This window comes from Pagrus major, chromosome 4 (assembly GCF_040436345.1).
Source record: "Pagrus major chromosome 4, Pma_NU_1.0".
NCBI classification, from domain to species: domain Eukaryota; kingdom Metazoa; phylum Chordata; class Actinopteri; order Spariformes; family Sparidae; genus Pagrus; species Pagrus major.
Genome location: NC_133218.1, coordinates 1,225,420 through 1,369,598, shown reverse-complemented (window position 1 = coordinate 1,369,598; position 144,179 = coordinate 1,225,420). Strand labels below are relative to the sequence as shown.

The 144,179-nt window shown below is 42.6% G+C and overlaps 1 protein-coding gene and 1 long non-coding RNA gene across 3 annotated transcripts; both read left to right on the top strand.

The window, feature by feature from the left end:
* The first annotated feature begins 48,410 nt into the window (after positions 1-48,410).
* On the top strand, positions 48,411-118,286 carry bnc1 (basonuclin zinc finger protein 1). 2 transcript variants are annotated; one of them, XM_073463921.1, is made up of 5 exons: positions 48,411-48,511; positions 109,322-109,424; positions 110,605-110,840; positions 112,883-114,975; positions 116,258-118,286. In XM_073463921.1, exons 1-5 carry the CDS (start codon positions 48,503-48,505, stop codon positions 117,042-117,044), a joined length of 3,228 nt encoding a protein of 1,075 aa, XP_073320022.1. In that variant the 5' UTR covers positions 48,411-48,502; the 3' UTR covers positions 117,045-118,286. The 2 variants fall into 2 exon arrangements, with proteins under 2 accessions (XP_073320022.1, XP_073320021.1); XM_073463920.1 differs by lacking the exon at positions 48,411-48,511 and adding an exon at positions 99,932-100,013.
* Positions 118,287-125,581: 7,295 nt separating this feature from the next.
* LOC140994179 (uncharacterized) lies at positions 125,582-126,804 on the top strand. The gene is made up of 3 exons (XR_012178724.1): positions 125,582-125,947; positions 126,151-126,217; positions 126,371-126,804. It is a non-coding gene; the product is annotated as an uncharacterized lncRNA (long non-coding RNA).
* Positions 126,805-144,179: the final 17,375 nt, after the last annotated feature.

Below are 144,179 nucleotides of genomic sequence, written 5' to 3'. Positions count from 1 at the left end.
CAGTCTCGCTTCAATGTTCAAGCCTATAGCAAGAAGCCAAAGTTGCCTAATAGCAATGTCCGTGACAGGAAAGCAGTGAAATATATACGGCGACTTGGTGTGATCTTTGTTGTTGCAACCCGGATAATCGCAAGTCCGCACCATTTTTATATATCCTCTCGTCTAATAATCTCGCTAGTACTCACGTTAGCTCTCTCGCACATCCGAGCATGTAAACACCGTGAAACAGCTGACGGAGCGGTGCCGTGTGTCAACAGGCGGAAGCGCGCAGTGATACGAAGGGAGGGAAAATAGTGCCAGGTGATCGTGAGGTCTGACTTTTTTGTCATAAACGATTTTGTGATGCAAATGTTTTACTCCTTTGAACGGATATTGTTTATTGAAGCAAAACGCTTTATCTTCGTGGCCCCGCAAACTAGCCGTAACTACTTTCTTCAGCAACAACAGCGGGACAGACCTCGGCTCACAGGACGCAGTGGGGGGAAAGTCACTGCTGATGCACGACACTGATGGTGAGGATGTCATACAACTTCATGTCAAAAAATCCGAACTATCCCTTTAAGTTTCCAGTTGACTGAAGATATAAGTTTTTGTTACATTATGTTAATAAATGTTTTAAATTTGACAATGTTGTGTGGTACATTGCGAACAAAGGTCAGATATTATATTGCATAAAAGTCTAGTCTAAAAATGGCATAGCAACCTGTGCTTTAAAAAAAATAAATGTAAAAATCGAGAATCGAATCGAACTGTGACCTTAGAATCGAAAATTTAATCGAATCGAGGATTTGGAGAATCGTGACACCCCTAATTTTGACGGTGTGCTATGTGTACGATCTACAGCTGAAAGATTTAAAAGGCAGCTACCAGCAGTTAGCAGCAAACTCAAAGAAGAAGAACAGAAACTAAAAAATGTCTGCAAATTGGGGAGACAGCGATGTCTGGGATCTCCTCACCCTCCAAACAGATAATATCAGGGAAGGTAAATGATTGCCATGTTTACCATTGATAAAAAGCGCTGCCTGACGCATATGTAAAGCATCATTTTAGATGCCAAAACTGTTGTGTTGTGCATCACGCCTCTTAATTGTGGAACACCTGTGCAAAGTGGCACAAAGAAGCGTCTTTGTTAGAGCAGTACTGTGTGATCTCTGACTAAAAAAGATTTACTAAAGCAGCAAATGTTGATTTGCTACTACTGAAAATATTCCCCTTAAGTGTCCAGTGGGATCAATGGGACAAGGACAGGAACCAGCAGGCTTGGGGTAAAGAAGTCAGAAATTACTGAGAGACAGACTAACACAAAGTTAGAAGAGCACAGGATGAGGACAGCTTTATCCTTTAATATGCAGAAGCAATATACAAAGGCTTGAGGGCTACAAGCTGTATGCATATACAGTGAGGTTGGACCAGTCACCTCAATAGAAAAACATGATTCCACCTTTACACTCTTCTAGATGCATAATACAGTATATAGTTACAATAAAAGTCAGTCACTCAGAATGGTACAGGCAAAATATTAAATATAAGCTAGTGAGTGTACAAACTGTGTGCCACAAAAAAGTGACATGGGCTCCATTTATCGACTTGTCTCACAACCAAACATGCTCTTGGAGGCACATCTTTGACAAGTGCTCTGAACATGTTGTGCCTTACAGCAAAGTAAATATCACAGGCTCATGTTTCTGCAGCCGCATCGCTCTGACCCAACTTATTGATTTCCCCCCTTTTGAAAAATACATTTGAAAAAGGCCTTAAGCTATCTGACACCGCTGAGGGCCCTGACACACACTGCCTAGTCTTGGGGCCCCTTGAGTATTTCATGGGACCCCAAGCAGCTCTGGCAAGAGGAGGGGTCAGGGGTCATTCTGTCAGGCCATGTCCTGCAGGTCCCCCTCCCCTGTTACTGACGTCCAAATAAATCTCTAAGCCCCCTCTCCCGACGATGCAACATGAAAGAGGGCACAGCCATTACCGCCGGTTACCAGAGCAGACAGGCACCACCTCTCTGTTTATATTCCACTCCTCCATCTCCTCTTCCTTCCTCCAGCTCTTGCTCTTATCAGCCCATCCCTCCTCCACCTGATTCACTCCTCTGATTCTTTTCCTTTCTGCGCCTAGAGAAACTGGCCTTGGGTGGCTGGTCTGCTTTGACAAAACAAATAGTACAATGGAGCTCTGTGGCTTTCTGGGTCCCTCTATCTAATCACAGCACTTATAGCAGCTCAAGGCTTTCCACTGTCTCTGAATGTGTCAAAGTTGCACTGGAGATTTCACCTGCATCAAGTTGTTTATCAAGAAAACAAACAATTTAGGATTCTGATGGAAATCATCAATACTTGGACATGAATGACTTTGTTCATTATTGTAATCCACTGATATACAGCATTTGCAAATTTATACATGTTGTAAGTACATACTTCTTCATGTTCTACTCTCATTTTGAAGTTCTGCATAGGACCTCAACCCTGCCCATATTCCCAAGTTTTAGACCTGAACTGACCGAATCTGACTGATACTCAACTTTGAGACACCCCAGTGTGAACGGAAGCTATATTTATGCTTTATTTTAAAATTACTGACTGTTACTGGCTAAGCTAAACTTTATTTGAAAACTAGAATGGCACTCAGTACAGTGCATACCTCCGCCAGGCCAGACAGTCCCCTTTTGTACTCACTCATAGATACCAGCCACATATCACCACCACCTATCTCATAATGTTAAAGATAGTGAGAAAATTATTGGGGGGGAGGACGGGACCAACCAGCCAACCAGCCGACTAACCAACAAACCAAAACCAGACCCTCTCCCAATTCTTTACATGTATATCTATATCATGTAAATCATATTCCTGTGTCATTGTTTAAAGCCTGTGTGGTGATCACGTTGCCAACATGGCCGTTAATATTAGAGATTTTTTACTTCTTTTTAACAGAATTCCAGCCATATAGAAAAACTACTAACAGCATATGTTTTAAATAGCCAATGATAACCAAAATTTAAACAGCAATTAAACACAAAAAACACAAACGCTATGATCTGCCACGATCCGTCCTACCTGCCCTCTTACAAATGTTGCAGAACACTTTGGCTATTCTGTTCACCTTTTCATGCCCCGATGGTGTGCGTGGTGAAAATGTGACGCGCGAGAGGAGTGCCCGCCATGTGTGCTGTACCAAAAGAATACAATGTTTTTTCTGGCGACGTGTTTCTAGCGATGCATCTTGGTGTTTTAGGCTGCCCAGTTGGACTTCTCCTGCCACAACTGCCATTGAAACATCTTTATAACTTCTTTGTCACATCTTCCATTTCTAAAGAAACAGATTAATGCTTTTCTGTGGTCTTGCTGGCCACGGCTTTTATTGCATCACTTAAACAAAATTAAATTAAAACTGGTCCATCATTGTCTGCTTCACCTTTGACTTTTCAGGCTTGTGTTAACTGCTGTCAGGCAAAAGCACAGCACTTGTGTTAAAATATGCAGCTTTTGAATCTTGTGTCCATATTTATTTTTTCAGGCACAAATGACTGACAGATGGGATGAAGCGCTTGTGCAAAGAGAGAAAAAAAGGTCTGCACTTGACTAAACAGTCAATGTCTGAGTGGCAAAGGGCAAACCAAACTTATAACATAAGTTAATGTTTAAGTTCTCCAGATTATTTACCGTTAAATTAATATATTTGGAATATCTCCTACGGGACATTTTGGCCAATGATATTTTCATCTTCCGGGCAACAACATGTAAAAATCATCATACATATAGATGTATCTGTTGGTCTGGTGTAACATTACATCATGTAGAGTATGACCAGTCCACAATAAAAAATTCATACAAAATAAATAGCAATGTGCACTATTGATAGACATTTTGTGGACTGTAAACTTTGAGCTGTAGCAACTGATTCATAACTGACAGGAAATCAACAATACATCCTTGTGTTACTGAGATGCTTTATGGATAAAAAGCTATTAGACTTTAAAAATGAGGATGAAATAATTAAAAGTCTTGCTCCACCTGTGACCTTTAAATATCCACACTATCTGCACACTGGCGGCTGGAGTGAGAGCTGTGTTGTGTGAAATCAATGTACTGACAGGGCTCTCTACAGGTGGCAGATTGACATATTTGACTGACTTTACAAAGGGAGGTGAGAAACGGCACAATCTGTCCAAAGTCATTACGTTTTTTTGTACATGATTGTGTCAGAAATTGTATCTATCAATATTTGTGGTTACAGGTGCATGACAGGACAGTGCAGTGATTGCCCCAATAAATCAATAAATCAAGCCATAATTTAATCAGATTGAAATTTCATTCTCTAGTTTTCAATCAAAAAAACATGATTACAATCAAATGAAAATGAAAATGAAAAACTGAGGCACAAAAACTACTTTTTTTTAAGGTTAAAATAAAATAACTACGTTCAGTCATGTCACTTATACATCACATAGTATGTATGTTAACTTATCACATAACACAACACTCAATATTGACTCGTAGTCACACAGGACGTGAAACTCAGTCACACAGGCAAAGGTCCTGTATATGACCCATCCAACCACCCAGACCAACTCTGACTTGGACTTTTTCTTGTTCTTCATACTAGGGTGCTTCAGGAAGTGACGCTAGAGGGGTAACTACAACGTCAAACTGAGAAGCTTTTGGCTGCTGTGGCTACTGACCAAGCTGCTGTATTTGATGGGAGCGAGAATGTTGCAGAATGGATAGAATAAACAGGATCACTTGCTGTGCCCAAGCCCATTTTTGTCCCCAACACCCTATGTCTGTATGATTGGGCTGTTGATGTGCTGATATCATGTAGTCTGAACCTGGCAATAGGAACACACTCCATTTAGTTTTAGTGAGGATCTTGGCTGCAGTGTTTTGAACCAGTTAAAGCAGATGATTTATAAGGTTTTGAGGAGCATTATGATGATTAAAAGCAAACAAGAGTGTGTGCTGCGAGAGAAATGGTGTGACCCTGACAGGTTTTTTTCCTTCTTTTTTCTTTTTTCTTTTTTAGTATTAAGGACAGGAGAGATTCTTCAAGGGCATGGAGTGTTGTGCACTAAGATATGAAACCACTTTCTCTCTTTTGGTCTGTGTCCGAATGATCAAAATTTCTTTTGTGTTTCAACTAGGAAGGAAATTGGTGGAAAATTCTGAAATTCAATTTTAAAGATTGTCTGGGGGGTCAGTTCATCAATTTATGCATTTTTAAACATTGACATTAAAATTCTATTGAAAAGTTTTATTGTATAGTGTGTACACACAAATGAAAATATCATTTAAATTAGATTATTGTGGCATTGGCAGCCACAGACTAGAAATACAAAGTAGAAATACATGCAGACTCTTAAATCCTGACTTAACTGAGCCACAATGTCCACCAAGTTGAAAAATTAAGCAAAACATTACTGCCATGCAAAACTGTTCAGCAGTTCCTATCTTTACTTGAAAATCTGCAAAGTTACTGCTTTACTGCTTTTATTCAGAAGTGATGTGAATCTTCAGTTCACAGGCTATACATTCACGTGTACATTGAGTCGAATTAACACTGTTTCACAGCCATACAAAGATGTGATAAGAAAGTATTATCATATAACAAACAACTGGCAGTGAGCAGCAGTTCTAGTTGTTCCAGATAGACCACAAGTGTAAGGCCAAGAACCATGTTTGAAGAGAGGACAAGTGGCTGAATCTAGTTTTGGAAAAAAACAAAAATGCTTCTTTCAGGGGAGGCAGAGAAAACATGGTGCTTTCTGCCCACAACTCCATACACTAGAAACCAGTACCTCACACTGCTCAGCCATATATGTTGCTCTTAGCTGCTACACAAACACACGCTGCCCAGCCTATCCCTGTCTGAGCCCATAAGTTACATTTCAGTCCTGACCTAAGGGTGCCACGAGTGATGGCTTCAGGAAAGGAGGACTTCCTCTGAGAATAGAGGGAAACAGAGGGGTGGTAGAAAGGTATTAGTTGAGCAGGAAGCATAGTGTGTGGTGTGGTCCTGTCCAACACTTGTCTCACGTAGTGGCCATGTGCATGTGCTGCTTGATCTCAAAGGGGACCTAAGGGAGAAGAGAGACAAACCCAAGGGGAGTTGGAGACGCACAGGAGAAAAGGCTAATTTATGTTATGGTATGCTAAAAAGTTCTCATTGCATTCCCCTTATGGTTGTCACATGTGCATTGGTCAGAGTTCAGAGAGGACACAGTTGAGCAGAAGTTGGGGGTTGGGGGAGAAAATATGAGGTGGGAGAGGTTGGACAGGGGCAGATTTCATAATCTCTAAAGTTTTGGTCTCTATAGCTAATTTCCCCCACTCTTGACGACTGTTCGGGTAGTGAATTTTTATATAACTCATTTGTTTAAATTATAATAATGCTTAAAGTTATGAATATTAAAGTGGTGACAGCTAGCCACGAGCTGTTTGCCAGGCAGGAGTCACTGAACTTGACCCCTCGGCCGTGTTTGTGGTGTTGGTACTTTTTGGAGAATTTTTAATGCAAACATCAGACAAATAATATGGCTTGCTATGTGGTTAATTGTATTAACAGGTGCTGGAGTATCAGATTAATGAGCAACCCTATTAGCGTTAACTGGCAGACAGTTGCTGGAGCTTGTGAGCTCTGGAGGAGACAGCTTTAGGCAGAACCCAGAGCTTCTGGAGGAATCAACACTTTATTTATTTTCACTTGTTCAGCAAGAAAACTGGAGAAGGTCACAAGTCATTGACAGACCATTGTAATACTGACTGTACACCAGAGAAGTTATCCCATTCATCTATGGACTCATCAAGATACACAAGGAAGGAGCACGACTCAGACCCATCATCAGCAGCATCAACTCTGTTACCTATAACATATCCAAGCACTTAGCCAGTATCCTCGCTCCTTTGGTCGGTAACACTTGACACCACATCAAACACTCACAGGATTTCGCCATCAAGGTGAGAGAAATAACGCTGGACTCAGATGAAACAATGGTTTCCTATGATCTCAACTCACTTTTTACATGCATTCCCACCTAGGAAGCAGTAAAGATTGTGAAGAAATGCCTGCTACAGGAACCAACTCCACTCAGGCTCACCGGTGTCCCCAATAGTGGCCAACCTCTACATGGAGGAAGTTGAGAGCAGAGCCTTGATCACCTTCACAGGAACTGCTCCTAGCCACTGGTTCAGGTATGTGGATGACACTTGGGTCAAAATCAGAACAAGGGAAGTGGAAGCCTTCATAGAACATATAAATGCTGTGGACAATAACATCAAGTTCACACAGGAAGATGTCAGAGGAAACAGTCTGCCCTTCCTGAACTGTGCAGTACACATTGAAGAAGACAGAAGCCTCAACATTGAGGTGAACAGCAAACCTGCACACACAGATCAATACTTGCTGTTCGACTCTCATCATCCACTGGAGTACAAGCTGGGGGTCGCCAGAACCTTAAACCATCAGGCTGAGACTGTGCCCACAAAGACAGAGGGGAAGGAGAAGGAACAGAAGCACATCAGGGGAGCACTTCAAACCTGTGGCTACCCAAACTGGACCTTTGTCAAAACCTCTAAAAGATCCAGAGCAGACGGAGAGGAGGAGACAGAAAAACATACTTATAACATTGTAATTTCTTATGTCGTGGGAATATCTTAGAAACTCAGGAGGATTTTCAACAAACATCATATCCCAGTTCACTTCAAATCTACCAACACACTGAGGCAGAAACGTGTCCATCCTAAGGACAAAACACCCAGGCATGAACAAAGTAATGTAGTTTATGCTGTTCAATGCAGCCAGGACTGCACAGATACAGTACATTGGGGAGACAAAACAACCTCTCCATAAACGAATGGCACAACACAGGAGGGCCAACTCCTCAGGTCAAGACCCTGCTGTCCACTTACATCTGAAGGAGAAAATCATTCCTTTGAGGACAACAATGTAAACATCTTGGCCAGAGAAGCAGATGGTTTGAAAGAGGAGTAAAATAATCCATCTATGTCAAACTGGAATGACCATCTTTGTACAGAGGAGGTGGCCTAAGACATTACTTATCACCCACCTACAATGCCGCACCTAGCCCAAACATCCCACATGAGGGCCAGTTGGGTCAATGACTCACAAGTGAAATGACTCTGTAAGGACACACCCACACAGGGTTTAAAGCCTGTATCCCCCCTCCAGTTAGTTAGAACTGAAGAATCCTCTTGGATGAGAGGTGAAACATCTTCAAGAAACTGAAACAAGTCCAGTTGCCTACGATATAGCACTTAGAAAAACCTATGGGTGACATCGTGGTGGCTCTGTCCACTATCTGTAAAGATATAATACTTTGATTTGAATACTACTGAATACTACTGATTTTAGTCCTGGTTGTTTTGGAGTCACAATTACCATGGTGACAGCAATGCGGTTTAATACTATAGCAAACACTTGTTTAGTCCCTACTTTGAGTGCAGCAGTGGAGCAGCTGGTATATCTGTTTACAATGCAGTCAAACAAACTCAGGTTGGTTTAATAAAGACGTCAGTCAATAATAATAATTACCGTATCAGCTTTATTGGGCATGTATGTGTGTGCATACAAGGAATCTGACAATCTTTTATTTCCATTGCTCTCCATATTCTCACATAGGAATAGACATAGACACGGTAAGAACCAGGACAGCAAAACTGAACAAATCAAGGTAAAGAATAGACTGTTATGTACACAGGTATGAGGAAAAAAATAGGTGTAATACATATATATGAAAAGACTATGCTGGCCACTCCATTATAGACAGAAGTACCAGCTGACTGCTTCTTCCCTAAATATTTGTTGCATAGTTTGGAGCTGTGTCTTGGGTCATTATCCTGTTGTAGGCTTAAGTTGGCTCCAATCAAATGCTGTCTACAGGATATGGCATGGTGTTGTAAAATGGAGTGATAACCTTCCTTATTTAATATCCCTTTAACCCTGTACAAATCTTCCACTTTACCAGCACCAAAGCACCCCAGACCATCGCAATTCCCCTACCATGCTGACAGATGGTGTTAAGTACTCCTCCAGCATCTTTTCTTTTGTTCTATATCTGTTCTTCAATGTTGCCCTTTGATTCTACTTGCCACATCTCTCTTACCTGGGCCGTGCAACACTTTTAAGTCTGTTCATTCTTAATATTTCCGACTTAGTTGTGCTGTAGATCCCAAGTCTGCACGGGGTGTATTATTTTGAAAATTGATGCACTTCGTTCGGCTGTCTGACTTCTGCTGTCCACTTCAGTTAAAAATACATTCAGTGCGTATTCTCAGTGGAGCAGAGTGGAGAGCAGCCTCTGGGACGCTGCTGAAACATGCTGTGGAACAGCTGGTAGAAACACAAGCATTGTCTAGAACAGACACTATAAGTTCCGGAGACTGTACCGTGGAATCTGGAGGTGATCTAAACACCTCAAACTTTTCTGGATTTTTCTGTCCATAATACTTTTTTCCAGTCTTCCTCTGTCCAATGTCTGTGTTCCTGGGTCCATCTTAATCATTTCCTTTAATTGGCCAGTCTCAGGTGTGGCTTTGTGTTTTGTACTCTGCCTAGTAGGCCAGCACCCTTCAGTCACCTCTTCACTGTTGACGTTGACACTGGTGTTTTGTGGGTACCATTTCATAAAGCAGCCAGTTGAGGACCTGTAAGTTGTAGTGATGGAAAATTCCAGCTCTTTGAAGGGAGCCAGGTTATTGGCTCACCTCAGCATTAGGAACCAGCTCTTTTGGTTCTCCAACATCTCTTCATTTAGTGCCACTTCTGGCTATTACAATTCAGCCAAATTTAGCAATATATTGATCTTCAATGAGCATGTGTACTCACATATCAATTAAACTAATCAATGTAATTACACTAAACCTTACAATTTCCAGAATGCCATAATTCTACAGTTTGACATAAAAACTTTAGGTAATGTAAAGACATTAAACACTATTACCAGCACAACTTACAAAAGTCTCACCAGGCTTGGGTCTTAATTTGACCAAAGTCAGATGTTTCTGGAACTTATTTAACAATTATGTTCATCGTCTTATTATTCTGTACCTTACTATAAAGCAAGGAATCTCTTTCTTTCTTTCTTTCTTTCACATATCTCGAGAACCGACCATCCAATCTACTTAATACATGGCAGGATTTTTGCTGAGGATGACTCCTGAAGCTAAAACTGAACACTAACACTGTTAGCAGCTATGAACCTGGCTACAACAACATAAAACCAGAGGTCTACCAACTATAGATCAGAGCTATGGCTCTGAAAATGTAACATGCAATCACGTTAATCAGTGGATCAGATAATTGATCACCAAATGTTTTGTTTTCTATTGTGATTTTATTTTGCTTGCGGTGCAAAATGGAACCAGCTGAAACACTGGAACCTTCCTTGCACCTGCAGGCTGTTATAAGGATAACTACCCGAAACAGTCCGAACTCAGCTGAAGCATGTAGTTTACTCATGTTGATAGGATGTCAAATATTAGTTACGTTTTGTCCCTGCACTATTAACCCAAGATGGCACCGCTGTCCCATCTTAAAGTCATTTCTGCACTGCTGCTGTTGGTAATATAACATTAATGTTACACCTTGCACCAGCTCACGTTATTTGACTGTTTTATGTTTTCTGTTCACTTTAAAGGCCATGTACAACTGAGAAAATGTCTTAACTAATGCTACAGCAGCAGCACTGTAGTTACAGTTTTTGCCTAATGCTTAAACACTAAAAGTGGTTGCTATGCCCAAAGCATCATAACCTCTAACTTTGGTGACCATGCCCTAAACAAAAGCACCAACCCTGCAAACACAATATATGCTTTGCACTGTGTTTGAAATTCTCTAACACACTTCTTGCAAAACACTACACACAGTTTTTTACATAAGACACATTGTTCAAAAAGGAAATCTCAAAAAAAAAAAGCACACAGACTCACACATGAAAACATTTAAAATCTAATTGTAAGACCAATCAGTCTAAGCCATAGCACTACAAATACACCTGATGTGAGCTCAGCTCCTTTGTGCCAACTTTGGAAACATGGAGGCAGAAAGAGGAAGAGGGAGAGTAAGAATAGTAGCAGGACGAGGAAGAGGACAAAGAAGGGGAGCAGGCAACAGAAGAAGACAAATATCTGATGACATGAGGGCCACTTTGGTGGACCATGTAATAAATCATGGCCTTACAATGAGGGAGGCTGGGCAGAGAGTCCAGCCAAACCTAAGTCACTACTCAGTTGCCTCAATTATTAGAACTTTCAGACTGGAAAACAGGTATGTTTTGAAGTTTCCACACTAAACTGTACCAAAGAAATTACAGTATTGCACATTGTTCAAATGCACAGTACAATACATTGCTGTATTACTGTAGGTCTATGGGTCTAAAGTACAAAATCTATGATGTTTCATTTTCTACAGAACTGCCAGACGACCTGCACAGGGTGGAAGGCAGATTATGTTCAGTGATGAACAGGAGGTGGCCATAGTTAACATTGTTTTGGCAAATAACGAAATCCGGCTTCGTGAATTGAGAGAGCAGATCATCGCAGATCAAATAACCTTCGCTGACATCAACACTGTCAGCATCTACACTCTCCCGCATCCTTAAAAAGCACAACATTTCACTAAAGCAGCTGTATAGAGTTCCATTCGAGAGGAACAGTGCGAGAGTCAAAGACCTCCGTCATGACTATGTGCAAGTAACCCCCGCCCCCCCCCCCCCCCCCTTTTTTTTTACTTTTGCAAAAACCTGAAAAACCAAAAAAAAATCTGAAGCGTTTCCATTTTGTTTTCATGTGTCTAGATCAACTGTAGTGGATCAATCTTTCACAAAAACAAATCTGTATGAGTCTTTAAAAGTCAAAAACCATCCAAAGTACTGAATACAGCTGTGTTTTGCATAAAGCACATCTGTGTGTTGTTGCTGCTAGGAAAGAGTAATTCAAAGGTGCATGTGTTTAACATTTTGATGCTAAAAACAGTTTTGAAATGGGATTGTTAGGTTTTGTTTCAAGAGTTTCATTTTGCTGTATAAGTTAGGAGTTTATCTTCATGTGCTGTGTCTTACTCAGCCTGTGTGTTAAGTTATGACACAGTGAGCCAAAGTCTGCTACGTGTGTAAGCATTCGGCAAAAACTGTATTAGGGTCTGTAAATGGTTTCACTTATCTCCTTGACCCACACTGATGCACAGAGTGCACAGACACATTTGTCAGATTTAATCTTAAATGCATATTCATCCAGTGTTGAAATAGATCCATGTCATAACCAAGTCAAGTATTGTAGCAAAAACACTGATTCTCCAGTTCAGGGAAAGTTCAGGGAAAGGTCTGATTTGCCGTTGTGTTTTCTGATTTGCCATTGTGTTTTTTGATTTGCTGTTGTGTTTTCTGATTTGCTGTTGTGTTTTTTGATTTGCCGTTGTTTTTTGATTTGTTGTTGTGTTTTCTGGTTTGCCGTTGTGTTTTTTGATTTGCTGTTGTGTTTTCTGATTTGTTGTTGTGTTTTTTGATTTGCCGTTGTGATTTGCACTTCAGGGCCACCGTAGTTTCTTAATCCTTCTGGCGACGATCTTTCTGACGATCATTCCGTCATCTCCGAATCTCCTCCACCTGTCATCACCTCCACTCCGGCACGGCCAGCCAGGCAGCCACCACGCCCGTGCTCCACGCCCACGTCCCCCGGCAGGGCATCGTCCACTACTCTGCATCCAGCGGCTCCAGCCAGACACCACGAACGCAACTTCACCCACGCAGAGATCGCAGTCTTCCCCGCCGTACTCTAGGTGAAAGCCGGTCTCCCGGACACTGCATGTCTGACCGGCCAGCCTCCCGGCGTCTGACCCGCAGCCACACAGCTGCCAACAGGAGACTCCCCCTGTTTTTCGTATTCCTCTCTTCCCTGTACCTGCACAATCATCCCTCGCACATACATCCCTGCATCCCAGCATCCTTTCCTCTTCTCTTCCTTTTACCTTCACCCCCGCTAATGTAGCTCCCGCAGCTACATCCAGTTACCCATTTCCGGTAACCACTGCCAACCATGCACACACAGCCTCTGCCACCACAGGCCAGGGCTCATCCACTGCCGGTCTTCACGACTCCCACCCCCCACCCTCCCCTCCCTTCCCTTCCCCAACACCCGACTGTTGTTTCTGTTCCCACAACGCCCTCTACCAGCAGCCCCGTCACTCCACCCATAACGCATCTAGCTGCTGCTTTCTCCACACCTGCTCCTATTGCGGCGGAGCCCACGCCGGGTCCACTCACCCTCACAATCCTACCGACCACCCACTCTGACTAAAAACATTTGTCCCCAGGGGAGGCAATTAAAGGCACGTGGCGTAGTTGTACACAGACACAAACAGTCAGCACATTAAGTACAATTCCTCTAATTCCTCTGCACCATCCCCGACAGACCTACCTCCCAAGCCTCCCTCCCAACCGGGAAGCTACACCTTATTTCCTCCGCTACACTAAGCACCAGCTCCTCCCCCTGCTCGGACGCCCTCGACTTCGCTGTTCGCACCAGCCAATGCCTATCCTTCATCTCCCACTTACATCCCTGCCACCCCCCTTCCCTCCCTCTGCGTCTACATCATCTTCAACCACTCCCGTACGACAACCAACTCACCCAGCCGTGCACCAATGCCGCACTCTAGTAGTTTCAGAAGCCACTACGGCGGTAGATGGTGCGCCACCCTTTGGCCTCTCAACTCACTCTCCCCTTCCTTCGCCCTCTACAAATGAATCCAGTCACCATCGCCGCACTTCTTTAGGGGCACATTTGTTGTCCCTTCTTATCCCCGGAAATTCAAATCCTTGGCACCAGACTCGGATTCTCGACCCCCTTCTTTCACCATCCAACGCTCTCGAACCCCCTTTCAGTTTTGCACAATGCTCTCGAACCCCCTTTCCGTTCGCGCAACACTCTCGAACCCCCTTCTTTCACCGTCCAGCGCTCTTGAAACCTCTTCCGTTTCGCGCAACAATCTCGAACCCCCTTTCCGTTCGCAGTGCACTTGACCCCTCTTTCCTTCATCCTACACACTCGACCCCTCCCCTACATCCACCTCTTTTCCTTTCATCAACCTACCTCGACCCCTTTCTACACGACCCCCTTTCCGCTTCGTCCAACGCACTTGACCCCCTTTCCGTTTCGTCCAACGCACTTGACCCCCTTTCAGTTCGTCCAACGCACTTGACCCCCCTCTCCTACATCCACCTACCTCAACCCCTCTCCCCCTCATCCATCTACCTCGACCCCTCTCTCCCTCATCCATCTACCTCGACCGCTCTCTCCCTCATCCAACCACCTCGACCGCTCTCTCCCTCATCCCACCACCTCGACCGCTCTCTCCCTCATCCCACCACCTCGACCGCTCTCTCCCTCATCCAACCACCTCGACCGCTCTCTCCCTCATCCCACCACCTTGACCGCTCTCTCCCACATCCAACTACCTCGACCCCTCTCTCCCACAGAATTTCCACCATCCAAATATATTTCAGCGGCATCAAATTCTTCATCAAACTGCTCTCCGGAGCTCCAGCCCCCTCCATTTCTCATCCCCACGTCACCATGCTGATTAACAGCCTACGTAAGGCAGAACCCCAGCTTGCACCGAAACACTTACCCTAAACCGCACACCTCCTCAACTGCCAACTGAAAAGCTACTATGTACCTCCTTGTTCATATCCAACTACCTCCTTGCCCACCACTGCACCAATCACCAGCTTCTCTCCCTGCTCAGGCAACTCAATTATGCCATCCGCATTATCTCCCAGGGCCGATCCTTCATCTCCCACCTTCTATCCCTGTCTTCTGCCATTTCATCCCTCCACGACTACATCACATCTCCACTACTACTTCTTTGGGGACTTGAATGGTCCAGAAAAGTCATCCTCATCCACTCAGACAACCTCCCTGCCATCAACATCATCTACAAGGCTGCTCACAATCACTGGACATCACGAAATTTATCCGATGCCTCACCTCAGTCTCAGCCACCACCAAAGTCCTCGGCCGCTGGTCCTCCCAACCCTACAACAGCTACATCCACAGCCACCTCAGCAATATCCATCAAGCACATTTCCGCATAACCCAGTAATACATTTTGGGGGACAATGAAGCCACGCCGACCAAGACGTGTGCCCATCGAGACGTACCCCCATTCTGAGTCACAACCTCCCTGGTTCCTAGATGGTCCAGCCAATCCGCAACCCTACTCAAACCTCCTTTCCCTCATCCACCAACCTCAAACCTCTTTTCCTTCATCCAATAACCTCAAACCCCCCTTCCTTCATCCAACAACCTCGTACCCCCTTTCCTTCATCCAACAACCCCGATCCCCCTTTTCCTATCCTCCCAAAATCTTCTACCAATTTAAATAAACCACCTTAACGTTAAAATGTGGCGTGGTCTTGTTAGTGAAATGGTATTATTATAACTAAGGTTCAGGAACTGGACCACGCCACTCCTCGCTGATCTGCCACCCAGGCCCAGCCAACCACCTGCGTCTCATCAATCCAACCACCTGCGTCTCATCAACCTAACCACCTGTGCCGCATTAACCCAACCACCTACGTCGCCCTGATTCAATCACCTGCGAAATCTATATATGCAAGTCTAACCATTTCTCTCCCGTTCGTCTCAAGTTCTTACAACCGTCCCCCCCAGACCCTCTCCTTCTCCACTATCCTCTCTCACAGGATCACCGGCAGCCTAGCCTTCGACATCGCCATCCCACGCCAAGAAGATCCTCCAGAACAGGGACCCAGGCCATTCCAGCACAGGAACCACAGAGGGGGACAATGAAGCCACGTCGACCAAGGTGTGCGGCCATCGAGACGTACCCCCATTCTGAGTCTCAACCTCCCTGGTTCCTAGACGTCCAGCCAATCCGCAACTCTACTCAAACCTCCTTTCCTTCATCCACCAACCTCAAACCTCTTTTTTCATTCATCCAACAACCTCAAACCCCCTTCCTTTATCCAACAACCCCGACGCCCCTTTAAGGTTAAGGTTAAGGTTACTTTATTGGTCTCCACCAGGGAGAAATTTGTCTCGGAGATAGGGAAGAAGTTGCAGCACAAATATGACATACAATAAAAACAACATGCAGTACAAACGTATATCAGGTTAAAAGACAGTGGTGGAATAGATACAGACTAACACTGGACAATCCTACACATATACTGCCATAAAAATACATCCACACAAGCATTCACATAAACATTCGCATCACATCACCTCACATCACCCTCACCATAACACCATGTCAACCTACCATTTCTGTATCCAACAACCCCGACCCCTCTTTTCCTATCCTCCCAAAATCTTCTACCAATGTAAATAAACTACCTTAACGTTAAAATGTGGCGTGGTCTTGTTAGTGAAATTGTTATTGATAAAGAGTTCAAAAATCATCTTTACAGTAATTGAAAACTGAGTTGATAGATTAATCAATTAATCGATAAAAGTTTGTGCTGTTCTTTGAGGGGAGTAGTATACACTGTTGTATGAGATCTTTAGTTTCTTCTTTCTCAGACCAAAAATACACTGACAAGTTTCAAATGAATGTGTACGTGTAGATGTGTACAGGGCCTAAGTGACCCCAAACCTTTGAGCAGCAGTGTAGATTCGAGATACAAGATTCAAGATTCCTTTTATTGTCATTCAAAACTCTATACCAGACAGGTACACAGTGAACGAAATTATCTTATATTCTCGACCGGAAAAAGGTGGCTTGTTCCCTCCGGGTTCGGGAAGAGTTCCTGCCTCAAGTGGAGGAGTTCAAGTATCTCGGGGGCCTTGTTCACGAGTGAGGGAAGGATGGAGCATGAGATTGACAGGCGGATCGGTGCGGCGGCCGCAGTAATGCGGTCGTTGTATTGGTCTGTCGTGGTGAAGAGAGAGCTGAGCCGAAAGGCGAAGCTCTCGATTTACCGGTCAGTCTACGTTCCTACCCTCACCTATGGTCATGAACTTTGGGTCGTGACCGAAAGAATAAGATCCCGGATACAAGCAGCCGAAATGAGTTTCCTCCGCAGGGTGGCAGGGCGCTCCCTTCGAGATAGGGTGAGGAGCTCTGTCACACGGGAGGAGCTCGGAGTAGAACCGCTGCTCCTCCACATCGAGAGGAGTCAGCTGAGGTGGCTCGGGCATCTGTATCGGATGCCCCCTGGACGTCTCCCTCGGGAGGTGTTCCAGGCATGCCCCACCGGGAGGAGGAGACCCCGAGGAAGACCCAGGACACGCTGGAGTGACTATGTCGCCCGGCTGGCCTGGGAACGCCTTGGGATCCTCCCGGAGGAGCTTGTGGAAGTGTCCGGGGAGAGGGAAGTCTGGGTGTCCCTGCTCAGGCAGCTGCTCCCGCAACCCGGCCCCGGATAAGCGGCAGAAAATGGATGGATGGATGGATTGATGGATGGATGGATGGATGGAAAGAAGCTTTTGCAGAACCTGGATGTTCTCCTGTGTATGGACCGGTACCTTCTCCCTGAGAGCAGAAGGGTGATGCAGTTTGTAGTTGGGATGGGTGGGGTCTTTTCTGATTCTGATGGCTTTGGACAGGTAACAGCTGTGGGTGATATCCTCACTGGATGGGAATGGAGTACCAGTGTACATGTCTATATAAAGTGTACACTGTAAAGCGAGCATGATTTCATGAAAACATGACAGGATCCTAATTTTAACAGTGCCAATTTTGTTTGTGTAACTGTCCAATCCTCTTCCCAGTGAAGAGATGTGACCTGAATCAGCTCTGATTTAAAAATTTTTTTTTTTTTACAAATAATGAAAAAACACGTAAATAGTGTTAATAAAGTTTACATAATATTACTATGTATGAATTATTGTAACTGTTCAGCAGTTTCTTTCATTTTCCTTTTAAGCAGTGGAAGCATGCAGCATATTTACAGTGTTGATCAGTTTGGCTCAAACCGATGGAACAAAAAATCAAAAACTGAAGAATATAAATAAATAAATACATAAATAGGAAACTTTCAAATAGAAAAAGAGAAAAACTAAAATGAGGAAAAACCCCTTTACTGGGCTATGCCCCCTTCAAGCTGGGGCCCCTGCAGCCACCTGTATTAACTGACTCCCTCAAGCCACTCCAACCTCCTGCTTATATAAGCAGAAACTTTCATCTGTCAGAAAACATCTACAAGTTAACAGTTTGAAACATCAATACATTTTGACCAAAAATAAAAATGTTAAAAGACTTAATTTAGTCAGATGTTTCTTTTCAATATTATGTGATTGTGTGACTCTGGCAGTAACGCCAACAAGACGCAACATAACACTACAGTTAAGGTTTCACAGCTTCATGTTCATTAATCACCAAATACCTCGGCCACCTGCTGGCTAGATGGTAGAATTAAAGTGACTGAGTGTTGTGTGATGATGTGTGATGTGTGCTATACTTGGAGGTCACGGGGCATCCCCGTGACAAATGGCCATTCTATAAAAATAAGTCTATTAAAGTGATTTAAAAGGGGACACCGATGAAGCTAGTCGTAGTTCCTCAGGCAGGTCATTCCACAGCTGAGGAGCCATAACAGTAAACGCTCAGTCCCCTTTTGTCTTAAGGTGTGAGCTGGGAACAGTCAGCAGGTTCCTGCCTGAGATCTTAGACTGGTTGGTCACTTTAGCATGGCAAAAGTGAAATATACAAATATACACCTCTTTACCAACAGTCCAGAAACAGTCCAACAGCACAGTTTTGGTGCAACATCAACCTTTAAGTTTGATTACAAAGTCTGGGACAATAAACATTTATGACGCTAGTTGGCAAAACTTTGTTATGTACAGACACCAAACTTATGCTCACTTGTTGTATCCAGTGTTGGGGAAGTTTCTCAAAAAAAGTAGTAGAAATAGTAGAAAGCCATTGCACTACTTGAGTTGTTACATTAGTGTTACTTTGCAGTGTTGCCTGAGATGCATTGTTACAGATTTACCCATTAAAAATATAAGGTTAAAACCCACATATGCCAATGTATCAGCCCTGTGCTGACGAGGAAGGCATACACAAGAACTTTGATCTTTAAAAATGTAATACCACAAAGCCAACATGAAAGTTAGTAAACGCCAGCCCAAACAGCACTTCACAGAAAAATTAATGGTTCAACATTTCCCAAAATGTTTCCTTTAATAAAATGTTTCCTTTAATAGTGTCAAATACAATGGCACTATTAAGGACCATAAAATTAGTCAGTGCACTCCAGCCCTCACATCACTCAGACCTAAATGAAAAAGATGAATTCCAAATGAAATTAAAGCTGCAAGCAGCGATGAACGGGCCCTCGCAGGCCACGCGGGTCGGGCCGTGCTGCTGTCGAGGCGTGCTCCTTACCCGGACCCATTGCCCCGTTATTGTGCGCGCATGTCTTAACTCATAGCCAAAAAGCGGTTATGTGTTGATAATAGCGCCACCTGCTGGTGATTTTTGGTGTGTGAGTTACAGATGCCAGTCTATACCGGCCCAATCAGTTTCATATCCATAAGTGTTATGGTGTGGGCACAGTGCCAATTATAAAATGAAACTGCCACCAGAGCGCCACCTAGTGTCAGATCGGTAACACCTTCGTCAGCTATCCTCAGGAGGCCATTGGCAATCAGTGTACCAAGTTTCGTGTTAAGTCGACCAACTGACGTCAAGATATAAAATACTTCAATTTAAATAGCGCCACCTAGTGGTCATGGGCCAAGATTTTGCACAGAGCCTTAGGGGCTCATGGGGAAGTAGTGTCCTGAGTTTCATGTCATTTGGACACACCAATGTGGAGATATGCAACACTTCCTGTTTTGACCCGAATCCACAGGAAGTTGTTATTTAATAACTTGAGTATTCTTTGGCGTATCAAAATTCTTTTAATAACTTTTTGTCAGAAGGGTCCACTGATGCTGTGTGCAAAGTTTGGTGAAAATCGGTGAAATTGCCTGGGAGGAGTTCGAAAAAGTAGGTTTGTGACATTTCGCGAGCTAGCGAAAAAAAACGCTAGGCGCAAATGGGCGTGGCCTATATCAGGAGATTCAGCAAGATTCACTGAACGTGTGGATATAAGGTTTTTGAATGTGCGACAAAGTATGTGGGAGTTATTAGGCAAAAATGGTTTGTGTTGATGATAGCGCCACCTGCTGGTCATTTTTGGTGTGTGAGTTACAGGGGCCAGTCTATACCACCCCTATGAATTTCATATCCATAAGTGTTATGGTGTGGGCACAGTGCCAAATATAAAATGAAACTGCCACCAGAGCGCCACCTAGTGTCAGATCACTAACCCCTTTGTCAGCTGTCATCAGGAGGGCAGTGGCAATGAGTGTAACAAGTTTTGTGTTCATCCGACCAACCGATGTCGAGATATAAAATACTTCAATTTAAATAGCGCCACCTAGTTGTCATCGGCCACAATTTCGCACAGAGCCTTTGGGCCTCATGAGCAAGTAGTATCCTGAGTTTCACGTCATTTGGACAAACCAATGTGGAGATATGCAACACTTCCTGGTTGGAACGAAATCTGCAGGAAGTTGTTTTTTAATAACTTGAGTATTTTTTTGAATATCAAAATTCTTTTGATAACTTTTTGTCAGGAGGGTCCACAGATGCTGTGTGCAAAGTTTGGTGCAAATCGGTGAAATTGCCTGGGAGGAGTTCGAAAAAGTAGGTTTGCGACATTTTGCGAGCTAGTGAAAGAAACGCAAAGCATAAATGGGCGTGGCCTATATCAAGAGATTCAGCACAATTCACTGAACGCGTGGATATAAGGTTTTCGAAGGTGCGACAAAGTATGTGGGAGTTATTAGCCAAAACGCACTTTCCTTGATAATAGCGCCACCTAGTGGTGCACATTCACAACAACAACAGATTATAAAATTTTTCGCCAAGCCTAATGACTTTGCCAAATAAAATCGAGTTTTCATTCACATTCAGGCAGTGAAAAATGCGATCATTTTGGACGAAGGAATAAAATAATAATAATAATAATAATAATAATAATAATAATCATTCGAAAAACAATAGGGACCTCGCAGGTTCCCTGCTCGGGCCCTAAATATAGAAAATGAACACAAATAATGTGAGGATTCCTCTACCTCTCCCATGACAGAATTATGTGACTATATACTTCATGTTTCAATGTTTAATATTTTGAAAAAGAAGTTGCAGCTTGTTCTAGTTGTGTTCGCTCAATGCAATCCATAATGGTAGGGAAATGTCTTTCACATGTGCACACAGAGGTTATTGTTTGCTTTATCGGACACTGAGCACATTTTGCAACATTTCATGACACTGGTTATTTGTCTTTCCCTAACAGAATTGCTCTGTATGAAACCAAAGATATTGCTTCAGATAAATAATGAAGACAGATTCTTGACAATTATTCAGCTAACACCCTTTTAATGTCAAGTGACTCTCAAGTCCTGAAACAAAAGGTCTTAATCAAAGGCTAAAGCCTGATGGTTTTGACAAGCTCCCGGCCAAAGTCTAAACATCTTCCTCGTGCCTGCTCTGTTCTGGTCCTTTAGCCAGACAGCTGCTCATATTTTTTCAGTCCTTTTACGATTTTCTCTTGATCACCACCATCATTCTGCAGCTTGCTTCATTTCACAGGAGAGTGGGGGTTATATATGTTGAGGGATTAGACAGACAGGTGAGATGAAACTATATGGAGGGGATGGCGGGGTGTACTGAGTGAGTAGGAGCTGCAGGTAAGAGTGAGGAGAAGTGGCAGTAAGAGATGTTGAGGAGTTGGGGGATAAAGGGGGAGCATGAGAGGGCAGGTAGGGGGGTTAAGGAGGGCTATGCATGTGCTTGGTGTCATCTGACTTTCAGGCTGGCTTGCTGATCTCCTCTGATGTACAGTACATGACATGGGCCTGGAAGCCCAGCCCCTAATCAAGGCAACAGCGGCCCCAGTGCCCCCCGTCCTTCCCCCCTTCCCTTGACACAGCATGGGCCCACGGGAAGGAGGCAACAAACCAGCAGCTGTGTTCGCCTCCTCTCCCTCCTCTCCTCCAGTCAGGTGGAATGAGGGGATTGAAGAGGACTGGAAGTGGAACAGAAGGGTATCTGAGTAAAGCCGGAGATATTTGCATGCCTCCCAACGCTTCAGAGCCTCCAATTAGCATCGGAGGCCCTGCTGCCGGCTGTAGGACCTAACCGTGGCTGGGCCAGTGGTGGCATTCCTGGGCCTGAGGAGGATTAACACACCCTTACTCTGCATGGGGATGTGCCAGCACTGTGACCTGATCATGACCCTGTACCCTATACCCATAAGGTCAACTTTGCTCTGTGAAGGCTACAACTCACAATTTGTTAATATGTCACCTTAAGATCAATTTAATCATAAGCACTAATAAAACTAAAAACAAAATCAGCTTGACTCAATTTGTACTCCTTTTTTAATTTATTTAATAAAATAGGTTGTCCTGTTTTTTTCTACTCAATTTATGACAAAAATAACACACACACACACACACACACACACATTTATATATATATATATATATATATATATATATATATATATATATATATATAAATATATATATATATATATATGTTATATATCAAACCTGATTTCTGATACTATTTATCAGAAATAGCCAGCAAACAAACAGACAACGATCAGACAGAGAAACATTAGTATTTATTTGAATGGGTATTTTGGCCACTTTAAGATGAAAGTCTAATACTCACCGATCAGTAGAGTACATTTGTGGACACAACATTTAGCTAAAGAGACTAAAAGGCTTGATAGAGCAGCAGATTTGGAGGATAATTTTGTGCGTTAGCTAGCAAACTACAGTTTTCTTCTCGCCGAAGAAAAAGAAAGACTGTGTTTTTTCTCACTGCAACACGTTACTACAGCAAGTTGTTGCACCATGCTAATCTCCATTTTGCTTACATCTGCTTCCCCATGAGGTCAGGTGAGAGGGATGACAGCTTCAGTTTACAGAGACATGAAGACCCCTGCTGCTGCACAGAGCGGTGTTAGTTGTTAATTTATTAATATTTAATGCAGTCTAAATTAAACTCATCTCATCTTCTTCCGCTTATCCGGGGTCGGGTCGCAGTGGCAGCTGGCTCAGTAGGGAGCTCCACACTTTCCAGCTCCTCCGGGAGGATCCCGAGGCATTCCAAGGCCAGATAAGATATGTAATCTCTCCAGCGGGTTCTGGGTCTGCCCCGGGGTCTCCTCCCAGTTGGACGTGCCCGGAAAACCTCCAAGGGGAGGCGCCCAGGAGGCATCCTGATCAGAGTATACGGACACAACGCTCACTTTGGTCGTACAAGGACCGGATAGCTATACCCTATACTCCCTCAGTACCCCCCACAGTACTCCCCGGGGGACCTGGTCGTAGGCCTTCTCCAAGTCCACAAAACACATGAAGACTGGATGGGCAAACTCCCATGACCCCCCCAGCAAGCCTGCAAGGGTAAAGAGCTGATCCACTGTTCCATGGCTAGGATGGAATCCGCATTGTTCCTCCTGAATCGACGATCGGATGGACCCTCCCTTCCAGCACCCTGGAATAAACTTTCCCAGGGAGGCTGAGCAGTGTGATTCCCCGATAATTGGAGCACACCCTCCGGTCCCCCTTTTTAAAAATGGGAACCACCACCCTGGTCTGCCACTCCAGAGGTACTGTCCCTGACCTCCACGCGACACTGAAAAGACGTGTCAGCCATGACAGCCCAACAATGTCCAGAGCCTTCAGCATCTCGGGGCGAATCTCATCCACCCCTGGCGCCTTGCCACTGGGGAGCTTCTTGACTACCTCAGTGACCTCTGCCAGGGATATGGATGAGTCTTCCCCGAGTCTCAGTTCCTCTGCCTCAGTTAAAGCGGATGTGTTAGCCGGGTTCAGGAGGTCCTCAAAGTGTTCCTTCCACCGCCCGATGATATCCCCAGTCCGGTTCAGCAGGCCCTGACTAAAAACAGCCTGGGCTGAGGCCCGCTTCCCTTTTCTGAGTCGCCGGATGGTTTGCCAGAACTTCCTTGAGGCCGACCGAAAGTCCTTCTCCATAGCCTCACTGAACTCCTCCCACAACCTGCTTCAGCGACCACCGAAGCTGCAGCCCTCCTGGCCTCCCGGTACCAGTCTGCTGTGTCAGGAGACCCCTGGGCCAGCCAAGCCCGAAAGGCCTCCTTCTTCAGCTTGACGGCCTCCTTCACTGCCGGTGTCCACCAGCGGGTCCTTTTTGTCACCGCCCCGACTGGCACCGATGACCGTCTGACCACAGCTCTTAGCGGCCGCCTCTACAATGGAGGCTCTGAACATGGTCCATTCGGATTCCATGTCCCCAGTCTCCCCCGGGATGAGCGAAAAGTTCTTCCGGAGGTGGGAGTTGAAGACCTGACGGACCGGGGCCTCCGCCAGATGTTCCCAGTTCACCCTCACTACTCGTTTGGGTTTCCCAGGTCTGTCCGGTAGCCTCCCCCGCCACCTGATCCAACTCACCACCAGGTGGTGATCAGTTGACAGCTCTGCTCCTCTCTTCACCCGAGCGTCCAAGACATATGGCTGCAGGTCCGATGATACGACGACAAAGTCTATCATCGACCTTTGGCCTAAGGTGGCCTGGTACCAGGTACACTTATGAGCCACCCTATGCTCAAACATGGTGTTCGTTATGGCCAATCCATGACTAGCACAGAAGTCCAATAACAAAACCCCATTCGGCTTCAGATCGGGCAGGCTCCCTCGTGGGGAGAACTCCAACACAGCGGTGCTCAGCTGGGGGCTTGTGAGTATCCCCACACCCGCCTGGCGCCTCTCACCCTGGGCAACTCCGGAAAAGGAGAGAGTCTAGCCCCTCTCAAGGAGTTTGGTTCCAGAACCGGTACTGTCCTTGGAGGTGAGCCCAACTATATCTAGTTGGTACCGCTCTTCCTCCCGCACCAGCTCCAGTTCCTTCCCCACCAGAGAGGTGACATTCCACGTACCGAGAGCTACTCTGCGAAGCCCGGGGTCAGGACACCCAGGTCCCCCCCCTTCGCCTGCTGCCCGATGTACATTGCACCCGACCGATGGGCCAAGGCCCGGCCACCAGACGCTCGCCGGCCCCGGTGCCCCACACCGGGCAAGGTGCTCTTACCCTGTAGCTGCCGATTCATAGGGTCCAAATTGCACCAAATTCAACACTGCATTTCTTTGGGTCCTCAGCAACAAACATGCCAAGTGTGAAGTGCATCAGATGAACGTTTCTCTATACATGGGAATAACATACAGACTCCTTGCTTTATAGTTGGGTCAGCTATTCCTTGAATTCAATGTTAATATGATGAAATATTGATAAATGTAGCAGTTGAAAGCTGTGCTTATCATTTGTAGATCAAATGACAGCATGTGATATGGAAGTGACTGCTCATAGTGACAGACCCACAGAGAATTATTACTCAACTTAGTTCCCAGTTTGAAGTTCCCAAGGTACAAGGTAATTTATTTGTCATTACACAACACAGGGTTGTATAATGAAATGAAAAGTTGTAAGCTCCTTCATGCTACACAAATTACAGAACATATATACAGTAATTAATATACAAATATACATAAACACATAGTTCATCTTTTGAATCTGCATTAGGGCGAATGTAAGCAGCAGCAAAAAGATGATGATAATGTGGTCGGCATCTTTATATCAAAATTTCGACACATAGCACCACACATCGATATTATAAACACCGAGTCCACCTCTCCTTGTCCAGCTGTAGTAATGAACTCTGTTGGCCCAGAACACAGTCCACCCATCAAGTGCAACAGCTTGATCCGAGATGTTGTGGTGGAGACAGGTCTCTGTGGGCACAACAGTACTTTCACGTTGTTTTGAGTCCCATTTTGTCCGTTTCCTTTTCCTGTGACCAGACATTAGCCAGGAGCAGCCTTAAACCAAGCTGGATTAGCATGACTCTTATCCAACTCTCTTAATCCCTGGGGTGGTCCAAACGGTCACGTTATCTCAAGTTATCAGAACCACTGCTTAGGGAGTGAAAGCAGAGAAGAGTCTACAGCTGAACAATCAATGCTGTCGGTAGTTCTTTTCACACAGAGACTCTGCATTATCTCCACAGTGAAGGCTCGCCAATTCTCCACATTTGTTTGTTCACACAGAACCAAGCAGCTTCGGCATAAAGCCGCACCAGTGTGTCAATCCATACAACACTCCGGCGCAGCGGATCCTAAAGAGGGGTGACGGTCCATGTCATGATGTTGACGTCTGTGTGTTTTTTTCATACGTTTCCCCCGGTGTCCACCTGTTAATCTAAACATGTACCCGCCGACTGTTTATAATCACATGGATGCAGTTATAATGTATTGTGACTGAGATCCTGACCCACCATACATCCTTGAAAGTGACAAAGTTACGTTTTTCGCTCTAAATTACATAATGACATAATCACCATCAGGAAACGGGACTGTCTGACTCTCTCACTCCAACAACTGAATAGTGGAAGAAGACAAACACATGGTGGGTTAAAGTCTTTTGCCGGGGACAGGCAGGATGACAGACAGGATGACAGAGGCTTTTCCACGTATAACTGCGGTATTTTTTTCCTCATATAAGTTGCCAAAGACACTACCAGTTACCATGTTACTGTTGTTTGGTCATGTAACGTTGCTTTGCCGGTCATTTCTCTTTTATTTGATGAGTGAAGGATCTGTTTAGCTGTCAGACTATGAACACCATCAGATCGACACGCCCTTGCTCCACGCCTCCGGCTTGTCCGTTCACACAGACGCTGGCTCGCCTCTGCTGCGGCTCTGATACTACCTCCGGTGGCGCATCAAAGCCGAAGCGAAACTTTCCCCCCTCTCCGCATCTGAAACTTTCACACAGAGGATGATGCAGAGAATCGGCGCATGATTCCCACACTCAAAGGGCAGTGTGAATGGGACTACTGTCAGATGGAACAGCTTGAAGATCTAAGAGCAACTTAGATAAAGAACACTTCTAAATGTGTGTGGAAATTATGAAGACAGCATGTTTTTGTGCAATTTTTATGTGTAAGCATTAACATGTGCCATCTATTAACACATGCACTAATGCACGGTGTGCCCCTGTTAAGTATATGAATCAGAATCAGAATCATAAATACTTTATTGATCCCAGTGGGGAAATTGCTTGCATTGCAGCAGCTCCCATTCAAAGTCCAGAAATATGCAGAAAAAAACAAACAAAAAACCCCAATAATAATAATAATAATAATAATAATAATAAAAATTATATATAAGCAAGAACAACAAAAACAGAACAATAATAAAATAAATGTACATTCTATGAGAATATATCCATATATACATTGTAATAAATAATGATACAGTTGAAAATATATGGGTTATTGCACATTGTTTGTCTTAATTATTGCACATTAGAAAGAAACAAAGCATCCAGAGTCCTCCTATTGACTCAGAGTGTCTGACACTCAGAGCGAGGAGTTGAATAATTTGATGGCCACAGGCAGGAATGATTTCCTGTGGCGCTCTGTGGTGCATCTTGGTGGGATCAGTCTAGTACTGTATGTACTCCTGTGGCTGACCACCACATCATGGAGTGGATGGGAGCCATTGTCCAAGATGACATGTAACTTGGACAGCATCCTCCTCTCTGACACCATCATCAGAGAGTCCAGCTCCACCCCCACAACGTCACTGGCCTTGCGGATCAGTCTGTTCAGTCTCTCTGCGTCCGCTACCCTCAGCTTGCTGCCCCAGCACACAACAGCATAGAGTTTTCTGGTTTGCACTAATTGAACAATTTTTAATACCCATATTTATTATTTATTGTTTGTAAATAAAAATACCAAACTGTTTATACTTACACTGTTCATATTATAAATACTATGTCATATTGTAAATACCAAGTTCATATTGTAAATACTATGTATATACGAATTAATTCTATTTCTTATCTCTTATCTCTTATTATATTGTTTATTTTTTACTTTTTATTATTGTTTAAGTGTGATACTGTCCTTTGGCTGCTGTGACTAAGGAATTTCCCCATTTGCGGGACAAATAAAGGATTTCTGATTCTGATTCTGATTCTGAGAGTATAGCACTGGCCACCACAGACTCATAAAACATCCTGAGCATAGTCCGGCAGATGTTGAATGACCTCAACCATCTCAGAAAATAGAGACGACTCTGTCCCTTCCTATAGAGGGCGTTAGTGTTCTTTACCCAGTCCAGTTTATTATCAATGTGGACCCCCAGTAATTATAATCCTCCACAATGTCCACACTGACCCCCTGGATGGAAACAGGGGTCAACGGCACCTTGTTCCTCCTCAGGTCCACAAAAAGTTCCTTGGTCTTTGTCACATTGAGCTGTAGATGGTTCCGCTCACACCATGTGACAAAGTTGTCCACAGTAGTCCTATACTCATCCTTAGCACCCTCACTGATACATCCAACTATTGCTGAGTAATCCGAGAACTTCTGGAGATGACAGGTCTCTGTGCAGTAGTTGAAGTCCGTGGTGTAGAGGGTGAAGAGGAAAGGAGAGAGGACAGTCCCCTGTGGGGCCCCAGTGTTGCTGACCACTCTGTCTGACACACAGTGTTGTAAGCGCACATACTGTGGTCTGCCAGTCAGATAGTCAATAATCCAGGTCACAAGGGGGGAATCCACCTGCATTGCTGTCAGCTTGTCACCCAGTAGAGCCAGACGGATGGTGTTGAATGCACTGGAGAACTCCAAGTTGGGGCTGTTAGGCGAACTGTAGGGGGTCCAAGAGTGGTTTGACCCAGGGCCGGAGCTGGTCCAAGAGTCTCTCCAGGGTCTTCATGATGTGGGAGGTCAGTGCCACAGGTCTGTAGTCCTTTGAAACCACAGGTACACGGCGTCTTTGGCACAGGGACAAGGCAGCACGTCTTCCACATCACAGGGACCCTCTGTAGACTCAGGCTCATGCTGAAGACATGGTGAAGTACTCCACATAGCTGGGGGGGAGGCTTTGAGCACCCTGGGGCTGACACCATCAGGACCCGCAGCTTTGCCCGAGTGGAGTCTCACCAGCTGTCTCCTAACATGGTCAGCTGTGATGCTCACTGTAGAGGTGACAGGTAGGGGAGGGGGAGGTGTAGAGTCATTGGGTTGTAGTGTGTAGTGAGTTGGGAGACCAGGGGAGGAGGTGTGGGGAGGGATCTCAGGAGGATGAAAGGCTGTAAGGAGGGGGAGGGGCTGGAGAAGGTGGTAGTTGGCTGACAGCAGTAGGATTGATGGTAGTGTTAGCAGGGGGAGGTATCAAATCTGTTAAAAAACAGATTGCGTTCGTTGGCCCGGTCCACGCTCTCCAGACCTCTCTTGTGATGTTCTGCTGAAGTTTCCACTCCAGCTTCCTCCTGTAGTTTTCTTTAGCCTCCCTGATCTTCACCTTTAGGTGTCCCTGTATGGTTCTCACCTCCTCCCTGTTGCCAGCTCTGAAAGCCCTCTTCTTTTCATTGAGGATTTCTTTGATGTCCTTTGTTACCCACGGCTTGTTATTTGGGTAACAATGCACAGTCTCAGCTGGGACAGTGGAGTCTACACAAAAGTTGATATAGTCATAGTTGATATAGTGATGCACTCTGTGAGCCCATCAATGTCCTCTCCATGTGGCTCACAAAGTGACTGCCAGTCCGTGACCTCAAAACATCCCTGACATGTCTCATAAGCTTCCTCTGACCATCTCCTCACTGTCCTTGTGGTCGCAGGCTGGCTCTTCACCAGAGGCACACAACAGGGGTTGAGGTGCACCAGGTTGTGGTCTGACCTACCCAGTGGGGGTAGGGGAGAGGAGCTGTATGCATCCTTCACGTTAGCACACAGCAAGTCCAAGGTCCTCTCCTCTTTGGTAGGACAGCTCACATACTGTGTGAAGTTGGGAAGTGCTGTATCCATGATGATGTGGTTGAAGTCACCCGAGATAGCAATGAATGCACTCGGGTGTTGAGTCTGTAACCGGGCTATGGCGGAGTGGATGACGTCACACGCTGACGTCGGGTTGGTAGAGGGAGGAATGTAAACAGTCACCACAACAACATGTGAAAACTCCCAAGGCAGATGATATGGTCGGAGTCCAACGGCAAACAGTTCAATGTCCAGGCAACAGATACGCTCTTTGAAGTACTGTATTTCCAAAAGCCAACAAACAGCCTTAATAATGCTCATACTGACACATGAAGGACATCCCTGAGGTTTATTCTAACATTACACAGGTCAAATATGTACAGAGTTTCAGCTTTACAAACTTAAGCACTGTTAATAATGCTCTTATGGTCCTGTTAGATTAACAGTGTTACGCTTGGTTAGTGGAGTGTAGACCCAAAAGTGGACAATGAAGCAGGGAATAGGGTACAAGGTAATTGATTGACTTCACAAGGGATTTGCAGGTGAAGGTGTAGAGAGTCCCAGGCGGAGTCCCCGTCTGGGAGTGTGAAGGTGGAGGTGCAGTATCTCAAAGGGGTGCTGGCGAGTTGAGACTCCGGTGAACACAGGGTAAGGCTGTTGGCTGCAGAGGTCCCGGTGAGCTGAGCTGGTGAACCAGGATGAATGGCCCCACTGTAATACTTAGGATCGGACCTCCTCCGGCATGAATAGGCAATTTGGTGGACCTGTACCAGGGTCAGGGTGATTGCGTTGGGCCTCTCAGATTGTGGTTTCAATCTCCCAGGTAGCGGCTCCAACGATCCGGGGAAAAGGCACGATGGGCTCGGGGTCAGCAGGAGGTGTGTCAAAGGAGAAAAGGCGAGAAAGGGCCCTACACTGGAATCTGAGGCATCCACCTCCACAGCACAAACTGGAGAGCCAGATCGGGATATTGAAGGACAGGAGAGTGAGTGAACAGGGCCTTCAGCTTCTTGAAGGCTGTGTCGGCACCAGGAGACCAGGTGAAAGGTGAAACAGTGGAGGTAAGCTGAGTGAGGGGAGCCGCGACTTGGCTGTAGTCATGGATGAATCGCTGGTAAAAGTTGGCAAATCCCGGGAAACACTGTAGCTGTTTTCGGGTGGAAGGTGTGGGCCACTCCTCCACAGCCAGGATCTTGGCTGATCTTGGCTGAAGCCTCCCCTGAGCTATAATGAAGCCCAAAAAGCTGACTTCAGCCAAGTGGAACTCACATTTCTCTGTTTTTTCATAAAGTTTATTGTCCTGGTGTCGTTGGAGCACCAGCCTCACCTACTCGGTGTGTTCATCTAGGGTCCTGGAGAATATTAGGATATCGTCCAAATAGACGAACACAAAATGATTTAACATGTCGCAGAGAATGTAACTGATGAGAGCCTGGAACACAGCTGGGGAATTTAAGAGACCGAAAGGCATTACCTCGTACTCAAAGTGTCCGAGGGAGGTGTTGAACGCCGTCTTCCACTCATCCCCCTCCCGAATGCGGACCAGGTGGTAGGTGTTCCGAAGGCCAGTTTGGTGAAAATCCGGGCGTGACACAGAGGCTCGAAGGATGGGTCGATCAGGGGTAGTGGGTATTTATTTTTAACTGTGATGTCTTTGAGTCCTCGGTAATCAATACAGGGGCGAAGACTCCAATCCTTCTTACCCAGAAAGAAGAAGCCATCCCCAAGGGTGGACGAGGAGGACCGGATTAAGCCAGAAGCCAGAGAATCGTTTATGAACTCCTCCATTGACTCTCTCTTGGGGCGTGACAGGTTGTACAGGTGGCTGGAAAGGAGAGGAGCACCAGGGAGCAGATCAATGGCACAGTCATACGGGCAGTGAGGTGGCAGAGACAGAGCTTGTTTCTTGCTGAACACTGTGGCTTGATCATGGTAAACCGGTGGCACAAGAGACAAATCTGGTGATGTTGGAGTGATGGAGGCAGATACCTTGACAGTTGTGGCAGCAGAGTGGAGACAGTGGGAGTGGCAAAAAATGCTCAAGCTGGAAATGGAGGCAGAACACCAGTCTATGTGGGGGATCGTAGCTGGGGGAGACCCAGGACGACTGGATGACTGGAGGAGGGAGACGAGATGACGCAGAGCTGGAGACACTCCTGATGATTTCCCGATATGATTAGAGTTATGGATGCAGTGCGATGAGTGACGGTATTCAGGCGCCACCCATCTAGTGCATTCACAGTTTTGGGGGTGTTGAGGGTTTCAATGGGGATTAGCGACTGTTCAATAAGGAAGGAGTCAATGAAACTGTCATCTGTGCCGGAGTCCACAAAAACATGAATGGGTAGCGACTCACGTGACCACTGGAGAGATGCTCGGAGGTTGATACGTGCTAAAGTGCTGGGAATGGAGGTTGTCTGGTTCAGGCTCTTGTTCACTGGCGAGCTGGACCTCTTGGCAGCACCGGGCAGGAGGTGAGGTAGTGTCTGTCCACAGTAAATGCATAGTTGTTTGTAGACCTAGCGTTGATGTTCCTCGAGGGTCTAACTGGTCTTCCCCACCTGCATAGGTTCCTCCAGGACAGCAGGGGGAGTGCTTGGAATCCAGGTGGAATGTGGGGAGCTCTGAGGTATGGGCTGGGAGTTAGAAAGCTGACTGGGGGTGGAGCGAGCTGGTCTGCGGCTGGTGGATGCCTTCTCACTCTCTCTTTCCCTCAGCTGATTATCTAGACGGATAACTAGGGATATAAGCTGCTCAAGAGACGCTGGTTCTTCCCTAGACGCTAGCTCATCCTGTAAGCTCTCAGATAGACCCCTCTTAAATAAACTCATGAGCGCAGGCTCATTCCAACCCGTCTCAGATACCAAAATACAGAAATCAATAGAATAGTTTGCCACTGACTGTGAACCCTGGCATAAAGAGAATAACCCAGTTGCTGCCTCAGACCCCTGTACCGTGTGATCAAAAACCCTCATCTCAGTCACAAACATAACGTCAGACTCAAGAGCCCCTGAACCCGCATCCCACAAAGCTGTTCCCCGCTGTGCTGCCTTCTCTCTCAATAAATTAATCGTGTAAGCAATCTTAGCTTTATCTGAAGTATAACTGGTAGGTTGTAAATTGAAAACATATGAGCACTGAAGCAAAAAACTACCACATGACCCTAGATCTCCGGAGGAATGTTCAGGTTGGGGAACAAGAGGTTCTTTGGCTGGGGGAGAAGAGGGCCGGGCTGAGCTCGTAGTAGGAGGATTACTCACAGCTACAGGTGTAGTCGAGGAAGAGGCAGGTGGTTGGGAGATGAGGAGGTTGACTTGATGACAAATCAAAACGTTGGAGGCTAAGGTCTGGAGTGATTCCATGACACCCTGAAGCATCTGCTCATGTCTTCCCAAGAGGGCACCTTGTGCATTCAAGGCCTGGTGGATGGCTGTCGGATCCGCTGGGTCCATATTGTGGCCAGATGATTCTGTTATGCCTGGTTAGTGGAGTGTAGACCCAAAAGCGGACAATGAGGCAGGGAGTAGGGTACAAGGTAATTTATTGACTTCACAAGGGATTTTCAGGTGAAGGTGTAGAGAGTCCCAGGCGAAGTCCCCGTCTGGTAGTGTGAAGGTGGAGGTGCGGTAGCTCATGGTGGCGCTGGTGGTAGCGTGGCGAGTTGAGACTCCAGTGAAATTAAAACCATTAAAACTAAAACAGTCTCATTTACTCACTCTGCTCCCTGGTACACTCCTGAACTCCATCAAATGAAATCCCACAAAAGTCAACTTGAAAGACTTGCCAAGAAAACTGGTTTAACTGTCCATCTAGCATAGGCAACAAAATACCAGAGAGCTAAAGCAGCTTTGTGAGGCTATATAAAGGCACAGCGGTTGTTTCAGCTAAATGCCAATATCAGCTTGCTAACATTGACAATGCTAACAAGCAACATAACATAATAGAATAACTTAGGTGAAAAAGAAATATACCCAAGTTGTATTTCTTTTCGATGTATTTATCACATTTTAATTGTACTATACTAAGTGCATATTAAATGTGTTATTGTGGAGCAACTTTAAGTACATTAAAGCTGGGGTCGGTAAGTTGGAAAAACTGTCAAGTCAAGGTTAGATTTTTAAAGTATCCAGCCAGTAAACTCCACCCCCTGCACTCATCTATCTGCAGCAATACAAGGATGCTCTCATCAAAACCGCTCCACCTACTACTCCCACCTCATTCGCTCTGGCTCAACCAACCCCAAAGCTCTCTTCTCCACCATAAACAAACTTATCAAATCCATTGACAACACCTCCAACTCCTTCACAACCAATAAATGCAACTTCTTCCTTTAATTTTTCCAAACAAAAATCGACAATATCTACAGCTGTCCACCTCCCCTACCCCTACCCCCTCCACTCCTTCACTCCCCCCTCCCCCCCTCACCTCTCAACCCCTGTCTCAGTTCTCCCCTGTGTCTCCAAGGGACCTGTCCACCATCATGGCAGAAATGTCAGTAGCTGATAAGGCACTGTTGACTTGACAACAGTGTTGTATGATCAACACTGCCCCTTTGCAATTTACTATCTGTTTGTTTTTTATTTGACATCAGGACATCAGAGCAAAGGGGCAGATGTCCAAGCACCCTTAGCTCCCCCCTCTGCATGTGCCTGCTGTATGTCATTTATATTTGATTGCTGAATGGAGGGAAATGTACTTTACGAACATACAGAAAGAAAGAAAGAAAGAGTATCTGGTGAGGGCTACTTTGGTCAGATTGAACAAAGACACACACACACCCTTGGTGACAGTTGTTGCTCAGTTGTTAGCCTTAGCTAGCTTGGCAGCTTCCAGCTGGGTGGGCTTGTGTAACTAACTAGGCTCACTTCAGCTCCACCCACGCTCCAGTAAGGCACAGCCAAGATGACGACGCTCGGTACCATCCACTTTGAGCTTCATTTTGGCTCTTCAGAAACCTGCGAGTGACGTTACTGTGACTCCATGCACTATTTTGCCAGTCGATGAGAGAACTGGCTGCTTTGTTTGAATGTTCCACATCTTTGTATAACGATGGCAGACAGTGTGGTGGGCGGGACTTTCACCAAGGTGGAGGTCATTCCCTGAGTTGGAGGCACTGCTGTGTCACATAGTGATGTAGATAAGTTACGGAAGTAAAGGCTGGACTGACGAGGTGTTCAGGAGTCAGGTCAAGAGCAATGTCTTCAGCAGGACCCCTTTAATGTGGATTTTGGGCTTTGTAACTTTGTAGATATTTTACAATGGTGGAGGGGTTTGAGCACCTGAATGATCCTAGGAGCTATGTTGTCCAGGGCTTAATGCCCCTGGTATGGTCTCCCAAGGCAAACAGGTCCTAGGTGACAGGTCAGACTAAGAGCGGTTCCAAAGCCCCCTATGACAGACATTACAACAAGGACATTTACGTCGCCCGGAATGGCGTCACCGGGGCCCCACCCTGGAGCCAGGCCCGGGGTTGGGGCTCGCAGGCGAGCACCTGGTGGCCAGGTCTTTGCCCACGGGACCCGGCCGGGCACAGCCCGAAGGAGCGACGTGGGCCCACCCTCCAGTAGGCCCACCACCCGCAGGAGGATTCAGAAGGGGCTGGTGCGGTGCGATTTGGGTGGCTGTCCTGGGTGCGTGCCCCGGCGACCCAATCCCCGGACGGTGACTCTAGCCATGGGGACATGGAATGTCACCTCGCTGAGGGGGAAAGAGCCTGAACTGGTGCGGGAGGTTGAGCGCTACCGGCTAGAGATAGTTGGGCTCGCCTCTACGCACAGTCTGGGCTCTGGAACCCAACTCCTTGAGAGAGGCTGGACTCTCTTCTACTCTGGAGTTGCCCGCGGTGAGAGGCGACGAGCTGTAGTGGGCTTGCTCATAGCTCCCCAGCTCAGCCGCCATGTGTTGGAGTTTTCCCCGGTGAACGAGAGGGTCGTTTCCCTGTGCCTTCGGGTCGGGGATAGGTCTCTCACTGTTGTTTCGGCCTACGGGCCAAACGGCAGTGCAGAGTACCCGGCCTTCTTGGGGTCCCTGGGAGGGGTACTGGAGAGTGCTCCAACTGGGGACTCCATCGTTCTACTGGGGGACTTCAACGCTCACGTGGGCAGCGACAGTGTTACCTGGAGGGGTGTGATTGGGAGGAACGGCCTCCCCGATCTGAACCCGAGTGTTCTGTTGTTGGACTTCTGTGCTAGCCACAGTTTGTCCATAACGAACACCATGTTCAAGCATAAGGGTGTTCATCAGTGCACGTGGCACCAGGACACCCTAGGCCGGAGGTCAATGATCGACTTTGTGGTCGTGTCATCTGACCTCCAGCTGTATGTCTTGGACACTCGGGTGAAGAGAGGGGCTGAGCTGTCAACTGATCACCACCTGGTGGTGAGTTGGATCCGCTGGCAGGGGAGGAAGCTGGACAGACTTGGCAGACCCAAACATACTGTGAGGGTCTGCTGGGAACGTCTGTTGGAACCCTCTGTTGGGGAGGTCTTCAACTCCCACCTCCGGGAGAGTTTTGACCAGATCCCGAGGGAGGCTGGGGACATTGAGTCCGAATGGGCCTTGTTCTCCACTTCCATTGTTGACGCGGCTGTTCGAAGCTGTGGCCGTAAAGTCTCCGGTGCCTGTCGTGGCGGCAATCCCCGAACTCGCGGGTGGACACCGACAGTAAGGGATGCTGTCAAGCTGAAGAAGGAGTCCTATCGAGCCTGGTTGGCTCGGGGGACTCCTGACGCAGCTGACGGGTACCGGCAGGCCAAGCGTGCTGCAGCACGGGCGGTCGCGGAAGCAAAGGCTCGGGTCTGGGAAAAGTTCGGGGAGGCCATGGAGGAGGACTACCGGTCGGCCTCGAGGAAATTCTGGCAAACCATCCTGCGCCTTAGGAAGGGGAAGCAGCTCTCCACCAACACTGTTTACGGTGGAGGTGGGGAGCTGTTGACCTCGACTGGGGATATCGTCGGGCGGTGGAAGGAATACTTCGAGGATCTCCTCAATCCCACTGTAATGCCTTCCATAGAGGAAGCAGAGGCTGGGGACTCGGAGGTTGATCCATTCATCACCCAAGCCGAAGTCACCGAGGTAGTCCGGATGCTGCCCGGTGGCAAAGCACCGGGGGTGGATGAGATCCGCCCTGAGTACCTCAAGTCTCTGGATGTTGTGGGGCTGTCTTGGCTGACACGTCTCTGCAACATCGCGTGGCAGTCGGGGACAGTGCCTCTGGACTGGCAGACCGGGGTGGTGGTCCCTCTATTCAAAAAGGGGGACCGGAGGGTGTGTTCCAACTATCAGGGGATCACACTCCTCAGCCTCCCTGGTAAAGTCTATTCCAGGGTACTGGAGAGGAGAATTCGGCTGATAGTCGAACCTCAGATTCAGGAGGAACAATGCGGTTTTCGTCCTGGCTATGGAACACTGGACCAACTCTATACCCTCCGCAGGGTGCTGGAGGGTTCATGGGAGTTTGCCCAACCAGTCCACATGTGCTTTGTGGACTTGGAGAAGGCGTTCGACCGTGTCCCTCGTGGCATTCTGTTGGAGGTGCTTCGGGAGTACGGATCGGGGGCCCTCTGCTAAGGGCTGTACGGTCCCTGTATGACCGGAGAAGGAGCTTGGTTCGCATTGCCGACAGTAAGTCAGACCTGTTTCCGGTGCATGTTGGACTCCGGCAGGGCTGCCCTTTGTCACTGGTTCTGTTCATTATTTTTATGGACAGAATTTCTAGGCGCAGTCATGGGCCGGAGGGGATCTGGTTCGGGAGCCACTGGATTTCATCCCTGCTTTTCGCAGATGATGTTGTCTTGTTGGCTCCTTCGAGCCGGGACCTCCAGCATGTCCTGGGGCGGTTTGCAGCCGAGTGTGAAGCAGCTGGGATAAGAATCAGCACCTCCAAGTCTGAGGCCATGGTTCTCGACCGGAAAAAGGTGGCTTGTTCCCTCCGGGTTGGGGGAGAGTTCATGCCTCAAGTGGAGGAGTTCAAGTATCTCAGGGTCTTGTTCACGAGTGAGGGAAGGATGGAGCGTGAGATTGACAGGCGGATCGGTGCGGCGGCCGAAGTAATGTGGTCGTTGTATCGGTCTGTCGTGGTGAAGAGAGAGCTGAGTCGAAAAGCGAAGCTCTCGATTTACCGGTCAATCTACGTTCCTACCCTCACCTATGGTCATGAACTTTGGGTCGTGACCGAAAGAATAAGATCCCGGATACAAGCAGCCGAAATGAGTTTCCTTCGCAGGGTGGCAGGGCGCTCCCTTCGAGATAGGGTGAGGAGCTCTGTCACACGGGAGGAGCTCGGAGTAGAGCCGCTGCTCCTCCACACCAAGAGGAGTCAGCTGAGGTGGCTCGGGCATCTGTATCGGATGGCCCCTGGACGCCTCCCTCGGGAGGTGTTCCAGGCATGCCCCACCGGGAGGAGGAGACCCCGAGGAAGACCCAGGACACGCTGGAGTGACTATGTCGCCCAGCTGGCCTGGGAACGCCTTGGGATCCTCCCGGAGGAGCTGGAGGAAGTGTCCGGGGAGAGGGAAGTCTGGGTGTCCCTGCTCAGGCAGCTGCCCCTGCGACCCGGCCCCGGATAAGCGGTAGAAAATGGATGGATGGATGGATGGATGGATTTTCATGTTGTAACTCATTGCTGGTTAGCCAGCAGCAGCTGGCTATGGTAACATTAGATATGGCAAAGCTAAAACATTAAGATTAGTGGTGGGCCTGCTGCATGTTTTATTTTTTTGTTTCCCTCAGTGATTCACAGACGAACGTGAATATTGTATTGGACTCATGTTGATACGATGTTTTGCATGTTAGAGCTTCCACGATGACAGCATAGTTGACTCCGATGACGAAGACACGCCAGAGCGAAGCACATCATCCTGTCAGAGGTCGACATGAGTGGAGGCAGAGGCTGTGGACGTGTGAGGGCGACAGGTCGAGAAGCGGGTGTTCATAGGTCGAGTAGAAGATCTTCAAGCTCAAATGATTGCACATGAGCAGGTCAGCATCTAAAGTAGAACATTACTGGTGCTTTTTTTCCTGATAAACACCACCTACAACGATTTGTGTTTGTACAGTATATTGACCAGTCATGTAACTTGGATACACAAGTGCCCTAATCAGAATCACATTTTTTGCCAAGTAGTTTTTCACCATTTGAATTTGTGTTTTGGTGCATAACAATAAACACAGTAAGTAGAAACATGTAAAGAAAGATAAAGGGCTGGTACTTCAAAAAAAATGTTATATAAACTGGGACATCTGTACAGTTTTGTCCAGGAATGTCTATTGACCATTGAAAGTGTATATGTTCACAGTATGCTGAGGACAGTCGAACTCTGTTCCATAAAAATATCTAATCATGTTGCTCATCTGTTGCTCTACAGGCCAGAATTCAAGGACTACATTTGGAGCAATCACATCAAGTGCTGGAACTCTCGTTCTGTATTTACTCCTTGTTTTGCATTATCTCTAAATTCTTTGAATAAAGTCTTAAATGATAAATGCCTTTTCTTTACACTTCCAGCATAAACAACCATCCCATTACAGTTCTTTCACTTTACGTGATGCACTAATAATTACAACTGAATTAGGCAAGACTCTTGTTTATTCCATTTCTTGGAACACGTGTAAATAAATAACACTACAAATATAGTATACCTTTTATCGTTTAGACAATATACAGTACAATTAGTATAAACAACTATATACCGGAAGGATGTCCAGAGGTTTCTTGACTGATTATAAACACAGGTCAGTGTTGGCCAACAGGTTAGGCTGTTGATGTCGGTGCTGTCTCAATCCTCTACTGTTTTGGCAGTGAATGTCCTGTAGAAAGAATAGCACAGTTACTTATCTGACAGTAAATACAGCTTTTCAAGGACCTTGAAATTACTTTCAATTTATTATAACACCACAACTTGAGTTGCATTTTATGCAGTGACAAATATTCCTGAAAACAACCAGAAATAGCCTCTGTTACATCAGAATTGTGCCATTTACAGTCATTTCATATTTACCAATTCTACTTAGCAAAATGTCATTCTCAGAGTAATTTACATAGTTTCACATTCTCATTATTTTTTCTATGCATTTTGACAGTAGTGTGTACAAGTTCTACTTGCTGGACTTTTTGTTGTACACTTTGGAGTACTTGGCCTAAGAAAAAGGCGTTCCATCATCTCTGCAAAAATTATAATAATTACAGAAAACTGGATAAGGATGGAGGACTAAATGTGTTTACAGGACATACAAGTTACATCTAAATGTGTTTATGGGGCATAAAAATGTCATTGATTCTGTCAAAGACAACACAGGACTGTTGTTATGTAAATAAAATTAAGTCTGGGGTTAGGTGGGTGATAGGAAGCTTATGGGATGGGTTTCAAGTGATTATTTAGAGGGATTGTCAGGTGCATTCTGTTTCCCACATTCTACTGTGGTCAGCTGACAGTCAGATCATGAACTGAAATGCAAAGTCTATTTTCTTTTAAAAAATGTCTTACTAATATGCAATAGTCTCAAGCAGTAGGCTAACATGTGACGCTAGGACCAGTACTTGAAGCATTTTCCTGGTGCAGCTAATGAGATGATGCCATTCCTTTTCGTATTGTGTCCCTGCTAAGGAGCACATTCATGCACATAAAGCAAACCAACTTGATATGAAAGAAGGACACAAGCATATATGAAATGTATCCATCAAGACACATATTACATGAATAACAGTGGTCTGATCCATGTTGCGATCAGCATCAAGTTACACTCACCTGTCTGAGAGAGACTCTGCAGAAATAGTGGAAACATCAGGACACGGTTCTGCTGTGAACTGACACTTCAAGGCTGGAAGTTGATGCGTCCCTCGCATAACTATACGACACAGAAATAGGCAACATCAGCACATTTGTAAAACATCTAGTTCAAAGTCTATATGAATGACGTCACATAATTACCATCTAACAACATTGGCTCACAAATACAATGCAAACTATATTCATAGATATATGTAATCTTCCCAGGACCTCCGAACAGTGGACTTGGCCTTTCACACGTGTAGACTTAGACAGACTTTATTGTCATTTAGTGTGCAACAAGTGAACACAGAACGAAATTTCGTTTCAGAGGCTCAGCATAGAATTAAAATATGAAAGTATATCAAAAAAATACCACAATAAGAATAAATATCAAAAACAGAAACATACTGAAAGTGCAAATTATTGAAAGTGACATTGTTGAGTTAGGTAGTGCAAATATTTTGAGGAAACAAGGTATCCAGAATAAACGACAATTGTCACTTAGAGTTCAGCAGTCTGATGACATGGGGGAAAAAGCTGTTACAGAGCCTTGTGGTCCAGCACTGAATGCTGCAGAACCTCTTTCCAGAGGCCAGCACAGAAAACAGTCCATGGTGAGGGTGGGAGGAGTCTTTGATAATATTTCCAGCTCGGGACATGCAGCACTTGGGAGCAATGTCCTGAATGGAGGGGAGAGAAGTCCCAATGATCTTCTCCGCTGTCCTCACCACTCTCCTCACATTCTTCCAGTCAGAGGCTTTGCAGCTTCCACACCACATGGAGATGCAGCTGGTCAGGATGCTCTCTGTAGTGCTCCTGTAGAATGTAGTGAGGATGGCCATGGGCAGGAGGGCTTTCCTCATCCTTCGCAGGAAGTGCAGACGCTGCTGTGCCTTCTTGTCCAGTGCCGCAGTGTTCACAGACCAGGTGAGGTTGTCTGTGATGTGCACCCCCAGGAACCTGGTGCTGCTGACCACCTCCACAGCCGTGTTGCTGATGAGAAGTGGAGCGTGGCTGGGCTGCTTCTTCCTGAAGTCGACAATGATCTCTTTGGTTTTGTCCACGTTCAGGATCAAGTTGTTTTTGCTACACCAGCCCACCAGCTGCTCCACCTCCTCCCTGTAAGCCGAGTTGTGGTCATCCCTGATGAGGCCCACCACTGTTGTGTCATCCGCAAACTTCAAAATGTGGTTGGTGGTAGCCCTTGGGACGCAGTCGTGAGTCATCAGAGTGAACAGCAGGGGGCTCAGGACACAGCCTTGAGGGGAGCCTGTGCTGAGGGTGATGACACTGGAGGTATTCTGACCGACCCGCATTGACTGTGGTCTTTCAGTGAGGAAGTCTAGCAGCCAGTTGCACAGGGGGGTGCTAAAGCCCAGGGGTCCCAGTTTGTCTACCAGATGCTGTGGAATGATGGTATTAAACGCTGAACTGAAGTCCAGGAACAGCATCCAAACATGAGTGTTTTTCTCCTCCAGGTGTGCAAGGCTCAAGTGAAGAGCGGTGGAGATGGCATCCTCAGTGGAGCAGTTTGGCCAGTAGGCAAACTGGAAGGGGTCAAACGTGGCAGGGAGTCTGGAGGTGAAGTACATTTTTTGTAGCACACAAGAATTAGTCTGCCCCTCACATACAGCTTGTCTGGCTAATGTCCATACAACCCAGGGTAGCAGTGCATGTGTGAACACTGCTATATGGATTAGATCCACAGTATGTGTAAACGTTGGCCTGCATGTAAATGGTGACGTTACATGTAAATATGTCTCATAAGGCAGTAGTCTGCTATTTTAGCTAGCTAGCCAGCCAGCTAGCTAACGTCAGCTACAACCTGCTAATGTTAGTGTTGGGTGAATACATACGACAGCAACATAAGGAGCTAATGTTAGCTACGTTGACTACATAATGCAGAATAATAATACATTTCCCCAACAAAACAAACCAGCTCATTACCTGTCCAACAGAGACACAGCTACCATGGAGTCCATCTTCAGTTCTTCGACTGCTTCAGTTGTCGCCATCTGAAAAGCCACTCCGATGTTGACTCTCGTTTTACTTCTTGCGCTATCTAACTTCTTTTTTTGGTAGCCTTCTTGAGTTCAGTCTTTCTTTTCTTTCTTTGTTTAGCAGTGTAAGCTGCTGTAGGTACCGCTGGTGATGAGAAGTGTGGCTGTAGCTTCTCTGCCATTCTTGTCGTAAACAGTCCGCCACAGCTCCAGCAGTGTGTTTAATAGACACGGTCACACGCAATGAGTGATGTGCGGAGTCAGCACAGGGTGGGGAGGGTGGTCAGGTAAGGGCAGATTGATTGACAGGTGGTCCATCCATACAAAATTGTTGGGTCGGTTAAATTGACTGGATGAAGTTTTTACAGCCCTGTCGCTGCCAGAGACCATGGATTTATTTCCGTTTTTTTTTCAAATCATTTAATATTTTGAATGCTGTCAGGATGTTAAGAAATGTTATACAAATATGATAGAAAATGCTTTTGAAAAGAATTACCTACCCAAGTGCTCTTTAAGAAATGCTTAAGTTAAATTGTAAGGTAATTGCAACGTCTTTTATTGTACTTAGCTGTGTTAAAATGAAACAACTTTAAGAACATTTAAATATATTACTTTAAATTACATTTAAAATACCATTTTTGTCACATATAAAGTACTCTAAATATATCCTAAATTTCATATCAATTCATATCAACTTTTAGTAGGATATCAGTTTAGTAGTAGCAGGCTCTTACTCCTACATTACTACTAATATATATGTATATATATATATACATATATATGTGTGTGTGTGTGTGTACATATATATGTATATATATATATATATATAAATATATATATATATATATATATATATATATATATATATATATATATATATATACATATATATATATATACATATATATTAGTATTCAGAATCAGAATACTTTATTAATCCCCAGGGGGAAATTGTTTTTGTTCCAGATGCTCCGTGCAAAGTAGAAATAGAAATATGGCATGAATGGAAACAAGAGATAAAGATAAAGCTATTAATAAAATAGTAGACAATAAAATAAAATAATAAAGTAGACAATCTCAAGTGTTCAATGACCACTCCAAGTATTTACAGATATACAGTGCAATATATGTATGGTATGGGAAATATACATAGATACATATATACATAGATATATATATATATATACATATACATGTATATATATATATACATATATAAATATATATAGCCATTTGAGTCCGATCATCAGAGGGAGGAGTTGTAAAGTTTAATGGCCACAGGTAGGAATGACTTCCTGTGGCGCTCAGTGATGCATTTGGGAGCAATTAGTCTCTCGCTGAAGGTTCTCCTCTGTTTGACCAGAGCATTGTGGAGAGGGTGAGAGCCATACTGCAGTATCACCTGCAACTTCGACAGCATCCTCCTATCTGACACTGCTGTCAAAGTGTCCAGCTCCACCCCCACAATGTCACTGGCCTTCCTGATCAGCTTGTTGAGTCTGTTGGCATCTGCTACTCTCAGTCTGCTGCCCCAGCATACAACAGCAAACAGAATAGCACTGGCCACCACAGACTCATAAAACATCCTCACCATAGTCTGGCAGATGTTAAAGGAGCGGAGCCTCCTCAGAAAATAGAGGCGGCTCTGTCCCTTCTTGTAAAGGACTTCAGTGTTCTTAGTCCAGTCCAGTTTATTGTCGATGAACACCCCCAGATATTTGTAGTGTTCAATGATATCCACGTTATGCCCCAGGATGGAAACTGGGGTCACTGGTGTCCTGGTTCTCCTCAGATCCCCCACCAGCTCTTTGGTCTTTGTTGTGTTGAGCTGCAGGTGGTTCAGCTCACACTATGTGACAAAGTTGTCCACCACAGCCTTGTATTCAGCCTCCTCACCCTTGCTGATACATCCAACGACAGCAGAGTCATTAGAAAACTTCTGAAGATGGCAAGACTCTGTCTGGTTGCTGAAGTTCGTGGTGTAAAGGGTGAAGGAGAGAGGACAGTCCCTTGTGGGGCCCCGGTGTTGCTGACCACTGCATCTGACACACAGTGCCGCAAGCGCACGTACTGTGGTCGGCCAGTGAGGTAATCCACAATCCAGGACACAAGGGGGGGATCCACCAGCATCGCCGTCAGCTTGTCACCCAGTAGAGCAGGCCTGATGGTATTGAAAGCACTGGAGAAGTCAAAGAACGTGACCCTCACAGTGCTCCCCGGCTTGTCCAGGTGGGCGTAGACACGGTTCAGCAGGTAGATGATGGCATCCTCAACTCCAATCCGGGGCTGGTAGGCGAACTGGAGGGGATCCAGGTGCGGCCTGACCATAGGCCTGAGCTGCTCCAGGACGAGTCTCTCCAGGGTCTTCATGATATGTGACGTCAGTGCCACTGGTCAGTTGTCCGAGAAACCATTGGGCTGCGGCGTCTTTGGCACTGGAACGAGGCAGGACGTCTTCCATATCTCAAGGGCCCTCTGGAGGCTCAGGCTCATGTTGAAGACACGATGAAGCACTCCACAGAGCTGTTCGGCGCAGGCTCTGAGAACCTGTGGGTTGACACTGTCAAGGCCTGCAGCCTTACAGGCGGGGAGTTTGCTCAGCTGTCTCCTAACATGAAGCGGTGTAAATAGTGCAGGTCGAGGAGGGGGAGAGTTGGAGTCCATAGTGAGAGGAGGGCAGGTAGCATGGGAGCCAGAGGAGGTGTGAGGAGTGGGGGATGGGTGTGAGGGGCTCATAAAGTTGGATGGGGTGCTATCAGGAGGAGGAGGGGGGATCAGAAGCGGTGGTGGCTGGAGACAGTCAACAGGAGAGCCAGCAGGGGCCAGGGCTGCAGTATCAAACCTATTGAAGAACAGATTTAACTCATTGGCCCTAGCCACACTACCATCAGCTCTACTGCTAGTTGGTCTGAAACCGGTGATGGTCCTCATACCACTCCAGACCTCCTTATGTTATTCTGCTGGAGTTTCCTCTCCAGCTTCCTTCTGTAGCCATCCTTAGCCTCTTTGATCTTGGCATTCAGGTCCCTCTGAATGTCCCTCAGCTCCTCCCTGTTGCCATTTCTAAAAGCCCTCTTCTTCTGGTTGAGTATGGCTTTGATGTCTTTTGTTACCCAAGGCTTGTTGTTTGGGTAACAACGCACAGTCCTTGCTGGGACAATGCCATCCACACAGAAATTGATGTAGTCCGTAATGCACTCAGTAAGCCCATCAATGTCCTCTCCATGTGGCTCACAGAGTACATTCCAGTCAGTCGCCTCAAAACAGCCCTGCAGTGCCTCATAGCAGTCCTCTGACCATGCCCTCACTGTCTTTGTGGTCACAGGCAGCCTCTTCACTAGAGACACATAGCAGGGGATGAGAAGCACCAAGTTGTGATCTGATCTTCCCAGCAGGGGGAGAGACGTGGAGGTGTATGCATCCTTTACATTAGCATACAGCAGGTCCAGGGTCTTCTCCTCTCTGGTTTTACAGGTCACATACTGGGTGAATTTCGGGAGTGTTTTTTTAATGGAGACATGGTTGAAGTCACCTGAGATTATAATGAGAGCACTCGGGTGTGCAGTCTGTAGTCCGGCTATTGTAGAGTGGATGACGTCACATGCTGACGTCGGGTTAGCCGACGGGGGAATATACACAGCCACTACAATAGCATTTGAGAATTCACGGGGTAAATAGTAAGGATGGAGACCCACAGCTAACAGTTAACATTATATATGTGTGTACATATATGTGTATATATATATGAGATAATAATTACAAATATATTAACAAATACTTGTACTATCTCTACATAATTAAAAAGTTTACCGACATGATGCTTTTACAAATTTCAACAATAAAACTTTGAACACACTTTAAAGTAATTGTACTATGGTACACCTTATAGAAATACATCATAGGAACATCTACCTCTCCATTGATTTACAACCAGGAAAGTTAAAAACTAAATGGTTCAATATTTGAACCCTTGTCTCAAGAAACATATGAGACAATCTGTAGGACTGGCACGTGTAACCTACTCTAGCAGAGGCATGACCCGCTGACCCAAAGCAAAGTAGAACAGGTCAGTAGCGAGGCATGTTATTAAGCACGGCTAAATGCTACAGAGGGAACACAACTGACATTTCTTTGGTAGCACTATGTTTCACTTGTAATCATTCAATTTGGTCTTGTGCCCCAGTTTAAAAGACACAGTAAAGACTTGCTTCACATACTGTTTGTTTACTCTTATTTTTAATGCATTGATGTGGACAAACAATTACTAGTAGGTCCAGCATGCTAGTAGCATAACAACATAGCAGCTTCTTCCAGCAAACTGATTGGCACAGGTTAAAAGTTCACATGACATCAACACAAGGGTGTTGGAGTGACACTCCCACACCACTGCACCACCCTGCAGCATTTAGCTGCAGCACTGGATTTGTTCTGAATACGCCCTAAGTTGTTATTTTTTTCTGGTGAAAAGAGAATTTTTTTCTTCAAAAATAAAAAAACTGAAAACAGTGAAAAAGTATTAACACAATAAAAATGTGAGGACTGTGATGATCGTTTAACCCTTAACATATCGGCCCAAAGATAACATTATTTAACAAACCCACCCAACATTGCTCCCAGGAAATAAAACACCACTAGACAGTTATTTGTTCCTTATCCACATACTGACCCATTACATTGATCTAATTCATACAAATTCAGCATAACCCTTGTGACAATGGGCTGTGCATCTGAACTAAACCTGCAAAAATACACATTAAATTGTTAAGTACATTGATAATACTGATAATTTCATATTTTGGACGTTGTCACCTCCTGCTCACTGATACTTTCATGTTAAAGGCTGGGTCCTATCTCCCCTGATGCTATTTTGAAGTGTACTTTTTTAAAGTAAATTTTAAAATTATATTTTTTAATAAAATTAAGTACAAAAAATTGTGTTATCTACGAATGTATACCATGTTAACCATCTGTTTAGCAAGCTAATTAGCAAGTGCTAATAATTAAATAATACAATTGAATAATATGAAACTAAATTCAAATTATATAAAAAGATTCAAATAATACAAAAATAAATGCAAATTATATTGTTTGTTAATACTACTACTAATAATAATAATAATAGGAGCAACAACAACATCTGCACATTAAACAACTTTTACTGGTCCAGTGGAAAAAAAAAAGCCTGGACGTTTCGTCCCTTGACTTGACAAGCTTGACATAATTTTGGCCCTGCTCTAGGACCATGAATCTGTATGAAACTAAATGGCCATACATCCAATAGTTGTTGAGATATTTCAGCTTGGACCACCGTGATGGAGTGGCCCACTGACAGTGACCTCCATAGAGCCATACTGCAAGTGTACCTAAAAATAAGGCAGAAAGAATGAGATTTGATGAACAAGGCACAGAAGACAGAAGATAAGACTGAGAAAGAGAGACATGTTTAGAGAGGTTTTGAATCATTACCTGACTTTTACATCACAATATAAAAAGGTATTTTTCATTTTGGTTATAGTACGATGCTATGGCACTTGAAACAGTATTGCCTTTTTAACAACAGTGGCAGATCTATGCTGCCATGTATTTTAAAGTTGGAACACTACTTTCTGACAGGAAGCTTGATACTTGCATGTTTTTTCCTTGTGACATGAATGCAATATCTGGCCCAGTGTCACCTCAATAGTGAAGGTGGGGCCTGAATTGTCACTTTGCCAATCAACTGAGTTGGTGACGAGCTGCAGGTGCTGCATACCAGGGCTGCCTCCTGCAAAGCTTTGGCTGGCTTTTACATGGTGAGCTCTGCTGTCCTGGCTGGTCCTCCAAACAACACAAGCTGCTGTTCTGAAAACAGCTGTGGAAGTGCCAGAAGTTCATATCCTCAATGAGAAATGTCATTGGTGAGTCTAATGTTTTGTTTATATCTGTTTTCATTCATCAAAAATATATACCCTGCTCTTTAAAATTCAATACCTTTTCTGGGCTAAAAGGATAAATTGGTATTGGCCTGTCCAACATGAAATGTCTATAATAACAACTTTCTGTGTGATTGTCATGTTTCTGTTAATATAATATACATTTTTAAAACTCATGCCAAAACTTTAATTGAATGAATGGGACCTGGCAAAATCCTATAGCTGATAGTCCAAATATTTTTTTTAGTTATGAATGACGTTTGGCCCTCTGAGTAAAGTTTAATCATTTTTGTGATTCTGTATACATTCTAAGCTTCACCACCTGCTTTTTTTTTTTTTTTTTGCCGGATTGGGTCAAAACTTGTCCTGAATATCCAAGAAAGGAAACTTTGCAACAAGTATTCATTTAAATAGTTGATGCACAATGTTTACAGTAATCCATAACAATATCATCAAAATATTGAGTTTCACAGATCTTGCTAAATATTGCTTTGGAGTTGAAAGACCCACTTTTTGTTTTCCCAAAGGATTCTTTTATTCATTTTTATGTGAAAATGTTATATATTACTTCTAAATAAATTAATATTTTTAAATAGTTCTTTACAATATGTAAAATAAATACTGTGATATTACATTCAGTGTTCTTATTTTTTCATAGGAAGATATTTGTGCTGTGTTGACACTAAGGTTTTCTGTGTGATTGAACCCGTTTTTCATTTGCTTTCGGAAATCTTTCGTTACAGCTTGTAATGGCTTAATTTGTTGCATACTAGATGATTTCATCTTGTTCTCTGTGGACACACTATCAATCTTATTTCCTTAGCTCAACCCACATAATTTATTTTGTATTAATATTTATTTATTATTTCAGAATTTCAAACTTTTCTGAATTGTGAACAAAGTGATGAAATTTGGCTCCCAAGGGCCAAACTTTCATACTAATTTGACATGACACAAACTGGGTAAAGTTCTGACTTCTGGGTGAGTGGGCACAGAATGACCCAGTGACTAATACTATTTAGTCAGAGATTAATAATTAAGACATGCTGATCACTTAAACTTTGTTTTGAACAGAAATCATGGATTTTTCCCCCCTGCAATGTATATTCTAGTCCACAAAGTGTTTTATTCATTTACACACAGAATTTGTAGGCTGGTAGGCAGGGGCGTATGTAGATTGGGGTATTACTTACCACACATTCTTCGATTCAGCTGCACATACACGCCCTTGTGTGAAGGTTCCCCAAAATGTATCCTGGTAACACTCACATGTCCCCCTGATGCATCTTGCCTAGAGTCCCATACAGCAACCGCATTTACTGTAAATGCTGAACTATTACCCTAAATTTGTGATAATTTGATTTGAACACAAATTAAAGGAAACACTTAAAAGATTAAAGGGGAACTAAAGAAATTCAGTACAGGACTTCCATTAAGTTGGGGGGGAATAAGATTAAAAAAAGTAACAAATAAAGTGATAAGCTGGGTGGAGTGTACCTTTTAATACACCTGACATACTGAAGGTATGATTGCATTGGACCTACCTTGGACCTGAAAAACAAGGGCCTCCAAACTGGGTAAAAATGCCACCATTGTTTCCCTTACTGTTTCAGTTTTTAATTGTGATTCAGTGACCTAACAATGCTTACTTACAATAAAATAATTGCCTTACGACTCCAGGAGTACTCCAGACTCTAGGCAACAATAGTGATCTTTCCGGTGCTTTGAGCTGCCTAAGCATAACTCTCCGAATGTAAATCATGCTTTCATTGGACATTTTAGTGAAAACAAATAATCTGCATTGTGAGTGAACGTTTTGCAGATATGTTCCAGGGTTGGCTGAAGACTATTTGAAGACAGCAGCAGAGCTACATCACATTTGCTGGCCTTAAACTATCATTGTTGTTGTTACAGTCAAAGCTGCAGACCAGCCAGAGCGTAGGAGAGCAGAGAGTGAATATTTCAGCATGGTTGGAGGCATTAGTGGTGTCAGCATGAGTGGTGGGATGAAGGTGCTTGTGTGTGTGTGTGTGTGTGTGTGTGTGTGTGTGTGTGTGTGTGTGTGTGTGTGTGTGTGTGTGTGTGTATTGTGTATGTGCTCGTACATCTATCTTTGTGAGAACCAATTTGAATTTTAGACTTTGGGAGTGAGGACATTTTTGGAAAGTGAGGGCATTTTGGCTGGTTTTGGGACAGACCTTCAAAGGGCTGTTTGAGAGTTAAGACTTGGTTTGAAGGGTTAGACATTTAGTTGTGATGGTTGAGGTAAGGCTGAGGGGCCGTGGATGCATTATGTCAATGAGTGACCTCACTCGTATAGAAGTTCAAGTGTGTGTGTGTGTTTGTGGTGGGTGGGGGGTTAGGGGTGGCGGTAGTAGATAGTGGAGCACATCTGGCGGTGAGGCATGGAGGTGGTGGTGGTGGGTGGGGGCCCAAGGTGCAGCCTGTGGCAGCTCCCCTTCCCGTACCAGCCTCTACAAGGGAGCTGCCCGTCTGTCGCACCCTGATTTATACACGGCTAATGTCAGAGGAAAGCAATGTGGAAACTGTGGCATAAACACCAAATACCGGCAGAGTTTAAAGATTATGATTCAGTGTCTGGGAGGACTGCTCCTCCAACACAACTATGCCTGCTGCCTCTCTCTGGCTCATACACACATGTGGAGACACACACATGCTGACACACACCAGCATTCTCTAGTTCTTGGGGCTTATCTCAACAGTGACCTACGGCTTGCATTTTTCAGGGCAATCTCTTTTACTGCTCCCTTCCCTTTTTCTGCCTCTTGTGTTATCAGCTCTTGTTCTGCTCTTTGAATTAAAGGTTGCATATATCATGCGAAACCAGTTTGTTGTCACAACCCAAAATGAGTGTGTTTTGTGGCTGTGTTCATGACAATGTGTACTTGGTTGAGTGTCAAAAATGGATGAAGAATCACAAAGTGGAGCTTCTTAATGATACCCTTTGCTTGAGTGAGTGAAATGTGTGAACCTACAAGCAACACAGCTGCCTTTCGTGTGAATGTGTTTGCTGCTTATTGTGCAAGGCTACGCTGAGGCCCTGAGTACAGCAAGCCAGGCAACGTGTTCTCCCAGCATCTGAAACATTAATGCAGAAACCCGATTAGCCATGCCATCACAGGCCTCCTGTTCCTTGCCTATTGATTTTCCTTCCGTTTGCCCTCCCCCTTCAAAAAGCCGGGAGGGAAGTCTCTTAAGAGCCAGAGCACCTCTTCTCCTCTCCCAGGCCTCCTCTGGCCCGGGCCTTCTCACCGATCCAGCCCCGCTGATTTCTACTGAGACTTCGGAGGGGCTATAGACTTCTGACGATAACCCTAGGTGCTGAAGGAGAGGGCTGGGGGATGGAGGATAGAGATGGGGGGTAGGGGGGTTGGAGTGGGCGTCGAGTCAGTCAGTCTGTGAGCTGTAGTGATCATGGAGGGCTGATCAGTATGCTGAGGTGGAGAAGTGTGCACTCTAGAGAGAGAAGCTGTGTAATCAGAGATGAAAGTTGTTCAGGGTCTGGTCAGCTTGACTCTCCCTCTCCCCTCTGGTTTCACTGACCTGGAGCGCTTTCACTGAAGGGAGAGATGAACATCTCTGCTGGCTTAGCCCAGAGACATGGTCTATCCATACGGTTGTCTAGCTCCACACTGTTGATCAGGGGACTTGGCTGAAGTTCCCTGGCAAATAAAGTGCGTTGAGAATGTAAACTAGTAGCCCTCAAAATACTTTTGGAGAAAAGTAACTACAGGGTAAAACTTAACTTTTTCCAGCTGAACATACATAGGTGTGGCCACTTGAATGAATGACATCAGAGCTTGTCAAAATTTTGAATAGCTGGGTTAGCTGCTGTTTCAGTAGCTTCTGTGACTCAATGTAATCTTTAATTGGTGTTTTTTTTGTAATCTACTTTTTTGATTTTTGGGTGTTATTGGAGTTTACTATCCATTTTGTGAAATACATCTACTACAGCACTTTGCACTTTTAACAAAGTAAAAAGAAAAATCTCCAACAATTTTTATTGTGTACAGCATACATAATGGTAACGTTTTACCCTTGTCAATGTTATTTTTAGTTTTTAGCTGTATAATTCTGCTGTCTAAACCCTCTGTGTGCATTCTCATAGCTACCTATGTGAATATCATCCCATAAAAATCTTGGGCTTGTGGAAAATTGCATTAATCAAGTTCCACTAATGGCAGAAATAATAAACTGCACTAGTCATCCATTTCCATCACTACCCTGAGCTCATGATCATAGGTGAGAATTGGAACTTACTGTAGATAGTAAACGGTCATGAGCCTTCCCCAAGTCCACAAAACACATGTAGACTGTGTCCACTGTCTTCCACTGTCCCAAGGCCAGGACAGAATCTGGGGTTATTACTGTCGGTCAGAGACTCTTTTCTAGCATCCTGAATTTTTTTAACTTGCTCGTCACTTAAACTCACTATTTACTGCATAAAATGTTTTAAATTGTCCAGTATAGACACTTTACTATCCATACAACAATTGTAGTTACCTCCTTTTTTATTTTGTTTTATTTTTATTTATATTTATCTTAATTTATCTATCCCATTTAAATTTGTATTTGCGCTTCCTACTTGCTACTTTGTCTTTGTGCAGCTGCAGCACTCCAATTTCCCATCTGGGAATGAATAAAGGATTATCTTATCTTATACTTGAGTGAGCAGTGTGGTACCTTGATTATTTGAGTACACCCTAGTTCCCCCTGTTTGAACATGGGATCAATCACCACAAGCTGCAAGTCTACAGGCAGAACTAAGAAGGCAAACAATGTCCACAGCTTTCAGTATCTTAGGGCAGATGTAATCCATACTTGGTGCCTTGCCACCGAACAGCTTCTGAACTAGCTCAGTGACCTCTGTTGGGGATGTGGGTGTGGCTTCCCCTGAATCCTCAGCCTCCTCCACAGAGGACATGTTTGGTAGGGTTCTGGAGCCTCGCAAAGTGGTCTTTCCACCGCTCAATATTCTTTCTGGCTGAGCACAACCTGAGCTAAGCCCCACTCTCCCTTCCTGAGTCATCAAGCAGTTTTCCAAAAGTTCCTCGCCAAACTCCTCTCACAGCCATTTTGCCTACGTGACTGCCGAAGCTGCAGCCCCTCTGGCCTCTTTGTACCCATCTGCTGCGTCAGGAGACCTCTGGGCCAACCAAGCCTAAGGGCCTCATTTTACAGCTTGACTTCACTGCAGGTGTCCACCAGATATGGGGACTCGAGACAGAGACTTCAGACTTGACATGGACTCGTGCTCAAAAGACTTCAGACCCGACTGGGACTTGTGTTTTGGGACTTGTGAACAATCATTATGTTTTCTTTTTTGGCGTATTAATATTGAGGAAACTCTGAAACGTCTGACGAGCTTAATGTGATTCCTTCCTTTTTTTCATGGTAACCATATTACGCATCGGGTGCGCGCCTCACGCACTAGTACCTCGGATGACGACTATGGCGACCGGCGGCACACCTGCAGCTACTGCTGTACCATTTGTGATTACATTTGGTTATAAAAACTTCAAACAGGACGGCACTAACAAAAGGAGCGCTGACTGCAAAGTCTGCAGTACCCGAATCAAGGATGCTGGATCCACCACATCAAATGTTATCAGGCACCTGAAAACTAACTTTGTAACTGAATATTTGAATAGATGAGTGAATGTTAGTTTGCTTCTCGCACTTGTTTGCATTGAGTGGCGTTGACATGACGTAAAAAATCACATCATCTACGTTCCACTGCCACCATCTACTGGCTAACGTTAACCATAGAAAAATACATAGTTATACTGTTGGCTTACAGGCAGGTTACAGGTTAATTGTTGACCACGTAACGTTAATGTTACAGGTTTACCAGGTTACCATTACACTGAGTTTGAGTGAGAGGATAGAGGAATGTGTCATTAGAGACCCAGTGTAATTAAACAATACGGTTGCAGAGTGCAAACTTTTAACTTTTTGTCCACTGGCAAAATCGCTAGACTAGTGAATGCTGAAATTCTACCTGCCACTCAATAGATTACCATTATACAGCATACAGTACCAGCCACTTGCATAATTTACCAGCATCTGAATGGTGTTAATTTTGTGTCCAGCAGATGTAGCTAACTATAACTGAGATTGGATGATTAGTTATTATTGCATGACTAATAATGTTAGATTTACAAGATTACAAGATTACTTTATTTGTCACATACAGAAGTCACAGAGTAACATGCAGTGAAATGTCTCCTGGTTACTCCTAAACTGGCCTTATAAATAGAATAAATAAGATAAATATGAATAAAATCAAACTAATGTGATGTAAATAATAATAATAAGTATAATAATAATAATAAGTTGTTTGCATTTAGCTAAAGTGTGATGTTTTGCACTAATTGGAATGATGTTAATTACAATGTCTTTGACTCGGTGAGGTGTAACATTTTCTATATTTGTTCTTATTATGGTCCCACTGAGCCTGCACAATAGGGGGCAAGATATACTGTAACTGTATGTTCATGTTGGAAGAATACAGTTTCCTTTAAAGGAAAGCATTCATTGTGTGTTTTCTTCATATTGCATCAGTAAATGCTCTGAATTTCTTAGATATAGCTGTGCAGTATTCTTAGTAGACCGGATAGCAGCAGATGACAGAAGACTCATTACAACCAGAAGAGACATAAGACTTTTATTTTTTAGAGACTTGAGACTTGACTTGGACTCGTGACCAAAGACTTCAGACTTGACTTGGACTTGCAAAAAAAGACTTGCGAACATCTCTGGTGTCCACCAACAGGCCCTTGGGTACATCCCATTTCCCTGCTCCTCAATCCTCCGCCATCTTGCACACTGTCCCAAAGCTCTTGTTTGCGCTCCGAGGATCAATGAGCGAGGACACACAAGAGCAGCCTTCAAGGAAGTTTTTTTACCGGCCGACATGCCCCCTTAGTGGATATAAGTTACTGATTGATCTGATACAATACAACATCACTGGATTTTCATACCAAAAAGAAGACAGGTAACAGATAAACTCGAGTATATCACCATCAAGTTTTCTATTTTGTTTGTTTTCTGATTCACCATCAAATTAAAATATGTCAACCTGACTTTAGGAGAACAAAAGGACCACAAACCACTTTCTTCATTTATTGCAAACATCTTTCTTTTCATGACCTGTTTTACACACATGGGACGCGCCTCGGGTTTGATATGTTACATCATTTAAATTTCCCTAAAACATCTGGCTTAATTACATTTTGGGTTATCAAATGATGATTTCACAACCAGAATATCAATGATTACAGAGGCAAGTGATGAATAAATAATATAAAGGCATTATGTCAGTAGAAATGGTTCCTGTGCCTTAGAGCAGACACAGTACACAGTGTAAATACAGACTGCAGCTTGTTCTTCATGTGTAGCTGTTTGTTAAACAGGTAACAGACAGAAAATCACAGACACAGTTTGAACTTTAAGGTTCTGGGTTCACAAAAAAAATCCAGAAGAAGTTTAATGTGTATAAAAGAAGCTTTGTTTGCACGAAAATGAATAATTATGACATGTCCAATGAGTGATAAAACTGCGAGAATGAAACAGGAACTGAACTTGCACAAACCGCAAAACTAGACAGCAAAGCAGATGCAGATCCAGCTGTTAGAGCTTCTCCAGAGATGAGCTATGAAAAAAAGTGATCATCCACTAAAACTGTTTGCCTGTTTGCCGAAAAATCTGTGGATTGGGCGGTTCAGATCATAAAAATACAAATTCTGATCAATATCAGATGGGTTGCTGGTTGGTGAAATAATACACCTCAAACAAGAGGAAAGCATTACATTACCTGCACTATAAGAAGCTATAGAAGCTATATGGACGTTGCTTCACATGACGCTTCAGAGGAGGGAGTTCAGCCCCTCTCCAGGAGTTTGGTTCCAGAGCCAGTGCTGTGTGAGACTAGCTATATCTAGTTAGTACTGCTCCAACTCCCACAGCAGCTCTGGTTTCTCTCCGGCATTCCACGTCCCAAGGACCAGTCTGCGATGTCAGGAGTCAATATGCCTATGTCCATGTCTTTGCCTGCCACCCAGCTGACAAAGTTTAGCTTTACCTTACCCCAATGCATAGCTGCCTATCTTTGGGGACGGTGGGCCCACAGGGCAGCAGCTAAAACTTGTTTTTTTCAACGTTGCCCCGCTGAACCCCATGCATCAAAGCCTGGCCACCAGACATTTGCTGGTGAGCTCCCTTCTCTCCCATTCTTTGGCTCAATTTGACCCTGGTTCCTCCTTTCCAGGCTAGGTGCTGCATTTCCTTTTCGACCAATTAATTGGGGTCTGTAAATCTGTTCTTAGTCTGGCCCCTCCCCTGGGACCAATTTGCGTTGGGGGACCCGACCACAGGCTATTGCCCCCGAAAACACAGCTCCTAGAATCACAGCGACACGCAAACCCCTCCACCGTATCAAGTTCAAATATACAATGTTTCAAATGACTGTGCTGTGAAACGTGGAAGGTATTGCTTGAAGTGCAATGATGAATTATCATCAAATCTGTAGTTCTAAGGCGGTGTTTTGCCTCTTTTAGCTCATTGTTTTGGTTTTAGGGTCCAAACCTTTACTAGGTTGGTTCACTCTCTTTTCTCATCAGTTTCAAGCACCAGGCAGTTGTATGCAGTGAAACATTTTTAATAAACCCATAGTGCTCCCAGCATTAAACAGCAGACAAGCAGAGTTAGATAATAGCTGGCGAACATAGTGGAGCATTTAGCAATTAATTAGCCAAATATTTTTCTCAGGCTTTAGATAGACCAAAACAGAGCTAAAACGAGAATGAATACTGGACATCATGTGGTCTGAGACACATCTCCAAATGACTGCCAAATTGCTCTGTATCTGCTGTACGTATAAATAAGAAAGAGTTTACTAATGTTACTAAGTGTGATGAGACTGGAGCTGTTGGGAAGAAAGAATCATTAATAAACAGATTAAAAACTACTCAAAAACTGACAAGGGGGAATTAAAATAGCTCTATTACAAAGGCCTGATTACAAAATCTAAGATATGATGTGAGTCTTTAAAATAATAATGCTGTCTGTCCAACATAAATTAAACAAAACAGGCACCACTGAGCAGTATCCAGGGATGCTACCATCACTCACCCTAGGTGCAAAAAAGAAAGTAAGAAAGAAACTAGGAATGCCAGATGCTACATATTCTCATGCATTTGCAGTGGGTGCTGCCGTGAAAGGGTGTCTACCTTCTGATTACTTCAACTAGACCTGTACTTGATGATAAAATCAAATACGGCAAGTTTCGGCAAGTTGTGCTGCCCATGGTTGTTCTGTGGCACCCAGCTTGGATGTGGATAAATTACTGAGAGGGTTATCGTCTGTGTACAGCACACACCTCTGTCCCAACAGGTCATTTTTCAGTCATTGCCCATTTTGAGGGCCAGAAACTCCAATTTCATAGAGCTGTAGTTGCTCATGTTACAGTCTGTAGGCTTGAGGCCACGACTATTATGAGCTATAGGTCTGACCTTTCCGTCCAGTTCTTGTGAGAACACAGCACAAAGTCCAATGTAGCTGGCATCAACCTCTAGGATGAAGAGTAAGGAGAAGTTGGCATAGGCCAAGAGTGGAGCAGACATCAACCTAACTTTTAAGGCTCTCAAAGCTCTGCTCACACTCCTCTGTCCAGGCAGCATGCAAACTCCTTCCTGTGGGCTTCTTGGATTTTGTGGCAGTCAATTCAACAACCAGGTGATACAAAGGGACGCCCAACTTGGTAAACCCCTAGATGAAGTGCCGGTAGTAGCTGGCAAATCCTAAGAAAAAGCACAACTCTGACACATGGTTAGTTCACACCAGTCAAGGACACCACTTCAATTTTCCTAGGGTCTGTGGGCTTGTCATCCCTGGATATAACATGGCCAAAGTAGCTCACCTCTGGCCTGAAGGAGCACTCTTCCAACTTTGCTTCCACAATTTTCATGGTACCCCCTGACACTCTGCAGATCCTCCCTCCCTTAACCTTTGCATGGCTTGAGTGGTCAGGAGGAGCATTGGCTCAGGCCTGGGACATTTTTGTATTTGGGTGGGAGCCTGCAACACAGAGGGTAAGTTATAGAGAGCAGAGCCATGCTGTGCAAACAACTCCCAGTAACATTCCTTGATAATGTTCATGCCTAGCACATCAGGAACTGAGGCTCCTCCATGTGGGGGATCCTTGACCACCAGCACTCCCAGCTTTGCAATAACTTTACCACAAAGCTATATATCCAACTCAAAGTAGCCTACATATGGTATTGCTTGCCCCCAAGCAGTGCTCAGTCTCAACCAGTTACAAGAACAGGAGTTTTTCTTGGCCCAAAGGTTCAAAATGCTGTGCAAAGAAACTCTGTTATAGTTGACACCATTGACCCTGTGTCAACCAGACATGGAACCCAAATCCCACCTACTAGTATAATTATGTAAGGGCAAGCTGACACCAAATTTTCAGGGTTGTCTACTGAACACAACAAATGACTGTTTTCTTGCAACGATTTGGCTAGCTTCTAGGCTGCAAGACAAACTAAAAGTGTTATCTGCCTTGCTGAAGCTGGAATGACCTCCCTGAACAGTATGCTAAAAAACTAAATGCAGAGGCGACATAGTGACTTCTACCCCTCCCACCCCCACGCATCTCGTCTTGTTTCCACGTTTTGGCCACGCTGCAGACATCTATCAAGGTGGCAGTAGGGTGGCACATATGACCCTGTACACCCATATAGTTATGGTAGTATAGTCTGAATCTTGTCTGGATCTTTCCACTCCTCCTGGGATTGGTATTTAACCTTTTCCCTAGCCTCTCACTGTAAATGGTCATGAGTGAAAAGTGCCTGCTCAGCTGGTGACAGACGTTGTGCACATATACAATATTTAACCTCTTCAACCCACTCAACAATGTTCAGACCAGTCCAACCCCAAAACATGGGGCACTTCCTTTCTCTAGGAAGGTAAACAAGGCTCTCACTTACCAACATGATGACTGAAGGATGTCCAGGGGCAGAGGAGCTAGTAGATGCAGTGCTGGTCTGTGGCTAGTTGCCTTCCCTTTCCTGACACATCAGTTGATTCTCAGCTTGCAGCTGTGCAACCAAGTCTTTTAGCTGGCTGATTTCCTCTATGAGAAAGCAGAGCAAAAGAGATTAATACAGCATGTCTCTACAGTACAAATTATGTCTAAACCGTCTCTGCCTTCACAGGATCCTGCCGACAAAGAAACAACGCTAACTGTAGGGTTACAAATAGGTAAAGAGCTCACAGTGCCACCTGGGGAATTTCACCCCAGAAAATACTAGACCAAACTTTGAGTACCATATTAAAAATGGATAAGAAGACACAAGTTCATTACTGACAAGGCAGAGACGTGTTTTCAAAAGAAATCAAATATGTTATCGCAAATAAACAAAAAAGCACTTAATATGGTGTGACCCTTGAAAAAATGTAAGCTGCTGGTCCAACGTAAATTAGCAGAACTTGGCCGAGGCCAATTGTCGAAAGGCAGACTACACTGAGTCTGTCTAAGGGTGCTACCACTACTCACCCACAGCAAACCTCACCTCAATCCTCACAGCAAAAGTGGTGCCGTCTATGTTTGTGTCCCAGTGCCCTTAGCTGATGTGCATTAGGTGGAAGAACCTCACCTAGTTTCCCAACAATATGGCTCTCAGCTTCTCTGAGAGAAAGAAACTAATACAACAAGAATTGCAAACAAATAAACCAATAAACAAAATTAACAACCCGGTTGGTTAACACAAAAAACAATTACTCAAATAAACCAACTAATAAACAGTATGGGCCAAACAATCTCTTAATTAAAGGACAAAACCATGATTCAAATTAACAAAATAGGCAAAATGAGAGCAAACTAAATCTTTAAATCAACCATAAGGGGATTACTCAAACCAACAATAAAGGAAGGGCAAAACATCAGCAGTTTAAGTGTAGGTCAACCACCTCTGGTATGGGGATATTGCAAGGGATCAGTCAGAATAAGGTGAGCAGGGGAACCATGGGCCTTGATACACCAGGGGCCGCCAATATGCCATACAGGATAAAGCTTAAGCAACACCAAACAACCAGCAGCAAGCAGAGGTCAGAACATAGAGGACTTGACAAAGGCCAACAGGTGCCTTTTATAATCTGGCTTTTATTAGGGGGTTGGTAAAGGATGAGTCGGGCCTGGGGCTGCGTTCACAAAACACTACACAACACTGTTCACATACTGTATGGGGACCCAACACATATAATGCACTCACATACGTTGAGGTTGCATTTCTACCACACTAACACATTAGCAATATTGACTTTATATGTCCCAAATGTGATGTTCTGCCTGTTGTAGAGGTCGGCGCCAAAGTGGTCAAACCCGCCCACAACTGATTAGGACTGCTTTAAATAAAGATATTACATAACTTAAATATATTAAATATTATATAATGTTTATGATTAGTGTCTGGAGGAATGGAGTAAATTGCATGATATGCTGTAAGCCAGTTGTAGGGCTGGATTTTTAGCCATATGCCATATTGCACATTTCAATTTGATGTTGGATGAGCCTTTCTTACTTTAGAACCTGGAAGTTCTGATTTACCACTCTCTAGCGCTGTCATCAGTTTTGATGAAAATGTATTCTGCTTTTACATATGATATCACGGCTGTAAGCAGATATGCTCCTAGACATAACTTTTCTGCAACTTATAATCAATACTTGGTCATACTGTGGCAAGGGACACCAGCGCCTTTGGAAATATTGAAATCACTCTGTTTAGTATAATTTGGTATTGTTGAAGACAATCATACCCTGCGGTGCAAAATATCCTCTTGGTATTTTGATTTTGTTCTTACCCAGATGAAATCATGTAGGAGTTACCGCCTCTGCTTTAGGTTCTCTCAACCAGCCCAATGCTTGGCCTTATACTTCCCTTTGTGCTTCCAAACTGCACTGCTGCATCTTCAGATAAAAACAAAAAAGGAATGAAACAAAAGTGGATGTGACCGAAAACTCACAGTGTCAGCGTACTTTAAATGGCACCAGAATCAAACGACTACTAGGAGAGCATTTTTAGTAATTTCAAGCATCTTTTCCTGTATAGAACAGGGTAAAGCTGCCACAAGATGAGCCACCTGAATTTGTGTGTTTGTGCTCCATAGATGTGTGTGTGACAATGACTAAACCAGATAACTGGGGGAAAGTGCTGTGGATTTGTCTGGTTGCTATTGTCTCATGCATAAACAGACTGTGTGTAGGCGTGTTAAAGTAGCTGTTACTTGCCTCATGAACATGATACATGCTCTGCAAAGAGCTCGACATGACTTGAACAGTACTACCTGGTAGAAATGACCTCCATTAAGACTGATCAAGGGCCTGATAAGAGATGAGACTGTTTGGGGAAATGGTTCTGTACGTGTGTAAGGGAAAGAGTAGGGCAGGAAGGAGGGCAGCCAGGGAAAACCTTTGCTAAAACATTATTGCTCAAGGCATAATCGCTGTTAAATAGGTTGTTGACATACACAGTCAGCTGTGTGCAAACATCTCATTTGGCCAATTATCCTCTTCTCTGAGGTGGTGTGGCTACATGAGGAGTGTAAGTGACGATTCGGCAGAGATGGAGGGAGTAACTCTCTCCTGTGCAGTGTTAATGGAGCTACCAGATGTGTTTTAGAGGAAGCAGAGCACGAGCACTGGGTGGCCTGCCACATGTCTAACCTGGGAATGTGTGTGTGTGTGTGTGTGTGTGTGTGTGTGTGTGTGTGTGTGTGCGCGCGCGCGCGTGTGCATGTTGGTTGGTGTGCATGAGCGTGTGTAATCATATCTTTGTCCATGACTGTGTCTATGTGTGTGCAGGTGTACAGGGACGCTCTGATGTTTAGTGGACCACCCCAGGATGCTACTCACCACAATCACCTCCTCCCCTTAAACCCCCTTAGCCACCCCGCTACTAACACCTACACACACTGGCAGAAAGGAGCAACAGCTTTCATTGCACTTGAAAATGATCTGATGATTGATGATGCTTGGCAGAACATGATGACTCACTGCAAATTTAGGTGTTATCAGTGTTTGCATTCCATCTGTTTCTAGGACTGATCATTAAATAAAAGCAGGATGTGCTGTGCATTAGAGAAGACAGAAGTCCATAGCAGGCAACAATGGATATGTGTGCAAGATCTGAGTGCTTTCTTTGATTATCTGATAGTGTGTGTGATTCCCCAGTAGTGATAGATAGCTGTAGAAAAGCCTCCCTCCACCCTTCGGCTGCAGGCCCCTCCCTCTCTAATCAATGACATGTTAAGCTGGCAGGCTTTTGAAGTGAGGGGTTCCAGAGGGTGCTGTGGGGGGATGGTGGGCAGAGGTAGTTGAGGGGTGATGGGTATTGATGATGTGTGGCATTGGGACATAAGGGAGAAAAGCAAGAGGGAGGGGATGAAGGGAGTCCAGAGGCAGGCTTAAGGTGGGGGGGAGGTTGTCAAGGAGCAAAAGCCAGTCTGGAACGCATCACATGAACTAGAGTGACTGGTCGGCTGGCTGCTTGCTCACTCCGATGGGTCCCAACAGGTCACCCTCAGACCTGACCCCAGACAGACATCCCACCATGTTTTTTTACTCTATCTGCCCGTTTGACTCTTTTTGTCTTGTAAAGATAGATTGGTATCAAGAATACACATCCATGTTATTGGAGGAAATGTAGCATTGACTGTGTTCACGTGATACTATTTTTTTCACTCCGGAAAAGGGCTACATTGTTGTACTGCACATAAATCATAAAGTCATAGGTAGGCGGTTGGGAAGGATGGTTGATGTACAAATCACTGGACTTTGACAACAGAGAACAGGATTCATATTTGGAGTAATGTGTGGTTAGATTTAGAGATACTAAAACCCCTTGGTTAAGGGAAACATTGTGATATGTGTTTAAATGACTGCTTCACCAAAAGTGGACCTTCGTTATCCTTTACAGCAACATACAGTTTGTCAAAGGGGCAATTTGTAAGATGGCCACAATTTTAATTTAAAACATTCAATAAATTAACTATACTGTCAACAGAGTGTGAAGAAACAACAATGTTGACGTTCTGTCAGACATTTAGGTATGGTGCTGTAGAGATGGTTAGTGAAGTTAGCATGCTAACCAGCTATCTCCGGCCTGTCCTGTCTCATAATACCACTAATGCCACTTTAAGTAAACAAAATTGAACTCACGAAATGTCAAGAAAGGAATTTTTTTTCATTTATTTTCCTTACTAACCAAAAAAATAAAACCTTATACCGTCTGAATTCTCTTACCAAACTGAGATGAGCTTAACTGCCTCGTTAGCTCGTCGTAAAGCACACTCATTCATACTTGGCATACGTGAAATAAAATTCACCCCAAAAAGTTTTTTTGGATGAAATAAATCCTGGATTCACAGAGTAACCCCCTGATTTCACCGGGACTGTCATGGCAGCGTTACGGCTGCAACATGGTTGCTGGAGCTGATTGCAGCCATTCTAGACAATGCTTGTGTTTCCACTGGCTGTGCCGCGGCACTTCTCGGCAGCAGAAGTGGCTCTCCGTTCTGCTCTGCAGAGAATACACGCCGAGTCTATTTTTGATGGAAGCGTCAAACAACACAGAGCAGTAGAGTCAGACGGGAAGTCAGGCAGCGTGAAACGCTCCCAGTGGGATATGAAGTCGCGTGGAAGACAGAACAAAACCGCGTAACAGAGATGTGCCCAGTGGAATCAAGGGGTTAGACATGAAAATACACGCTGTTTTTGAATGCTGCTGATGTCTGATTCACTGTTCTCTGCTGCTAAACGCCTCTCCTGTCCCCGCCTGCTGTGTCTTCTCATTGAGTCATAGTCCTGGTCAAATGGACTTCTGTCTGTCTCACAGACTGTTCAGTCCCAGTCTGGTGTCCATTCATGTTCACTAGAAGGTGGCTGAGCCCAGTCCAGTTGAGCCCAGTTTACTGCGGTGACTCCCCTGATAATGTGAGCTTATGGTGTTGGCAGACTCCCATCAGCTTATAGGGCTACTTAGCACCACAGCTAACTGAGCTACTTGCTAATGGCAGCAAGTTGCTACAGCCAAAGAGTATAGTGAGCAGTGGTTAGCGTTTATGCTACCCCCTATAGTTTACAAGTTAAGCCTTTAAGGTTAGTGAATGATCATTGCTAAAAGAAGCAAATGTTGACTATCAGTAGGAAATGAAGAGTGATCTCCTGTGTTAAACTGTGGCGTTTTGTTGACCCATCTATCCTATCTGATCTCCTTCTTCTGTGGAAATTGTCACTCTATAATAACATTACACAACTTCCTCCTTCGCTCCTGACAGACAAGAGTCATAATAACTACGGCTGCTAGTTGGCTTTGTCACTTGAATGTAAATGTATGTATGAATGTGAAATATGTAATTTTGGGGGCATTCGCTGAAAAGACTGATGCTGTTGTTTTTCTTGGGAGGACAGACTCCTGCTTATCAGTCAATGCTAAACTTTTAAATGTTCAACCAAGGCTGCAATTATTCCTTAACCTTAACCAAGTGTTTTGAGTAGCCCAAGAAAACTTGGATGATGATAAAAATATACATTGTGTTTGTTGTTCCCTCTCAAGTGATTGGTGACTGAGGCAAGGATTTAAGGGATAACTATGATTTACAACAAAAATGGGTTTTATCTAAATAGCATTGATAATAATGGTGTAAAGTAATGCTGAGATCTGTGAACTGGGTGTCAGTGTCAATTGTGACCTAGATGAATGTACATACATTTATTTTCAACTCCGATTCAATGATAAAAATGTGGTGTCAAAATGAGAAGAACCTCCAGTAAAGCCAGTCTTCATGCAAAGCTAAGGTTACCAGCTGCTGGCAGTAGCTTAATGCTGTACTGCACATGGTATTGAGCTTCTCTCCTCTATCACCAAGAAAGTGAGTTAGTGTATGTCCTGAATCTTCAAGCTGTTCCTTCAATTCTTTTTAATGCAGAAACCTCATGCAGCTTCATCTCAACTTTGCTTAATACTGTCCAAAGACACTTAGTTTTTTCATACAAGCAGGTCTCTATGTATTGTTGGTAAATTTTACGAGGAACTTTATTTCACGAGACTGTGACTTTTACATCTTAAATACTGTTCTTGCTGGAGAAAATCAGACTGTGTATTGGATAGCTGCTGCAGAGATTAGATGAATCAGAAACAAAAGTAATCCATTTTACAGCTAAAAAATGTTGTGCTCTCTTCCCTCCCCATCATCTCTCCATACTTGGAAAAAAGACAGAAGGGTATGTCACAGAGGAGCATGTTAAAGGATATTATGTGTGCTTTTTGTAACTCCCCTAAGCTTGGTTTGAAGTGTGAGTCTCTTCTTTGTGTGTAGCTTTGAATATGTGTGCATGTCATCTTGCGTTCACATGCTCATTTGTGAGTGTGCATGCATTTGAGGTTGCATCTGTGTGCCTGTGTGTATTTGTGTGGATACTATACTTGCATGTGTTTTTGTGCAAATGTGTGACTATGGATCTGTGTGTAACATTGTGTTTGTGTGTTTGCCATATGACTGTGTGTGTGTGTACCTCTGTATGAATATTTACGTTTTGCTCTTGTGCATTTTCGTGTGTGTGTGTGTGAGTGAGTGTGCTGTGGAGCCCTGAGAACTTGGCAGCGTGTCAGCGGTGTACTCCAGCAGTGAGGGGGAGCTGCTGTGTTTCTCTGCCCTGTGCTGGATCCCCTTTCAGCCTGACACAATCCCACAATCCCACAGCTCTGAGCTCTCAGCTGCAGCCTCCACAGCACCAGCGCTAACCCACCCAGATCACTATTTAAGCACACCAGGATCTGACCGCTGTCAGCGTCTACAGTGGTGCTCCAACAAACTCATTGTACTGACATTTTGGTGGAAGGAGCCTACACACTATACAGTATGTCTGTTTTTAGAGCCACACTTACTGAAATATCCTGGCCAAGTGGGATGATCCCCATTAAAGCAGAGCTATGAAGTTTTGGAGAATAAATTCAAACGTAAAATTTTAATATATACTGTATGAATGAGGTAATAATCCAAACTCAGAAATATTTATTTATTCCATAAGTGAATAAACAAGTTGTTCTCAGAGGAAAATAAGGTCCCAGAAAACAGTTTGAAGCTGGAAAGGTGGCAGGGTCCGCCACATATAAACAAAGTAAAACAGTATGAAATTGTGTTGTCCTTTAAGGTCACTTTGTTTATTCAGTTTATTCAGTCATTAAAACAAAGACAGTTTGTTTGTTTAGTTTGTTTAAACAGAAAAAAACTGTGCAGGAAGTAATGAAGATAGAGAGATATAGAGATTTACTCATTGTTTGTGTTTCCTAAAATCTGTTTCTTCTTATCAGTGTCTTTTTTTTTTTGTCACAGTCTTTGTTGATGAAGACTACTTGTACCAAAAATTTTGAGTATTGATGTAATCTTTTGAGGGCAATATCAATATCTCTTGAAGCTTTTGCACGTAAAAGATTACAGTAAAGATGAAAGAAAAATTTTGAAAAGCTATTGAATATCAATTTGCCGCGACTGTTACGTGACACCCATATGCTCTTTTGTTCGTAAAAAGGTAAACACTGTGCTTAGCTCTGGTTCAAACTGCTACTTTTTATTCTTTAAATGGCTAAATTCATCAGCTGAGTCCTTGATTAGTTCGTTTTGACATGAAAAGGTGGGCCAAGTGAGCTCTCCCATCAGTGTTCATGTGCATCAACAGCAGCAGCTCTCCCAGATGGACCTTCACAAGATGAGTATTGATTGATTCTTCTCAGAGTGGTGGTGATAATGTGACAAACAGCAGTCATTTCCCACTGAAACATCACTTTGGCCCACTAGCGAAGCCTTTATCACAAGAGTATCAGAGCCTTCCTGGAAGTGCTCTTCCGGCACTGGAGACCCGTCAGACCAATGAGCCAGTGGATCAAATGACACTTTGACAAATGTCTTAATGACTCTGTATCATGGCTCCAGAAAGTGTCTGTGACAAGTTTCGGTTGTTAACAGCAGAGAAAAGTAGTGGAGACTGTGATTCATAATGTGCTTCTGGCTGTCATTTTCACATGAATTGTAAAATTCTGAAGGAATTATTACATTTACAAATTGCTCACTTGTCGGTGAAAATATTTACTCAATCACTCATTATATCTACAGCCTCATATTTCTGATAATGATATTTTTTAGATAATTTCCAAAAGAAACACAAGAGATAACATGTCTTATGTTATCGTAGACAATAACAATTCTGACTCGTCTTTTAGAATCCGGTCATTGAGGTCATTTAGGATGTATGCACTGAAACTGATTTTGAGGTTGGACTAAAACCTTTTCAATAATGTAACACTAAAGGTAAATATAACAGTGAATTCTAAACAGCAAACCCGACTGGTGATTAAATAAGTATCAAAAACTGCAAGCAACCACACAAATACAGCAAAAGTAATTAAAGCTGGGGTAAGAAAGATAGACTAAAATATATAAAAATAGAGACAATAAAATGTATGACACTATAACACTCTCATACCTTTGGCATTGGCATCCAATGTTGTTATGTATTATATATTTGCTGTCATACTGACCAGACAACAATGTCAGCTCTTTCAGGTTTTAATTAATTAATTTAAGTGCCACCTGGGGCCTCAGTGTGATACAAGCAGGATGTAACTTTCAGAAACAGCTAGCTCATCTTTACGCATGTGAAGGTGTCAGAGCGGCAGAATCTAAACCCTTTAACGCTTAAGAGATTTTTTGTACAATTAATTGGACCAAAACTACAAAGACATGGAAAATGTAAAACAAGCTGGGGTGGTAACCCCACCTTCACTCAGGAACGGTATAAAAACAAATGACAATGCCGTACTAAGTAGTTCATTTAAAGCATATTGTGTACACAGGAGGTGTTTTTGCCAATTATTCCATATCCATATCGAGTGGGTCCTATGAAACGGATATGCTTCTTTCAATCACTGTAGCGGTCTACACAGGAAGCATAATGCTCTCACTCAAATCTCACTGTATGTGCATAGCCTTGACCTGTATCTTATTATGAAGTGTCTATTTTCCTCTGTTTGATAATTGCGTACCAAATGTGGGTGGTCTACACCTACTATGCCTGAGCTCATCCTGTGTAGACACAGACGGGGGACTGAAGCTGCTGCGCTGCTAACGTATTGCTTTCACGATGAGTTTGTACTGAGGCGGTGCAGTTATCAAGCCAATGTTAACAGCTACGAAGCGCTTTGAAGCAAACAGGGTCACTTCTGATACCCATCAGATTTCAGCTGTGGCCACACCTCTAGGTCAGCCCATGACTGTTGTATTGTTCCCAGAGATCACCTGTCCATTAGTGTGACATATTTTTATTCTTATTAATGGAATTAATTGTTGAGTATATAAAATGTCATAAAATGGTAACCAGAAACCATCTTGCAATGGGATCACACCAGGGTGACATCCATCAACAAGATACTTAGTAATGATTATTACATTATTATATGAGCACTAGTACCCATGGGTTAAACCAAACCCACTTCTGAACTTTGATCTCAACTACACACAAAGTTGCATGACAGTTATTTGCATGGCTGTGATGCTATCATGCTCCCAAAAAGAACAAACAGACACCTGGCAAAATACTCCAAATCCAACAAAGGGGGTCCCCAGGAACACATTTTCCCAAGATGACAAACACAAAGTTACAAACTGAAGTCATACCAGCTGACGCTGCCGTCGCTGGTATCTTGTTTTGTCTGGCCAACAGTCAAACAGTCAAAACGTCTAAAGATTCTACTTATAATGATATGAAACAAAATAGCAAATCATCACATTTCACAAGGTGGAACCTCTTTATGTTAGTCTTAATGCCATTTTTGCTCCATCGGTGAATCAAGCTTTTATTAAAGATGGTTTACAATTTCCTATTGATTAACTATTAGATTAATCAGTTAGCTACATGAAGTAGTAACCGTCCATTCCTGTTATATACAGTATTTGAGCAAATTGAAACCTGGATAGCATAATTTCCTGTGTCTCAGCAGAACAGGAAACCCTACAGACTGAGGATGTGAACAACTCAAGTTCTTGGTTGGAAGCTGCAAGACTGACATTTAACACATATATAAAGTAACCGATAGTCCTGTTTCTGTCTGATGTGTTCTCTTTTTTGAACCTATTCCAACTGCCTACAAGTCAAAGCAAATAAAGCATTTAGAAATATGGCAAACCCTCGTATCATATCCCTGCTCATTTAATATACAGTAATAGTGTTGAGGGAGCCACCCTGCTGCAGACAGAGACAGTGCCACATCAGCACTGTGTGTGTGTCTCTGCATGTGTGTGCATGCGTCTCTCATCTGTGTGTGTTCATCTGTGTGTGTCTATGTGCTCTAAATGCTGATTGATGTATCTCTGGCTTTGTCAGCCCTTTGGCATAGGTGGAACAGGTGTGACTCTGCCACAGAGCGTGGCTCAGACAAGCCATATCACGGCACAATGAGGTCATTGTGCAACACAAACATTCCTGCACAGGGCCCTCGGACTTTTACAGGCTGGAGGTAGCCATCTGTGTGTGTGTGTGTTGCTCCAGGTGAGGGGGATTTGGATGAGATTTGCTGTATGAAAGAGATGTGTGCTCACCAGCTGCGTGTCCCTACACACACTCAGAAACACCTCCAAGGCTCAGACACACACACAAAGACACACAGACAGGCTAAGGGACGATTCTCCAGAGTTGCAAAATCAGCGTCTTGTGTGTGTGAGAGTGGGCGTTGGGTTAAGTGGGGCTGGCTGGGTTTTTTCCGACAGTGTCACTGTTGTCTCTGATACAGTCAGGGCTGCGCTGGTTCCATTGAAGACCATTATTACAATATGGATGTTACTACAGCGATGAAGTCATTTGGTCTGACTCAGGCAGCTCATTCAGTGGCATCTGTGTTTGTTTGGATCCTGGCTGACACTTCAGCCCCTGTGTCCTAACACTGAGACACAACACATGTAATCTCACTCCTTATTCCCTTTTTCCTCCCCCCTCCACATGTTTGCATTTTTTTCTGCTTTCATTCTGGACAAAGGTTGCCAGTTTTGGTGAAGTGAGATGAGGTGGACCATGTTCAGTGCGTTTGTGTGTGTTGTCTGAGTGTAGTGCTATCCCCAGGGTTGGGTGTCTGGACTGGGTCCCTTCTAGCTGCTTTACAGTTTAACCAGCCTTGACTTGCTGTGTGGTGACATGTCTGCACTGCACTCACTGGGAGGATCTGCTCCTTGTGTGCGTGTGTGTGGATCAGAGTGGGTGTAAGGCTGGAGGCTGACTGCTGGGCTATGCTTGAAAGACTTCTGGCATGTGCTGGTGCCTGCATTTTTCACCCTTGACTGGAAGCATATGCTGTAGCACAATCGAGACAGTGTTAGATGGGCTTGGCGTGAGGGACCCAGGCGGCTTCCTCCACATCTGGCAGCGCTTGGCCCCTTCTTCCAGGTGAGTCACATCCCCCGGGAGGGTGGCTCTGCTGCGGCCCTCGGCCGCTCAGCGCCTGGGCATCTGGAAGTGTCTTGATCTGTCTTGCAGTCACATCTATCTCCACATGCTTTTCCAATTTCATCAACCCCACCACCATCTCCATCTCCGCCACCCCTAGCCACTCACTGACCCCTGCATTGCACCGATTACCCACACCTCCACTCTCCAGGTGACATGGTCTAGCAAGAGAGATGACCAGACAGGACAATGACACTGATAAATTGTACAGGATAACTTTTGCATGAATTTGTGTTTAAGTTGGGAACATTATAGGACAATTCTGGTTTGTTCCAACTTATTTCTTATACTCTTATTTTCATAGTTTTTACCATTGTTCCTACTGGTTATGATGATATTGTAGTCACTGTGTTAATTGCTGGCAACATCACCAAAACGATGTTTGGCATGGCAGGAAACAAGCAGATGGCAGTCAAATTTATTTGGAAGAGAAACTAAGATGAACAGTAAAATTAGCAGTTTACAGACTGACTTCTTGGTGCATTTACTTTTAGATAACGTGGCTTATCTTGAGGCCGTCCAGACACTGATCTGATACTAAAAGGTGGAGTTAAAACACTGCAGACTGATTGGTCAGTCAGAACAACCTCTCTTTTTAGCTCTGTTTTGGTCTCCACCAACACCTAAGGGATATCTCAGACTTTTTAGCAGCTAAATGCTCCATTATGTTCACCAGCTAGTTGCTAGATTAGCCTGTCTGCAGTTTGCTGCTGGGCTGGTGGTGGCAGGTTTATCACAGCTTTTTCACTGAAAACAACTGCCTCCTACTGCTAGGAACAAGTTGATGTGGTCATTTAGAAACTCTATGTGGGGCGTAAAACCAACTCCAGACCTCACTAAAACTCTTTAGGATTGTTGTATAAAATTAAAAGTATAAAAGTATTGATGAATGCAACTTTAAGATATGGTGGTGTTGGGAAGGTATACAATTACACTGGAGGCCTCATTAGAACAATGGTACGGGTAAAAAACAAATAGCTTTCCAAAGATATGTCTGATACGACTTGATGTTGTTTATATGACATTGTCACAATTAAGTTGCAAGGTACTGTAATTTTTAATGCAGTGGGGATCGTGTGTAAGGATCACTTAACATTACCATCACTCTTTATGTTGTGAACTTTTTTCTGCTTTAGGGTGTGCCAGAATTATAAGGTTTTTTTATTAACAGTATTTCCATAAAAGTAAATAAGTCAGCCAGGAGTTTACACACACACACACACACACACACACACACACACACACACACACACACACACACACACACACACACACACACACGCTTGTATAAGCCAACCATGCATGAAGAAGTGTGTGTGTGTGTGTACATGCAAAGAGGAGGGAAGAAGAGGTAGAGGGGGGACAGCTTTCCCCCTGACCCTTAAACAGGAATGTCACAAGCAGCCTGGGTAATTATGTCCCTTGGCCTGATGGCTGTTGGGGAGGCCCAGCTGTGTGTGAGTGTGTGTTAGTTGTGTGTGTGTGTGTGTGGGGGGGGGGGGGGGGGGGGCGACTGATGGGAGTTGCATGTGTCAGAGTGGATTGATCATGACACAAACAGATGTATGTTGGTGGAAAACATATCGGTGTCCGTGTGGAACGGGTCTATCCTGATCATTAAAGAGATGAAAATAAACATCTTGCTCTGATTAACGGCGGCCGTCCCAGCGGGCTTGTCAGCCGTGCTGTGCCACACCACGCTGAGGCCGTACATATGTGTGTACAGATTTCACTTTTACATAAATTAGTTCCTGTGTAGACACTGGTGAGCCAAGCAGCAGCAGTAACCTGTATTTGTTGTTTGTTTTTTTGTAGATGTACAAATGGAGATCTAGTATAACAGAAAATGTGTATTATTTTTCATTAAAAAAACCTTCTCTCATTGCAACCATATTCTCCCTGAACAGCATCTCTATCTTTCGCACTCTCTCCTTCTAAAACACCACTGCACGCATGAACACACACACACACACACACACACACACACACACACACACACACACACAGAGAGAGAGAGGCTCACTCTCTCAGAGGCTATTTAGAAAGGAATGCTCCCGGAGTCTCACATTTCACTAAAGAAGCAGAAAAAGAGGGAGAGAGTGAGCGACATCGAAATTGAGGTAAAAGGGAAAAAAAGATCAAATGGAGGCACATTTTGGTCCGTGAGGTTGTGGTGCGCCTGCATGTGTTTGTGTGAACGTGTGTCATTTAAGCCTTGTTTTAAAAATTTAACTACCCAAGTGCATGTGATGCTGAATGTCATTACAGGCCAAGCATCTGGGGGACTAATGAAGTCAGCTCTTTGATTCACTGAGTCTTGATTGGCAGAGGGTATGCCACATTGTGTGTGTGCATGTGTCTGTGTGTGTGCTAGCGAGACGTCTTTCTTCTTCATTGTCTTGGAGAGGCGACCCGGTTTCTGGGCCCTGTGAGAGAGTGTCAGTGTCAAATAGAGAGACTGGTCATGTAGTAAACAATCCAGCACACACTCCTGGGAAACTGTCTCTTTGTCTGCTCGTGTAGAGGGCCTGAAACACATCTGCCCTGACTTTAAGCAAGAAAAACAAAGTCAAAATTGGCTGCGTTGAGTCCTGCAAATGCCCGCTGAAATGGGTCTTGTATACTGATAAGTTTATCTGAAGTCTTCAGTTCTGCACCGCCAGCCTTCCTAATGAGGCACCTCTCCTCTCTTATGTTGAAATGATAGCCTCAGAGAAGATTTTCTGTGTGTGCGCCATGTGAGCATCGATCAGCCCAGACTTGTAAAACAGCTTCCACAATCCAATTTCTACCTTGCTCTATTCATTTCAAATTGCCTCACTGGTGCCATTTTGGATCAGGCTTGGTTGGAAGAAAAACAAGCATCTCTGAATCAAAGCTGTACACTCACTTAATCAAACATCCTGTATCTTGGAGTTTCTCTGGATTTGCTTTTATGATATAGAGTCAATGCTGTTCTTTCAGTCTGTAAGAGCCTGATCCGATCAGGCAGCTGAACAACACAGAAGCTACAAACAACAGTTACTTTTTTAATATCTTTAAGTTCAGCTGACTGAATGATGTTCAAGTGCTGCTTGACAGAGATGGATGGAAAAATATTAATCAACCAACGGCCTTAACTTCAACACACATGGTAGCATTGCGCCTGAGATGGAGAGTAAAATTAGCGTGTGCACCTGGATGTTGTGTTCACACCACAGCCAAGCTGAGCCGGAGGTGATAAAAACCTGTGACTACTGCAAGATTTATTGACCTGGGAGTAAATCCCATCAATATACATTCACATTGCACACAAGAGCCAGAGGTTAGTGGGCATTAGTGGGTTTTTTGGCCTGTGTGAAAGGGGTATTTGATTCAAGCAACCAGTTTTTGTTTTGTTGTAATTTCCTAACGGTCAGTGTTGGTTTTATTTAACCATGAACGTGAGCTTTACAGCCCTTGAAGTGGAAGTTGCAGGTTGGAGACCCCAGTAAATCAATAATTATGTAGAAATTAGATTTTATAGAAAATATACATCTCTACACCCAGTGACAGTGACTTCTGGAGTCATTTTTATAAGAAAATGTTCCTTCTGGGTCTAAAAATACAAACCAGAGGTGACATAACGTGAGGGTGTTCGGCCAAGATTAACAGTAAGAAATGGATGGATCTAAATGCTTGTTATAACAATATTGGAGGTTGTAAATGTATTTTCACATGCACATAATGGACCAAAAACTTAGATTTCATGATTCTGTGGGTCCAAGAGACCAAGAACCAATATAATAACTTAATAATAACAGAAATTGAGTAATAGTGTGAAGAGACTGTAACAGCTAATGCTGTATTAACATTACTTGTAAACGTTTCAGGCTATAACAAAACTAGTATCGGTTCTCTAGCACTAGAGAACTTCTCTACACAGAAGTATTGTCACTTACCCAGAACATTAACCAATGTGCAAGTATTAGCTTGTTTCAGCTGTAAGTCACACAGCAGATGAAAACTCCATACTATGTTTGATGTATTGTAACATTACCATAAGGGAGAGAGAGAATCTATTCATCTGTTGAAATGTCTGATTTTTCTCTACATTTAGAATAAACTTTAGGAGCAAGGTAATAAAGCACAAACTGTAGCTGTGTTCAGCAGCAGTATCTCTTGATAATAAGATTACACATCTTACAGGCAGATTGTCTGGTGGGCGTATGGCATCAGGAAGCCCTTAAATCCTGTGTTGTGTGCCCACAATAAGCTTTATATGGCCTCATTTGGGGACACTGTAAAATTATTCACAATCACTAAGTGTCATACTGTTTAACATTAATGAAGTAAAGATCACATAGGCCTATATACTGTATACTGTAAATACTGAATTAATTGGCAGGCCTGCATGCTGCAGCAGCTAGACTGATAGCAAACATGTCTTATATACATGAAAGCTATTAATTATAGGAATACATTAGCATTCTTAAAGTAATTAATTTCAGTTAAGTCAGTAAGGTACATTCAGTACAAACTTAAACTAACTCAACCACCAAAACATGTCATTGGAACTTTTTAAAAAATATACTTATATGTGGATTTACCAAATGTACAGTATGTGGTTAAAAAAAAAAAAAAAAGACCAATTAAAAACTAGAAATCAGCATACTTTCTATTAAAGCTGTACAATCTTCATTATTTTATTAATAGAAAAGATTTAATATTCATCTGGCTCTACATAAAAATACACACAGACCATAATTTTTAACTGGGTACAATATGCACAAGTAAACAGTAAAAAGGTTCAAAGGGAGGGAGAAAGGAGAAAACCTTTAAAAACAAAACAACAGATCTAGTTAATTGCTCTTTGGCCTGTGGCCTGGCTGATTACCAAACCTCATCAAAACCTCTCTTACCACGTTTCTGAAATATCTCACAAATAAACAAATATGACTGTGTTCATCTTTGGCTGAGGATAATATGAAAATTAATTGTGCAACTGATCTATTTATAACAATCTCAACCTGAAACCTGGAAACAACAATCATGTGTGCTGGTTTTACACTAATATTCTGTGTTAAACTGTGAATGTGGTGTGAGACAGATTTCCACTGCTTCTGGCAGAGTGTGGAAAGGGAGGTAGGAGCAGTGAGGACAGGACAGTTCTTTGATGACCTGCAGTGTCCCTCTATCATATGCTGGGGAAAGATGTTCTCTATAATGTAACAGACCTCACCATCATGGCAACCTCTCAGCTGCCATCATGGTTGAAATGCAGGGCTGCCAAGAGAAGCCTGTAGTGAAGGCCGATCATGCAGCACACAAGTTGTAAATATATATGTGAATGACTCCAGAAGAAAAGACAACGTATAAGAAATGTATAAAACCTGTATAAAAAGAATATTCAAATACAATAAATACTTCAACCCCAGTTAATCAGGTGCACCAAGATCAAAATAAAGCAATCCAGTACAATTTGTAATTTGTGTAATGCTCTCTTCATGTGATATTGATCACATGATTTGATCTATTAAATGGCCAGTATTAAAAAAATTAATGAGCTGAGAATGTAACACATGTTTCAAATACAGAATAACCTGCGATTTACTTCAGTACAAATTTGAGTGTGTTGCATCTCTGTTATAAAATAAAAAAACACCAACCTCTACCACTAAAGGTGGGACCAAAAATAATTTTAGCCAAATAATGTATTTTGTACCTGGTTCCAGTGTTGGATGTTCTGAACATGGATCTCCATCAGAGTGGAAGCTGCAGTCCAGTACAGGCAGCTGGTCTCCACGGATTCAAGTCCTCCTCTCCTTTGTGGCAGTATCCAAAGCTTTGTATAGAATTGTTTGAGAGCACAAGGAAAATGTAATTATAACAGCCAAACTAAATATAACTAACAACAGCCCTGCCATAAAATCTACCTGTGTGAAACTTACATCTCTCAGTTTTTGCAGATATTCAGATGATTATAAGCAGACTTTACAAGGCTTAAAGCGAGTCAAATAAAAAAAAAGTTGAAAGTGACGTGTCCAGTAAAAATATTGAGTTTAGGATAGACAAATATTGTTAACAAAATCTGTCTTTTCCATTCCGCCTTTTCATTTTATTTGACAAGGAGGCTGCTCCATGATGGCCGACAAGGCTAATAATAGCTCATGCTATACATATTCAAATGAAACATCTATAAACCTCCTCTGATTATTATTTGTGCACTTAAACTAAACTCTTAGCTATAGAACAAGTTAACGGTATGTTTTGTGGATTTTATTGCAGTGAGCACTACAAACAAAACTTCACTCATCTCCATTTTGTCAGGGTTGAGGCAAAAATCTCAGAAGTGGGGTATGTCAACGGCTAAACTGAGTGTATTTTTTTCCTGCCTCGATTCTTAATTCAATACTTGCCTTTGTCCCCACCCATCTTTTACCAGCCCCAAGAGTGCAATGGAGTGACGAATGGCGCTGTCAGCTCATTGTACCGACCCTGACACAGGCCACCATAGCATGCTTTGGGGCCCTCGGGTGCTGCTGTGCTCAGTGTCAAGACTCAGCTGCTACAAGTCCCAACACAGCCCTGACACAGCCATGCCACAACACAGGCCCTAAGGTGATCTGTCTCTCTGTCTCTGTGCTTCCACATGCACACAGACTTCTAAAGCTTTAACTTGAATCATCATCCCCCTGGCAGCAAGGTAGAAAAGAGATGGATTATGAAGAGGAGAAATAAAACACTCTTTAAGTGCAAATTCAGCAACTCTGACTCCAATTTATATGATCAAAAGTATCTGAACCAACTCTAAAGTCGATGTATGATCTTTAATTGGTAGAAAATAGTTTGTATTTATTGTAATTCATTCTTCTGTCTATCCCTGTCTATCCCTCCTCCTACAAGTTGTTTCAGTGGCAGGTTTTCATATCCACAAGCTCCCTCCTGTCGTTGGCTGAGAGCTTCACAATGGCTGAAATTGCAAAAAATCTTCTCAGTGACTTGACAGTATTCCCTTTCTAGACTAGGGGCCTCTATGAAAGTTAATCAGTTTCTCAATAATGTATATTTAAAGCAAATACAATGAATTAGCACATCCATCTGTTTTGGAAGTGGAAGAAATATGCAACATTTAATACTATTTTTCTTTTTTTTGTCTAAGAAGAGGGCCAATTCAGGATCGGTTTTTAATCTTGTTATTTTCTCCATTTGTTGAATGGCGGACCAATGTTAAAACGCTAACATTTACCATGTTCACCTTTAGTTTAGTGTGGAAGAATACTTACATGTGGCAATTAGCACTAAATGCAAAGTACAGTTGAGGCTGATAGTCATTAGGGTTAGGGTTATAGTCATTAGTTTTGTAGTTTTTTGGTCATTAACCAAGGCAATGGACAAATCAAAATATTGAGCTGATATTGACAGACTAGATGGAAATTGGAATTTTATGACAAACTGTCTGAAGCTAATTGTTGAGACTTTTTACTTTAGACCTATACTGTCAGTGTCATGGTGGATTAAAAATCAGGTATCATCAATTAGGATTCATCCCCTGGCACATTTTGCTGCAGACATTCTTGGTTACTGATCTCTTTAATAGTTGTTTAGATGATGAAGACTTTGACCTGCTTGTGACACTATGGGAGTCAACAGATCATTGAAGTCCTTAAAACATATCCTCTTGGCACAATCCATTCTTTAATTGACAAAATCTAAACTGTCAACCTAATGATTAGAGGATACATTTAAGTCAGTAGGCCTCATCCTCTGGGGACACGAATGTCTGGACAAGCGTTCATGACAGTTCACCACGTAGTTGTTGAGATATTTCAGTCTGGACTAAAGTGGTGGATCAACTGACATCACCAGCCAATTTGTTTCACTTGTTCTGTATCGTAGAAACTGTTCTTACAACTGAATGTGTTTCCTGGCTAGCATCTGCTTTTGGCTAAAAGAGGGCGATGTTCTCTGTTCAGGTCAGAGCGAGAGGCAGCAGATCAAAGATGAACGGAGGCAGGGGGGTTAGATGTAGTGGTGTGTTTGTTTGGACCAGAGTTTGAGGAAAAGTGGAAAGTCCAGTGGTGGTTAATTGGTGTGTTTAGGTCTGAGGTCATGAGGGTGGCAACAGGAACACACCGCTCAGCCCTGAGCGGCAGATGGATATACAGCCACCACAGAGATGCTGCTAAATCTAATCACAACTAAACACTATGAAGACACGCACAGACCCTTTCTTCTTCTTTTTCTCACTGACTCTCTCCTCTTCCCTGGCCCCCCTCCCCCCTCTCCGAGCTCTCGCTGTGCCCAAAGCCCAGGGGAGGTCACAATGTGTCACAGCAGCAAAGGCTTCCAGATGAACATGTTGGTAAGCGCCCCCCCCACCCCCCCCACCCCCGCCCCCCTCCTCTCAGCACCACCTCCTACCTCTGAAAATACCCTGGAGGCTGTATGACCTGAGGTCTCTTCAAGATCAAGCAGGAGCAGAGATGATCATGAAATGAAGATTTTTTTTTTCCCTCAAAACTTTTTTGAGAGTTTATCCTTATGCTTCTTTAATTCTGTATTGATAAACCAGCTGAACACAAAGCTGTCCCTGATGTCCGGCTGGTCTGCTGGCTGAAGCATCACTGCCTACGCATGACTGTGCATTTTTATCTCTGTCTTGTATTATTCTGCCTCAAACTAAGGTTGTTCTGCTGAGAGAGGTTGCCAAAATGTTAGGCTGATTTGTAAAATAAAAATCCCATCTGTGGTCCAGCCAGCATCCTCCACCTCTGTTATCACAGATACAATGTTATTTGTGTACTACAGTCTATGGGAGGGCCTTGGGCCATGTTCGACCTGGACAAAAAAGTGGGATTCATGACAGTGCCTCATAATTGGGCTGTTTTTACTTTACAATACACATCCAGCAGCTTCCTAACATCAAACACTGTCAATACTCAGTACACATAATGCATTTTTCTCTAGCAAGAGAAGCAAAAGTTTCTCTTTCTTGCTGTCTTGCTGCAATAATAAAGTCACTGGATACATGTGCTTCTCTTGTAGTGTGATTGAAACACTCACAATGTGTTTTCATTTTGTTTTTGTGTGAAATCCACGTGTAACATAACAGATACTGCAGGACTGTAAGCCTTACACCATGTGTCCATCTAACTAATTTCAACCTCATTTTGTGGTCGCCTGTGTCATGCAGACAAGGGGTCGACTGATGTGTTTTGTTCAGGGTCGATACCAATACCAATTATTAGTAATCAAGGAGACCAATAACATATTTGGAACCGATATGCATTTACAGTAAAAGTAAAAATCTTGGTGTCGAAATTTTGAATTTCATATACCACAAACTTCAACACAAAGCTTAGTTGAAACGCATTAAAGCATAGAGTTTATAACTTAGTTTTCCAAAATATGAACGTGCACTTTAGAATAATTTACTACTGGAATATGCATGAATGTGTTCATCTCTGTTCATCAACTGGTTAAGGGAGAGCTCATATTAATTGATTTTATACTGCTGGATAGCTTAATCTATAACAGCACATTGATTTATTTGTTGATTTTTATTTCATATTAATAATCTAAATCACTAGCAAAGTAACTAACCACTAAAGTCATCAAATAAATTTAGTGAAGTAATAAGTATAATATTTGCCTCCATAATGTAGCAGAGTATAAGTATAAAATATCAGAAAATGCAAATACTCAACAAAAGTACCAGTCTAGTACCTCAAAATTGTACTTGTACAGTAGCCTACTTGAGTAAATGTATTTAATGATGTCATCACTGGGAATAACAGAGACCTTAGATGCAGTTTAATTATGTCTAAAGTCTCTAACAACACAATATTCTGCAGAATTGCGCCTCTCTAATGTTGCAAGTCGGATAGCTTCAGGACACACTTCAGTACGTTACTACACTAAACCTGTTGAGACTGAGAGTATGATGGGCAGACAATCATTCTTTGCTAGTCAACAGGCTAAATAATGGACCAGCACATGCACTTTAGCTTGAAGAGACTGGACATTACCATACGTCATTATCAGCAAACGTTACATGTCAGTGGAGAGGATTGTGATGTTTGTAACTTTGGAAATACCTGCAGCTTTACCCTCCTAATGCAGCTCTGCCAGCTTACCAGAGCTTCTCCTCTTTCTCTGCATGTCTCTGTGCCTGTCAAATGCACCAAGCCTTCAGTGTTGATTGGCTATTACTCTTGTTACGTGTGACTTATCAGATAGCGTTGCGGGACATAAAGTAGGACCACAGAGCTAAATACAGACAGAGAGGCAAAGAGTGCTGCAGAGCCAAAGTAGCCAACTTTTACATTAATTAATTCTTATTGGCAATCGGAAAAATAAAACGGAGATACAGAATGACGGGTATCGGGGCCGATAATCGGCCAGGCCAATTGTTGGTCAACCTCTAATGCAGACTGAAACACTTACCTGTGCTTCATGTGCAAAGCTGTTAGCCTTTTTCCAAGGCCTGAATGTTGCATGGCTGATTTTTTAACCCTGCATTGTACATCCACTCTTTTTCTTCCTTACTTTCCCTTGGCAGATGTATGGCCAACTGTCTGGAATTTGATCAAATAATCCTACAACCCTGTGCCCAGTTTCAGCTGGGATAGGCTGTATCCCCCCACAGCCCAGCACAGTATGAGCAGTTTAGATAATGGATGGGTGGATTAGTCCTGCAAAACATGTAATTAAGCAGCATCATATCAGAAGTAAATGACAATGAACGAGGACCCATCTAACATCTGTGTGCATGTGGTTGAAGTCGCTCAATGTCTGTCGCTTCTTCTCACACCTATGCTCCAGTTTGATGTAATGACAACGGCGAAAAGCTTATGAAAGGTGCTGCTCACTGTTTAAATAATTCTCTTTGTGAGTTGCTTTGTGACAGGCTCTCTAACCAGCTGCCTGCTACAGTGTGTGTGTGTGTCTGTTAATATAGTTTTCACTGAGATCACATGGTTGTCAGAAGTGGGGACAGAGGTGAACGTAAAGGTTCCCCATATAATGCCCTGGAGTCTCATTTATAAACATTGCATGTGCACAAAATGGGGCCTGAAAGATGCATACACCACTTCCCAAGCAAAAAGTTGTGATCTATTAAAACAAACTTGACTGGAAAATGTGCACACCTGTAAGCAAACTCTGACCCATGTGTGTGTTTAGCTTGTTAGCAGTTGTCAGCTGGTCTTGTTTGTTACAGCTGACCACTGCTCTGCTCCGTTATCGTTACGTTGTAACACCTGGTGACAGTGTAAGTGTTCACAAACATGTGGCCTGCTTAATGTTCATCTTGCAAAGGTAATTATCCAGTCATTACATAAAAGAAAAGCTTGCAACCAATGCCTTGTTTGAAGATGAACTTCAAAATAGATCTAGCATGAGTGTGCTGTAAATTCTGCACTACCCTTGCAGTTTTGTTCTGCCTTTTTTGTTCACACACACACTACTAATTGACATTTACAGAATTGATTTTTGACATTTTTAAATAGATTAAGAATTGTGGGAGATACAAATCTGAATTTTTATGTCAATCGATTTTTTTTACCCACCTATTTTATACAGTTAATGGCAAAGACAACAAGCTCCAGGCCTGCTGCCATATAGCTAAGCCTGACACTGACCTCTCCAACCCAGCTTTCTTACACACCCTGACAAACACACTTATATTCCCATCAACATTAGCAAAATCCTTCCTGAGAAGGCTCGTGGCGACTCATGGGCACAATGACTCATACAGGGACATCTGCTACCTTTTACATCCCCCATATCCAGTCTCTGTACAGACAGCTAGCCTAATGCAGGAAAATAATGAAGAAGTTTCATGCACAATTTAAAGCTGCGCAACACTGGGTTTACATTCTGCACACATTCAGTATGAAATACACAAGAGTGTGTATACTGCTCTCACTGCTGGACTATCATGTTAATAACACAGCAGGGCACACCCCCTTATTTTGTTATCCATATACACAAATGCATGCTTTCAAATAATTTTATTCATTAATTGATGCTGTCAACTTTTTAGCACACAGTAAACTGGAGTAAACGACTGAATATAGTGCCCACTTTTCTCTTCATTCGTAGTCAATTTTAAATCGATAATCATTTTGTATTGAAAAGTCTATTCTGAATCATATCGGACACTGGTCGAATTGAATCGTGAGATTGCCAAAGATTCACACCCCTAATATAAAATAGTAGACAGAGTCACCATGATGTCACCCACAGGTTTCTGAAAAGCCAGAATGAAGCTCAAAGTAGGTGGTACCTGCCATTGCCATCTTGGCAGTGCCTTACTCCGCCTAACTTCCGGCTAACAAGTGGACCATAGAAAAAAAATTTATCAATGTTAACAAAACCGGAACTAACAAAGGAAACACTGGCATTGAAACATTTGTATTTGAAAAAGTTGCATTGGCACTGAAACAAATATTTGGCACTGAAAAAGTAGTAGTTGATTGAATATTAAATTCATTGTGGCCCACTGAGCTCCCCCCTCCTCTCTCTCTGGTTGTGCATCAGAATACCAGGTCATCCAGGGGGGTGTGGACACAGGAGGACAACCAAGAACTGGCACAAGGCCGTGGGCATGGGTCCTACCAATCTTCCTCCCTCTTGTCCAGGGGACAAAAAACTCTGTCAGCTTAATTGACACATTATTATTTCCTAACTGTCAGCCAGCGGCGGAGCTGATCTAGCCGATGGTGAGCACACTGAGACTTTGGCTGTCACAGCTGCAGTGTCTCTGGGCTTGTAGAGTGGACAGGCCAGGTGGTGGAGCAGTGGCAGTGCAGCCCGGCGGCAGCCCGCCTGTCTGCTTTACCTAATGAGTGCAGTGACACTCTGAAGAGCGGTTCTGGAGGATAAGTGATGCCAACATAAGTGGGATGGATTTTTAGCTATTAGGAGCCCAAATCTGATGGCCAGACAGGCAGACATTCATGTTATGTTGTAGTCAATTTATGTTCGGCGTCATTATATGGAAAAATGAAAGAAACAGTGGATGAGTGTCCTTTCAGTGCCAGTCTCCATCAAAGTTCATGAACCTGACACACACAATAACCTTGTGAAATGTCCAGGTAATTTTTCTGTCATCTGTCGTCTTTTCTGTCATTCTGTTATTGGAAACTAATTACATCACTTTGGCAAAGCAGAAAAATGACTTCGTTTTTTGGGGAAGTAAATGAAATCATAACCTTTTTAAGTAAATGAAATCATAACCTTTTTTGTTGTTTGACGGGAAAAATGCAACACTCGCTGTTTTCAATCTGGCACCAGCACTTTCACAGTGTTTGTTTTCACCCAGGGTTTCCTGGCGGCTCTCATCTATAGTTGATGCTAGCTAACATTAGCTCTGAAAGCTCATAGATCACTGGCATTTGCTAATGTCAGACCATGTTCCAGCAGACCTCTGGCAGACCAGAATAACTTGACTTAAAAATTCATTTTTATCCAGCCCAGTTTTATGTGACAAAGCGACAGCAGAGAGAAACAGACTTGTTGTTTGGAAGTTTCAAGTGAGCTCCTGAAAGCGACTGCTGTATGCTAGGTTCAGAGCGGACCTTCAGTCCACGAGTGACGTTTCCTCATTAGTAAGAGTTATTATTTTTTAATATAATGTTTCTTGTGTAAGTTCAGGCTTTGTTTTCAATGACAAATTTCATTTTTGATGCCATAGTTCACTGTCATGTAACTCTCGTGAGTTTGACCGTGGGTTTTTATGTCACAAACCGCCAGAATACCATACTATTAGTCACAAGATAGTGAGCAATAAATGGCACCGAGGGTGTATTTCTGTTCAATCTGAAGTCGTTCGTGCGAAGTTACACTCACCAGATACTTATTATCTCTCCGTTATCCTGCAGTGTCTTTTCATTTCCCATCTTCTCTCTGTACGTTCATGAAGTAACGTCATATTGACGTTACATTTTTCTATTCAGCAGTCAAATACGTGTTACAGTACATTACAGTGTATTTCAGCACCTCCATGGCTCGTGAAGATAAATTCAGTTTTTAATCCCAAAAGTTTAAAAAACAACTTTGTACTTGTCCTCGACTCCTGCTGTCTCCTCCAGAGCTCGCCAGCTACAGCTGCTGTCTGCCGGTTATTGCTAACAGAGTCGCTCGTTAATCCAAAACACCGGCATCTGTCCCTCCACTCCAGTCTTCTGGTCCAATTAACAGCACAGAAAGACATTTTATGTGTCTGATATCTGAATTGAATTCTCCCAAAGGCAACAACACCACAAATACGGCCAGGAGATCAAGTTTAGTGACTGCAATTAGCTGAGGTGAAGCCGAACCGACAGCTTGCGGCTAGCTGTCACTCAAAGTGGCCACACCCCTAATTATGCATACGCTTTAATAAAATTCAGATGGTGAGTTATATAAAAATGCACCCCTCCTTACGGTCGTCATGAAGGGATACATTAGGTACAGAGGTCAAAACTGTTTTTTGTACCAGGCTGTATTTCTGCTGTAAAGTTGGGCTCTTCTAGGGATTTAGTCACTTCTCAAGACAGCCTCAAGTGGCCATTCAAGGAACTGCAGTTTTTGGTGATTCCACATAGGCCTCAATTCTAAGAGCCTCAGATTGGTGCTTGAACTTTGCTCAAGATGGATCCTCACATGAACTTAGATCCTGTGGTTGAATTGCATTTTCTTTAAGCAATAGGCCACACAGCCTGTTAGAAGATAAAACAAATACTATAATGTGTAATCAGGGTGATATTACCTCACTCTCTGTGAGGCCTGCCACAGACATTGAAGTTGTGTCCTACTATCATGAGCAGTCAAATTGTATACAGAAAGTACTACATGTTAATTGTAATGGTGTCTTTTTTCAGATCGTACGCAAGAAAATAATACTGATATGTATTATTTTGATCAGAAAATTATGCAGTACATTCACCAATGGACCGCAATCTGCCAAACTGTCACAGGTAGTTTTTAAGGCTTCTAACTGTAGGTATTTTTATTAGATTAAGTTCTTGCGATGACAGTCATATCAGTCATATCAGAGACTGATATTGTAAATCATATGAATGAATGCAAAAACTGACACAAATGTAATTATACCTACAATAATGCTCTAAATAAAAAGATATACAGTTTATTGCTGACATATAATTATGATATAAATAAATAAGGTATGCAAAACTCAAAGCCTATCTTATATTGGAAGTGACCAGTCAGGTAAGATGAGATAATCCTCTTTTTATTCCAACAATGACAATGATTCTCACAATGAGTGCACAGGGTGACCGGAGAAGATGCCTTCTCACCTTGCAACTTATTTTATTGTGGTTATGCTTGACAAAAGTATCAACTGACTCCTTTTCTGCTAATTTACAACTTGTTTGTCATATTATTTAACTTTTTAGGGCATCCACGATTTGTGAACTTTGATCATATCTATATTTTGCACTGCTAGTGACTGCGATGGCAGTTTAATGGTCTGACATGATTAGCTTAGAGCGGTGCATGTGACCCATGAACATGGTTGTAGTAGTAGTAGTTGTAGTGTGCACCATCTGTGGTTACAGTGGCGGATATTATTATTAAACGTGATGGCGAGGAAAGAGGATAAGTGTTACTGCATGTTCAGCAGTGTTTGTTCAGTTAACTGGCACATCTCTCAACCCTGTATTTAGAGTTGTTCCAATTCCAATACCAGTATTGTGCTGCCCCTGGAAACTACTGTTTTTAAAACTGCGAAGAAGAAGTTGATTTCACGTGAGTCAGACATGTCAGCTAATTTGGCAATATTTGACCCTGGATAACCCCACCAGTAAAATGGCCCCATGTTCAGTATGCAAGGATGTAATTTGGAGGGGTGGCACAAGTGTTGCCAATTTCAACACCAGCAACCTTTATAAAGCATTTGAAGCTACTCACGCGAAAGAGCACGATGAAACTGCTCTCCCCAAACTTTATGAGACAGTGAGGGAACACATTTCATGTAGGCTGAAAAACGTGCAGGCAATCAGCTTTACTGCTGACATCTCGACCTCCAATGTGTGCCCCATGTCTTTACTGAGTGTGCACACTGGGTGGACACAGTATCACCGTCAACATTTGCCCCTCAAAGTGCGGTGCTGCAAGCAAACGAGTCCCGTGAGTAAGTTTTAAGGGAATTATTTATTCCTGGATTTAGTTAAGTTGCTGTTGCACTACTGTTTTAAACATTTCTATTTAAAAATTGGCTGCACTTTAACACTTTTTAAAGGAATTGTCTTTATTTGCTCTTTTTCGGATTGACTGTCAAAATAGATAATACAAGAATGTCGTATGGAAATCATTCTCTGTAAGGTTTAACTTGAGCCAGGCCATACAACAATGATAGCAATCATATCACATCCATACAGGGCTAGTATATACAGCTGTTAAAAGAAAAGAAAATCTTCTTTTTTTTTTTTTAAACGCACTGGTATCGGATTGGTATTCAATATCGGCCAATACCTAAAGCCCAGGTATCGGAATCGGTATCGGGAAGGAAAAAATGGTATCAGAACATCTCTACCTGTATTTGCGAAAAGAAAGTGCTGAAGAGAAAGTTGTTTCACAAAACTACTCTCCTTCTGTGTTTTTAAGTGTATTACAGGACACGAGCTGCTAGCAGTACATGGGTACAGCAGCCTGGCTACTGTCCAAAGCAACAAACAACTGTTAAAATCCAGTTATTTTACTGATCTAGCAGCAAAAATGCTGGTTTTTAACTGTTTCAAGTCCCACTGCTCAGGGGAAACCCATATCAACGGGAGAACAGAATTTGACACACCGGAGCACTCTCCATCGAGTGAATTCTGCAACTTTATACAGCAAGTGTCTTCAAATAGCTTGCAGTGACCAAGCTTAATACAAACAGTAATGCTTATAGTACGGATGGCTGACAGCATCAAGAAACCAGGATACTAGGAATGGGTAAAAAAATCGATTCACATAAGAATCGTGATTCTTATCTCCCATGAGTCAGAATCTATTCACAAATGTCAAAAATTTATTTTCTAAACATTAAGTAGTAGCGTGATGTTGATGGAACGAAAAAGGCGGAACTAAACTGCAAGGGTAGTGCAGCACCCGGACAATTTACAGCGCTTACACGCTAGAGTTATGCAAGGACATTTAATTATATCTGGACACAACCATTCCTATGAAAGCTACTCAGTGGCGCATGAAGTCAAAATGGCTTAACAAAAATACCCGGATCTTCCACATTGTGCGACCCATAGAGCGTGTGCACTAGAGGCTTCTGCTGACCGAGCCAGCTAACTTCCGGTTAAGCGGCCGGTTAACTTGAATGGGGATAAAATAATTTAATCGTGTGGCTCTTCCAGACTCTCCACATTTTATTGGACTTAATGCCTCAAAAAAATGGATCCACCGTTTTACAGACGCTTCTTTCACAATGTGAGCTTATGGGAAAATGTCTTTTTGGTCGCAGTGCATCACGTGACGATGTAATTACATGGTTTGGCCACTACGAAAACTACGACTTCAAAGTCTGGAGCTCGTCCTGGGGTCCCGGAGTTATCTTGAAGTTCATCTTCAAACAATGCAGTGGTTGCTAGTGTTTCTTTTACGTAATGACTGGATACTTACCTTTTAGAGATGAACATTAAGCAGGCCACATGTTTGTGATGACTTTTTATGCCGTCACGAGACGTTACGATGTTATGTTAACGGAGCCGAGCAGCAGTCAGCAGTAACAAACAAGACCAGCTGACAACTGCTAACAGGCTAACAACACACACCCCAGCATTCAACGTGTTAAACAAACTCTGTGGTGAAGAAAATAACTCTGCTCAAAAACTGTGCTTCTGCTCAGTGTCTTGTACGGCAATGGACCCCCCCAGAGCTAACAATGCAGCAGAGAGGCTGCTCTCACTGCTGGACTCATAACAGCAGAGCACACCCCTTATCCACATACATGCTTTCAAATTAATGATTTAATTATTGCTGTTAACTTTTTTAAAATCAAAAGGCTGCAGATCTTTTATTTTAATTTCCAGTTGTCTCATATTGTATTTCAGCAGATTATGGACCCCAGTTAATGATGTAGGACTGGAGCAAAAGACTGAAAATACTGTCCCCTTTTCTATTCATTCAACCAATAATCCATTTTGAATAGAGAATCATTTTGAATCAAAAATCGCCTCTGAATTGGCTCGGACACCAAAAAAATCAAAATCGCCAGAAATTCACCCCCTAAAGGATACAGTTTTGGCGATGGAGCCCTGTTCATTCCTTTGAAAGCTGCTCAGAGGCGTTTTGAAGCCAAAGGAGCTTGACTTTGTGGGTGTGAATATACCCAGATATTCCGTGTTGTGTGGCCCATATAGCGTGCGCACTAGAGACTTCCACTGACCGGTTTAGCGCCCGGCTAACTTGGATGTGGATAAAATAATTTAATGTTGTGGCTCTTCTAGACTTTCCAGATTTCTTTGGACAGATTGCTCTCACCCCCCATCCCAAAATTCTGCCATTCCCTACACATTAAACATTGTCATTGCACATTCCTTAGTTACAACTGACTTCCTACTACAACTAGAAGCTTGGTCTAAAAGTTGCAGCTGACACCCACTTCCTATCCTTTCTTCTCATCTGAGGTGATTTAACTTCAGCCTGAAAACCAGGCTGACAATCTGAATCTGGTAAGTGGGGTCCTTAATGAATATGATAGTTAGCTTCCATAGGGTAAAAAGGGGACTGCTCGGCTGAGAGGGAGTCTGTGGATCAATCCAACACATATTTGCTGTTCTGTTTGTGCATGTGTATTCATATGGTTTTGTTTTTTTCCTTGAAGAGCCACAGGTTGGGTCTTGCATAGAGACCTTGTAGTTCACTAGCCATTTATTTGTGGCTCCTGGGCCAGTGAATATCTCTGTGTCCCCCCGCCCCCCTGCTGAGAGATTCCAGAGGCTCCTCTCCTGGCCTCTCAGGGCTCCTAGGTCACTCGTTTGTCATCATGACCTTTGACCTCTGTAGGCCAGTGTGCCGGGAGGAATGTCGGAGATGTTTACCTTCGCTGAGACTGATGGTGTCCAGGTGGCTCTTTCTCTCTCTTTCTTTTTTTCCTTACTTTTTTTTCAATCTTGTGTGTTTTTACTGAGCCAGACATCTTGAGAGCCCCACTGCTTTGCTGCAGCCAGCCAGCCTGGTGAATAATGCAGAGGTAGAGTGAGAGTATAAGCCCATCATGCTGTTGGTGTGCTAATACCTGTTAGTACCAGTGCCTCCCAAGAAAAGTGTCTTTAGTTTCAGCTTTGGCACGTTTGTGGACAGACTCTTCACATTTGTGTCAGAGAGTATCTGAATTGTTTTGACTGGAAAGTGATGAGAGAGAGAGCTATTGATTAGCCCTCTGTCTGGGTCCGGTCAGAGAACACGCTTATCCAAAGCTCCACTTCCCAGAGTTTGTTAGCCATCAGACAGTCAGCCGAGCGGCGTGGCTAGACAGAGAAGGCATTCAGTAATAGGTAATGGACCCCCACTTCCACCTCCCTCCGCCCCCCACTTCAACATGGTGCCATCTATCACTCTCGCACCGGACCTTCCCAGTGGCTCCTTGCTGGTTCCTCATCTACTGGAAACTCTTGGAAAGTTTCCTGCCCTCCCCTGCCCCCAGCCCCCTCAGCCCCTCTAAAGAGCCCATTAAACAGTGTTGTAATGCAAACAGTAAGTCCGAAGAGAGTGAGGGCCAGGTGTCGGGTGCGGAGGGGATGAGCGTCTAATGCAGCCATTATGAGTGGCGGGGAGGGTGGGTGGATTATCATAAAAGCATCTCCCCTCCCTCTAATGTGGACATGTCTGATCAATACCAGACTCCTGGGAGGGGATGGAAGGATGGACGGATGAAGGATGAGAGGAAAGGGAGCAGATTTATTAATCCATCTACTGGCAGAATGCTCTGTCGCCACACCACAGGATGGCAGCGAAAGACGGAGAAAAGCTACAAAACATGAGGAGAGGTCGGAATGACAATATTTCTGTTATCTGATGCAGAATCCAAGTTATGTGACATTTGTGTCACATTTTACGAACACCCACTGAACCACCAAAGCAAAGAAATTCATTCTTTTTGTATCAGTGAAGCAACAAAATAAGATGATCAATATAAATTATGTGCTCCCTACTTGAGTCAATGAATCAGTAAACTGGTCATGAATGAAAAAAACTTGACAAGCTAATCCATGATGAAAAATAATATGTTAATACAATAGCTAGTTGTAGTTGCTATCACGTATTCTTTTGTATAGATTTGTATATCATGTAGTGCAGATGCCTCCTGAGCACCATGTGAAATTACGATTACTATTACCTTCAATTACTCCCACTGAATGAGATACATTTCTTCAGAGAAAGGCTGCTTATCATCAGTTTACAAGAGCATTGATGCAGACTGTGTGAGTGTGTGTGTGTGTGTGTGTGTGTGTGTGTGTGTGTGTGCAGTATGTGTCAAGGAGCAGAGCTGCTGAGCTGTTTTTGTCCCTGCTAATGACTCTACCTGCAGGTGTGTCCATTCATCATATGGGCCACACATTTTTCCAGAGCTCAAAACTGAGATGAGCCATGTTTGAGAATGTCAACAATCCTAGAGGTGGTTCTCACCACTGGGTGGAAAATTACAGATTTACATTCCTATTGAAGTTCCTGCAGATGATCAATCCCAGATTGAGTGCATTTGTTCTTACTACCACTACTTTAATTGTGTTAAGTGTTGTTTATATTTATTGTGCACTGAGCAGCTGAAAACTGCCTACTAGTGAGTTAGCTTGCTCACTATTTAGGTTTCACACAAGTAAAGCTTGCTGAAACAAATTACTTAAAGTCTAGCCTTCGGGCATGACCTTACGCAGCAGTCTGTGTATCATCCCTTCATTCAATTAGTCCATTCAGTCTGGCAAATGAAAAACAGAGACATGGGTCACAATTTTGGCTGGTGTGGGTGTGTGTGTTTTCATGATTTCATTTTGAAGTGGGTATTCAAATACAAATACATCTTTTCACAGTGTGCATTCACTAAGTGACCAATGCACAGGACAGTTTTGGGGCCCACGAACATGTGTGCGAGTGTCTTTCCAGCTGAGCGGGTTGATAGCATGCTCATCTGAGACCTCTGCTGGTCATGCTGGCTGTTAGCCTGTCGGCTAATAGAAAATATAATTAAAACATACGGTCTTTCTACACTTTTCAAATGTTATTGGCGAGAATGGATTTGTGGCAATAAGAAAATGTATTTACAGTCTTGCGGCTGCATCTTTTCCGATAATTGTGGATGGGAAAATGCTTTTCTGACCATTGAGTGTCACATTATGAGATCAGAAGTTTTAATGTGCTGCCAAAGCCAAAATCGCTCTACAGCTCAGCTGTATTGCTGGGGGCTTATACAGAACATGTTTACTATCAAGTGATATCTGGGAAGTGAAGTGCAGAAACACCACAGCAGTAAATGCCAACAACAAAGATAGAGACAAACTAGAGACCATCTTGTGATGGGATCACACTAGCTGCGATGCCCGACCAATGACTACTCAGTTGTCACTATTACATGAGTACTCAGTACTCATGTAATAGAAGTCCACAGACAAACAGACAGACCATCGACACTGTCATGACTGGTAATAAGGATCTTGCATTTTACATGGAATGAGTAAATGCTTTAAAGCTAACATCCACAAACCTTGCTTTGCATGTCTTTGTGCACCACTTGCCGTGTGTGCACTGAGCTTGGTACCATCAGTATCGCCCCGATTTATTTTTACTTCTATGTCTTCTACACTTTACTCCCTAACTAAAGAGAGTAGAATATACTGGTAGTAAGCACTAATATCCTGTGGTCGTCTTTTAACATTTGAAGGGCACTCAGTGGCCAGCTCTGCTTTCACTAATGCTGTTTTATATAAAACCAATCTCTATGAAAGCCCTGCACCTCCCACACACATGAGCTGTCCTGACCTCGCCTCATGCTGCATGGTGAAAGCGCTCTACTCACTTTTTTCTTGTCACATTATTTTCCATCTCCTTCACACATAATCACGCACACATTGTTACATGCCTGCATCACAACATGGGTCAGGAAAAACAAATGAGTCCTATAATGTTTTAGTACACTATTGTGATTTCCAGGCAGTCAGAAGTCCTGTCACACACCAATATTGTTCACCAGCTTAGACCCCTGTCCTCTCATTTTATTGTAGATATCTTGGTCCATGCTCTCTGTGTGATTTACACCTGGTGAGAGTGTCTGTATTGAATAATCATGTGGAATGACAGGTAAACCTCTGGCCATTTGGTGTGGTGGCTGGGGCTGGTACGGGCAGTTTACAGGGACTGGGTAGGTAATAGATCCCTTCTTGGCCTTTTTTGTCAACTAAAGTGAGGAAAGGCAGGCCAACACTTTGACGACACACGTGGCATGTACACACACGCACACACAGAGTAGTGTGGCTGTGTTGGGGCAGGTTCTGCATGATACAGTAGGCAGCGAGGAGACATAAAAACCAGTACTACTTAAAATAATTCCAAACAAGTCTGAACTTTAGATGGATAGAAGAAGTGATTGTTTGGATATTACTAGTACTAGTACTAACAGGTAAATACAAGTAATAGCATGGTTCATATAGTACTTTTTTAACAGTTAAAGCTTTGACTGTAATTATTAGGAGACTGAAAACCAATATTTGGGGCCAATATTCACTTGCAGAAAAAAACAAACTCTTTAAGTCAAAATTTTTGAACAACCAGTGATGAAATAAACCTAAATACAATTTACTTAAAGTGACTACGAGGAACTTTCAGTTTTTCTTGATTCTAGCTGCCCCTTTGGACGAAAGCGGTACAACACCAGCGCCTGCTGTTGTAAAGACCTTTGCTTGCGCATGCCAGTGGCACGTGTATGTATATATGATTTTATATGTGATCGGACCCGAGCACAGGCATTAATAATAACTATATAAGAATAGCAGTCTTTTCGCTGATTGTCTCGTCTGCTGTTACAGGTCATTGATAATCATCAGAGGAATCACAAGACTGTTTCATAAATCACTACATTTATTTCATAACTTTATTCAGTGTTATGGACTATTAATTGTGACGTGTTACCAATCAGACATTGTTGTAGGTGGGACATTGTGAGAGAGGATGCTGCATCAGAGCCAAAGTAGCACATTTTAAAATCAGCTTATTTCATCACCAATCTCTGATACCGAAAATGCTGAAACTCACCCTGAAAATCAACCAGGCTGATAATCAGTACTCCTAGTACACATTATTAAAAAGTGTTAAAAAGGTGTTTTAAAAGTCACAGATTTTTTTTCTGAAATTAAAAATTTAATGAAACAATCAGTTGATTATTCAATTAGTATTATTAGTATTAGTATTACAAAGCATTAATCTGTAATGCTTTTGTTAATCTAATAAAAGTTTAGGACAGTGTCATTTCTGTTTCCAACTTCTCCAGTGTTAGGACTGGCTGCTTTGTAAATTGAATATTGTCGGTTGGACTAAACGAGACATTCAAGGTATCATCTTGGGACAGAAGTAGCTGAGATGACATTTCTTTTTTCTTTACATTTAATAAACCAAATGACTTAACCATTTATCTGTCAAGAAAATGACTGTCAGACTAATAAAATAACATTTCAAAGAACTCCTTGTGACTGTGTTTGTATTAGGTGCAACAGCATTTTGATCATAAATAATAATAATAATACATTTTATTTGTACAGCGCTTTTAAAAACTCTCAAAGACACTTTACAAGAATAGAATACATACAAGAATACATAAAATCAAGTGCATGGTGCATAAACTCAAGTGCATGGTGCGATAGAGGAGAAATATGTAGTAAAAAGAACAGTGTATGAGGATATGGATCTGTGTAGGTTTTTTTGGGAGAACAGGTTGAGTACAGCAAACAGGGAATCATCATGGGAAGGTAAAACATTCAAATAGAAGCCTCCAAACTGACTCCTGAAACCATTCACATGTTGGTGACACATAAAGGCCCAGTCAGCGAATGTATCATTTACCCAAAAATGACTGTGCAAGTGTACACTCTGGCAGTATTTTCCCCAGCTTCATCAAATAAAGAAAGTGTAAAGGAGAGTGTAATGCTCTACCAAAGCTGCTCATCTGCTCAAGTACTCAAATCCTTTTCGCTCTCCCCTGCAGGAAGGCTAATGACAGACATGTAAGTAGGCAGCGTGACCTGTTCTGCTGCACATGGAGTTTATTTGCTGTGGTTTTAGTTGCAGCTTCTATGCTCTGCCCCCAGGGCGCAAATACGTCTGCGGTGCTCCAGCCCAGGGAGCACCAATCTGACAAGCAGTGCAGACCTAATCCAGGCCAGGTCTGGGGCTGTGTTTGGTATGCATCCCCTAGGTATGGAATAAATACAAGGCCAGTAAGCAGATCTGCCTGCCTGGACGGCCGCAGGGGAGTGTAAGGCTTTCCAACCTTGCGTTACATGCCTCTCTTATCCATATATGTAACCTCATAACATTTTGGGCTTTTCACGAATAAGAACAGCTTTGATCTCCTGTGGAAAGTGATGCAGTTTTAATGTCCAACTTCAAGGGCCATTAGCTGCATTTTTATCAGTTAGCGAAGCTGCTTGGCAAATTTCTGAATGTCAAGTCAAGGGGTGTTGCTAGCCTAGAGGTTAGAGAAGCGGGTTTGTGATTGGAGGGTTTTCAGGTTGAGTTCCTCGCTGGGAGAATGTGGGTGGGGTAAGTGGATAAATAATACTGTTCCCTCCCTACAGCACTTCAGCTGAGTTACCTTTGAGCTAGGCACTGACCCCCCCCCCCCCCACACACACACACACACACACACACACACACACACACACACACACACACTGCTTCAGAGTGCTCCATTGGTATTCTCTGGCTGAATTAAAGCTTTTTAAAAAAGGAAGGAAAGTCCATTTTGCCCTGTGTTTACTGAACCTTTAAAGAGTGTCTCAGCTTGGTGGCGTCCCCCCAGTCCCACTCCCCCTTCCTCCCTTAAGCCGCCACAGGTAGAGCAGAACAGTTTACCTGTTTAAACTTGCTGTGTAATTTGTGGATTAGCAGATGCCCCTAATGGCTAAAATCATCAGAGCTTACCTTCTACTACAGCAACTGAAGAAGGAAAGAAAACACACAGAAGCAGAAAAGGAAGAGTAAAGGGCAAGTGAAGGAAACCATGACCCTTATTTGATGAAGGGGGATCAAAGGGGCAGCGGAGCTTTCATAAATATGAACTTTCCACACACACATGTTTTATAGAAAACGTGAGGAACTTTTTCTTCCTGTTCAGTGGCAGCCCTTATTCACCCTATCAGCATTTCAGTCAGCGCTTTAAAAGCTTTTTGCATATGTGTTTGTTTCATTCTGCAATTACCAGTTTTGTGGTAACCTCTTAAAGGTGTAATTTGTAAAATATGGCCACAATTCAAAGGTAGCTCCAAAAACATAGGAGGCAGCATATCACCAGAGTAACCGACAACTGCTGCTCTCTGCTAGCTATCTTTGGCTATAGCTATCTAGCTTTTTAGCCGCTGACTCGAACAGTGTGTAGAGCTGGAATATTTTCACATTGTACTCTGTGAATAGAGGATTTGTTACGGCCAAACCAGAGGTGATTGCGCAAAGACAAGCCAAGACTGTTGTGGTGAGTCTTATCTAGTTTATGTTCAGTTTGAATTAAGTGTTTTTTACGATGAGTTAACAAGGCAATTAAGCTCGTCCAAGTTAGGTAAAAGAGAAAAAATAGAATTCAGGGGGTTTAAAGTTGTTTTTTTCTGTTTAGAGAGGAAAATAGAAGTCAGAGTAGGCTATTTAATTTCTACACATTTTGTGAGTTTATGTTGTTCATTTATTATGCTTCAACTGGCATATATCTCCCAGCTGAAACTATGGGGCTATCAGACTATATCCTCTTGCAGTACAAAGTGTTATTAGCAGACAGGATGGGCCAGAGCTAGCTGGTTAGATTGCTAACTTCAATAGACATTTCTGCAACACAGAATATAGACATTTTTGATATATTGTTGTTTCTTCACACTGTTGATAATGTTAGTTCGTTTTTAAATGTTTTGAGAAAAAACTTCAACATTCAACTCATGGTTATGTATGGGAAGCTTAAAATCAATTGCACAGTGTGTAATTTCTGCCTCTAGGGGTCTCTTAATCAAAACAAAAGATGTAGGTAGGGCGGGATCATGCAAGTTGTTGTCTGCATTGTAAACACAACACGTTCTCACTCCCAACTCAGAGCTTGGTCAGTGGCCTTGAGCTTCAAAAAATGACGCTCTACCTACCCTTCTAGTGATCATGACTTTCAAAATAAAGCTTGCTGACAAACAATTCACAAATTATGACAATATGACTTTTGCACTGTTATTAACATTGTCAAATGGTTGCGGTTTAGTTGGGCCAGAAAAACTGCTCTAGGAACGTGACAAAGAGCTCAAGGCATCTATCTGGCTGTCGAATGATTTGATTGAGCTCCCCCAGAGGTCCTGTTTCCATGACTTCATGGGTCAGAGCCAAGTCAGATCAAGTCCAAATCCACAGTTGGTGCCTCCGTGGATCGGACTTGTTCCTGGACATCCCACAGATACTTAATCAGCTTGGGGTCTGGAGATCTGAAGGCCAGGTCAACGCCTTTAGCTCTTTGTCACATTCCTCGAGCAGTCTTTCTGGTGCCACAGGGTGCATCTTCCTGCAGGGGCTGTCACTACCATCATGGAGTGCTGCTGTCATAAGGGGGGTACTTGATCTGCAAAGGTGTTTGGGTTGGTGGTGTGTGTGGTGTGGACCCAAGGTTTGCCAGCAGAACACTGCATTGTAATGAGATGATCATTGTCACTCGTCAGTGGTTTTAATGTTGTGGCTGAACGGTATATGTTACATACGTTAACTTACTTGCGTTAAATAACTTGAAAACAAATAACTCCTGACTCTTGGCCACACTCTGGACATGAACTTCTCTCACTTTTTATACTGCACAGTTGCACTAAAAGGGCGCATCAAGAATTGACCTTAGAGGGGTAACTACGGCATCAAACTTAGAGGCATAGGGCAGCTGAGCAGTGGTGGTCTTTGACATGTTGGGAGTGAGAATAAGCTGGTAAAATACCACCATTGTAGATGAAGATCTATGTGATGTGACTCAGGTACAAATGTACACAGACGATGTACTGGTTAAGTTTTTTACACGCTATGTTTAGTCTCATTCTCTGTGGATTTCTCTGGTTTGAACATTTTTAGGAACATTTGGATTAATGTAAGCTCAACAAAATATATCTCAAAAGTCTAGTTGTTTTTAGACATTTTAATGCAGAAATGTTCCACATTATATCTTTAGGAAATTAAATGATTAGTTGATTAAATGATTGATATAAAAATGAGCAGGTTCTATTTTAATAATCAATTTGATCTTTTAAGAAATATTCATGTCTACCCTCCATCCCCTGACATAAGTGTGCCATAATTCTGTGTTTTAATATAGATTAAATAGGAGAAAAAATCTCATGAAAAAAGCATTTGCCCTCTATATTTACTTTAGATTTATGTGAAGCTCTTCACTGCCCACCAAACACCGCCTCATATGTTACCTGAGGTACTGTTATTTGTATTTTATTTTTTATTCAAGCAGCAATACTGTAACTGAGTTTTTAATACAGATGCTTTTACGGATACCGTCTTTTTCAAATAATACTTTGAGAAATATAAACATTTTCCTAGAAAATCAAATGAGCTTGAGATTTCAAATGTAACCCAAGTTCTAATTTTATTTTTCAAAACCTGAATTAATTGTGTCTAAAACGAGCAGACTTGGAATGTACATCTGGAACATCCAATAAAAGAGGTAAATCACTTTACAACAGCGACCAAACCTTCCAGTCCAGCCTTTAATACTTGAAGTTTTCAATGCTCAGGACACATTTCGATGAGTACCAAAAGAGTGTTGAGGTTTGATATCTGACCCTAGGTACACGTATTCCTAAAGATAACACAGATTTAGTTTTTGTCATGTGTGAAGTCCCCCTCCTCCCGAGAAACACTCAACGCAGACACTGACACATTCCTGACGGCACAAGGCATAACTTGTTATGGAGGCTGTTCACAGGGCTGTGTTAAGGTGAATCCAGACACACACACTGGGCTGTGTGCACCGAGAGGGGCAGCGTTGATTTAGGGCATTACTCAGACAGAGAGAGAGAGGGGAAAAGAGGGAGAGTCTCCCCTGACTGCATTAGGAGAGCCTCCAGCTTTTGTGATTCCTTTTGATCAAATCTCTGTGAAAGATGAGTGTCATGCCCTCTTCCAGCCAGCTGTGAGGGGACTGCCCTGTGACTCTGAGGGGGTAGACGTATGTGTGTGTGTGTCTGCACGCGTGAAAGAGCATGCACACCTCTATGTGTGCACGCGTGCGTGTGTGTTGTGTGCGCAGGCTACAGAGGGAGCAGGCAGCTCCTGAGGTGAGAATGCAGAGTGGGAGGATCTCATTCCAATCCCCTGTGCCCAGTTTCAACACACACACACACACATACACACACACACTGAACATCTTGAGTAGTTTAGAGCCAGTCCACGGCAACATTAGAGGAGAGAAAGCAGAGGAGGCGTGTGTGTGCGTGTGTGTGTGCATCTGTGCAGTGAGAGTAAAAGCACAGTGACTACTTCTTCTCTTTTTGTGGAATGAGTGTTGGTGGCTCGGTGTGTGTGTGTGTGTGTGTGTGTGTGTGTGTGTGTGAGAAGACAGAAGCAGAGTACATGTGTGTCTGTGTTGTTGAAGGAGATGCTGCTGGGTGTGATGGCTCTTTTGCATTAGTACTTGAGCGGACAGGAGAGTTGGAGCCAGTTGTTTTGTGGGACTCGCAGGGAATGGCAAACTCCACGGTATCCTTGGAAACATCCGACTAAATGACAATGGCTGAGGTAAGAGAGACGGCTTTTCACTACTATTCTGTCTGCTCTTCTCACACACACCACCCGCACACATAATCAGGATATGTTTAACAAAGACAAACTAGAAGGAGTTTATGTAGATCGGAGTGACAGTCGGGAGTGTGTTCAGGGGTATGGAAATATAGATGTTTTATATTTTACTATTGTATACACGTGCATTCACTACTTTATGTGACAGGACATGAGTAGAAACATGCTGGTATGGGTGTTACAAGTTGTCACGTAGGGATCGATATATTGCTGTATCATTTGAAATGTTTTGATAATAGTGCCAAAACTGAGTTTCAGTGCTACATGAAAGTGATACTCCTTTGGATACCTTACTTTGGACAAAAACAAATAAAAACAAGTCTACACACTACAATTTTCATTTTTACAAAAGAAAAAGGCCAAGTTCATAAAATTGTCATTGAACACAAGCAGCACGACAAAAACTTTGTCTAAATAAAATTGTCTGAAATAGGCAAAATTTTAATTCAGATCAGGAACAACCTGAATAGGCACGATTCCACATCTGACCACATATTTAATGCTAGTTTTTGGTAATTTAAAGTTTTTGCTAAATTGTTAGTTTTCTTGAAAGTTGTCAGAGCTCACTAAAAACACAAACATTTCTTGAACTTTTAGTCGCAGTCAGATTTTTCTGTGACTGATGGAGAAAACAAAATGAGAGTGTGGACAGAGATCGTCTCTACATGCCTTCCAAGAATCTGGAGACAACTCCCAATGAACAATAACAGCAACTTCACCACAGACAAGTTAGGCTTCCCGCTCAGTCGTATGTGATTCTGTTCTGTTTTTCTCCACCACTTCATCCTCTTATCTTCAACAATATTTTGTATTTTTCTCTTGCCTTCTGCCTTTTGAGTCACTCTCATTAATTCTATGAACTTTACATTTATCACTTTTATTTGACTTTATGATGTTCAGTTTTATTCTTTTCCCAACATCATGCGCTTTCACCTTTGTCCTAAAGACAAAACGGCTCCTGTGAGAAAAAAAAAGTGTTTTTCAAACCATCAGAGGAGAGAACCAGTCTCCAGTTCTTACCTGGACCTGTTGTCCATCCACCCCTCTCTCCGTCTGTCTGTGTGCAGTTGGGGAAAGGAGCAGCCTGGCCTCCTGTAGCCTCCTGGCCGCTGGCCACAGCCCATTGGAATGTAATTTAAGAGCAGCCTAATGTTTTGTTGCAGCCATAATGTAACAATTAGCTGAGCTGTCTGTGTGGTGGTGGTGTCGGTAGCGGCAAAACGCTCTCACCATGTCTACACTATTTGTGTGTGTGTGTGTGTGTGTGTGTGTGTGTGTGTGTGTGTAAACAGAGCTAAACAGTTGGAGGAGAAACTGTTGTGGTTTATTCCCTGTTAGATTACAGCTTGTCAGAGCTGAGCAGAGCTCATGAAAATACACTTAATTAAAGAAAGGTCCATGTGAAACAGATACTGATAGATCATCCAAGTTAAAGTCATAATATGATTTTTGTTTTTTTTATATTTGAGTTACTTAAAATAAACAATTGCAATTACCTACTTACCCATTACTTTGTTTTACCTAAACAATCTGGGACATTTATTTTTCAGACTTTTATTTTAGTAATTTATCAACTCTAACATAATCATAATAATAATATAACATAATCATTTCCACCCTATGTATTGCTATGATTCTAATAATGTAGAACATCTTAGCAGTTAAAGGTACGTAACATAGATTAATAAGCACTATGTTAAAGAAGTGAAATTAACCCGTAAATATTTCTGAGTGTAGAGTGAATTTCAGTTTGGTATTGCTTGTTCAATCAGCCCTTATTTTACAAACTTCAACATACTACTACTAATAATAATAATAACAATAATTATAATAATAATAATGAGAAGAAGAAGAAGAAGAATCTTCATGATCAAGTAAATTGAATCTTTTAAATGCATTTATTGAATATGATCAAGCTCTGGTATAATCTGCCATGTGAGGTTTTTATGTTCCTCTAACAGGTTGCCTTTTTCATTTTCTGATGAGGCCATTACTCCAGCAATCCATGAAAATGATTTAAAATTATTGTGTGTGTGTGTGTGTGTGTGTGTGTGTGTGTGTGTGTGTGTGTGTGTGTGTGTGAGTAGAATGTCCCTCTGTGGCTTTCTTTTAACACACTCATGTCCTATCTCTTTATTCCTGCTGTTCTATCACTCTTTCCATCTTTTGTTTCCTCTTTCCACCTCCATCTCTTTCTGTGGGTGTCTCTCTGTTCTTCTGCAGGGCCCCGGGGCACAACATACACGTGTGTGCGCGCGCACACACACACACACACACACACAGGGCCCCTGCTCGTCCTTACAGAGTCGCACTTCTCTTTGTGTGTGTTTGTGAGTGTGTGTCAGACTCTAGCTACCAACCTCGTCAGCTTCATTAGGTTCATGATGGTCCATCCGTGAGAGGATTGGGGGGGGGGGTATCTGCTCAAGCCTTTTACCCCCTTGAGCGTCTCCTCAAGCTGTGACGCGCCCCTCCCGGCCCCATCCTACCCCCTTAACACCCCCAAACCCCCCCAACACACACACACACACACACACACACACACACACACACACACACACACACACACACACACACACACAGCAGCCACCCCTTGCGTCTGCTCTGCGCTGCCACCAAAAGGCTTGTGAGGATTTGTCAGCCAGATGTGACAAGATTGTCAAGAGGCAGGCGAGGAGAGAGGGAGATCTGATATTAATCAGAGCGTAGCTGGGAGCCAAACTCTCTCAGACTCAGTGTACTAACATGTTCCCCTCATTTACTCCCTCTCTGAGCCAAACACTCCCTCCGAGTTCCTAACGGGGAGCCACATACACCAGGAAGACAACCAAACTTTGGCTCACCCTCCCTCCCTCCCTCCCTCCCTCCCTCCCATCAGCTCATTGTCTTTAAGATTATTTTTTTTCTTTAAAGAAGCCAACATTTTCTCATGGATATTCAGGTAAAGATTTACAACCTTTTTGTCTGCTGTAGTGTTGAAACATGTTGTGTGTGTGTGTGTGTGTGTGTGTGTGTGTGTGTGTGTGTGTGTGTGCTTGCTTGTGATTGACTGCTGGATGAGTTTGAAATAATGAGTTTTTCACGCTGTCTTTGGGCTGTATGGACTCTTAATAGGCTCAAACACAGCCTGTCACTACTTGCACTCGCCCAGGCTTTTCCTGGGTTTGTCTTCTCCTTTTCAGGTCCAGTGTAGTGTTAAAGGAACACTCATGGTTTTTATTTTTTATTTTTTTATGTCTATTTTAAAAGCTATTACTCACATGGAGTTTACTTTAAAGGAAGCTGTTAAATGAAACACAGGCTGGACGGCTTTGCGGCAGAGGGTTTGTGTATAAAAAGTTAAATATTTAATGTAAAACTGAATGTAATCATTTGAGAGAATACTACAAGTGATTTTCTTCTGCTGCTTTGTGTTTGAGTGCTTCCTCTCTCTCAGCAGAGTGACATTAAATCATAAGCTGAGGCAGGATCATGTTGCCTGCTGAGCGGCTCATGTATCGTAACCTCTCTTTAACTAACACTTGTCATCAATTAACATTTTACTACCTTGCTGTCACATACACAACTCGGTCCAAGGCGTGATTTATTCATGAGACAGTATTCTTTGCTTGTACCGCACACACACTACCCACAGTCAAGTTCTGGTGCTGAGGTGGTTTTATTGGTGGAAGTCGGTGTTATTAGCAGGATGTCTGAGTGGTACCAGGAACACTGTCCTCCTACTAAATTCCTGAGCATTTTCTGTGTGTTCTGGCTGGGATAAGATATTTATTTCTTCAGTATGTGTGTGTGTGTGTGTGTGTGTGTGTGTGTGTGTGTGTGTGTGTGTGTGTGTGTGTGTGAGAATGTTTAGCTTTAAGCTGTGCAGCGATTTGTTTGCTTTTTAGTCAAATTTGGCCATTTAAATAAATGTTGCCCTTTAATTGTAAAAACTAAACTGTATTAGAAAGATGTTAAAATGTTCAGTGGTTGTTTTTTAATTTGACTTAAATCCCCAAATCAGTGTCAGTTTGGCTCTAAATGCTCAGTGTAAACTACTATAATATATAATTTCCTTTAAATTAGTTCAATGGATGAAATTTCCAACCATATCAAATGACCTGATCCTATGGAGGGTCGCGGTCAACTGGACCCTTTCCCAGCTGACATTTGGTGAGAGGCGAGGTAAAATATGGACTGAATGAAAAATTACTTTGATGCATATTTCCTGCAAATGTAAAAGCAGTTACATTGTATTTATTTGATTAATCTGTTGATTGTTTTTACAGTTAATTTATTGTTTTGTCATTAAAAAGTCAGAAAATAGAGACAATGTCTCAAATGTCTCATTCCCAGATCCAGAGGTGATTGCTTTTGAAAAAGATATTCATTCAAAAAATTATACTATGTTATATATCCTCATATATCTTTAAAATGATATAGAACAGAAAAAGCCTACATTTTTTTCTTGGATGGATGAATAACGTCAGTGATTAACTGTTTGACTAACAACTGATCAACAGAGTGCACTAACTGTCTAATAAAGCACTCTTTATAAAGCGTTATAATTACTAGGAACTAATTACTTCAATGACGGTTATTAATCACTTTGTTAATTCATTATCAGTCCATTATAAACCATTGCTATGAATGACTCATAGGTTGCCAGGTGGGGAGAAAGATAAACATCAACCAAGATTTATTACAAACTTTTCTTTTGAAATGTTTTATAATTGATCTATAAAGCATTAATGAATGCTTTATAGATCTTTATTAAATCAATTAGTTACAACTTATTAAACATGTATATAGTGCAAAGTTGTAACCACTTAGTTTAAATTTATTTAGGAAAGTGATATCCTGTCAGCAATCTGTTGCCTTTTGATCACCAGGGATCATAATGTTTTGCAAAAATCCTTACAAGAAAAAAAATATAGATGATGATTATTATGACAGTAATAATCAAAATCTGATCTCATTGCTCTTTTTCCACATGAGCAGCAAAATGATTTACAGCACAGCTGCCAGCCTGTGGATGCCTGTTTTATTTGAGCCTTACATAAATAAAATCTGTGCCATGCACATTAGTGATCATGTATATTTCCCATCAGGAAAACTTTTGCTTCCTTTATTTCCCCTGTGCCATAATTCTCTTGTTAACTCATTAATGGCTGATAGTAAAATCTGATCCGCTCTCTCTTGGCCGTCAGTCTCCCTCTTCCTCAGAGCCGCTGATAGCCCTGTTGTTATTCATTCTTTGGCACCAGCACTGCTTGTTTCCCCATTGAGTGTCAGTTAGTGCCTGGCTGCTGCTAATTGATTAGTTTTCCACCGCATTAGGCCAACAAGTCCCCGTCCATCCCCGATCTGCCTCTGTCCAAGCAGCTGTTCACTTCTGCTGAGTCTCTAAAGCACCGTGGCTATTCCGGACATATGGCAGGATTTGATTTTAAGAGCCAGAAAGGACTATTTCATTTTATTGTGTGTGTGTGTGTGTGTGTGTGTGTGTGTGTGTGTGTGTGTGTGTGTGTGTGTGTGTGTGTGTGTGTGTGTGTGTGTGAAGGATGTTATGGTTGTATTCCAGCGGTGGGATGAAGGTGATGTTTTCTGTTTCTGACTTCGAAGGCATAATACAGTTGCAGTTTTGATAAGTGGCATCAATACATTCTATATCTAAAGTGGACTGAGACAGCAAAATGTATTTCATTTCACGAAACCCAGAAAAGAGCTGGATTTGAATTTCTACTGATTCTAATCAACGTGTCAATCATATTGAAATAACATCAATATAAAAGTTAGGCAACAATATAATATATAATATATGATATAAAGTTAACCTTTACCTGATGCCAATCAAATCCAGTTCGAATATCACCGGTGTCTGTTTTTATTGTGTTTTCATTTAACATAGCCAAATATTTCATCCACACATGCCGGCCCCTCAGAGTGTCTGTTGTCACTCACGTTTGGTCATCATGGTATGCAGATTCATTTTTATGTTGTCCCTGCCCTCTTTTCACCTCACCCTTTTCTCTTTTCTTAACCAAACCTTCTCCCTCTTTAACCTCCATTCATGGCCTCCATCTATCCATCCTACACAGCCTGACCTCTGAGTGTACTGTCTCTCAACCAAGATGCCTTTAGCTGCAACAAATAGACACTGAGGACTGGTGGCTGAGTGAAGACATACATAAGGAGACTGAATATCAAATAAAAAATGATGAAGAGTTGCCGAAGCAGTGCTGTCATTTTATACAAATTCATACACATAGAGACACGGTTGAGATAAAGAGATCCAGAGAGATGAAGGCTGTGTAGGTTTACAGCATCAGGAGCAAAACCATCGCTTACAGGATTATGTGTTAATCTATGGTTATATTCTATGATTGTTTTGATAGCATTTCATTTTTCCTCACTATTCAAAAATCTTATCTGTGAAGATAAGATTTTTCAAGAATGAACTCACCGATGAGAGAAGCTCTGAGTAAATAAAAATGTTGATACACTCAGCTGGTTGCCTTCAGATGTTTCCGCACACTCACAGGAAAAACTTAACAAGCAGCAGTGAAGAGATGAGGAGACTTTTCTACAGCAGTTTTTTGCCCTTTGGGCTAAATGCAAGCTGCGCGGACTCTTTTGGAATAACATTCCACATATACCGTTCACTTGAGTATTTCTTGTGCACACACCAGAAAAGTGACAAAATATGTTATGGTAATAAAAGAAAAGGTATACCAAGAAAACAATTATTAGGGATGCCTAGAGATATAGAATATTATATAATCCATCTTTCTTCACATCCTAGCATTTCTTACCCTCAGGTCTGAATAAACTCCAGGTTGTGAACTTCTTTTTAAAATACAAACATGTGACATTAACAGTTATCTCAGTGGTATTTGCCATGAGAAGCAGGTAATTATTGGTTATAGGTATCGGCGGAAAAGAATCCATCCCTAAAAATTATGCAGACTCAAATTAATCTAACCCACACCATTTGTAATTTATTCAACAACATACGCTACCAAAATGCAAATGAGAGGCATGTGTAAAGTATTCAAGGTGTGCTAGCGGTGGTGGGGGTGGTGTGTGGCTACACTGTCATACATCAGGGATATAGAGAAAGTGACATTATGTTAGCTTTGATTTAAAACACTGACCCAAGTGCATCATTTGGTGCAATTAGTCTTCTTGTCATCGACTTCATTGATGCATACGAACAGCCGTGACTTTCTTTGTTGTGACAAGAGAAAGAGATGGTTTTGGGGGGGGGGGGGGGGGTGTCTTGGTCACCAAGAGCCACAGTTGTGATGCCCTGCGCCACCATATTTCCTCCTCCTCTTCTTCTTCTTCTCCTTCTCAGGAACTCATGAAATGAATTGCTAATTAAGATAAACGACCTGGAGCACACTGTTCGTCGGAATGTGTGTGTGTGAGTATGTTACAGGCTGGTGAGCAAGCAGGGGCACCTGATTGAGATGTATATTAGGAGGAGCAGCAGCAGGAGGTGTGTGTGCACCCACAGTGGGATGGGATTATCTTAATTGGGCCGTGTTGGTTCTCGGTGCTCTGTAATGATGGGATTATGTTGCTGAGAGATGAGCAAAGGGGTTTTTACACCTCAATACTGTCCGGAGGAGGCTGAGCTGGCTGGCCGGAGATAAAACCAGACAGAGAGGGCGATAGAGAGAAAAGCAAAGCAAGCGGATGTCACGGGACTGAAGGCCGGAGCTAGCACGCTGTGTTTCAAGGCCTGGTAGCTGCTGCCACCTTCATCTGGGGTCAGTTTATCCGTCCTAATGATGAGAGGTTGTTGTAAGGTGAAATAATATGATCCCAGATTTCAAGGACAAGCCCAGCCTCGAGCGCAGAACCAAGCGACTGACTAAATGAGGAGGAGGAGATGGCCCCCCCTACACTCCCACCCACCCACACTTTTCCTGCTTCTGCACTCGTGGAGCTCCAGCAAGGAGCTAAGCACGCTGCTCATGTATACTAAAACCCCACTGATCATGCATTATAGATGCATGGGGAGAGAGGTGGCGTAGCACAGCCACTCTGAGGTTTTCAGCATGTAGCACTAACAACACTGGCTTTGATCATAAATCTGATGATGCTTTTCCCTCAGTTCCTGGTGTGTAAATGATTTTTTATTTTTTTTTGTCCAAGGGGGAGAGACAGGGAGGCAGAGTCATTTTTAGTGTATCAGTGTGCTGGAGTCCTCTCAGCAGGGTCGCTGCCAAGTCAGCAGCTTCCCACAAAACTTGACTCATTTCTGTCTTTTACCCCTCGCTCTGAATCTGTGAGTTGATTCACTTCCTCTGCTTTTCTCTGTTTGTCCTGAAAAGATAAAGCCCATTAACACATGAGCTAATATACAGAGTCCTCTGACCTGTGTGTGTGTGTGTGTGTGTGTGTGTGTGTCTGTGAGCGTGTGCTTGTACGTGTGTGCCCTAGGCATGGATTGATTGAGATGGTTTTGGTTGTCCAGGTGTGTCTGAGACCTTTCGTTATTGTAGGGAGGACCTGCCCTGCAGCACTACTGACACACACACACACACACACACACACACACACACACACAGCCGTGCTAATGCTGCTCTCACAGGGCAAACCAGGTAATGAGTGATGCACAAAAGGAGTGCAAAATTACTCAAGGCAATCATGCTATTTCTTTCAGTTTCCGTAGGCAACTTGACAGTTGTGCATTTTTCATGTAGCTTTGTAAGACAAGCACAGCTACAGCTGTGCACACATTCTAGCAGTTTTTCTTGACTGCACAGTCACAGAAGGTTGAAATGACATATATTTAGATATTTTATATTACTGCTATTACATTCCTGGACATATAAAAATATGACCACTTGAAAAAATTATACATTTGGAATTATGCAAAATATTAAAAGGGTATTCCTTCAATAATGTCAAATCTTTAGTGTGAAGAATTAAGAAATGTGCTGTGCCCCAATGGAACAACCCTTTTACGCTTGCCAGGTCCACTAGCAGCTCCGATTCTACTCAAGAATATGTCTGGCTGAATATTATTATAAGACATCTGTAGGATTTTTTTTTATTGAAATGTTGCAGCTATAACAAAACATTTAATTTAATCAAGAAACATGGGGAAATGTCAGATGATAATCAAACAATGAAGAGGTTAGCCAGTCCACATATATGCTACATTGGTACTGCATGTTGTAAAAACAGGAAATTATTTTCTTGTTTGCTCATTAAACAAAGATAAACTGAGTTTTTTTAATTTTTATTAACAGGCTATCTGCTGCACTTTGGTGAACTGTAACTGTGACAGCTTCAAGCCTGGGAAGCTGAAGAGGAGGCAGTGTGAAAACTGCAAGCATGGCTGGGTAGCACACGGTAAGAGCTCACAGCTAACTGACCACTGGTAATGCAAAGACATTCAACTGAGGCTCTTTTCAGGAATGATGTGAATAGTACGTGTGGATGGGGACAACATATTATGTGTTCTTATTTTAAGAAAAAATACTTTCTCACTCACCACCAATATTATGTAGCCATGCACAGTTTGGGTTTGTCTCTGAGATCTCTGCCTGCAGCCCTGTACATGGAGTCGAACTGATTTCATTTGTGTTGACTACAGCATGGAGAAGAGACTTTCAGCAGCACCCTATCTTTAGAAAACCAGTTGGCAAAAGGCCAATATTTTATGAGACACAATCACATCTCATGTCGTGGCTATAAAGTCACAACCCAGGTCCTACTTTGTGTCTAGCTTTAAGCCTTAAACAAGTCATTATGCATCCTTTGCTGATGCTGGTGTGTTTTCATGGAAACTCTGTTTCACTTGGCAACAGGTCTGTTTACAGTAATCAGCTAACGTCTCCTAAATTTGTGTAAATTTTCTCCTTAATAAATGTAGATTTAATGTCATCATCGCCAGAATCATCTGTGGATTATAAACACACGATTTTTAGGAGTTCAGCTGTATAAAAGAAAACTTGAATACCATGGAAATTAAGCATCTCAAATGTTAAATCATGCATTATTTTTTTCATGATAACTGCTGTATTCGAATAACATTATTCATTGATATAGAATATGCCTGTACAGATGGTCATATCTACTAATGAGATTCTGCAACTAATCCAAAGAACCACTGAATATATGTGGCATAGGTATTTTATAATGTCAACACGGCTATAGTATATTTTATTTTTTCAGATGATATTATCTCATTTATTTTCAGTATTCCAATATTTAAAATAATTTTGGCATAAAAAACATCTCTAACTTGTAAGCTTTCAAGCAGCTTACAAAGACTGTCTTGTTTTTGATGACAGAAAGGGAATTTGAAACATATATACATACACAAACCACAGGTTTTTCTAATAATTGTCCCATATTAAATGAAAAAAAGAATGTAGTTTTCTACATTCCTTACATTTTTATACTCTTCCTCACATACTTTTTCAAAACCCATGTGTCTTCTCTCTCTCTGTCCTGTCTTAGTGTCAGTCCAGGGACCAGTGTAGTTTCATGAAATTAAATCCAGTAAATTCTGATGTTTGTATTCTAGCCCTGAGTAAGCTGAAGGTGCATCACATGTACCAGAGCAGCCAGGTGGAGATTGTGCACTCCAACGTGGTGTTCGATATCTGCAGCTTGATGCTGTATGGCACCCAAGCCATCCCCATCCGCCTCAAGATCCTCCTGGACCGCCTTTTCTCTGTCCTCAAGCAGGAGGAGGTTATCCAGATCCTCAACGCACTCGACTGGACACTGCAGGACTACATACGAGGATATGTGCTCCAGGTGAGCAGTTTGTGTGTATGTGTGTTTGGTTTTTAATGTTTATACCTTGATCAGTGTATTTCTGAATACCAGTACAAAACTAGTTGCTGAATGCAAAGAAATTGTTCAAAATTTTTGGAAATGCTTATTTGTTCTCATCTTATTTGAGTAAGATGAGAAGATAAATATCAATGTCTGGTACGTGTTTTCAAGTATAGAGCTGGAGTCAGGACGTGGTTAGACAAGCTTAGTATAGAGACAGGAAGTAAGGGAAAACAGCTCATCTGGCTCTGCTCAAAATGTAGTAACCCACCTACGAACAACTCTAAGACTATGTGCTGGAAGAATTTTTTGGGAAACAACACTCAGCAATGCATCTTGACGTTGGTGAGGTTGACGCTGCAAAGAAGTGTTATGAGCCTGTGAAAGTGTTGTTCATCAAGAAAAAGTTCAAAATATAGCTCCCCTGAAAATCACAGATTTTACACAATTTTAATTTTCTGTTAATGAATGGATGGAAGGTACATCATGTAGGAGCTTTGGTAAGCCTGTTTTTTTAACTGTGGACATAGCCAGACACAAAAATCAATCACTCTCCTCATCTGAATCTTGGATCTTGGAATCTTGGAATGTTGAACTATTACTTTAACTATCCAGCAATTCCAACATGTTGTTTAATGTTATTTAGGGTCAGAATCCTCTAAAAACAGCCTGGAGGCTTAGACCCTAAAACTCCCAGTATGATGAGCGAGAGTGCATGAAGGTAGAAACAGAAGGAATGTCAGGGAAGACGAGGGGAGAGGATCAAAAGGAGGAGTGAGGAAAGCACGGCTGAAGAAAGGACAAAGTAGGGATGTGATGTCTGACCAATGCTATGAACTCTCTGGGTATCCCGCTGATGAGGTCGGCTTGTTGCTGTGGCACAACCAGCTTGGGGAGGTCTCCAAACTGTGCCGGGTAGATTTGCAAATATTGTCTTTTGCTTCAGATTTCCTCTTAAGCTGGAGCCAAGCAAGCCTAGGTCTGGGCTGGGCTGCAGGCACTGTGTCAGCACAGGCTCTCACTTCGATTAGTACATCATCAAGTATTCAAGTTGGGCTGCGTTTAATTCATGTTAGCTCATCTAATGGCGAACGTAGAGTCAGAATCCTCGACAGGCGCCCAATGAATGCTCTGTGATGAAATATTAATCACGGTTACGGCATGAAGCAGCTCCTCACTTTCAAAGACGCCCAAACTCACATGTGATTACTGCTGGGCGAAGGGAGAGAGGACCCGCTTGATCAATGTGAGCCGCCCTCTGATCACCCCTCCCTTACTTGTGTGTCCATATATATATCTATATCTATATATCTATATATGTATATATGTGTATATATATACATATATATATATATATATATATATATATATATATATATATATATATATATATATATATATATATATATATATATACATATATATATATATATATAGATATATATATATATATATATATACATACATACATATATAGATATAGGAATGTCAGGGAATGTCAGGGAATATATAAATATATATGTATATATATATATATATATATATATATATATATATATATACATATGTGTGTTTGTGTATATGAGTGTATGTGTCTGCTAGAATGCTTGCATGATGTGTAGGTGTGTGTGTGTGTGTGTGTGTGTGTTCTATGTCTGCTTCTGCTGATGCAGAGCGAGTAAGTCCACATGATTTAAATGAAGAGAAATGACCTGCAAGATGAAACACAGTGTGTCTTGGTAATGAGGGTTCTCAGGGTTCTGTGCTGCTCGCTTGTATTAACACTCCATCTGATTCCTTTATTTAGCCGCCATGCCAGTCTGCTTTATAGGGTGTGTCATCTAACCCACTCCATGAATATGTATGAGCAACCCAAAAGACGATTATAATGCTAATGATGAAATTGCTTTCTCCTTCCTCTTTTTTTCACTTTCCCTCTCCTTCTCAATCTATTTCATACCCTTGCCCTCTCTTCTTTCCTGCACCATGGTGCTATCCCTGTCTTCCTGCCCTGCCTGAAGGATGTAGCGGGGAAGGTGCTGGACCGGTGGGCCATCATGACATTTGAGGAGGAGATTGCCACACTGCAGCAGTTCCTGCGTTTTGGCGAGACCAAGTCCATAGTTGAACTGATGGCTCTGCAGGACAAGGAGGGCCAGGCAGTATTAGTTCCCAGCACACGCACCAACTCAGATATCCGCACTTTCATTGAGCGCAACACCCCACGCACTGCGGCCAATCTCTCTACATCAAAAGTTGATAAGCTGAGCGGCAACAGCATGCACCATTTTGAAAACTTTATCAACAGCATGGCCTTCATGCTGCCATTCCAGCTGTTAGGCTCTGTTCCTGCACCATTTCTGGGCTCACCAACAGGGACACTGCAGCAGCAGCACCAGCAGCACCAGCAGCCATCATGCCGGGGATCAGTGGAGCAGCAGAATCAGAGACTAGATGATCAAGGGCAGGAGGGCCGAGGGAGGGACAACCTTATCTCTCTTTCACACCCTCCAGAGAACAGCCTGCTAGGTTCCACCTCTGTCTTATTCACTGCTGATCTAGACAGAAGTGGAGACAAGCCAATGGACAGCCTCTCCACCACCACAAAGATCGAGGCAGAGGACTTCTCCACCAGTGACAACTACTCGGATGGACCCTCCACGCCATGCACACCCTCCATGAGCTCTGATGTAACACAGATGTCACCTGACGGCAAGCTGCGCTCCCTGGACAGGAACGGGAGTGGCAGTGGAGGAGTCTCAGGAGGGGGAAGTGGCTCTCTGAAGAAGGGCCGTGTATTTTGCAACGCTTGTGAGAAGACGTTCTACGACAAAGGCACACTGAAAATCCATTACAATGCAGTTCACCTGAAGATTAAGCACAAGTGTACCATCGAGGGCTGCAACATGGTGTTCAGCTCATTGCGAAGTCGCAATCGCCATAGTGCCAACCCAAACCCGCGGTTACACATGCCAATGAATCGTAACAACAGGGACAAAGACTTGCGTGGCAGCTTGTCTGGTGATGAGAGCTCTCAAGGAGAGAAGAGGCCTGAATATGGAACCCCCATCCCTGTCTGTTCTGCAGAAAGCCATAAATCAGTGCCCAGCTACATGGTGAGCCACGTGGACACCAGCTCTAAACTTCACAACAGCTCATTCCCCAGCATGGGCCAGAGTGGCATCCTCTTCCCTAATTTAAAAACAGTACAGCCAGTTCTACCTTTCTACCGCAGCTTGGTAACCCCGGCTGAGCTTGCAAACACTCCAGGAACATTACCCTCCCTCCCTCTGTTGTCATCCTCTGTACCCATCAAACCCATCACTGCCCCTGAACCCTACATGACAGACCCTATACCAAAGAAAAAGTCTCGGAAGTCAAGCATGCCAATAAAGATAGAGAAGGAAGCAGTGGAGCGAGAGGAACAGATGGATAAGGACAGCAGCTCTGAAGATGAGGCTCCATTACAGGGCAGGGACAAAGAAGCGTGTGATGGTAGCCGAGCAGAGGGGCACATGTGTGCAAGACAAGCTGGGGAGGAGACGGAGGCGAAAGGGGCATACATTGGTGATGAGAAGAAAAGGGAGGGTGCCAAGCATCTGTTGGACCAAACTTTAGGGAGAGAAACGATGGAGAGGGAGGACAAAGATGATGGGCCATGGCAAACAGAAAAAGGGGTCATCACCTGTGCACCCCCACCCTTCGAAAACAGACTGATGGAGAACCACTGTGACAACAACTTACTCTGCCCGGAACCCAATGACAATGAACAAAGGGAGGACAGGGAGCATGCAAACACCTTGCATGCAGCTGACAAAATTTCAGAGCTCAGATGGGATGAGGGTGAGCACAGGCTGACTAACGGGGGCACTCCCCAGCTCATACAGCATGACAGGGATGGATCAGACAGCTACATAGACGACTATGGTGACTCAGGTTTGTCTCACCTCGACCCTACTGCTGATCTGCCACACCACTGTGAGATCTGCAGTAAGACCTTTAAGAACCCCTACAGCGTCAAGATGCACTACCAAAATGTCCACCTGAAGGAGATGCACATGTGCACAGTGGATGGCTGCAATGCTGCCTTCCCCTCCCGCAGGAGCCGAGACAGGTGAGAGATAGACATATTTTGATATTGTTCTAGCGCAGGTATCATATGAAAGCCAGTACATTTTACTGTTGTCAGAATAGGCAGGACTCTAAGGTGTTGCTGTTTAGCTCATTCCGTTGGCAGTTTCCTTATAGTTCCATTAAGCAGAGACCCTGTTCATCAGTAACACGATGAATGGATGTGACATTGAAACATTTGAATGTCCTGGCAGGGAGGAGGAACTGAAATCAGCTGCTCTAATTTGGTCAGTATAGAAAGAACAGAGCATTCAAGGAAGAGTTCACTCATAGATGAAAATCCAGTCATGATCTGCTCCCCCCATGCTGATATAAAGTCAGGTGAAGTTTCGTAGTCCACAAAATATTTCTGTAGGTTCACAGTAAAACAGAGTTGCAGCATTCTCCTAAACAACTGAAGTAGCTGGGGACTTGTTTTAAAATGTTAAAAAACAACAGAATATAAAAACATTAAAATGGTTCCATACAGCTTTTCTGCTGTCATCCAAGTCTCCATAATCCCAGAGAATTCAAATTGATTTGAAACCTTATTTACACCCTCAACAATTGGCTGAGCTTGTGATGCAAATTACATCTTTTTGAATTCTATTTGGAATCTCAGGGCTCCTGGAAGATTTTGATGAAGCTGGTGGAGCTGTATGGAGCCATTGTATGTTTTGTTTCAGTTATTTTTATATTTTTTTAAGTCCACATATACTTCAGTTTTTTAGGAGAATGCTGCACGTTATTTTACTGTGAAGCTCCAGAAATGTTTTGTGTACTATGAAACTTTCCCTATCTTTTCATCAGCATGGGGGTGAAGAGATAATGACAGAATTTTACTTTTTAGGTAAACTGTTCCTTTAAGCTCAGACACTTTGCAGAGGTCTGCATGCTGTCAAAAATGTATTAAGACTACACACAGAGGATATGAGCAGTCTGCACATGTGTAAACACATATGACTATAAAATCAGTATAAACATAACTACTAGCTGCTGGAGTCTAGCTGGGTAGTTATAGCACATACATACTGATTTACATGATTTAAAGTGAAGGCCATATTTAGTGACTGGATTTGACACTTCTGGTTTGTTAATGTATTCTTTACACCATTATTAATGGGGATAAAAAAAATCATAAAGCAGTTGGCAATAATGGAAAAAACTGCTGGCTAAAACATGAAGCAACAATGTATCTCCCTGGTTCTTCCTAGTATATTGGACATTTACTGTGTAGCGTATAATACATTTAATTGGATTTTAATGCTGTGCTTTTTTATCTTTAGACACAGTGCAAATCTGAACCTGCACCACAAGCTGCTGACCAAAGACTCATTCAGCCCAGCCAACACCCGCTACTCGCCCTCTGTTGGCCTGGACTACTGCCAAGACCAGCGGGACAGAGATCTGCCCCATCGAGATCCAACCAGCCAGACCTCCGTCATCTTCCGAGGTCAAAACCGCATGGGCCTGGTCTTCCCCATGAGCAAAATGTCTACTACACCATACAGTACTGAGGCATCTACCTTAGGAGAGATGGAGGGATTAGGAAGAGGAGGAGAAGATGGTACAAGTGGGGAAGACGGGGCAGTCCTGGACTTGAGCACCTCCTCTTCTGCCCCACCCTGTGGCAACGGCAGTGCTCGATCCTCCTGGGACTCTGATGGAGCCGGTAGTGAGGAAGGGGAAGGGGTTGAAGAGGATGAGGAGGCCCTCCCAATGGAGGACAGTGATGAAAGCTGCGATGGGATCGGTGGGGGGAGGCCTGGGGGTGAGGAGTTGGCAATTGGGGGAGAGAGGACCCTGGGCTGCATTGGGGGAGGACAAGGCGGGCTTCAGGGAGGTGGGGGTGGATCACCGATAACTTGCCATGTATGCCAAAAGGTCTACAGCAACAAGGGCACATTCAGAGCCCATTACAAGACTGTCCATCTAAGACTGCTTCACAAGTGTAAAGTTCCTGGCTGTGACACATCCTTCTCCTCTGTGCGAAGCAGAAACAGGCATAGCCAGAACCCTAACCTCCACAGGAACCTAGCTGTTAGCTCAGGTACTGCAATGGACCAGGAGTAGGGATTTGAACTTATATGCCAATGTGACTGATTTCCTTTGTTCCAATTGTCTTTTGTTGTTGTTGTTTTTCATTTTCGGGCATCTAAAGAAGGCTCACCAATTAGCACTTTTAACATTCCATACTGTAGTTCATCCTGTTGTCATATTTTGGGACAAAAGAGAGAAAAAATAAGAAAGTACAATCATGAGTTCATTTCTTGTTGCGAATACAACTTGCTTTTGTCATAAATGACTTTTACTGTAAGACAAAAATGTAATTGATCTGTCTGTGTTTACACATCAACATGTAAAGAACAACCAAAACATACACGTGTCAGTACATTTGTTTTCAGCATTGATCTCTTTTGCAGTAATGCAGTACTGGTTTCTGTGTATTAGTTTAGATCTTAAACATTTTCATTCATGTGAAATACATTTTTTTTTTTTCCACGTGAGAGTTGAGCCATGAAACAGTATCATGTGCGTAATGTTTTTCCAGTGTTTTTGCTGTCAAATGTCCATCTCTTCCCTGTGAAGCCGTGCACAATGTATTGATCAGAAGCAGTAGTAAAGTAAGCTCTACATGTGTCATTTCATTCATTTGAACAATGGTCTTTAAAAAGAGTCTTTGTTGAAAAGCTGTAGTGTTGTGAGCTTGATCAATAAGTTACTATGTGGTGTTATATGATCTGTCTTTACTGTTCTGGTTGTCGCATACTGCTAATATTGACCAAAGATTTTTTCAGTCCACAGGTGTGTATAGAAACCCCTTCACACTGTACGAGGGGTATGCAGTATTAAAGGGGCTCACCCAGTCTTCAGCCATCCTTTGTGATTAACAGCAGTATTCAGATGTAGGCTCTGTTGTAAAAAAAAAAAAAAAAAAAAAAATACCCAGAAATAAAAGAAAAAAAAACGAAACAAAAACTTATGACTGATGGGGTGAAAAAAATATTCTGATTCCGGTGGTGTTTTTATAAAGACATGATGTGCTTATGGGACTAGACTTGATTAAGGCATTGCTCTTGTATTTGTGTGGTTACTAGCAGTATCCTGACTGACTGGACAAACAGCAGGAACATATGCTGTGTCTGGAGGCTAGAAACATGTACTGTGAATGAGTCAAACACTGAGAAATAATAATTTAAACAAATGCAATTTATGATAATGACCCCACACATGAGCGCACCCTAAAAAAAGAACTGGTAAACAAAATGTTTATTAAACTGTATATTCTGTGAATAGAGTAATTTGTTATCTGAAAGAAACCAAAAAATATACTGTATAAAATAAGTTACCTTCACCACTAAGATTACATCAATCTTTTTTTTTTTCCTCAAAAATGAATAAATAAAAACATTGTGTTGTACATGTCTGATTATTTCCCCATGGTTTACAGTTCTGGTTTTGCTCTATATTCTGTGTATTTTTTCATACTGTATTTAAATGCAATGGGCCAAATTTAAGATCCCATTTGTTTGTTGCTTGGATTTGTTAAAAAAAACAAAAAACAAAAAGGAGCAAAAGCCACCATATGTTGATAGGTTTTCATGTTTCCTTTGGATTAATGTTACAATATTCATTCCAATTAAATAAAAAGCCATATGTTTGCAAGCCTCATTCCATCCAATTTTTTGTCAATTAAAAAAAATGATGTTAATGATGTGTATAATATCAGCAAAGCTTCAGCTCAGCACATGTCAGAGCATCACAACATATCAGATTTTCCCTACACAATTATCACGAATTTATTATAGCAAATGATTTCACCAACACAACATTAAAACGATATCTATAGACAATTTGAAAAAAAATAAATAAAGCTGTCAGTCACATTCATCTTAACTTTGTTCACTGTGTGTCTCTTCTTTGGCAAATAAATGACACTCAAAGTATAGGAAGTAGAAGTGTAGGAAGGTGCAGAGAGTCTGTAATCATAATAATACAAAAGCCAAAAAAAGAACAATGATACCTAATAAGAAAAGGCATATGTATGTATATATATATATACACACACACATACACACACACACACACACACACACACACACACACACACCTTAGCCTTCCCAACATATGAAGGGTTGGGAAGGCTACTTTAAAAATGTATTCCAATACAGTTATCAATTACCTGTTAAAATTTTTTGTCAGTAATGTAATACCAAGTGTCACAATATAAAATTAATGTAACTCGATTACATTACTCAATACCCCAATACCAAACAAATGCAAGTAAAGACAAGAGAAAAGACATATCAATAGATGACTTTTATTTAATCTTAATTACAAGCATATTCTGTAAGAATACACACACACACACACACACACACACACACACACACGGATGTTAAGGGGTTGAGGGGATGATTTACAAGTATTCTTGTTGCTGTGCTCATCTCCACAGCAGCAGTACCATCTGATCCAGACTGTCTCCCTGGAGGCCTTAATAATACTCTGAGTAATACTCAGTGTAAGGCAGAGCAACACTGATGAGCCTCTAACAGACACATAAAGCAATGGGATGATGGGAAGATAACATGCAGGCTTCCCTGCAGAAGAAATCCCTCTTAACAAGTCGTTCAAAATTGAAATGAACCAAAAAAATCTACTTTTTCTTAATTGATGAGTTTGCCAAAACAGCAAATTTTCTCACTTACCTCTTGTGTTATTGAGCCATCCGATAGTTTGGCCTGGTCTCGATATTTGTCTCTAACATTTCTACAATGGAGGTGAATGAAAATTTTTTTTTGTTTGTCTCTTGCAACACTGAAAAAGAAAATGTATATCTCTTTCCCGAAGCAACATCTGGATAATCCCCAGGCCTCACTTAAGGTGAGGGAGCTAGACCCGATGAAAACTAGTTATAACTGTGTTGATTGAGGTAAGTAAGAAAATACTCTTTCTATAATTACAGTGAAGCAATCCTTTAAAATGCATGAGAAAATCTTCCTAATGAGCTGGTTCTAGTGTAAATGTTGGGAGAAATCCATGAGCCATTGTTTGGTACTAAAGGAGCAACCTGCCTGATTTTTATCAAATTTTAAGGTGCCATTATCTGTCCCAATAGTCAAACTGCATTAAAAACACAAGGAATTTTTTAAAAAATTCAGGATAAAATTTGACCAGATTCAAAGAAAAATAAAGATTTATAACTTAATAAGAGAGTAAATGGCTCTTTGAGCAGGACTTGTTTTCAGAGGTTATCTTGCCATCAGGCCTCAAGAGAGATGTGTGCAGTCGAGTCAACCTCGGTTTGACTCCTTCACTGCTACACCACCAGCTAGAGACACAGAAAGAGACTTGTAGACACACAGGTACAGCAACACCAATGTCCAAATGCATACAAGCAGTTGACAAAAGCATTCAGGTAAAGGATTTTTGTTTAATGGTGTTTTGATTTTGATTATATTTGATTTTTGTGATCCTTTCTTTCAGCATGATAAAATGGAGAAGCCACACAAATGGTCATCACATTCAGCAGTGATTAAAAATTTACATTGCAGCAAAATGGCATGCACTACACTGGTTGGAAAAAGCTCTCACAGTTATTGAAGAGGTGAATTAATAGATGTAATACTGCAATGCAAAGTTAAAGGGCATGGATGGAAATGGACGAGGGACAGTGGAAGTATCGTTGGGCCCACATTGAAAAAGCGAGGAGGACAAATCAGTTACGCAACATGCCAAAGTATTGCACTATTACAGAGGGCTGAAAGCCTTGCATAACTCAACAATCCAACCCACCCATCACATTTACTGTACATTAGTGAGCTTGCAGAGCTGTTTCTCATTACTTAGGAGCTAAAAAACCCAGTTCTGACAAGTGGCCCCTATCCTTTTTCTCTGGCACGTTGCAGAAATCTAGTACCACTCAGAGAGGGCACAATGGGTTATTTCAGTCCCTCCTGTGTGCTGCATGTAGGCGACAATATTCAGCAGAGAACCTGGTTGATCTGTAGAGGTGGAGCACTTGCTCAGCTTCCTCCACAGAGCCATATCTGTATCTGGAACAACTTGCATCGTTAGGGCTATTTTTGTGAAGCAGTGGACCACTTTCAGTTACTGTTCAGTGGTAAATATGGAACAGATTGAGGAAAGTGAGAAGCCATTCCTCCAACAGTTTACTGAAATACACCTGAAGCCTTTCAGACAGACTGATTTTAAATCGTTAAACATTAAAGCCTGAATCTATCCATCAGGAATTGATCCTACCATCTTCCTGTGTGTGTGTGTGTGTGTGTGTGTGTCTGTGTGTGTTTGTATGAGTTCGGATTGGATGCGTTCAAAGTGACCTCACTAAACACAAACCGAGCAAACCATCCAGTGGTTAAAGTCGCACAAATAATGCAAGGTGAAATTATGATCTGTCCTGACTACACCCTTGGAACACTACAAGGCACAATTACAGCAGAAAAATAAAATGGTGGACAACCTTCTTCGGGCCACAATTTGACTCAGTATATCTATTATCTGTGGGTTCATTGCTGAGATCTTTGAACACTGCAACATCTCAAAAAAGAAGTCAGAAACTAGAAATTCAAGTAGTCAGGTTGTAAACAAACTCTTGGGTAAGCAAAACTTATATGGAAGAGAAAACAAAGGTGACCTGTGAAAATATTAAACAACTGTCTCTTTTAAATATCCTTCACAGTGTACAGACCAGCTTACTTCGCCAGCTGCTGTACCTGCCAAATGTCAGCACAGATATTTTTGTGTTTTCTCATGAATTATTATCACACTGAAGAAATTCTACATAGAAGCACAAAAACCCTAAAAAAACAAAACCTCCAAATCCCAAACTAATGAAAGCTTTTAACTGTGCAATAAGATTTTTTAACCTGTTTCCAAATCAGCTTGTTGGAATTGTGTAGAAATTAGTGTCAGTGTATTGAATAAGGAGACGAGAGAATCTCAATAGTTAGTTCAAGATGCACTGTTTGATAGATATCAAAGGCGCTAGCAAAGCAACACAGTACATTAATTAATCACAGCAGAAATGTCAGATAGGTTGGACCACCACGTTTAACTATATATCTTTAAATGTTACAGTTATGGCTAAAAATGATAACACATTTCTCCACAATGCAGATCAACTGACAGTTTTCTTAACTGTTGTTGTTACTGCAACATCACAGTGATTCAGTCTATGAGCAGAATTGATTCAAGAAACAAGATGTTACCTTGGAAACAGGTTGGAATTATCCTGTTATAGACAGAATCACTGTGACGTTGCACTAACAACTGTTACTTCCAGGTAGACAAGTTGGAAGTTGATTTGCATAGTGGAATTTATGCAAGCTAGTACACAATGCAAGGATTTTGTACCCGGAAGTTACTGTAAACAAAAATTGGGATTGGTTTATTATTTTTGTTCACCTGGGGGCAGTGGAACAGGTGCTAAACCCAAGATTATCATATCATCTGTCATGTGCATTGTTGTAGTTGCAAACATCTGCTTCACATCCAGCAGACATGGAGCAACATTAGCATTCATTGAGAGCCATGCTTCTATCCAATACTCATTCTCCTTTGGTCAGTTTTGGTCTCGACCTACTCCTCATAGAAATATCTGTCTCTTTAGCTCCTAACTATGGTCACCAGCTCTAACTGTGGTTTGGTGCCAAGCAGATAGTGTACAGTGGCTTTATCAAAGCTTTTCTCCAAAAAAAATCTAAACAAACAAAGAAACCTCACAAAAAACAGCTGCTCTTTGCTGCCTGAAACATGGTTGATGAGAACGTTGAGACTCAACCAAACAGGAAAGTGATTGCAGGCTGTTAAAATGAATAATGAATTGAAGGAGGTCAAAAGTCTGTGTGGAGCCAAGGGGAACTACACCGGATGATGACCATTCTCTTCGGGTTTGTCTGCATAAGCAACACCTTTCACAATTAGTCAATGGATCCATTGTTAATATAAATGAACTACAGAGCAATGGAATCACACCAGCCCCAACGCTCGTCAACATGTTGAAGTTGAACCACAACAATGTTAAACTCTGCCTTCATTTTGATCTCAACTACACATCTATGAAGATTCATGATTTACAAAATCTGTCCACAGGCAGACAGACATATAAACACCTAGCAAAAATATTCAAAACTGCTTCTGTGGTAATCATTTGTGCAGCTTTAATAACAAAACAATTTAACTGTGTTCCAAGATTCCAGCTCCTCCTTTGGTGTGTATGATATTATCACAACTGATAGAAACAATGTTCACATCTATGAAAAGACAACATCAGTAACGAACGGTAAATATCCTTCAAATCCACGTGACACTGTTCAGAGTTTTCGTCTCTACGACATACCCAGAAAATATAAGTTAACTTAACAATTATTTTGCTTTTTCTGAGATTACATCAGCTGATTGGTATCTTGAAACTTAGATCAGCTATGAGCCAGCACCTGGGAAGCAATGTATACGTGCGCTACTGTGAGAATCCCAAACACTGAAACTGAGCCCTCTGAACAACATTGTGGATGATCCCCCACATGTTCCAGAGAGAAGGGTCTTTCTCGGGCACTGACACCGGATCCCACCTCGCAGTCCTGGGATGGGGATCAGGGCCGGCAGGGGGGCGTTGGGGGAGTGGAACTGGAGGATAAGGCAGAGCAGGGTGGAGAAAATGGATTGTCCACGGGTGCTTGGGAAGCTGAGGAATATGAGGGGGTATTACTGCCCGGCACAGCAGCCAGATGGACAGCAGATGACTTTTGTTCTTCCAAATACTCGGAGGTAGATAGAGGTGGAGAGGGGTAAAAAGAGGGAGGGGGCAGGAGGAGAGAGGAGACAGGCTTAAGTGAAAGTTTCTGCTTTTACAAGGCAGTTTTTTCTTTCGCTGGAACGAAACATGTTCATCAAAGACTTTTTTTGTCCCAACATGTCCAAAAGGAAAATCACATCCTCTGTGTAGTTATTACATCCATCATTATTAAAACGGTGAAGATTGATGCAATTAAGAAAGACACAAGAAAATATGAATATCATTGATACAGTTTCCAGTGAGTGAAAGTCCCAGTATCCATTCTAATCATTCTAATATCCTGCAATCTTAATTCAACTGTGAACACAAATTAAAATGTAATTATGGGCCAACTTCACCACAGCAGGCGTCCTACCACAGGAGCAGGAGCTGCTGCTCGCCTGCCCCCTGCTGCTGGAAATCAGATCTCTACCCAGTCTGATATCTGCTCTTCTGCAGACTTACACCTCCCCCTAGTGGTGTACAAAAACAGTCACAGGCTTCTATGAGATTTTCATTTCAACAAACCTCCCAACAAACCGTTAAGAATGCTCGTCAGACGAAATATTGATCCTGCTTAACTACCCATGCAATTAAAATATCTAGTGTAACACTTAATGACATCATATGCAAAACAATGCAAACAATCCTGAACAACATTCAGTCACTTCTTAGTTTCGTTAACTAACTTTCGTTAGTGATGCTGCAAGGAGGAAGAACATTCACCTACCAATGCTTTTGCATGTTGGCTCTGAGAGCTGAATGCACCGCAACCTTAAATACACATGTGACTGGACAAAACAAATTCAAATGTGGAAAATATCTTCATCAATTTGACACACGTGCTGTATTTAGACAAAAACGCTGCAAGGTGGGAAAGCACAACCAAATACAGACATGCTATAAGTGGCACAGAATAGGGTGGGACAAACTATCGGTACCGCAGTAAATCATACCTCTTTCTCTTCTGATAAGATTATTGATACACTGCCGCGTAATATCAATATTTTTATGAAAACACATGGGCCCTCCAAACAGATTCCCCTGATTTGGATTAACAGAGTCCCTACTTAGTAAGTCCTCGCTGTGTAAACTTCTGTAAACTAAATTAACATGTATTGAAGAGAATATAGTGTGTCATAGTTGTATCCTTCCTTTAAATATTTTAACTCCAGAACTTTTCTACTTTCTGGCAGTTCAGCCTTTGGCCAGTTTATGGCTATTTTACATTGGAATGATGGGACACATGGACATGGACAAGCTGCAGTCATAGTAATAAAGAGGCACTAAGCTGAGACCTTATGCAGTTTTTGTACATTGCTTCATCTAACTTAAAGGGTCAGGTCATGTATCAGGTGAGTTCCTTATATACCTGGCTGAAGATACTTTATAGGTTTTGTTCTATGACATAAAATACATCATTAAATGTCCCACAGTTTAATTATAAAGCTCTTACGTGTGTTAGAAACAGCTAGCGGTTGCTAACAAGTGTCTAAATTATTTTCGGCTTTTTGTTTAGGAAACCAGGGTGATGACAACAACCAAAGTGTAAGGTCCTGTTCCCACCTGGCATTAACATGCGTCTCCAGTGACCATTTGTGATTGGATCTCACTCCCCCACTCTATATGCAAATAAACATGTACATCATTTCTGCTTGTAAAGACCAAATGCGTTGTTGTTTTTTTACCTGCGGGAGGCACCAATGCACTAAACCATGTCTAGTCGACAAAGAAAAACAAAGAAGAAGAAGAAGAAGGCCCTTCCTGTCTGTTGGAAATTAAAAGAAGAAGAACACTGGGTAAACCAAAACAATGCAGACCGGCAAACCATGTTAATGAAGATGTTTGAGGCACTCGTAATATATTTCCATGGGCTCTTAGAAATGCTCTGACGCCGTGGACAAAGCCAGCTTACACAATTTGAGAGACAACTGGAGATGAGAAAAAGGAGCAATGGCTAACAAACTTTCATATGTGACGTCACGCATTTGATTTTTTTATGTGGGAAACTGAGACTGCTGCTCCACAAAAGATGAACACATTTATTCCCCCAATGCTGAGGAGCAATAGATGGCTCTCATATCCACATCACTGCCCCCTCCAACAGCGCAAAGGATTACTACGATCGTAAAGGAAGTCATTCCATCATTTTACAAGCTGTTGTGGATCACCTCTCTTGGTGAGTAACACACACACACACATACACACACACACACACACACAGTGGGAGAAGGCCAAGTACTGTACATCTATAGTGTCTATGTCAAACTATGTGTATACAGTTCTGTTTTTTCGACTGTGATAGTAGCCTGTTTGCTTGTCTGATGGAATCAAAGTTGTTCACTAAAGCTGTCTGTTTCCTTTTTATGTTTCCATCCACAGATTCACCAACATCAACGTTGGATGGCCTGGCAGTGTGCACGATGCAAGAGTGCTACGGAACTCCTTAGTATGTTATAGTATGGTACAACTATACTATTTCATGATAGCATGAACTTAATATACTTTCAGTTACAAGAAGCAGGCATTTATATGTACTTGAGACATACTTTAAAATATGTATGTATATGTTTGTACACGTCCTGTCCATTATTCCATTTAGGAAGAAACTGGAGGTGTACAGCTACCCATTATGCTCTTGGGGGACCCTGCATACCCTCTCTTGTGCTGGCTGATGAAGGGATACCCTGGCAATGGACATCTCACTAGAGAGCAGAGGCTTTTCAATTACAGACTGAGTTGTGCACGCATGACTGTGGAATGTGCTTTTGGAAGGCTTAAGGGGAGATGGCAGTGTCTGTTGAAGAAGATGGATGTGAGCATCTCGAAGGTCTCCACCACTGTCAGCAGCTGCTGTGTCTTGCACAACTTGTGTGCGGCGCAAGGAGATTAGTTTTTGGAGGACTGGAGGGAAGAAGTGAAGGAGCCAGCAGACTAACCCAGACATTTTGGTGCCTCATGAGAGAACAGAAGAGCCACAGAATGTTAGACAGGCACTCGCTACATTTTTCACAGAGAGCTGAGTGCTAGTCAAAAAATCACCTGTTTGCGTTGCAGTAGTATCAATAAATACCATGATACAAAAGGTTTTGGGTGTAATCTGTCCTTGATAAGTACACATGGGGAAGCAATGAGCTTTATCTGTAATTTATTTAGAAATGGAAAATCTTATTTTCAAAATGAGTCAAGCTCTGTGTGCAACAGATAGCAAAGATTTGTTAGAATAAGACACCCATGGCCCATAAGTGGCGAAAAGAATGCTCGGTGTAATGCCAAGTGTCTGTGCAGACTGGTTCTCTATTCAAATAGTATCAGTGTACTGAAAATGCAAACAATGCACGCATTCCAATTGTCTACAGGTGATCAGCTTGAGTAGAAGGAGCAGAGGTTAGAATGTGTGCAACTGATATTAAAGATCAAAGTGTTAGAATGAATGGTTCTTCAAGATTTTTTATTTAAAAACTACTGCTAACACATTTTTTAAGTTTAAAGTTAAAAAATAACATGCAATAATCCTAAAAAAATAAAAAGGACAAAGGGCACAAACTGTGGAGTGATCAACGGCATAGTGTGCACAACTGTTTAAACATTCTTTAGTCTTTTAGTCTTTCACCTTAAAAAAAATGGTGAAGTCAAATGTTTGAACATTCAGTCTTTTCAAGTAGCCTTCAGAAATTAAGGTGGGTGAAGGATGTAGGACTATCATCCGCATCTATGTGGCTTGCCAGCCGGGGTGGATTAAATGGTGGGTTGAGATGAGGGTGTTGGACGGAGGGGGGCAGACTGTGCTGGTGGTTGTGGCATTGGCTGATACCAGGTGTAAGATGAAGAATGCCCATGAAGGTGATGGGCAGAACCCATTGCTGATGCAAGTGATGATATTAGGCTCGTTCGAGATGAACTGCGCCTCGCCTGGAAGGTGGACGAGACCAGGCGGCAGCAGCAGGGGGCGGTGACAAAAAGCTGCACTCAAGTCGGACAGTTTCCAGCCGCCATCAAAGAATATACAGGAAGTCAGAGAAATATTTACATCCTGTTAGATCCATCTGTAGGCTACCTGTAGTTTGCAGAACAAGTTCGGATAGCTATGGCTGAAGAAATTGCGTATGCACTGTCATTTATAAATCATACAATCCCCAAATTTAAGAAATTGAACTACTGAATTAACAGTCCAAACGTTCTTATAATCTTTATTGATGCATTTATATTTGTAATTATATACAGTATATATGTGGGAATATGTGTGTATCTGGCATTGTATTCTATCCTTTGTTCTTTTTGTCTGCCTTGTAAAGCACTGATTGCTCGTTTTGATAAGTGTTATATAAATAACCTTTATTATTATTATTATTATTATTATTGTTATTATCAACCACACAAAATATTTTTGTTAACAGATTAAACCTTCATTGCACAACATGAGATTCATATAATCTATCATTAAATATAACAATTACACAGAAAATTAGGATTTTCGACAAAACGTGGTGTTTGTAGTCCTAACTAAGAGCCAAGCAGCTTTGATCAGGCGACAGCCAGGCGTTTCCCATCATGCCCTGAGGTCTTGCAGTCGGTGGAGAGCAACTGCGGCGCCTGGCTCTAAAAACTGCGGCCACCTTGATCTCATGAGGTTATCGTTGCCGGCGTGTGCATGACATCAGAGCAAGTCGGGATCAAGTTGGACACAAATCTAACCGGCATGCATTGTGCAGTAGTCGCCGGTGATCGATTCTGCGCAGGCCTGGCTCATCTCAAACGAGCCTATTGACTGCATCATCATTGCAAACATCTCCTTCTCGTGTGCATGTTGTGCTCTCTGTAGCTGCAGAAGAACTTCATCCTCCTTGCTGTTGCAGATTGCTTTGGTGAAGGGGTAGTCTCAAGCATGGACTTTTTATGTCTGTACAAAGACATACAAAGTCGCTTTGACGATGAAGATGATGGTGAGGAGGAGAAGAAGGATTGGGCTGATGATGCAGTATCAGCATTTGGTCCAGTCATGATAGTATCTACAGAAATAGAAATAACACATTATCCAGCTCTCATTTAGTGTAAAAAGACAATGCAGCACAATGCCATGGTTTTCAACCAATACTCAGTGAAATTGACAAAAGCAGACTTAACCGAAAAGCACATTATATAGTGGTCTCAGACGAAGGCATCCTCAGCTGCTAACAGAAAGGGCAGCTTGAGAACAATCACATTAATATAGGAACGGGGGTCAGATTGTCCAATGCATTTTAGTACAATTAAGTTGGTTTATCAAACTAGGTACTATTGTCACCCTTGCCCTGGCTTTCAACTGGTGGAATGTCACCCAGGGGGACTGAAGCATCAGCAGTCATTATGGAATTGAGAAGAGGCTCTTCCAACTCACAAGAGTCCAACACGTCTTGTTCACCGGGACAGAGTGAAGGTCAGTCTACCAGCACCCTCTCCTACTCCTCATAAAACGGACATGTAATCCTGTCCTGACCAGACTCACGTCCTTTGCCTTCATGTATGCGTTCTTTAAATGTATTATTTTGCATTGGCACTGCTGCTGTGAACGAGCGGAACTGTTCTCCACCATCTGCCCAGGACGCATTGCTGTTCCCACTGCTAAAAGACTGTGGCCACATGTGGCTCAGACCACCTCCAAGTGTGGTTCGGTGATCAGATCTCAAATGTGTCCTCAATGCGTTCCCATCTGTACTTAAGTATGTCCACTTGTGATTGGATCACTCAGAACGGATGATAATACCAGGTGGAAACAGGGCTTAAGAATCACCAGGTCTTGGACAGAAGTAGTTGACAGGAAACCACAGCTATAATGCCACAACACAACTCACTGGGCTCCTCTAGAGACCTGCAGCAGCATCCTATACTGCAGAGTTTTGTTTTCTTACCCCTAAAACTGGATAAAGGATATATTATAAGGATAAAAACCTGCTAAACTTATTTTATCTGTATCCTGCTTTGATGATGCTGTGAAGTGACTTCTGAGGTGTCGCCACACCCTGAGTGGCTTTACCTCCGTCCCCGGATGAAGCTGCCCTCCTCCTTGACTAGTCGCATGTTACCTGTGCTTATAATAAAAGTGGTTACAAAGAAGAAAGCCGGCTCCTTTATTATGATATAATGAAGATATCACATTAAGCGACGAGGATAAAAGCACCGAGAAGTCAAGTGTCTGGTCTGCTTAGCAAGTGAGCAAAGTTGTTGCTGGGGCTAGCTAAAAAGTTGCTAGTGAAGACAATGGCGGCTGCTATGGTGGGCGCGGTAGCGCCATTTGACAGCAACTCACAGACGTGGGAAGAATACTGTGAGGTTTTGGACCACTTTTTTGTGGCAAATGACATAAAGGAGGCAGAATGAAAAAGAGCTGTGCTACTGAGCGGCGTGGGAGCACAGACCTATGCCCTGATGAGGAACCTGCTAAGCCCGAATAAACCAGGAGACCGCTCCTACGAGGATCTGGTAAAGTTGTTGAAAGACCATTTTCAACCCAAGACCAGTGAAATAATGCAGAGGTGGAAATTTAATACCAGGCACAGGAAGCCTGATGAAAGTGTTAGTGATTATGTGGCGGAGCTGAGAAAGCTTGCACAGGACTGTAATTTCGGTGATTCATTGACGGTGATGCTGAGAGACCAGCTGGTTTGCGGCATAAATGATGACGGCATACAGCGGAGGCTGCTGTCGGAGGACACATTAACTTTTGACAAAGCACTGAAGTTTGCTCAGGCATTGGGGTCGGCAAACAAAGACATTCAGGATTTGCAGAGAGCCAGAGAGCATGCAAAATGGAACCGAGCGTCGGGGTCAGTGCATAAGGTGAATGATGTCCACGCCAAGACGCAGCAGGACACGGGGACATGTTACAGATGTAATGGAGACAACTGTTGAGATACAATAGTTTTTTTTCCACCAGTCATATGCTACTCCACATGTTCACTTAATGATGTCCCCATATAGAGCTGTACTTATCCTGTTGATTGATGAGATTGATACAAGCATTGACCCCATGTTATGAAGGGTTAAGACATTGGAGAAACAAGCCAGGATAAGAGAGAGAACACAGCTGCCTTTGTCTCTGTAACAAAGTTGCCTGCACATGATGACCTTGTAGTGAGCGGTATCTGTCTGTGGAATGATAGCAAAGTGTGCCTTAGAGGAACTCAAAGTAGTGCAGAGCAGTGCAGGATGAGACAGGAAGAGAACAGGAAGAGGGAGGGTCTTTCCACAGGGCGATGTCTTCATTGGATTGGAGGAATTGTGTTGCCAAGAGGCTGGGACTAGCCTGTGCACCAACGAAAGGAGAAGCCAAGTCTAAACCACGGCCTCCTCACCTTTTTGACCAAAAAGAAGTTACAACACCTCAACAGCAGAAATATAACTGTTATTGTAAAGTGAATATCTCCATCTCTTTTTCTGGGTGATGGGTTACAGAGTAACAGCAATCCGCTGACTGTGATTTGTCTAACAGAGAAAGGTCCATGATCATGCTTGCTTAATGATACAATTCTAAATAAATAGTTAAACAGAACGTCGTTGTATGTCTTCACTCAAACAAACGAACACGACGACAATTTTCGTGACCCCGACGTGATTTGAGAAAAGGAGACCCGACGTGATTTGAAAAAAGGAGTCGTGATCCACATTGGGCCTGAGACGAGCAGACTTTTCCGCCGTGTCAGAGTCGGACGACCTGACTCCTCAACACTCACAGGGGGGCCCCAAACTAAAGGTAAGCAGAAACCTGTTGTTATACTAAACCAAATTCTGCGTATTGGCAATAAACAAATCAATGTGAGTGAGGAGGAGGTAAGGTTATTTGACATAAAAGTATATCGAAATTATAGAAAGCTATGCTGAGTTACATGTTGAAAGAATTGTATCATTAACGTCCTTAATGCCGAGAAAGAGTACAGGGCAAAGGTGCTTGAGTTTGAATCTCTAAAAAATTAGTGACCAGGTAGTCCCATTCAGGAAGTAAAACAGATTAGGATAAGGCCCAAAAAGAGCAGAGAAAGGCCTCACGTGAAAAAAAAGTTGTATATAAAGTCTGGTTAACCTATATCATAATCCTATAATGCATTGTGTGTTGTTGTTGCTGTAAAGTGTGGGAGGTAGTTACAACAGTGTCTTGCTTCAGAAAGCAGTAGTGTCTTGGTGAAAAAGCGAACGGCAGAAACCTATCGGTGCCAACAAAACTGTTCGTGCTGCTGAAACCTAATGGTGATAACACACGCAGCATTTTTTTCCCTCTAAGCTTGTTGCTTGGGTGAACTCCATACAAACCGGCTGGCTACTGTATTATGAACCAATTGAGTCAGATGTTCAGGTGAATACCATACAAACTGACTTACTGTTGGGGAAAAGAAGCATTGTGTTGTGTTGTGTTGTGTTGTGTATTGAAGTTTTTGTGGGTGGGAAAAATAACGGTGTAAACAAACATAAAGTGTTTTAAGCAAAAGCTGGTGGAACCTTTTGTCTCTATCCAGTGGACAAAGTATAGAATTACGCCAAATTTCGAAAATACCTCCATCTGGTGGAGCAAAAATAAAATTACATCAAAACTTTGTGTGGCTCCATCTAGAGGGTTAAAATAAACATTACATCAAAAATTGTGAATTGCCCCACCTCATTGTTAAAAAATAAGATTGCATAAAAAACTCGAGTGTTGCCTCCATCTGGTGGGGAAAATTATATTACACAAATTTTAATAAAAAACTCAGCAAGACATCTGATGCTGACAACTAGTGGTCAAAAAGTAGATTGAAAAATATATTAAGTCTCACCTGGTGAATGAAATGAATAAATTGAAATAGTAAAAGTTAAAGTTAAATATCAAATTAAGTTAAAAAGAGGAGGTGTGTCCTGCCGTAAGGAGGGTTTCACTGAGTTAAAAAAAAAAAAAAAATAGAAATACATATATCCCACACTGACAATTAAATAAGAAGCTGAACACAATTAATTTTCCTCTCGCCCCAGCAATGGAAGGAACACAGAACCCCAACAATTTGAGCGACTTGATGGAATGGATTTTCCGGAAGAGAGAAGAAGCAACCAAAGACAAAGAGATGAGCAACAAGGAGCTCAGGAAGGAGATTGAGAAACTCTGGAGCAAATGGGAAGACCAAGGGTTAATTTCCAGAGACCCAATAGCACCCCTTCCCAATCAGAGCTCCATTCTATGCATCACCACACTTGCAAGGGGGGTCAAAACTGACTGGGAGAGAAGAGGACGACACTGATCCAACCAACAACTAAGCCAAACCCATACAATCTTCGGAGCCAAGGAGGCCGTGAATCAACAACACATGGAAATTATCCTCTCAGGGTGGCTGGTGATGGAAGAACAGTGTACGTCCCATTTCAACACAGAGACATGCAAGGCCTGGTGGACAAATTGCCACCCCTCACCGGAGGAGCCTCACCATGGATCACCACCTTCGAAAGCCTCACAGCCAGCGAAGTGTTGTGCCTCGGGGACATGAGAGCTCTATTGGCAAGGATCGAAGGAAATAGACAAGCCCAGAAATTCCTTGAAGAAGCAGGAGCCAAGGCCAGGCTCAGCAATGACAGGCCTTTCGACCTGCATCGCAATGACGTTTGGGAAGTTTTGAGAACACAACACCCTACACCCCGTGATTTACACTCTGTAAAGTCGCTCCAGATGAAGGAGGGTGAGGATATCCGAGAATACCTCAAAAGAGCAGAAGGTGTGTGGGAGGAACATACTGGAAACAGATATGACTCCAACGAAGCAATGACCACTCTCTGGAGAGATCAATGTCAGAAAGGCCTACCCGAAGCTGTGCAACAAAAGCTAGAGGAGGTCGTAGGACTGGACTCCAAGCCAGACAAAGAATGGAGAGAGCACCTCATGCATTGGTGGAGAACTCACACAAAAAAGAAGGCAGCTGAAAAAAATTAAATGGAACGACTGAGTGCGGCGTTGCTGAAACAACAACTATCCAAGACAAATGCCCAGCAGAAAGCTAAAGCTAAGCAAATGGTGGTCACCTCTCTAGCCCTTACTTCCGATGACATACAGACTGCAGTCACAAAAGCAGTTCAGACTGCTTTGACAGCCGAACAACAGACAGCTGCAACAGGAGCAGCCAGTGCCCAGCCTTATACCACACAATCGCCCGGAGGATATGGCAGCTACAGAGGTCGAGGAGGATCATCAAGAGGATACGGATATTAGAGAATGTTTGGATATTGTTATGGATGTGGTGAAACCGATCACTACATAAGACACTGTCCTCAAGTAGGGGCTAACTGGCAGAGTGGACAACAGGAGCAAGCCCCTCCCTACAGAGGAGGAATGATGCAAGGAGGTGGAAGAGGAGGAGGACAAGTCCCCCAAGCTCACCAGATGCCCCAGAGTGCCTGGCCCCAAGAAGAATATCAATCTCGTCTTGAGTCGGGTGCAGGTCAGCTAATCTGCACTATCAATGGTAAAATAGCTGAAAAATGAACTCATCCCCAGATATGGAGTACCACGCTCTATTAAGTCAGACAATGAATCCCATTTCAATAACAAATGCTTAGCTAAAGTAGAACTAGCATTAGGGATCACACATAAGTTCGGAACTGTCTATCATCCTGCTTCATAGGGGATAGTTGAGAGAGCAAACAAGAACATTAAAGAGAAAATGGCTAAAATATGTGCAGGAACTAAACTTACATGGGTTGATGCCCTGGTGTTAGCGTTAATGTCAATGAGGAATTCACCTAGCGGTAAGACACACCTGACTCCACATGAGTTGTTGACAGGCCGTCCTATGCCAGGCCCACCTAGAGAAGGGGGACACCTCCCCACTTTGGATCTGTGGTAGATTGACTGTGACGACTATATGACTGCTCTGACTAACATGACTCGAGTTTTGTGCAAACAGGTGCAGAGAGCGGAGGAGGTGCCAGAGACAACTCAACCGAAGACTCCTGCTGTAAGTGTTGGGAGACTGGGTACAGGTAAAGGTCCACAAGAGAAAGTGGTCTGAGCCCAGGTGGACAGGACCGTATGAGGTAATTGAGTGCACCTCGCATGCAGTCCGAGTAAAGGGTTAAACAGGAGCAAATTGGCACCACCTGACACATTGTGTACCAGCCTCACCACCAACTCGCCCTTTGAGCGAAGTTAAAACTGATTTGGAAACTCAGGCTGCAGGCCCAAAACAGTAAAAGAAATCTGATTGAGTGGTTTTAACTCTGCCTGCTGCCGCCCACATGTAATAATGGAGAGACAGAGGCCATGGCACCCATTTAGACTGCCGGATTTCTGTGGTCTCCGTGTAATTGCTTGTTGCTTAGTAGTAATAGCTTTGCTAGTGATTCTCCCCCTTTTATGGTACGACACCCAACTCCACAAGCCAGTAGAAATACGCCACGTACCCATCAACACAAGTAGGCCAAAGAGGTTTGTGTGGAGGAGATCTGGACGAATAAACCTCAAATTCTTTGAAGGAGTTATGAGAAACTCCCCATTGCTGCTACTCCTCTCACTATAGTGGCCAGTAACTTAACTACCTCAGCCCCTACTAGATCATCACCTGCCTCAGACTCTCGGGTGGAGTATTTGAAACTTAACACCCCAGAAGACTCGATCCGCTATGAAACAGGCTATCACGATAAAAACTTATGGTTAGACTGGATGTATTTCACAGCTAAAACTAACAATCTCACCAATCAGCAGTATACATTTTACTCAAAAGTGCATAAATCATCCTCCAGAATTGACTATTTCTTTACTTCTAAATATGCCCTCCAGAGGGTACTTTCTTGCTCCATTGGCAATATCATTATTAGTGAACACTCACCAGTGTTTTTGGCCATGTCCGGCAGGGTTCAAAGCACTAGGGGGCACGGGCGCCTCCCAAACCACCTTCTTAAAAATCCAAACTTTAAAAAGTATCTCACTGAACAGTTTAATTATTTAATTACAGAGAATAACACCCCAGATGTGTCTCCTAGTTTACTCTGGGAAACTGCCAAAGCCGTTATTCGGGGTTCTACTATATCGTTTTCAGTGAATCTTAAAAAACAGAGGGCCGAACAACAGCCTCTTGAAGATAAACTAAACAAACTGCAGGGAGAATTTAAACTTAAGCTTTCAGAAGACCTGAGGCACCAAATGGATGCTACCACAGCAGCTCTGGACACTCTTCTATCTAAAGAGGCTCAGAAATCCTTACTGTTCGGTAAGCATAAGATGTATGAATTTGGCAGCAAGCCAAGCAAGTATTTAACAAATTTAATTAAGGGAAAAGCTGGCTCCCAGGCTATTCCAGTTATAAAAAACAGTTCTGTTACAAGAGTCTATAACAACAAAGATATTAACAACTCATTCCTTATTTTCTATGAACGCTTGTACAATTCTGAATCAGATAACAATTCTGAAGCTTTGATGCATAATTTCTTGTCATCTGTCAAACTCCCTCAAGCCTCTGAAACACAGAAAGAGAGGCTGAACAGGCCCTTGACCCATGTAGAGTTATCTAGGCTATCAATGATTTACAAAATAACAAGGCCTCATGGGCTAACCCCTGAATTTTATAAGGCTTTTAGAGACGTGCTGATTGGCCCTCTTCTTAATATGCTGTCCCATTCTTTTGATTCTGGGGCTCTCCCCGACACTATGATGGATAAGAACATTTCTTTAATTTTAAAGAAGGGAAAGCCTGCAGATGAATGTACCTACTACAGGCCAATTGCCCTGTTGGACGTAGACCGAAAATTACTGGCTAAAATGCTGGCCAGAAGGCTTGAAGCCTCCGAAGTTTAATTTTGGCACGCAATAATGTAAGAAGACTTTTGAATCTCATACAGTATGGTTCAATGTCGGAGGCCAGATGTCTCGTCAAACCCCTTGACACAGAGAAGGCCTTTGACAGGATTGAGTGGCCTTATAGTCTACCTGCCAGGAATGTGAACCCAGAAATGTTGAGTACACCAAAGTTTTATGTTAGAATTGTACAGAATGGGTCCCCAGCATTAAGAAACTGTCGGATGATAACTTGCATATGTTGGGCAATTTGCATAATTAGCATTATTAGCATTAATTAGCATAATTGCCTATATGGGCAATATTTCAGCAACTGCTTGGCCAATTTGGACAATATTGGAGTGGTTTTGGGGGTTATTGAGGATGCTGAATCCATTTCTGACATTTTCAAAATTCAAAATGGCAGTTTAAACCAAAAGTGGCCATATTTCAACTCCCGGTGGGCCGATTTTGATGAATTATGAGTCAATTTAGAAGTTTTAGAGGACACTGAATCTATAAATATAAATTGTAGGATATTTATGAACACAATTATCCAAATGATGCAGAATATGTAACAAAACTAGGACTACGTAACTAATCTGTGATTAGTCTGTTAAATTACCCTAGTTACCAGGGTTAGTCTAGTGTTACTGAAATAAATTAAAACATATCCATTCTGCATGTCATTTCCTTTCTCCTGTGGGAATGCTGCTTAGTGGCTAGCTACCTAGTTAGCTAGCTAATGTCCATTGTCATGTCAACTGTTCCTGTAACATAATTACAAGTTTAAAGTTGTAATTTATTTCTAAAACAACATATTTACTTGTCATGTCAGCTGTTCCTGTAACATGATTACAAGTTTAAAGTTATAATTTATTTCTAAAACAACATACACTACTGTTCAAAAGTTCGGGGTCACCCAGACAATTTCATGTTTTCCATGAAAACTCACACTTTTATTCATCAAATGAGTTGCAAAATGAATAGAAAATATAGTCAAGACATTGACGAGGTTAGAAATAATAATTTTGTCCTTCAAACTTTGCTTCCGTCAAAGAATTCTCCATTTGCAGCAATTACAGCCTTGCAGACCTTTGGCATTCTAGCTGTCAATTTGTTGAGGTAATCTGAAGAAATTTCACCCCACGCTTCCTGAAGCACCTCCCACAAGTTGGATTGGCTTGATGGGCACTTCTTACGTACCATACGGTCAAGCTACTCCCACAACAGCTCAATAGGGTTGAGATCTGGTGACTGCGCTGGCAACTCCATTACAGACAGAATACCAGCTGACTGCTTCTTCCCTAAATAGTCCTTGCATAGTTTGGAGGTGTGCTTTGGGTCATTGTCCTGTTATAGGAGGAAATTGGCTCCAATCAAGCGCTGTCCACAGGGTATGGCATGACGTTGCAAAATGGAGTGATTGCCTTCCTTATTCAAAATCCCTTTTACCTTGTACAAATCTCCCACTTTACCAGCACCAAAGCAGCCCCAGACCATTACATTACCTCCACCATGCTTGACAGATGGGGTCAGGCACTCCTCCAGCATCTTTTCACTTGTTCTGCGTCTCACAAATGTTCTTCTGTGTGATCCAAACACCTCAAACTTAGATTCGTCTGTCCATAACACTTTTTTCCAATCTTCCTCTGTCCAATGTCTGTGTTCTTTGGCCCATCTTAATCTTTTCCTTTTATTGGCCAGTCTCAGACATGGCTTTTTCTTTGCCACTCTGCCTATAAGGCCAGTATCCTGGAGTCGCCTCTTCACTGTGGACGTTGAGACTGGCGTTTTGCGGGTACCATTTAATGAAGCTGCCAGTTGAGGACCTGTGAGGTGTCTATTTCTCAAACTAGAGACTCTAATGTACTTGTCCTCTTGCTTAGTTGTGCTCCGGGGCCTCCCACTTCTCTTTCTATTCTGGTTAGAGCCCATTTGTGCTGTTCTCTAAAGGGAGTAGTACACACTGTTGTAGGACATCTTCAGTTTCTTGGCAATTTCTCGCATGGAATAGCCTTCATTTCTCAGAACAAGAACAGACTGTCGAGTTCCAGAAGAAAGTTCTCTTTTTCTGGCCATTTTGAGAGTATAATTGAACCCACAAATGCTGATGCTCCAGATACTCAACTAGCTCAAATGAAGGACAGTTTTATAGCTTCTCTAATCAGCACAACAGTTTTTAGCTGTGCTAACATAATTGCACAAGGGTTTTCTAATCATCAATTAGCCTTTTAACACGATTAGCTAACACAATGTACCATTAGAACACAGGAGTGATGGTTGCTGGAAATGAGCCTCTGTACACCTATGTAGATATTCCATTAAAAATCAGCCGTTTCCAGCTAGAATAGTCATTTATCACAATGTCTAGACTGTATTTCTGATTAATTTAATGTTATCTTCATTGAAAAAAACAGTGCTTTTCTTTCACAAATAAGACATTTCTAAGTGACCCCAAACTTTTAAATGGTAGTGTATTCATTTAGCTAGCAAGCTAACTATGGATCTGGAGAAGAATTCACTAGGTTTTCCTATATCACATTAGCAAAAAGCTAATCGCAATTGTTAACTTTTGATTGTGATTATATTAAGACAACACTTAAGTATATAATAAAAATGCCTGTTATTGGAGAGGGAGTGATACAGATAACTTACAGATAAGCCTTCATGAACTGTCCGCAATCAAGGCATCCATCAGTAGAGTAACTGTTAGGCATTCAAAATGATGAGGTAGGCTAACTTTTTTTGGTAGTTGTGGTAACATTAACTGTTGATGTATTAATTACTGTGGATTAAGTCTCTGGATTTTACTCAAAAGAACTCCATATATACCATATTTTAACAATTGAAACCACCCCAAGAAACGGTTTAGAAGTAGGCTATAGAGATATTAGGCTATATATAAAAAATTTAAATGAAATATGCACTACATACACACTGTAATCGTGGTTATCTGCCTCTATTTGATCAACTTACTTGCATTGAGATGATATAATCCAAATATAACAAGCTCTGGCCCACTGGGGAGTTGAAATATGGCCACTTTTGGTTTAAACTGCCATTTTGAATTTTGAAAATGTCAGAAATGGATTCAGCATCCTCAATAACCCCCAAAACCACTCCAATATTGTCCAAATCGGCCAAGCAGTTGCTGAAATATTGCCCATATAGGCAATTACGCTAATTAATGCTAACAATGCTAATTATGCAAATTGCCCAACATATGCAAGTTAGCATCCGGCAGTTTCTTAATGCTGGGGACCCATACTGTACATTTCTAACATAAAACTTTGGTGTACTCAACATTTCTGGGTTCACAATGGGGCTCTAAAAGCTGGCAAATAGACTATTACCTGCTGGGTGTTCTCTCAAAATTTAACCTTTGGTGACAACTTAATTAAGTGATTATCTCTCGCCACTTTTGTTCGCCCTTGCCATGGAGCCCTTAGCAGAGGCCATTAGATGTGATCCTTTGGTGACAGGCATAGAAATGGGCCCCAAGCACCATAAAATATCTCTTTACTGTGATGATGTCCTCCTCTATCTAAGCAACCCTGAATCTTCTATCTCAAGAGTCGTTGAAATAATTAATTATTTTGGCCAATTCAATTTTCAGGTTACAAAATGAATCACTCTAAATCTGAAGCTAAGCCCCTTACCCCTTGCGTATCTTGGTCTCCACGATGTCTACCTGGGCATACACATTACTCCCTGTCTCTCTGGGCTATACAAAGCCAATTTTGTGCCCGTAATTCGCAAGATTAAAGAAGACCTTGCCCGCTAGACAGCCTTGCTACTGTCTCTCTTAGGAAGGGTGAATCTTGTCAGGATGGTTATACTTCCCTGGTTATTGTACCCTTTCCAAATGATCCCAGCTCCTTTAACAATCACTTTCTGTTAAAAACAGCTCTTTGACCGCCTTTCTCTGGAGGAACAAGCGAGCCAGATTGAAACTTACTACGCTACAACGCCTGCTCAAGGCATCTCAGACGTCATCTAATTGGCATCTTAGACGCTATCAGTTAGCATCTCTCTGCACCTATATTTGGCACTGGTATGAAAATGACCCTGAATCCACCTGGCTTAATTTGGAGCCTGCCCCAGCGGCCCCTATTCCTCTGCGTCATATAATATATGCATCTAAGAAGTGGGCTCGCCTTAATTTAAAGAGTAATTTTATTTTACAGAACACTTTGAAAGCTTGGAGGATGACAAGAGAGTTAGAAAACCAAGATGCCGTTTTTTCTCTCCTCACACCTGTTCACTTAAACCCAGATTTTCCTCCTGGTTTGGTCGACCAAGCCTTTTCATTGTGGTTTAGTAGGGGTTTAAAGACTGTGGGTGACTTGCGGACGGAAGGCACTGTGTTGTCAGCTCAGAGAGAAGTACAATCTTCCACAGAATAACTTTTTTAGGTATTTGCAAATATGCAGTTTCATTTTTTCTAATACTAAGGAGGAGGCTGTCCAGAAGCCTGACTCCAGAAAACTTATCACCAGGTTTTGCAAGGCCCTGTCAATTTCAACCAGTGACTGCATGGTTCATGTCAAATCTCTCTGGGAAGTGGACTTGGGAGAGACTATCTCGGCTGATGTGTGGGATAAGGTTTGGTCGGGTTCTGCAGGTTGCTTATTTATTAACAAAGCCAGGGAATTGCAATTCAAGGTCATACACAGACTCCAAATCAAACCGATGAAATGCAATAAGTTTAATCCATTGCTTTCAAAATTTAGTAATAAATGTAAGATTTCTGAAGGTTCATATTTCCACTGTATATTTGAATGCCCTTCTATTAATGACTTCTGGGTCAAGATATGTAAAGAAATTGATATTATATTCAAGAAAAAAACTAGCCCTCATGCCTATCAGCTGTATTCTGGGTTTAAATCTTACAGCATTGGGTCTCAGCTCCTCCACACTAAAACTGCTGCAGGTGCTTCTCTTTGGTGCAAGGAGATGCATTCTTCTCCTGTGGATCTCGGACTCTGTTCCCATGATCTCAGTGTGATGGAACTCCTCCGATTAGAAGCTATTAGCTTCTGGTTCAAAGACAAACCTTTTCGCTTTTTCGAAATCTGGGACCCCTTCTCGGACTGTATTGGGGAGGATGGGGCCCGGACCCTTCGGATTAGCCTGTATGGTCTAGCATGGACTGAGATCTCGAAGTACAATTCCAGATAACACATTATTGTTTCTTCATTTCGACTGATTACCCTGATTATGTCTTAACTGTGCAACCCTTCTGTTTTGTTTTGTTTTTTTGTTTTGTTTTTTTGATGTTTTTGTTTTTGTTTGTTGTCCGTGTGGAGAGAGGATTGTGGGTGGGCTGAAAAGAGGGTTCTATTCTTCTTTACTCCTTTGTTGTTTTATATTGTATGTGACCCTCGGAAATTCAATAAATATATGTTTTAAAATAAAATGATTTAAGCAGTTTATTCTGTCCATCACCATGAAGGTCAAGATGTTAACATTGTAGAAAATTAATGTTTTCTTTTTCTTCACTGATTTGTGTTGATTTAGTTCTGTTCTGCACTTAAAGATGGTGACACCAGAAAGAATACTCATTTCTCTAATTCTTACCATGTATTATTGGATTATTTCTTTGTGTTTAGAAAAGATCTACTGAAAATTCAAGACTGTCAAATTTAATAGATAACTTCAACAGATCGCTCTGTGATTACTATAAAAGTACATTTCAATTTTGGAAAAAAAGTTAAAAAGCTGGAGAATTCAGTGATCGTGATTTAAATGATGACAATGGTAATGTCATTATGGCAAAGAGTGAAGAGTTTTTGAGTTCAACTTGATCTTAACATTATCTTATAATATAACAGTAAATGTATTGATTATGTTTTTTTACCATGTCATATTAATAATGGGCATCTTATAACTTACCTTTCCTATAAGGGGCTTATTTCTATTAACTAAGGCTTATTACAAGGACCTTAACATAAAGCATTACCAACAAAATAATAAAAATAATAATATTAAATGAATGATACACCGATTTTTTGCCACTGATGGTGAAGGGCAGGTCACCTGTTTGCTGGGCAAATACACTATTTCACTTCTGGTAGGACACGATTAATAAGTGGCAGTTACATCTACATCATTGGAGCTGAGGTGGAGCAGGTGAACAGTTTTAGGTTCCTTGGAATTACCACCACTGAAAACCTACCTTGGTCATCACACATCACAATTGGTTAAAAAAAAGCACAGAAAATGCTTGACTTCCTATGGAAACTTAGGAAGGCTGAAATCTGGAGCCAGATTGTTACTTTTACAGAGGAGCAATAGAAAGCATCCTGACTGGAAACATCACAGACTGGCATGGTTAATTGATTTCTTCTTATACTTCTTCTAAACTCCTTTTAACTAGTCATTTATGGCATTTTACTCAGATCTTAGGTTGTTTTTTTTTTTGTTTTTTTTAGGACCTTTTAGGATACAGCTTTAAGAATGGTATCTTAGCTTTTTTCTTTTAGTCTCTTTCTTAATATTCCTAACTACTTTTAACTTATTTTAATGTTGATTTTATCCTGTTTTCTTTTTATCTTCTAGCTCCAGTGTTTTCCTCACGGGGGGCCCTCCACGTTGGGAGTAGTTTGATCCGCCTGTGGGGGTGCTGCCCTGGGGGCTGTCCTGGCCTGGAGGGATGGGGTGGCACTTTTAACTTGTAAAGCACTTTGTGTTGCATTTCATATGTATGAAAGGTGCTATATAAATAAATAAAGTTTATGGTTCATCACGGCCCAGGACAGGAAGGCTCTACAGCGGCTGATTAAAACCACCAGAACATCACTGGTACCACTTACATTGCATCAGTGACATCAGTCAAGTGAGATGTCTGCACAGAGCCCAAGGATACTAAAAGACAACACCCACCCAGCCACAGTCTGTTCACCCTGCTGCCACCTGACAACAGATACAGAAGTATCTGTAACAACAAATGTATCTTGTAAACTGGAAGTTAGCTGGCTAGATTGGCGGAAGTCTCTAGTGCGCTCGCTTCAATAACCAATCAGAGAACTTGTTATATCCATGGCTAATTTGCATTGTTTTACCTGGTTTAACCAGCTCGAGGACCAAAGTGTCACAGAAATGCTAAATGGAGAGGCTAACAGGCGAAGCTAAATGAATAAGCAAATGGAATAGCTAATAGGAAATGGAAAATCAGTGGCTAAATGGAAATGCAGATAGAAAAGGAAATTGCCCTTTTAAGTGCCTGATTAAAATCTGTATTCTTAATTTAATTTGTGAATCCATCTATTTATTTGTCTTTTTAAACTGCATTTTCAAATAAGATTTTTAAATTCCATTATTTATTTATGAATCAATTAATGCATTTTTAAATGATGTACTTATTGACTGTTAAATGTTGTTTTTAAAATCCTTTTTTAATTTGAACTATTTATTGATGGATTAATATTTCATTTGTAAATTCTATTTATAATTCCTCTTTTTATTGCCATTAAAATATCAAATAATAAATTACTTTGTAATTTAGTCTATTTATTAATCGATTAACACATTAATTTGTTAATTTATTAATGCCTGTTTTTATTGTACAGTTAGTTAAATGCACTAATTTACTATTTCCGTGACACATGGGGGCCTCCACAGAAGACTCCATGGCAGTCAAGTGAGCAAA

What these genes read in the sequence shown, in the direction of transcription:
- bnc1 (XM_073463920.1), top strand. An exon ending in GCATGGCTGGGTAGCACACG is followed by an intron (nt 109,425 to 110,604) that starts GTAAGAGCTCAC and finishes TTTGTATTCTAG; the next exon opens with CCCTGAGTAAGCTGAAGGTG. An exon ending in TCCCGCAGGAGCCGAGACAG is followed by an intron (nt 114,976 to 116,257) that starts GTGAGAGATAGA and finishes TTTTATCTTTAG; the next exon opens with ACACAGTGCAAATCTGAACC.